Source organism: Lygodium microphyllum, chromosome 19 (assembly GCF_053477565.2).
Source record: "Lygodium microphyllum isolate KBCC chromosome 19, Lygodium_microphyllum_v1.1.10, whole genome shotgun sequence".
Classification (NCBI taxonomy): Eukaryota; Viridiplantae; Streptophyta; class Polypodiopsida; order Schizaeales; family Lygodiaceae; genus Lygodium; species Lygodium microphyllum.
Genome location: NC_141153.1, coordinates 129,028,511 through 129,172,689, shown reverse-complemented (window position 1 = coordinate 129,172,689; position 144,179 = coordinate 129,028,511). Strand labels below are relative to the sequence as shown.

General features: G+C 42.7%; 1 protein-coding gene and 1 pseudogene across 3 annotated transcripts; both read left to right on the top strand.

Moving 5' to 3' along the window:
- Nucleotides 1–26,398: 26,398 nt before the first annotated feature.
- Nucleotides 26,399–136,562, top strand: LOC148020374 (transcription initiation factor TFIID subunit 4b-like). Of its 3 annotated transcripts, none has more exons than XM_087700955.1 (13): nucleotides 26,400–26,577; nucleotides 43,136–43,334; nucleotides 43,546–43,859; nucleotides 43,976–44,169; nucleotides 100,554–100,635; nucleotides 100,776–100,902; nucleotides 100,993–101,048; nucleotides 101,352–101,408; nucleotides 101,499–101,651; nucleotides 135,511–135,555; nucleotides 135,632–135,767; nucleotides 135,854–136,009; nucleotides 136,096–136,562. In XM_087700955.1, exons 2-13 carry the CDS (start codon nucleotides 43,277–43,279, stop codon nucleotides 136,236–136,238), a joined length of 1,521 nt encoding a protein of 506 aa, XP_087557081.1. In that variant the 5' UTR covers nucleotides 26,400–26,577; nucleotides 43,136–43,276; the 3' UTR covers nucleotides 136,239–136,562. The 3 variants fall into 3 exon arrangements, with proteins under 3 accessions (XP_087557083.1, XP_087557081.1, XP_087557082.1); XM_087700956.1 differs by having other exon boundaries at nucleotides 43,623–43,859; nucleotides 136,096–136,561; XM_087700957.1 differs by having other exon boundaries at nucleotides 26,399–26,577; nucleotides 43,136–43,859.
- Nucleotides 61,767–62,696, top strand: LOC148020375 (uncharacterized; annotated as a pseudogene).
- Nucleotides 136,563–144,179: the final 7,617 nt, after the last annotated feature.

The following is a 144,179-nucleotide window of genomic DNA, read 5'->3' as shown; positions in this document are numbered from 1 at the left end:
CACAAAAGAGTTATATCTCACCATTAGACTATACGATTTTTGAATCTCTAAGTCCTCTTGAATTTGATCTCCTCTTACACTCTTATTATCATGAATGTGGCTCATTAGTGGTCTCATAATTGAAGTATAGACCCTCACACCATCATCACACTCTCTTCCAAAGCCCACACCACTTCTACTCCAATTCCAAGGAAAGAAGATAGATAAAATGAAGAAGGAGATAAATAGTGGTGGATATGCTTAATGTCCCACACTCATAAGATGCCACTCATGGTTCACAATGCTCAATACTTTTCCTATTTAGATCTTTTCTAGTTTGCCTTATGAGAACTTTGTTGGAAATCAAGCTCCACCCCCATCTTTCTTTATGTATGTGTAACTTATCGACATTAGCTAGATACAGATGTACATGTGTGTGTCGGTGTGTGACTAAGTGAATGAATAATGAGAAGATAATGAAGATGAGCTGAAGGCTCATGGTTCTGATCCACTCTCTGTCTCTCCCTCTCTTCCAATATGGTATCAAAGCAATGCTAGGTGGGCTCTCTAGAGCAAGAGGCAATGAAGAAGACCTGAAGAAAGTGAAGATCATGGCATTTTGAAGCACATGCAGGGTGCCATTATTCTTGAAAGGTAGGCATTGGTTCATTGTGGTTCCCATTTGTTCAAGTGTTGGTCATGACTTGTTGGGGAGTCTTCTGAGGCTTGTTTAAGCACCATAATGCTGATCACAACCACCATACGCATATGCTTTGTGGAGAAGAAGCTCAGGACCTGTTCACACTAGTTGCGCCTACTGGACAGATTTGAATGTTGGCTACAAAATCATCATGTGGAGCACTTGTCAAGTGGCATCACCTTAGAATGTACTTGAAGGGTGTACTAAGCAAATGCCTTTGTGGGAGCTCATCCATGAGGTGTAATAAGAAATTATAGATCTGAAATATAGCCTGGCTTACTATACATAGACAATATACATCACTTGGCATTGGAAAGAACCCGGAGCCTTTTGGCATGCTTGGAAGGCTTCATTGGAGCACATATATGCTCATATAGACATATGTATTGGTTGTAATACTTATGAGTTGGAATATTTAGTCAAAATACTCATATCTAAGAGCATTTTTTTAAACTAGCTAGAAAACTGTCAAAATTTGTGGGTAGTAAGCACTTAATGGTCTTGGAACATTAGATGACTTTGGTTAGCTTATGTCTATTGTATGACTTGGTATATGGCTTGCAAATGTCTTGTGGATCAAGAAGGGAGTTGAATGAAAATGTCTTGGACTAAAAAAATTGTCTTGACATGGTCTTGGATTTTTATGAACAGTAAATGCATTGTATAATACTGGCTCTTGAAGACGAGACATTATTGGGAGCTGACATGTTTATGCATTGATTCTCATGTATGGTGGCATATGTACATGAAATATTGAGGAGGTTTTGGACTAAGATACCTTGTGTTTTGATGAACATTTGCTAACTGCAACCTGTGAATACGAGTTTTGACACTTGTACTTGTTGGTTATGCACTAATTTGTGCCCGTATGGTCATATTTGGACTGCTACATGTATTAGAAGATGCCTATGAAGTTTTGGTGCATGTATGACTTGTATACACCTTAGTTTTGGCTTTGAATTAGTTGCTAGTCACACTAACACTTTATAGATTTTAGACTGCATATATGTACTTTGATAGTAAGGTTGCATGATATAGAGTATACAAAAACTACATGGTCTATGTATTGTTGAATGTACCTACAGGTTATGCCACATGTTTGTGGATGGATATGAGATGTTAATGGACTGAGATACCTTGTTTTTAGTAGTGAAATTATTGCAAAAATTTGACATAAATAGTCAAAGATTGCAATTAGTGAGTTGGACTTGTTGGCTTGCAGGAAGTTAAGCATAGACATAGTCTGTTGCAACATGGCAAATGCATAGGGCACTGATAACATTACACGAATTGTTGGTGAAAAGCTGGATAACAATAATTTTTCATTGTGGAAGTTTCATATGAAGAATTTCTTGGTCGAAAGAGGTTATTGGGATATATGCATTGGTGATGAAGCTGGACCTGAATTGCTTGAATGGCTGACACATGATCAGAGAAGAGCTCATAAACAGTGGACAAAGAGAGCATGCAAAGTGCTACATTGGTATTCCTTATGTATATCTGATGCTATGGAAATACAAATCACTGGATGTGATTCCCTAAAAGATGCTTGGGACATACTCATGAAGAACTATGGAGATGTAACACATGCTAGGAAGATATAGTTAAAGCAACAATTTAACAACATGTCTAGAAATGGCAGAAGCATCTAGTTCTACATGAAGGAGATTAAGACCATAGCGGACCAGCTTGCCACTATTGGATCTGTAGTGTCGAAAGATGATATGATAGCAAGAATTCTAGATGGACTTGGCAAAGAGCACAAAGCATTTGACACTTCTATTTCTATTATAGTTGAACTCCCCTGACTGGGATGAGTTGCTTGCCCTACTATTGCATGAAGAAGTGAAGCTTGGGCTAACACAGATTCTAGTAAGTCTCAAAGCAGAGACAATTTCCTTTATTCTAGCCAGCGTGATAGAGGCGGCAAAGGCCATGACTCTTTTCGAGGTTGTGGAGATACTCGAAACACCTATGGAAAGCAGCAATAGAGTAATTGGCATGGCATGAATACACAGGCCTAGAGTGGATCTGGCGACTATAGACGCAGGAAAAGATCACCTCGTGGCAAAGGTAGTGGATCATGGTAGAATCCAACAGTGATAAAGAGTATCATTACTATGGAAGATATGGGCACATTGCCAAGGATTGTCATAAGAAATAGGAAAACATGAAAGCTAAAGGAAGACAGTATGGAAATTATGCATCATCTAATGGTGCTCATGATGATCTGGTGATAGATTGTTTGCCATGCAGTATGTGTCTAAGAATGCACCGAGGCAGAGCAGGGATGAGAGATGGTACATTGAATCTGGATCTTCTAACCATATGACACCCCACGAAGAGTGGTTTGATGAGTTGGTTGCAAGCTCACATGGTTATGTGTGTACTGGGGATGACACCAACATGATATTTAGCATAGAGGAGTTGTTCCGTTGATGATGCCTGATGGTAAGAAAAGGAGCATGCATGATGTACTACATGTACTGTCAATCACAAAGAATCTTTTGTGATTTGGACAAATGGCAGAACGAACAAAACCTGCAGGTGAGGTTTAACAAAGATGGATACTTGATTGAAGAATACGGTGATGGCTACAAATTAATTGCTAGAGGAAGACGGGATGGCAGGATGTTTACCTTGAAGGCACCCATTCCAGAACTTAAGGCAGCCATGATTACACATGATGAGGGTGCTATACGGGATGTTGAGATTTGACATAAGAGGATTGGCCATGTTAATGTTCAAAAGTTGAAATCTATGCAGTAGAAGAAAGTGGTACTTGAATTGAGCAAATTCAAGTATAATGACTTTGACTATGTATGTCCTACATGTCAATTTGGAAAGCAGGAAAGGTTTCCCTTTATGAAGCATGTCAAGAATAGTTCAAGACCTTTGCAGTTAGTGCACTTTGATGTTTGGGGTATGTCGCATAATGCTTCATTTGGTGGTGCTTATTACTATGTATCCTTCATTGATGAATTTAGCAAGTACACTTGGCTGTACATATTGAAACATAAAGATGAAGTGTTTGATGCATTCAGAGATTTCAAGAAGCATGTTGAAAATGAGTTGGTCTGCTATATTTCTTATCTTAGGCTAGATGGAGGTGGAGAATATGTCTCACGAGAGTTTGACAGACATCTTGCAAAGTATGGGATTCGAAGACAGCTTACTTGCAGCTATACACCACAGCAAAACCGTGTAGCAAAGAGGAAAAATAGGGTACTGATGGAGTCAGCTAGAGCTATGTTGAATGAAAAGTATTTGCCTAATGCTTATTGGGTTGAAGTAGTGGTGACTCTTATGTATGTATTGAATAGAACCCCTACAATAGGGATTCATGATGTAACACCTTATGAGAGGTTATATGGTCATAAGCCTGACATTAGGCACTTAAAGGTATTTGGTTGCATTGAGTATGTGCATATTCCCAATGAAAAGAGGAAGAAATTGGATCCCAAAGCTATCAAGAGTATGTTTTTGGGTTATGCACAGGACATGAGAGCTGTTACGTGCCATCTACTCATGAGACGTTGATAAGCAGATATGTTGCTTTTGACGAGCTAGCTTCATGGTATGGAAATCCTATTGCATTGACTACAGATGGATCATCCAACACTAGTAATAATGAAAATACCACTGCAGTTAGTACATCTATGAGTAGTGCCGACAGGTGATGTGTCATCTACAGTAAGCCCTTGGTCAGGACGATTGCAGAATTGCACTCATGTGTCCACTGACATAGACATGTCAATGAGGGGAAGATTGGGTAAGGGAAAATAAAAGATGTTTGAGGATATAACAAGTCCACTTACTGCAGGTTATGAGTTGTCCAGTAGTGATAGCTTGGACAGTGATTTGGGGATTCCTTCTATTATGATGCCTGGTGTAAAGCAGAATCAGTATGTGCTGCCTCATGAGAGGCAAGCTCAGAGTGAACCACAATTGAGGAGATCTCAGAGGGTCAAAAAACTAGTTGACATGTACACATACAATGGATATTGAGCCCATCATTTTGCCTATATGACTAAGGTGACACATTTCAAAGAACCCACTAAGTTTGATGAGGCAATTGCAGATGAGAACTGGTGTGCTACTATGGACAAAGAGTATTTAGCTTTGACTGAAAATGGAACATGGAAATTGGTTCAGTTGCCTAAAGGAAAATTCCCCATTGCTTGCAAATGGGTATACAAGGTTAAATTCAAGTCAAATGGGTCATTTGGAGCACTACAAGGCTAGGTTGGTTTTGCAAAGGGATATGCATAGCAGTACGGTCTTGACTATGAGGAGACTTTCAGCCGCCCTGTGGCTAAAATGACAATTGTTAGAATAGTCATTGCATTGGTAGTGTCTAAAGGCTAGAAGTTATGGCAAATGGATGTGAAAAATGCCTTTATAAATGGAGATTTGCAAGAAGAAGTTTATATGGAGCAAGCTGAAGGCTATGTGCATCCGGACTGTCCTCCACATGTATGCAAACTGAAAAAAGCATTATATGGGCTGAAATAGGCACCTAGAGCATGGAATAGTCAGTGTCAGCAGATATTGTTGAAAGGCTACAAATTCCATCGAATCGATTGGGAACACAAATTGGATCAAGTTCTATATTTGAAGGACTTACAACCAATTCTACTCTTATTCAAGGGAAGTTGAATCTTAGAATTGGGGATTATCGCGACCAAGAATCTTTTCTACTTGCACCCATAGGTAACTATGATGTTATCTTAGGCATGCCTTGGCATTACAAGATTAGACCTCTTCCCGATTTTGTTAAGAAGACCTCTCACAACATAGTATGGATTGCTGATGTTGGAGCTTGGCATGTGCCAATGGTGAGTCATGTTAGCATTTCTAAAGAAATGAAGAAAGCTACTTTTGCGTACATGATTTTTGTTAGAGAGTCAAAAAAAACTAATGATTCAAGGGCACTTGGTGCCTCTAATGAACACACAATACCAACTAATGCTTCTAAGTCTCTGACTTTAAAAGAACCCCTCTCTTTAATTGATCAAACTAGACATGATTTCGTTAAACAATATGAAGATTGTTTTAGTGATTCACTCCCAGGAGAGTTACCTCCTAAGCGCCTGGAAGATCACACAATTGATCTTATCCTAGGCAGTTCACCACCTAACCAACTGCCTTACCGAGTAAGTGCAAGTCAGCAAGAGAAGATCCTAACACAAGTAAACGAATTGTTGGAGAAAGGGTTAGTTCAACCTAGCTCTTCTCCATACTGCTCTCCAGTCTTACTTGTTCAAAAGAAAGACGGTTCTTTCCGTATGTGCATAGACTATAAGTCTTTGAACAAGATCACAATCAAGAATCGTTTTCCTATCCCAAGGATAGATGATATCTTGGATAAGTTGCAAGGGGCTAGTATCTTTAGTCGCATTGATCTCAAGAGCGGCTATCACCAAATACGGATAGCACCTGAAGATGTTCATAAGACAGCTTTTCATACAACATTTGGACTATACGAGTTCTTAGTCATGCCATTTGGTTTGACTAATGTACCTACCACATTCAATCAAATGGTGGAGAGAATTTTCAGACCTCACTCAAAGTTTACATATGTCTTCTTTGATGACATTCTAATATTTTCACGGTTTGAAGAAGAGCATAGAAAACATATATCTATTGTTTTTCAAGAGCTTTGCAAGAATAGACTACAGGTCAATGCTAAGAAGAGTGAAATGTTTCTTTCGAAAATTCATTACTTAGGCCATATTGTTTCTCACAATTTGGTGAGAATGGATCTTGAGAAGATTCGAGCCATTGTTGAATGGCCTACACCTACTTCTATACATGAAGTTAGAAGTTTCTTGGGCCTATGTTCATACTATAGGAGGTTCATATGAGGTTTTGTGTATGTTACATCTCCTCTACATGACCTTACTAAGAAGCGAATGCCTTTTTGTTGGGGATCAAGGCAACTATAAGCCTTTGAAAGAATTAAGTTTCTTGTGACTCAAGAACTAGTTCTCATAGTTCCAAATCTTCAAAAACCTTTTGAAGTTCACTGTGATGCTTTTGGGGATTGCATTGGAGCTATGCTTAACCAAGAGCATCATGCAATAACATTCAAGAACTGATGTCTCAAGGACCATGAGATACATGCTCCAGTATATGAGAAAGAGCTTATGGCGGTGGTACATGCTCTTTAAGTATGGAAACACTATTTACTTGGGGCAAATTTTGTTATAAAAGTAGATCACCAAAGTCTAAGATACTTCCTCACTCAGAAGAAGCTCTCAGAGAAATAGATGCATTGGGTAAATTTCTTATCTATGTTTCATTTTTAAATCCTTCACACATCTGGAACTAAGAATATGGTAGCAGATGCTCTATCATGACGATGTCGAGTGAATGCAATCACAACTGTTTACCATAAAGAGTTCATGGATTTACCCAAAATGTATGCAACTGATTCCGACTTCTCAACCATATGGGATCAGCTTAACTCAAGTCAGTCGATTACACCTTACACGATTCGAGATGGTTATTTGTGTCATCATCAAGCAATTTGTATAGCATTACCATTGCGACACAAGGTAATGGATGAAGCACATGCATCTCCATATGCTGGACATAGGGGTATTATACCCACTACTCAAGCATTGGAAAGATATTTCTTTTGGCCCACTCTTAGGGCTGACATTGAAAGATATGTTCACGAGTGCAAGATATGCCAAAAACTAAAGTATGATAGGCATAAACCACCTAGTCTATTGAAGCCATTACCTATTCCCAATGAGTATTGGGAAAGTATAGCCATGGACTTTATCATGGAGATTCCTCGTACGCAAGCAGGCAATGATGCAATCTGGACTATCATTGATAAATTTAGTAAGCAAGCTCACTTTATACCTATGCGAAAGACCATCAAAGCCGATCATATGGCTAAGCTATTCATTGCTCATATTTTCAAGCAGCATGGCATGCCTAAGTCCATTATAAGTGATCAAGATCCCCGCATGACCAGCCTCTTTCGACAAGCTCTCTTCAAGAACCTTGGGACAAAGTTAAAGTTTTCATCCTCTTATCATCCTCAAACGGATGGGCAGAGTGAAAGTGCTAATTCTATTGTTTTGGACCTTTTGAAATCTTATGTCTCTGATAATCAAAGAGAATGGGAAAATTATTTGCCTTTAGTAGAGTTTGCATACAATAATACAGTGCACTCTAATACTGGTATAGCACCCTTTGAGATCATCTATGGTAAGCCTCATTTACCACCCATTCTTCTTACAAAGGATAAGATCTTTGCAATAGATGAGTTTGTTAGAGACATTGATACAACTTTCACTCAAGTAAAAGATGCTATCCAAAGGACACAAGAGAAGCATAAACGCGAAGCAGATAAGCATCGTCGTAAGTTAGATCTCAAGTTGGGACGGTATGTTCTTCTTAAGTTTGAGAAGGCTCACTTGAAGAAGCAAAAAGGTCAAAAGATAAAGTGGTTAAGCTTTCTAATCGCTATTATGACCCTTTCAAGATCACATATAAGTCATTGGAACATTCATAATGCTTTCCATATAAGTTTGCTACATCCCTATATTGAAGAACCTCCAATGGAACCAATCAAGGAAGATTTACCTCACATAGAAGAAACAAAAGAGTTCCTTGTGCCTTAAAGAATTTTACACCATCAGGACAATACTCTAAGGTCAGGTAAGGTATTACAGAAGTATTTGGTTAAGTTTAAGAATTATTCCCCATTGGACGCTCTGTTTATGATTGAGAGAGAACTACAAGACTTTCTAGATCTTCTTAAGGACTATATATCCCCTCTACAGTTGAGGTCAACTATTTAGAAGCCAGAGGGATGTCACTAAATTGATTGCTTATTACTCATTCTCTATTTCATAAATTCATGTCAATAAATTAATTACTCACTTTTCTTTAAGTGTTGATGATGATCTAGCATGGCCATGAGACCATTTAGAGACCAGTATTCCTAGTGCATCACTTAATGGGGTGATTAGAGCACTGCGACGGGGATATCTAGTACAGGCAGTACAAGTTATGAAGGGGGAAAGAAGTGCTTGCCAAGTGTAAGAGTGTACACAAGAACCAAGCAGTTACACATAAATGAAGATGAATTGAGTTCTAAGAGGAGGAAGTGCATTAGCATTATGTATATGTATTTATGTGTGCATCTAGGGACTCCTAGGAATGTTTACTTGTGTGTAATGAGCATTGCATTCATTTGAGGTCATCCTCTCCCCTACAAGTCAAGGTTTAAGGTCTTTTCTTTCATTAAGAAAGACAAGAGAGGGAATTCTCTCACTAAGAAAGACGAGAGATGTGATCCTCTAGAAGTGAGGAGAGAAGTGATTTTCTCTTTCTAAGGTTTAAAATAACACAAGCTTTTGTGTGGAATTCAATCTTAAGGTTGAGCCCCAAGGAAATCTAATGAACTCTCCTTATCTATGACTCAAGGTGGTTGCATGGACCACAAGTAAAGAGTACAATTTAAAAAGATGTTTTTTGACAAATCCATTTTTAACATATCTTGCAATAGAAAAACAATCTCTAAAAATGGGTTGCGCGGGTTATCGAAAACAACGAGATCTACAACTTTTGTGTTGGACGTTTTGTCATCCAAACAACGCACAAAGAGATATCTCGAAATTAGTGCTGCAAAGTGGAACAACCACATCTTGCATGAAGATCAACTCAACTCTCTCTCCAAGAAGAGAAGCTCTTGAAAGCCTATAAAAGAGGAGGCTCTCCTTGGGTGTAAGGGAGAGGTGAAGGAAGCATCACTTTGCATGTATCCAAGAGGAGAAGAGAAGGTGCAAGTGTTGCGCAAGCCCTGCTGAAATCAAGTGTTGCGGAAGCTCTACTGAAATCAAGTTCCAAGAGAAGAAGAGAATGTGCAAGTACTGCAGAAGCTCTCTTGAAATCAAGCGCCAAGAGGAGAGCCCTACAAATATTGTATAGGAGAGAAGGAGACTCAAGAAGGATCAAAAGGTGCCAACTTCCAAGTTGTGCAAGTGTTAGCCGGTTGTATACCGTGCAAGGAACCATGATCTTGTTTCCAAGATCTACAAGTAAGAATTGGCTTATGTGTAATGGAGGAGCTTGCTCCTTGTCAATAATATAACTCCACAAGGGGGGAAACTGGCCCATCTTCCAGTCCCTAGTGTGTTCCCAATTTCACTACCTCTCTCTCTACATCTTTCTTTTCTCTCATCTATTCTCCCTCTGTGCCAACATAATATTTGCCATATATACTTTAAATATATAAGAAAGTCAAGTGTGTATATTAGATTCTATAATATATTCTAACCATTATGAGTTGCTAATGCACAAATGATATGAATAGTTTTCATACAACAAGTCATAGCAAAGCTCTCATCAAAATCACTACCCTTATATTGAGCATAATACTTTAACACAAGTCTAGCTTTGTAGTAATCAACACTACCATCTAGTTTATGCTTTAACTTTTAAATCCACTTGATTTCATTTGCTTTCTTGCCAAAGAAGGTAATTCACATAAAAACAAAGTACAATTTTTGGCAATAGTATCTACTCAAATTGCATAAGTAGCCATCAAATTTTCTGAATTTTATGCATCTTCCAAAGACACAAGCTCATCCTTAGCACATAGACTAGAAATAGGCAATGCATAACAATTTGATACATAAGAGGCACTATGAGAGCTTGAACGAGCATAACTAGCCAACAATGCATCCAACTTACTATCACGTAATCTTTGCACCATCCATTTTGGCATAGTCCTAAACTACTCAATCTATACTCTCTCTTCAAGAATTGTCTCACTTACATTCACATAAGAAATTGACTAATTTTCATTATCACGAAACTTGCATAGGCTAAAAAACTACCTTGTTCATGTGATTGCATGCTATTAAAAAAAGGTAACAAAGTGTCATAGATATCTTGCGAGTGCACATCTGTCTCTTTTGTACATGAAAGTAAATGTTGAACTGCATACTTTCACAAAGACAACATCGTAGTTGACCATGATACACTTATATTGTGGAGAGTATAACTTATAATCTTTGCTTTCATTACTAAACCCAATAAATATACATTTTACTACCTTATCCAACTTCTTGCAATGTTATACTAGTACTAATGCATAAGCCAAGCAATCAAACACACCAAAGTAAGTTCTAGATGCCTTTTTGCTATGCCAAGCCTTATATGGAGTGATAGATTACAAATTCTTAGTGGAACACATGCACATAGGCGACATATAAAACAACCCGAATCTAGAATCTATGTGGTAAAGCTTGACTCTTAATCATGCAACATACCATCTCCATGAATGATCTATGTTTCCTTTCAACTATATCATTTTGTTAGGGTGTATAGGGCATGGTACATCTGTGTTTTATCCTAGGTTCAATTAGATATGCACTAAATTCCTTAGACATTGAATCCCCTTCTCAACATGAACAAAGAGTATCCATTTTACATCCATGAACATTTTTAGCCATATTGACAAATATCTTGAAGTACAAGAATACTTTGGACTTAGCTTTCAAGCCATATACCTATACATGCTTAAAATAGTCATCAATGAAAGTCACAAAATACAAGTAGTTGCCAAAAGATGTTGTTTGCATTAGACCACTAACACAATTGTGTATAAGTTATAGTTCGAAAATAGCTCTCATCAAACAATCTTTTGGAAATGAAGCACATTTCATATTTCCAATATGTAGCCTTCACAAATGTATATTCTAGGTGCCTCAAGAGTAGGCAATGAAGACACCATATCAAATTTTCACAAGTGTAGCAACTAGCAAAATTCAGATGACCAAAATATTCATGCCAAAGTTCTGCATATCCAAAACTAGATGTGAATATGCAACTACACGTGCCATGTCTTCCAGGCATTTATCATAGTTATTGAACTTATATAGCACATGAAATAGTGAACCAAATGTAATAATCGTATCACCATAACCAAGAACATGAATTGTAGATCTATCATCAACAAACTTCACAATCAAGCCAATCATTGCAAGTCAAGAAATTGATAGTAAATTCTTATTGATCTCATGTACATAGAAAGCATCCTTAATCGTGAAAGTATTGCCATTAATAGCAATTAACCCAAATTTTCCAACTTCTTAAATAGGATAAGAGGAGCTATTGGTACATGACATAGTATTGTCTTTAGGAGCAAGCTCAAGAGAAATGAGCAGACTGCATAAAGCAGTAATATGCTTAGTGGCACCACTGTCTAGATATGCAAGAATCATGTAAATAAGGGAAACCTATGAATGCTCATCGAATCTCACCCCAATTTGAGTGAATCAAGCGGAGGGTGTTGACAATTCTACTCAAGAGGTTGAAGCTTACTCTAGTACCTAATGACATCAAGCCCTTAGAGCTTGCCCACAATATTCATCAACCTACAAATGCTCATAATATCTCACTCCAATCTAAGAAAATCAAGTGATGGGTGTTAACAACTCTACCCAAGAGGTTGAAGCCCGTTTTGATACCAATTTTTGAATTTAAGGATGCAATGATGCACATACATAGCTTGAAGAAGAAGAAACTTGAGCGAGCACAACTCAAAGTATACTAAGAGGTATCAACATAGAAGATTTACATGACTAAGTATGCCCTATAAAAAAAGGCATATATAAAAGTCCAAGGGAAAAAAACCTCCTAAAGAGGGGGGAAAATCCTCTCAATGGTCTTAAGTGTTTTCATACACATTACTAACAAAATATGGTAACAATAATAGCTCCACCTAGTTATCTTAATGATACTTGATTACACATTAGAGATATTGTTGTAGCAATTAGTTTACCCTCTTTGTTTGTCCATTTGCATTAGAGACATTGGATTTTAGACCCAAGAGCTTGAAAAGGCTTTTGAAAAATCTAGACACAAATTATGGGCCTCAATCACATATGATATCATCAAGTAATCCAAGATGTTGATATATATGTTATAGCAATAGTCTTGGCATACCTTTCCTAGCGATTATTTTAGTAGTTGAAATAAAGTGTGCTATCTTTATGAACCTATCAACTACCACTAGATTAGCATAAAATCTCTTTAAAGAAGGTAGATCAATGATAAAGTCATGGGTATAGATGATCATGGCCTTTTTGGAATCGATAAGGGATGAAGCAATCCATGAGGGCAATGATAATGAACTTTTGCTTTATTATAAGTTTCACATGTGCTTTTAAAAAAATCAACTAGCGTCCAATCTGGGGCCACCAAAAGTCCCTTGATATAAGTTCTATTATCTTGACATGAAGTCACTCCACTTTTATTGGCAATGGTTCAAGACTTAAGAGGCCATGAAGTATCCAAAATCTTGTGAAAGTTATAAGACGTCTAGGATGAAGGGTTTAGTTGGATCCACATGGATAACAACTAGTGCCAGTGTGAAGGTAGCCTTGAGAGTTTAAAAAGATTTCTCAACCTCTTGATTCAAAAAAACTCACCATTTCTTGTTAAATTGGTTAGAGGGGTGGAAATCTTAGAGTAACCTTTGATGATATTCTATAGAAATTGGCAAAATACTAAGAATCACCAAACATATTATGTGATAGCTAGTGCCTCCCACTCAAAAATGGTACGTATATATTTTTTGGTCCATAGAAACTTCATTCTCAAAAATGACATACCTTAGAAACTCTATTAGAATATCAAGCTCCCGGTACTCTTCAGTCAGTCTATCTTTATGTGTGTGACCGACATTAGCATAGCTGTACACATGTGTGACATTCAATAAGTTGGTGTAATCAGTGACTCAACCACAGTTAGTCTTGGTTAGTCATACCTATGTGTGTAAGTCTCTTTCAGTTAGTATGATGGAAGAATAATGGAAGAAGAAAAACAATGAGCTGAGGCTCATCTTTTGCTCCACTCTATCTCTCTCCCTCTCTTCCAACATGGTATCAGAGCCTGAACACCTGAAGCCTGAAGGCTTGGCAATGGCCATTTGACATCAAGACATCAGATCTAAAGAAAATGTCATCAAAGGAGATGGTGCCTATAGCCCTTTTTTTTGCAGAAGCTATATCTTGCTACATAAATGGTTTTTGGAGAAACAACCCTTTGAATCCTGACCATTTCGACATGGTCTACAACTTTGTAGACGAAAGTTTTTTCAAATTCCTCACAAAATTTGAGATATTTAGCACAGACCTGTGCAAACTGACTGTTTACTGCAGTAAGCAACAAGTGATTCCAGGGCACTGGTGGCTTTCATCCTAACAATGTATATGCCCTTATTATCATGCATTTGAGCATGATATTGGAGTGTTAAATGCTCAGTTTTGGAGCTTATTTGTAAGCTAGAAACAGTGAATTGGTTGGTGTCCTGAATTTGGAAACAATATACCTTCAGGATTAAAGTATCTGTGATGCTTATTTGCTAGTGACAAATGCTTGGATCGTACCACTTGAGTGGTAGATTCTTTTTGGGATATTGTGAGTGCTGAAAGTCCAAAGTTTGAATTGATTTGTTGCTGGTTATACTAGGGTATTGGCTAGTTATTGTCTGTAGGAAGGATACCTATCATCTTCACTTGACATACATGCAATACATTCTAATCAGTTGGACATGTATCAACTCCTGCATAGAGTGGCAACTGAATGAGATGTTTTGGGGCTATTTTGAGGCCTGAATACTCTTCTTTTAACAGAGAAAATATGGCTGGTTATAGCAATGGGCTGGTTGTGTTTGGTACTGCTACTTGCATACAATACAAACATTGATACTTATATGGACATAGTTCGTTGCTGGGATGTTTTGCCACTATCATAGAATGTTTTGAACTGATTTGAGCTTGGTTTATGCTCAGTTGACTATATTTAATTATTATTGGAATACAGGTTATAGCAAGCAGGTTGTTAGAAAAGCTGACTTGAATTACAGGAAACTATCCTGAATAGGAGGAAACTGGTCTTGAACTGTAGGAAAAGGAGTCAGATACTTACAAGTTGTATACATCACTGAATACCTAAGTTGCAACTATGGCAAATGCTCAAGGCACTAACAATATCACTCAAATTGTGGGAGAAAAACTGGACAACAAAAATTTTGCTTTATGAAAGTTTCGTATGAAGAATTTTTTGGTTAGCAGAGGCTATTGGGACTTATGTATAGGTGATGAGGCTAAACCTGAAATACATGAAAGAAATTCGACAAATGATCAGAAAATGGCTCATAAGCTATGGACTAAGAGGGCATGCAAGGTGTTACATTTGTTTTCCTTATGTATATCAGATGCTATGGTTATATAGATTACTAGATGCAGTTCCCTAAAGGATGCATGGGACATACTCATGAAGAATTATGGAAATGTAACACATGCAATAAAGATTTAGCTAAAGCAATAGTTCAATAACATGTCTAGGAATGACAGAAGCATTTAGGCCTACACTACAAAGATTCAGAACATAGCGGATCAGCTTGCCACCATTGGATCTTTAGTGCCTGAGGATGATATGATTGCAATGACATTGAATGGACTTGGCAAAGAGTATAAAGCATTTGATACGTCTATTTCTATGAGAGCTGAATCCCCTAATTGGGATGAGCTAATTGCTTTGCTGCTGCATGAGGAACGTCTCAAAGCAGAGACATTGTTCTTTACTCTAGCCAGCGTGGTAGAGGTGGCAAAGGCTATGGCTCTTTTCGAGGTCGAGGAGACACTCGAAATGCTCATGGAAAATATTAGCAAAATGCCTGGCATGGCACAAATACACAAGGCCAGTGCCGGCTTTAGAGACAGGGGGAGATCACCCCATGGTAGAGGTGGTGGATCTAGTTCATGGCAATCAAATGATCTGTCAAACAAATATAAGGACTGTCATTACTGCGGCAGATATGGACACATTGCAAAGGATTATTACAAGAAACAAGGAGATATGAAGGCAAAGGGAAAACAACATGAGCATTGTACATCTTCTAGCGGTGCTCATGATGAGCAGGTTGACAAATTGTTTGCCATGCAGCATGTGTCTATGTCATGGAGAGGATAGGAGAAAGAGAAGAAGAGGAGAGAGAGACGGTGCAGAATAGAGAGAAAGACTACAGGAAGAGAGAGAAAGAGAGTAACGAGGAGAGAGAAATACTAGAAAAGGAGAGAGAAAGACAGAAAGAGAGAGGAAGAAGCCATGAGAGCTTGGAGAAGGAGATGAAGATGAAAGGAAACTTATATTATAATCTGATGGTCCAAAAATCAAGTCCCTAACACCTTATATACCAGCCAGTGTAGCTATTATTTCCCCATTATTAAATCCCCCTCTCTTACATTCCATTCCCACCCGAAGGTTTTTGCCCTCAAAAACAATTTGGGCACTTATGATAACTGGGTAGGAGCAGATCAGAGTACTACTCTACTGCATTATTACAGGGGTATACAAATGAATGAAGAGGTATTATTGTGTATAATGGGTCATTGGGATATGTATGATACATGGGCCTTATTGGGGAATTATAAAAATGAATTTTGACCCAAGTATCTTGAGTAAATGTGAGTTGCAGTCAGTGGACAACAAGTTGTTTACTACAGGGCCCTACTATGGTAAATCTGTCATAACTTTCTATAGGAGACTCCGATCAGGGTGGGCCATATATCAAAATGGAGCTCTCGAGGAGTACTTTCAACCCATGTATGGTGTCCATTGCTATCCATAGTACAGAATAAAATCTGCTTTGAAACAAGAGCTGTCTATAGTCAATCTGAGAGAAAACATGGCCATAATTAGCTAGATTTCAGCCAAATCCGTTTCTAATAAGTATGGGAACTCTTCCAAAACTGAAACTGGCCTCCAAGAAGCTTCCTCAAGTGGTAAACCTTGCCACTTAATCAAGTATTCCATGATGGAGAGAGAGCGAAGCTTCTTTTCCCTTTGTCCTATGATTTGCTTGGGTATGTATTGAATGATGCCTTCTTCATCTATCGGTGGTAACTCCTCAACATAATCCACTGATGATCCAATGAAGGGCTTCAATTGAATCACATGGAAGACATTATGAATCTTCGTGGATGGGGGTAATGCTAACCAATATACTAAATCTCCCACTCTTTTGACAATCTAGTATAGCCCATAGAACCTATGAGCCAAATTATTGCTAGACTCATCCTTAAGGGTGGCATATCTGGACTTGGGCACCTTCAAAAGCACCAAATCCCCTTCTTGGAATTCAACATCCCTTCTTTTTTCATCATCATAAAGCTTCATTTGATCCTGAGCTTCCTTCAAGTTGACTTTGCATTGTTGAAGTCAAGCCTGCATTCTATCCAATTCCTCCTTGCTTTGCGGGTTTATTTTATCATTGAAGATAACCGTGGGGAGGGGCATCTTATAGCTGTATAATGCCTCGAAGGGTGAAACTCCAATGCTAGAGTGTGTAGAGTTGTTATAGCCAAACTCAGCTAGATGCAACCATGAGTCCCAAGCATTCTGCACATCATAACAGAAATCCCTCAAGTAAGTTTCCAGCCACTTGTTAACCCTCTCTGTCTGGCTATCAATCTGTGGATGGTAAGCAGTGGAAGGGGCTAGCTAAGTGCCCATAGAGCTAAAGACTGCCAGCCAAAAGTTGCTCATGAATTTAGCATCCCGGTCATGCACAATGACCTGTGGTAAGCCATGTAATTTGAAAACATGTTCCATGAATTGGCGCTACTTGAGAAGCATTATATTGAGTCTTTGTAGGAATGAAATGGGCTACCTTGGTGAGTCTGTCCACAACTACGTAGATGTTGTTCCACCCCCTCTTGGCTAGTGGTAGGCCAGTTATGAAGTCCATAGTAATGTGTGTCCATTTGCCTTCGAGCATAGGTAATGGCTGCAGTAAACCAGCTGGTTTTAAGGTGCTGTCCTTGTTTTGTTGACATGGCACGCAGCTCAAGACAAAATACTACATTGCAGAACTATGACTTTGACATTACACATACACAGGAAAAATACAATGTAGTTGCTGATTCATTATCTAGAATGTGGGCTTGTAAAGTTTCAGCCATCATGGAACTTCATAGTGATTGGATAGAAGAGCTTCAGGAGGCCTATTTGTTAGATGTTGATTTCAGCCACATTTTCCAAAAATTACAGCAAGGGCATGTAGAAGAAAACTATCCATATCAACTTAAGAATGATCTCTTATGGTTTCAAGGCAGGATTGCCATCCCATACACTTCTCCATTCAAGCAAAAGATCATGCAAGAGATACATTCTTCACCTATAGCTGGTCACTTGGGCATATTTAAAACTTATGACAAAATTGCTAAAAGCTTTCATTGGAAGGGCCTATAGAAGGATGTAAAAGATTTTGTCTTGAGCTGCGTGCCATGTCTTTCTTGAGTTGTTTGCTGGTAATGAGCTGAAATTCACTATCATTTTGAATTCCATGCAAGTGAATGAGTTGTGCCGCACTAAAAAACTCCATATACAGCAAGGAGAATTCCATGGTTATAGTGCCCAAAGTTTTCAACCAATCACAACCCAAGACAACATCTATAGGCCCCATTTCCAATGCAATTAAATCCAATTGCTATCCAAAATTTTCAGCAAGCTGAATATGAATAGCAGGGCATACTTGTGTGCTAATTTCTTCATCCCCATTGGCAACTTGTACCTTCAATGGCTGCTATAAATTAGTGGGAAAACACTTCAACCTTTCCATGACTGCTCTATTAATGAAACTATGAGTGCTACCACTGTCCACGAGTATAAACACATCCTTCCCATGAATTTGGCCCTTAATATGCAATGTATTAGGGCTTCTAGATCCTGTTCAAGCATCCATTGATATGGTATAAGTAGTGGCAGCATGTATTTCAGTATGTGGTTTGATCTTTCTACACATACCTCGTGATACAAGGCCACCGGGGTCAAAAGGAAAAGAGTCAGCAGGGTCAAAGAACTCTTATTGACAAAACTCTTCATCAGTATCATCTGTTTCAGTAGTCATCATAAAAGCATGTGTATCCTTAAGGTCCTCCTATGAGTCCTCAAATACCAACATGCTGTGAACCTGTGCCTTAGCATTTCTAAAAGCACATTTTGAGGCATGATTAGCCGCATACTTCTCACCACACTTGAAACAAAGCCATTTTTCCTTTCTTTATACAAATCCATGGGAATGGACTTTAGACTACCAAAGGCTGAAGCATTTTTATTTCTGTTGTCCCCTTGCCTATTATCCATTCTTGGGCTGTTTGCTGTCCTTAAATTGCCTTGTGTTCTTGAGGCATTAAAAGTGGGGTATGTGGGGATTTTGGAGTGCTGAATGGCATGTTACCACCATCATAACTGGCCCCAAACTGCCCTGGCCTTACAACACCTCTTTGCTGTCCAAAATATGACTGCATGTGTCCTCTTTGCTGCCCAAACACTGGCTGAGATGCCCCTTTTTGCAATCCATATTGAAATGAAGCATCCCAGTGATACTTGTGAGAGTACCTCTCAACCAATTCAATAGCTTTGAACAAATCCGATGGGTTTTGAGCTAAAACATTAGCCGAGAGTTGGGGATCCAGCCCGTATACACACTTGTGTAACTTGGCATCATCACTAATTGACCCAACATACATGGTAAGGTTGAGGAACTGGTTTGTGTATTCTCTAACAGCAAGACCACGCTGTTCAAGGCTATACCATCAGCATGCAAGCTTTTCTTTCTCCATCAGCGAGACAAATACTTGCACCATGAATGCCTTGAATGCTTCCCATGAGTTTACTTGCTGATTTTCTCTTTTAATGTACCTCCACCATATATGTGGAAATCCTTCCAAGTGGATTGTTGCAAAATGGATCTTTTGGTCATCACTACGGGGCAAGATGTCAAAATAATCCTCAAGCTTGGACAGCCACTCTTCAAGTTCAGTTGGAGATGATGACTGACCATTGAATTTTGAGAAGATAATCTTGTCTCTCAGCTCTCTTTCATGATTAGGTGGTTGTCCCGCATATCCAAACTTAGGCTAATCCATGTGGCTATCCAAAAATGAACCATTGTTAGAGAAATTTCTACCAAAAAATGGCTGAACTCGCATAGATGGCATGGGCCCTTGTGATGACTGAAAATTGCCCCTCATTGCATTGTTCATGGGCTCCTCTTGTCTATGTGAAGACTCTCCATGTTCAAAAGTGTTGTTAGGGATGCCCACTCTCCCCAAAATGCCTTGAGAGTTCATATTTGTTGCATTCATTGGTGGGCCCGTCACTCGTTCAGCATGCATACCCGATCTATCCTCATGTTCCTTCCCTTTCATTTGGAATTCCATCTACTTAGTGAGCTGGACAGCAAGGGTATCCATAGTGGTCTTCATTTGACCAATGCCTTCCATCAATTCTCTATGCCTCTCAGCATGCCTTATCTCATGGAACTGAGGGTGTTAGTGAGCGCACTAAGGCTGCTTCAGACTTGCAAGAACCAACTGCCAGATGATGGGAAAGAAGCCCAAGATGAAGGAGAGGCCTGGTGTGCTACTATTTATGCCCAGACTACTACCCGGAATTTGCACCGCAAATTGCGGGTTGTAGACAGGAGGGAAGAAGGCAGCTCAATCACTTAGATGGGTACTTGACATGAAGCATAGGGCCTCCTGGAAGCTGTGGTAGAAGGCATTTGACCACTGGAGATGGGAGGAAGGAGATCTATGTTGTTTCTCCTCCATGGAAGCTTGGCAGGAGCTTGTGAATGAAGAAACAGAAGACTGCATATGAAAAGTGACTAAGACTAACTCTTCCCTACTTTTTGTGACCACTATTTCTAAAAATTTACCTTCAAATCTGCTAAATGTGGTGTTCCAACCTCCAAAATTGGTCTAAGGACTCCATTAATGCTCCTGATTGCTGTCCTCTTGGTCCTTGACCTCTGGCTCTTTAGTGCTCCTCCATTTTTGTGCATGTCATTGTGTACCTGAAGCTTCTTGGATTTTTAAATTGAAAAGGATGGTAACTGAACATGTAAGGTAACTAAATGGATCAAAACTAGAGCTCTAATACCACTTGTCATGGAGAGGACATGAGAAAGAGAAGAAGAGGAGAAAGAGAGGGTGCAGAAGAGAGAGAAAGACTGTAGGAAGAGAGAGAAAGAGAGTGACAAGGAGAGAGAAAGATAGAAAGAGAGAGGAAGAAGCCATGAGAGCTTGGAGAAGAAGATGAAGATGAAAGGAGACTTGTATTATAATCTAATGGTCCAAAAATCAAGTCCCTAACACCTTATATACCAGCCATTGTAGCTAGTATTTCCCCATTATTAAATCCCCCTCTCTTATAGTCTAAGAATGCATCTAGGCAAAACATAGATGAAGGATGGTACATCGATTCACAGCTTCAAATCATATGACACCCCACGAAGAATGGTTTGATGAGATGGTTGTAGGTTCACATGGTTATGTGTGTACTGGGGATGATGCCCAACATAACATTTAGCACACAGATATTGTTTCATCATTGATGCTTGATAACAAGAAAAAGAGCCTGCATGATGTACTACATGTACCTACAATAACCAAGAATCTTTTGTCAATTGGACAGATGGCAAAACAGAATCTGCAGGTGAGATTTAATAGAGATGGATGCTTTGTTGAAGAATATGGTAATGGCTACAAATTGATTGCTAGAGGCCGAAGAGATGGCAGAATGTTTACTCTTGATGCGTCAATTCCAGAATTGAAAGCAGTCATGTTTGCACATTATGATGGTGCTATACAGGATGTTGAGATATGGCATAAGCGGATTGGCCATGTGAATATACAAAAGTTGAAATCTATGCAGCATAAGGATACTGTGCTTGGACTGCCTAAGTTCAAGTATCATGACTTTGGGCATGTATGTGATGCATGTCAGTTTGGAAAGCAAGCACGGTTTCCATTTATGAGACATGTACAAAATAGCTCATGACCCTTGCAGTTGGTACATTCAGATATATGGGGTCCGTCTCATAATGCTTCATTTGGTGGTGCTCATTACTATGTATCCTTCATTGATGATTTCAACAAGTATACTTGGCTTTACATACTAAAACATAAAGATGATGTGTTTGATACATTCAAGGATTTCAAGAAGCATGCTGAAAATGAGTTGAGATATAAAATTTCATGTCTTAGATTAGATGGAGGTGGAGAATATATCTCTAATTACTTTGACATGTACCTAGCTAAACATGGGATCAAAAGACAGTTAACTTACAACTATACACCGCAGCAAAATGGTGTAGCAGAAAGGAAAAATAGGGTACTGATGGAATCGGCAAGAGCTATGCTGAATGAGAAGAGTTTGCCAAATGGTTATTGTGCTAAAGCAATAGTGACTGATGTCTATGTGTTGAATAGAACCCCTACAGCATGGATTCATGATGTAACTCCATATGAGAGGTTGTATGGTCATAAGCCTGACATTTCACGCAGCATTGCATATGTGCTTGTTCCTGATGAAAAGAGGAAGAAATTGGATCCTAAAGCTGTCAAGAGTGTGTTCCTTGGTTATGTACAAGACCGGAAAGCTTACAACTGTTATGTATTGTCTACACATGAGACATTGATTAGCAAAGATGTTTTTTTATGAGCTGGCATCGTGGTATGGTAATCTTGTTGTAGTGGCTACTGATGGATCAACCACCACTAGTAATGCTGAAAATACACCTACAGTGAGTACATCTATGAGTGGTCCTACAGGTGATGGATCACCTACAGTAAGTCCTTGGTCAGGACACTTGCGGAGTCGTACTCCTACGTCCATTGACACGAATATGTCAGTGAGGGGGAGATTGGATAAGGGAAAAGAAAAGATGCTTGAGGATGTGGTAGGTCCATTTACAGCAAGTTATAAGTCATTCATCAGTGATAGTTTGGATAGTGAGTTGGGCATTCCATCTGTTATGACGCCTAGAGCAAGGAAGAGTCGTTATGTGCTGCCTCATGAGAGGCAAGCTCAGAGTGAGCCACAGTTACGAAGATCTGAGAGAGTCAAAAAACCAGTTGACAGGTTTACATACACTGGTTATTCAACCCACCATTATGCATGTATAGCTAGTGTGATAGGTTGCAAAGAACTTACAAAGTTTGATGATGCAGTTATAGATGATAACTGGTGTGCTGCCATGGATGAGGAGTATGCAGCCCTGGCTGAAAATGAGACATGGGAATTGGTTGAGTTGCTTGAAGGCAAAGTCCCCATTGGTTGCAAACGGATGTACAAGGTTAAGTGAAAGTCAGATGGTTCGTTAGAACGCTATCAGGCCAGGCTGGTTGCAAAAGAGTATGCACAACAATATGGCCTTGACTATGAGGAGACTTTCAGTCCGGTAGCTAAAATGGCAACAATCAGAACTGTCATTGGTTGGCAACATGCAAAGGCTGGAAATTATGGCAAATGAACATCAAGAATGCTTTCTTGAACGGTGATTCGGTTGAGGAAGTATATATGAAGGAGCTTGAAGGTTATGTTCACCTGGACTTTCCTACACATGTATGTAAGCTAAAAAATGCTTTATATGGACTGAAACAGGCACCTAGAGCATGGAATGCTTAGATTAGCAATTATTTACAGCAACATGGATTTAGATTGGGTGATGCAGATCACAGTCTGTTCACGACGAAAAATCATGGATATGTGTTTCTAGTGGTTTATGTAGATGATCTTATCATCACTAGAGATGATGAAGAGGGCATTGCTAAAATTAAATCATGTTTATAGGTTGAATTCAGAGTCAAAAACCTTGGTGAACTAAAGTATTTTCTTAGGATTAAGGTAGTCTCTACGCCTCAAGGTATATGGCTACTACAGAAGCAGTATGCTCATGACATGTTACAAAAGTATGGTATGGTTGAATGCAAGCCTATAGAGACACCTCTTGATCAGAATGTCAAGCTGCAGATTGATGTTGGGAATGACATATAAAATGTGACCATTTATTGACAATGGTGGGCAGCTTAATATACTTGACTATTACCTGCCATCCTGACTTATGTTATCCATTGGGGCTGATTAGTCAATTCATGCAGAAGCCTCGCAAACCACATTTAGATGCAGTCAAGAGGATCATGAGATATGCAAAGGGTACTACAAATTATGGGTTGTTTTATGCATATGGAAAAACCCTTGACTTGACAGGGTTTACTGATGCTGATTGGGCTGGTTGTACCTATGATAGGAGGTCAACCAGTGGTTATGCATTTGGATTGGGCAATAGTATGAACAATTGGCAGAGTAAGAAATAGCCTATTGTTGCATTGTCTAGTACAGAAGCTGAGTACAGAGGAGCTGCCTTAGAGCTTGCGAAGTAGTTTGGTTAATGAAACTGCTGAAAGACTTGGGAATACATCTGGAAAGCAGAGTGAGATTGCATTGTGATAACCTCAGTAGTGTTATGTTAGCTAGCAATCCTATCTACAATGCTAGGTCCAAACATATTGTGGTTCACTACCACTTTATCAGAGAAATAGTTCTTATAGGGCAGATTAACTTAATTCATGTGAAGATTGAAGACCAGGTAGCAAACATATTTACCAAGTCTCTTGGTAAAGAAAAGTTCATATACTTGAGACAGCTACTTGGAGTTTATCAAATGGTTTGAGCTTGAGGGGGAGTGTTAGAATATTAAGCTCCCGTTACTCTTTAGTCAGTCTATCTTTATGTGTGTGACCGACATTAGCTAGATATAGTTGTACATGTGTGTGACATTCAATAAGTCGGTGTAGTCAGTGACTCAACCACAACTAGTCTTGGTTAGTCATACCTATGTGTGTAAGTGTCTTTCAGTTAGTATGATGGAAGAATAATGGAAGAAGAACAACAATGAGCTGAGGCTCATCTTCTACTCCACTCTGTCTCTCTCCCTCTCTTCCAACAAACTCAACTTCACTTTGGTGAAAATAGAAAATTTCAAGTTTTTTATATAATTCCATTTCTCATACCTTATTTGAGCTATCTTTACATAATGCTCATGTTTCTCTTGACCCTTGGAAAATATCAATATGTCATCTAGATAAATCACCGCAAATTCATCCAAGCATTCATAAAAGATATTACTTATCAAGTATTGAAAGATAATTAGATCATTAATGAGGCCAAATGGCATGATAATTACTCAATGTGTCTATACATCATGTGGAAGTTGTCTTCCATTCATCACCTTTTCTTATTTTGACAAGGTTATAAGCTCCATGATGGTGGTCATTCTTTGTGAATACCATTGGTTTTCCAAGTTACTCCAGGAGCTTTGGAATCAATGGAAGAGGGTAATGATTCTTTATATAGTTATCTTCTTGAGACCTCTCTAACCCACACACATAAGAAGAGACCCATCCTTTTTCTGACAAATAATATAGAATCACTTGTTTGAGACTTTGAGTGACCTATGAAACCCTTGTGAGAAGATTCTCATCAATATGTTTCCTTCCTTAACTCTACTAACTCATATTGAGATAACTTGTATATTGGGCCAAAGAGACCAAGTTCCTTTTTGTAGCTCTATGCGCAATTTTAAGGTCAATGCTCTAGTAGCAAATCTACTTTCATATTCTCGAATGCATCATTATGCTCCACATATCAGGGTGTAAGAGCATTCTCGATATCATCCTTTGACTTATTAGTAGTAATTATTAGAAATGTTAGATTCTTCTTTGATTGATGCATGGACTTTAGCCCCAATGTATATTGGTCACATTGCACTGTCATTGGTTTGACCTTTTGAGTTCTCAATCAACATTGGGATTATGTAACTCAATGACAATAAATTTGTTTGGACAATTGATGATATTCAACATGGGTATTTAATATAAGGTCTTTTAGTGCCACCTTCGTATAGGCCACTCAAAGCGAGTGATTGACTGTTAATGACCTTTGCAAACATTGTGTTGGAAAATTTTTCCCAAGAGATATGCCTTGTCATCTCATAGATTCTTTATTTGTGAAGCACGCATTGCATCAAAGTGTCATAGTGCTTACACATTCACTTGACTATCCTCCATGCAAATCTTTGTTGGTATCATGAAGTTTGATGTAGGATGAGCAAGTAGGAGAGACCTCTATTAGGGATTCTTTAGAGTCTCTATTAGGGTTGGATGTTCAAGCTCTCCACAGTACATGCATAAACCATCGATTTGTCTCTTTTGTCATTATTATTGTTTGCTAAGAGGCACTTGCATTAGGCCAAATCAATCTGAACCCTGAATACTGGATCCTCTTGGAGTAGTTGCATCATGTAATGTCTTCATTGTAGTAGAACTCAAATATGCCCCATGACACTTTTCTCGTTACCTCTCAAATAGTCAATTATTGCATTTGATTGGTCGAGCAATAAACTTACTCAATGCATGGGCCTTTTTTATGGTCAATATCAGATATTTCACATCATCTTTCAATCCTTGACAAAGTTGACTGATAAAGTAATCATCATGCCAAGTTAAATCCCAACTAAGTCATTGAAATTCAAGGTTTAAGAGATTGCATCATCATGTGCTATGTTGAAGGATAATTAGTATCTTCTTTCTTGATCAAGTTGTCTTTTGACTCATGGAACTGGGAGTTCAAGTCAAAAGTACATGCCCATGTGTTGATTGTGTTGAAAGGAGACCACTCCATCAAGTCGTGTGGAGTTTGCACTCTAATGTGCATAATACTACCTTGGTAAAGACCCCATGGGACTACGTTCTCTTATTCAAAGCGCACCAACTTTTGAATAAAAACTTTCATGCTCGGTGAACTCTATACATGCAATGCGAATCCTTAATATAAGCGGCGAGTAATTCATCGCTGTCTTAATTGAAAACTTCAATCGAGTTGCCTTCCCTCTTCGCGAGCTTATAGGAATAAGAAGAGGAAGAAAGCACATTCACGCGTCCGTTTGTCTCCTTGAAGCTAAAAGCTCTGCGGACAGCTAGAGCCTCTTCTGTGTCTTTGTCGGCAAGGTGAGGCTTCACGAACTGTTGTGTTTATGCCGTTCCATCTGATCAAGCTGTTCCATTTTTGCGTGGCTTTATCATTCCATCTGATCAAACTGTCCTATTTTTGCCGTTCCCTGAATTGTTTTTTACCACTCTGCTTTGGAACAACAGTTTTGTCTTTCACATTAGCTGCTAATTGTTGTGTTCGGTCATTATTCCTTGATCACCATCTCATTGTTTTTGTATGAGTTAGGTATGGTCATAGTTGCATTATTCTTTTTGCATTCTTCAGTTTGAATGAGGTACGATAATAATCACATTATTCTCTTAGTATGAATGAGGCATGATCATAAGCACATCCTTTTTGACTATAAATATTGTTTTCAGTCTGAATTTTGGATCAGTCTCAGAGTAATGTACAGTGTTAGTGTTTGATCTCTTCATCGCACTGCATGCTGGCTACATATCAATCACTGGAAGGCAGTGGAGGTGAGGAAGCACATGTCGACTTGTAGGGTTGCTTCTTTAATTCTTACACACCAAAGGACAATGTCTGGCATTTCTTCCTGGCCATGACAAGACTTGGTATTGGCTCCAGTTTGGCAGGCTGCTATTGACTTGACTTCTCATTTTGTTGTAGTTAAATAGTGACATTCTCAAGAGGTGATTTATCAAGAAAGTTGAAGTACACACTAAGGATGTGTTAAAATATGCGGGATCTAGAGTATGGCAGATGCGGAAGCTATGAAGGTTGGTAGAGAAAGAGTGAGTTCATGAAGACACTGACACGACTGATTGTTACACAAGTGAATCAGGTGCCAAGATGGAAGCTTGGACTCATAAACACAATCTTGTGTATTGGCTGATAATGATGCAGAGACTTTACTAAAGGACAAAAGTACTATGACATTGCATTAGAAAAGAGAGCAAGTACAATGCTTTATGGGAAACTGGATGGTAGCACTTCTCCTATTGTGCATATAGGATTCTAGTCTTGAGCCCTCACTGCTTCTTCCAAAGAGACTGAAGTAGATGGGATTGCAAACATCTCAATACCCCTTCTCATTCACAACCAGAAGTACAAAGCATATAGAGGCTTTAGTGAAAGCAACACCTGCAAAGTGTGGGCACACCATAGACATGGCAAAACACTAGAGACTGGCACAAAAAAGGCTAAGTTTGGATATCATAAACATGGTGGACATCCAGAGGCTGTAGCAAGGGTCTCACAAAGTGTATAGAGGTTGTAGTACAAGGCTACATGAGGAGTTTATAAGTTTATGTCCAATTAGGGTTAGGCAATACAAAGCTAAAAAAGTCTATCCGAATAGAAGGACTGATGAGGTTTGTCCTTCTCCTAGTGGTCTTCTTCTTCTTTTTCTTTTGCTCCATGCTCTTCTTCTTTTTTAACAACAACTAGATAGGTCTTTTGGGACCTCTTTTTGGCCTGGCAGAACTTCTCGGTATTTCTGGTCCTTTTGCAAAAGTCACATAAAAGCTGATTCTTCTTGCCTTTGTACTTGTTGTCAACATATAATACTTGTTCATCTCTAGAGGTGCTTGGTTCTTCCTTAGTTTTTAGTTTCTTTTTCTCCTCTAACAGTGATGCTTGGATATCAACAAGCTTAGGGTTTGGCATATTGATTAGAGTTGTTGATACATTATTATATTCAGGAGGTGAACTTTTAAGTAGAACACCAATGCAAATATATTCCATTTTAATGTTGATTCTTGCAAGCTGGATTAGAAGTCATTCCATGTAATTTAGATGTGTGGCAAGTAATGTGTTGGACTTCATTTTAAGCTTAAAAAATTCAATGAGAAGACCATACTTTGATGACTTAGACTGTGCACCAAACAAAGTGTCAAGTCTCTTTCATGTATCCTGTGAAGTATCATAGCTATCCACATGGTAGATATAGCTGTCGTCTAGTTTCCGTTTGATAATGACCTGAGCTTTATCATCATTCTTTTGCCAAGTGACTGTAAGGTCCGCATTACGAGGCTTCTTTTTTTTATAGTGGTAATGGCTTAGAGGCTCTTCTTCATCAGGATGAGTTTGATGCGGATTTGCCAGGTGTGAAACCCGACTCCTTTGAAATGAGCTGTTGGAGAGTCTTTTTCCATGTTGGATTTGTAGGGACAGCAGCAAATCAACTCCAGAATTCTCAGATTTTATCAGTGGAAGAGCAGATTGTTAGCCTGCTCTTTTATCATTCTCAGTCTGTCATCTCTTGGTTGTGAGCTCCTGTCAGAGTCTGATAGGAGACAGAGGAGCTCTGTCAGCTTATTAGTTGCTGTTCTTGTCTGTATTCAGTTTTCGGGAGTCACACAGCCCACACTGGGCTGTTTATGTGCAGTAGGCCCAGTTTTCTGGGCAGGTCGGCCAGATTTGGCCAAGTCGGCCAGATTTGGCAGGTCGGCCAGTTTTCTGGCCTGGGGCTATATATAGCAGCCCCCCAGTCATTTCCAGCATTGTCTTCTGCAGATTCAGCACTCTCTCCGTCCTCTCCCGCTCCGGCATTGGTGCTGCCATTGCTTTCAGTTTGTTCTGGTGCCCTCACTGATGCTCCGAGCTGCGTGCAGGGACTGCTCCGTCCATTTCAGTGTATTCAGCATTCATCTCAGTCAGTGCAGACTTTCTTCCTTCATTCCCTGCTTTCTCTCTCCTCTCGTCTGTGTTCGTGTTCTTCTTCCGTTGCGCACTCTCACATGGTACCATCGCCTGATTGAGAGCACGGAGGACATATCCACTGGAGAGAGATACCTCTCTGCTGCTGTCATCTAATCTGCAACTGCCCAGGTGGCCCCTGTCGGAGGCTCTTCTTCTTGCATTTGCTATAAACGCTGTCTTTAGAGGCTGCCACGTCATCCAGCGACACATCATCCCTACGTTTTCCATCAGGCTGTTCCTCCTTCTGCTGGGCGACTCATCTTCAGCCTACGTTTTGCAGTTCTGCTGGTCGCTACCACACCAGGCGGCACATTTCCTGCTGGCGACTCATTTTCTGGCTGCTTCCTGGTGCTGATGGTTTCTTTTCTAGTGATCGTCATCAGTCATCTTTGCGTTTTGCAGATCCAGGTGTTTGTAGGCATTCTCAGCCTGCGTCTTGGTGGTTGGTGACCAAACTGCTGGTCATATTTCGACATCGGCACAACTTTCTTTGGTATTTTGCAGATTGGAAGATGTCTTACCAGTTTTCAGGCTTTGACGACTCAGAGGATGAACTCCTTTCTCATCATTCCTCTGAGCGGAGGCGGGATTATCAGGAGGTTCGACGTCGGGAAGAACCTCCTCGCACTCGTCCTTCTTCAGTCCATGCATCTCAGAGGGTTCCATCTACCGTGAAGGTATCTTCCGTGAGGACTGCTTCAGATGTGCGGATGCCTTCCTTGATTCCCTCCATTCAGGTGCCGATTCTCCTTTCCTTTCCAAAGGAAGATAAGTTGGATGGTTCCAACTACTCCCTCTGGTCGTGCAAGGTGGCATGCATCCTCGATACATTTGACCTTTGGGAGGTTGTTTCTTGGCCCATCGACCTTCCCCCCGCGGATTCGTCCGATGGCACCTCTATGGACCGTGCAGCCTTGTGGGATAGGCTCAACTCTCGAGCCCGTTCCTTTCTTTTTATGAGTCTACATGATTCCGTTCTTGTACATGTTCACAGGTTACAGACCGCGGCGGAAGTGTGGAAGAAGCTTGCGTCTTTGTAGTAGCACAAGACGTTTGCCCACAAGATTTCCTTGGAGAAGAAGTTGCGGATGCTCAGTCTTGATGATTCTCCTTCCATGAAGGAGCACATCACGAAGATGGAGGATATGCGAGGCGAGTTAGCCTCTCTTGGTCATATGATATCGTCTGAGGATATGGCGATGATTCTGTTGACTCAGCTGCCATCATCCCGTTATGATGTCTTCTATACCAGCCTCATCACCTCGAGGACCCGTGAGACACTCCTATGGGAGGAGCTTTCCCCGCTTGTCTTGGAGCATGACGAGCGACTCAAAGAGGTGGGAGCCAGTGGCTCCACCAAGGCTTTCACCGCAGGCACAGGTGGCGGCAAGAAGAAGAAACAAAAGGAGAAGGCCAAGGACAAGAAGGAGGAGGACAAGAAGGATGCGAAGGAGAAGAAGCCCAAATGTCCCCACTGTGGGAAGGGCACTCATCCCGAGGAGAAGTGTTGGCAGAAGTATCCCCATTTGAAGCCCAAGGAGAAGGACTCGAAGGCGGCCCCAGCCACGACAAAATCTGCGTTTGTGCATGTCTTTGTTGAGGAGGATACAGCCCTAGCTTCTACCACTCAGGAGAAGCCTTGGCTCGTAGACAGTGGAGTATCTTTACATATGACCTTCCGCCAGGATTGGCTTCAGGATCTTCGTTTCCGAGGGGGTACAGTCACCATTGGTGACAATTCTACAGTCCCTGTTCGAGGCGTGGGGACTCTACCTATGTTTTCTGATAGGCGGTCTTCCTCCGCCAAAGTTCTCTATATCCCTGATTTGGGTTTTAATCTATTGTCTGTGCATGGCCTTACTCAGCTAGGTACCTGAGTCATTTTTACTCAGGATGCAGTCACAGTGGAGGATGCTTCTACAGGTGATGCTCTTTGGACAGGTACACAGGAGGGTGGGCTTTATACACTCACAGCCTTGGTTGCGCGGACTTCCCATGAGCTTGGGCTGCTTTGGCATGCTCGGAATGGTCATTTGAACCTCGATTCTCTTCGGCGGGCTTCTAGGAGGAAGATGGTGGAGGGCCTTCCAGATTTCCCTCCTCTTCACACTTTGTGCCCTAGCTGCTTGAGGGGCAAGCAGCATAGGCAGCCTCACCCTCAGGTTGCTTCTCAGAGGGCTACTTCTCCGCTTGAGTTGGTTCACACCGACCTTTGCGGACCTATGGGCACGGCCTCCCTTGGGAAGGCCAGGTATTTGATGCTGATTGTGGACGACTTTAGTCGTTATGTGTGGCCTTATTTCTTGGAGTACAAGAGCGAGGCGTACTCCCGTTTCTGTGAGTGGCAGGTGTTTGTGGAGACTCAAACAACTTCCAAGGTTCATGGCGTTCGAGCTGATCACGGTGGCGAGTTCACTTCTCACCTTTTCTCTTAGTTTTGCAGGGATCATGGTATTCGGGTGGAGTATTCACATCCGAACACACCATCTGAGAATGGTGTGGTGGAGTGTGTGAATCGGACCATGGTGGCGATGGCCCGATCTATGCTGGAGCATAGGAGTCTTCCTCATTTCCTTTGGGGTGAGGCGGTGGCTACAGCGGTGCATATTCGCAACCGCTCTCCGACTTCGGCTTTACAGGACATGACTCCTTATGAGGCTTTCTTTGGAAAGAAGCCTTCCGTGCCCCATTTTCGCATCTTTGGGTGCGATGCTTTTGTCCATGTGGACAAGAAGAAGAGGAAGACGAAGTTCGACTCTAAGTCGAGAAAGCTTATCTTCGTGGGTTATAGCACGACCACGAAGGGATATCGGCTTTACGACCCGACGACACGGAAGGTTGAGGTAAGCAGGGATGTGATCTTTGATGAGGCTTCAGCCTCTGAGGATCCGATTGATGGTTCCATTACAGGTGCTTCTTCGTCATCGACGGACCCCCCCCCGGCCCACCTTCTCTTCCTTCCAGGATACCCCTTAGCACCCCCCCGATTCCTCCTCCTTCGGCTTCCCTTTCCCCTTTGGTGTATGTGCCTCCGTCTCCTACGAGCTCTTCCACCTCCACTTCGGGATCTTCACGGGATACACAGCCTTCTTCCGATGCGGAGGATCTACCTTCCTTTGGTGAGGGGGAGTCCCTCTCCAATTTGGGTGCTTTGCAGGTTCCGGAGACTACCCGGTCTCCCTCGCAGTAGCAGGAGTCTCTTAGGATTCCCTTATGGTATCGCCGGCTCATGCAGGATTCAGGTGTTACTCACTTTCCTGCTTCTTCTATAGGTCCAAGTCGATCAGCCCGTTTACAGGCCCAGCGGGATAGTTCACTATGTGTGAACTATGCTCTTATGTCTCAGATTCTTCAGGATTCCGAGCCTTCCACTGTGGAGGAGGCTCTTGCACAGGATATTTGGAGACAGGCTATGCAGGCTTAGCTCGATTCCATCGAGCGAAACCATACTTGGGAGCTTGTTCCGCGTCCCGAGAAATGGAAGGTGATAGGTGTGAAATGGGTCTTTAAGACCAAGTATCTTGCAGATGGCTCCTTGGACAAGCATAAGGCTAGGCTTGTTGCCAAGGGTTTTGCCCAGCGCGTAGGCTTGGACTACTTCGAGACTTTTGCTCCTACAGCTAGGATGTCCACCATTCGAGTTCTTTTGGCTCTTTCCGCTCACCACCGTTGGCCTGTTTATCAGATGGACGTCAAGTCTGCTTTTCTGAATGGCGTTCTTGAGGAGGAGATTTATGTTACACAACCTCCTGGTTTTCTTGTGCAGGGGAAGGAGGATCATGTCTACAGGCTGCGGAAGGCTCTTTATGGCCTGAAGCAGGCTCGTCGTGCTTGGTACCAGAGGATTGACCGCTTCTTTCTACAGAGTGGCTTTGCGCGCTCCGCTCATGATCCCAATCTCTACTTACGGGTTGTGGATTCCCTTTCTGTTTTCCTTATCTTGTATGTTGATGATCTTATCCTTACAGGGAGCGACACTCAGCAGGTGGAGCATACTCGGTCCATTCTTCAGCAGGAGTTTGACATGACGGATCTAGGGATCCTTCACTTCTTTCTAGGCCTGGAGATCTATCAGATGGCACAGGGCATCTTTATCTCGCAGCATAGGTACATCTCCGAGCTTCTTTCGGAGTTTGATATGGTTGCGTGTCGGCCTATCTCATGCCCATGGACCCTGAGTCCAAGCTTTTGGCAGATGGAGTCCCCCTTACAGATGCCACTCGTTACAGGTGCCTTGTCGGCTCTCTCATCTGGCTGCTTCACACTCGGCCGGATATCTCTTTTGTGGTGGCTTTATTGTCTTCTTTTATGAAGACTCCTACACAGGATCACTGGCAGGCAGCCTTGCGGGTTCTTCGCTATTTACAGGGGACTCGATCCTTCGGGATCATGTATGGAGATGGGATTACCCTTTCTGGATGGAGTGATTCTGATTGGGCAGGTGATGTGGATTCGAGACGATCCACTACAGGTTATGCTTTCACCCTTGGATCCGGTGCTGTCTCTTGGAGCAGCAAGAAGCAGCCTACTGTGGCACTTTCTTCTACAGAGGCTGAGTATCGGGCCTTATGTTCGACCGCTATGGAGGCAGTTTGGCTTCGTCGCTTACTGGCGGAGATTGGCTTTTCCCAGACCGGACCTACGGAGCTGCGCATGGACAACCAGAGTGCTCTTGCTCTGGCCAAGAACCCGGTGTTTCATGCTCGCACGAAGCACATTGAGGTTCAGTATCACTATGTTCGAGAGCGGATCGTGGATTTGGAGCTGGTGGTGGTCTATTGTCCTACGGCGGCCAATGCAGCTGATCTCTTTACGAAGCCTTTGCCTCAGGCTTCTTTGCTTCATCACATGCGGTTCTTAGGTCTTCAGACCCTCCCAGGATCTGAGAGGGGGTGTTAGCCTGCTCTTTTATCATTCTCAGTCTGTCATCTCCTGGTTGTGAGCTCCTGTCAGAGTCTGACAGGAGACAGAGGAGCTCTGTCAGCTTATTAGTTGCTGTTCTTGTCTGTATTCAGTTTTCGGGAGTCACACAGCCCACACTGGGCTGTTTATGTGCAGTAGGCCCAGTTTTCTGGGCAGGTCGGCCAGATCTGGCCAAAGTCGGCCAGATTTGGCAGGTCGTCCAGATCTGGCCAAGTCGGCCAGATTTGGCAGGTCGGCCAGTTTTCTGGCCTGGGGCTATATATAGCAGCCCCCCAGTCATTTCTAGCATTGTCTTCTGCAGGTTCAGCACTCTCTCCGTCCTCTCCCGCTCCGGCATTGATGCTGCCATTGCTTTCAGTCTGTTTTGGTACCCTCACTGACGCTCCGGGCTGCATGTAGGGACTGCTCCGTCCATTTCAGTGTATTCAGCATTCATCTCAGTCAGTGCAGACTTTCTTCCTTCATTCCCTGCTTTCTCTCTCCTCTCCTCTGTGTTCGTGTTCTTCTTCCGTTGCGCACTCTCACACAGATTACAGTGTGTCAAGAGACACAAGTAATGACAGTGTGAAAACACACTATGTAAAGACTATGTCTGAGTGCTAAGGCCAGCCATGTTAGCATCATCACCATTGCAAGCATCATCACCACCTACCCCCCCTCCCCACCTCCTCAACCTTGTGAGAAGTCCATGCAGCAATGGAAGCATATACATATGCTGAAATAGACAATTGAACATAAGACAGAAGAGAAAGGAAAGAGAGAACAATTGAATACTGCAAAAGAAGAGAACTCAGATGAATGCTCAGGAAATGGAATCCATATACCAAGACATGAGGCAGTACAGAACCAAATGTGAGTCACTAGTTGTGAAGGCACTGGCATTGGCTCCTCTCTCCACCAAGAACCTATAGGTGATGACACATGAATATATTAACTAATGAGGAGAAGCACAGAATATACAGGCCATAAATATGCCCTACATAACAATTGGCCGGGAAACATTAAATGTTGACCAAGTGGCATCAAAATGCCCTAAAATGCCATAAATAATGCATAATAAAAATGCCTAAAATATGTGCCTAGCCTTCACAACTAGTGACTCACATTTGGTTCTATATTGTCTCATGTCTTGGTACATGGATTCCATTTCTTGAGCATTCATCTGAGTTCTCTTCTTTTGCAGTGCTCTTCTGCTCTCTCTTTCCTTTCTCTTTTGTCTTATGTTCAGCAGTCTATTTCAGCACATGTATATGCTTCCATTGCTGCATCGACTTCTCACAAGGTTGAGGGGGGTAGGTGGTGATGATGCTCGCAATGGGGGTGGTGTTGTTGCAAGAGGGGGGTGATGCTAACATTGTTGGCCTGAGCATGGGTACCCTCTCTTAGTTGGGGTTGTTGGGTTGCTGCATGGTCCTTGCCACGGCGGCATTGGACTCTAGTGAATCCCTCATCATCCATCATAGAAGGTATCTCCATTTGGTGAAAGGATTCCTACTAACTTTGCTTGCACCCAAACTAGGTGCACTTTGAGAAATCTCCACAAGTATTGATGAGTATGAGTGGCAGCAGAGAGAGCACACGTCAATCAAGATGCAGCAAGAGCTTGAGTGTGAGAGTCAGAGTCGACAGATAGGTGTGTACCAGTGTGTTATACACAGAATAAAAGAATGTATTTTTACTTAGGGTACGATAAACTTATACCTGCTAGGGTGAGTTCACATATGTAAAGTAATATATACACGGGAGATACATGGGAGAGCGTAAAGGGCCTTTACACCCAACAACCTCCCACTTAAAGGTCCTAAGCGAACCTTTAACCAACTCCCACAAGTCTAATGCAATGCTCATGTTGAGCCTTTGCAATGAGAACGTCTGCAAGGTTATCATATGATCTGATCTTAGTCAGTGTGACTAGACCATCATCCAGAACCTATTTGATAAAGTGATACTGTACATCAATGTCTTTGGTATGTGCATGAAACATGGCATTCTTAGCCAAGCATACAGTAGTCTAGCTATCACATCAAGGTACAAGTGTTTTGGTGGGTAGCCCAAAATCCTTGACCAAACGACCAAGCCAAACAGCTTCTTTTGAAGCTTCAGTGGCTGAAATATAATCAGCCTCAGTGGTAGAGAGTGCTACTATCATTTGCAATCTAGAGTACCAAGAAACTGCTCCACCAGTCAAGTTAAATATGTATCCGTTAGAAGACTTGCGAGTATCCAAGTCACCTGCCATGTTTACATCACAATACCCCTGCAGATCTAACGTACCCTTTTCATAGCAAATACATTTTCTTTGTGTGCCCTTAAGGTACCGTAAGATGCATTTCACTGCTTTCCAATGTGCTTTGCCAAGATTTGACATAAACCTGTTCACAACTCCCACTGCATGAGCAATGTCAGGTCTAGTGGCAACCCTAGCATACATGAGTGAGCCACAAGCTGAAGCATAAGGAACACCCTTGATAGAGGTGGGTGACTGCCTTATCATCTTTTGGGCAATCTGCCTTGCTAAGCTTAAGATATGGTGGTAAAGGCATACCAAGAGGATTAGCATCTGCCATAGAAAAACGATCAAGTACTTTGTTGATGTACCTTTCTTGTGAGAGAAATAAGAGCTTTCGGTCGCTATCTCTTGTCACATGCATGCCCAAAATGTGTTCAGCTGCACCTGAATCCGTCATGGAAAAGGCTGAATTTAGCTATCTTTTCAATGCATTAATCTAGCTTTTATGCTTACTAGCAATAAGCATATCATCCACATAAAGCACAAGTATAATAAGGCTTTCATCATCAGTCTTCTTAATATATAAGCAGTGATAAACACTACTTCTTTTAAATCCACGTGAGAGCATGAAGGCATCAAACTTTTTATATCATTGTGTAGGAGCCTGTTTCAAACCATACAAGCTTATCTTAAGCTTACATATCAAATGCTCCTTTCCTTGTATAACAAAACCTTCGGGCTGTTTCATATACAACTCTTCTTCCAGATCACCATGCAGGAATGCAGTTCTAACATCCATCTGATAAAGTTCAAGATCCATAGATGCTACAATGGCAAGTAACACTTGAAGAGTGGTCATTGTGATAACATGAGAGAACTCTTCCTGAAAATCAATGCCCTCCTTTTGTGTATAGCTCTTAGCTAGAAGTTTGGCTTTGTATTTGGGTTTGCCATCTACACATTTGATTTTATAGACCCATTTGTTAGGAATGGCTTTCCTATCCTTGGGCAATGTCACCAAATCCCAAGTATCATTTTGATACAATGACTTCATTTCTTCCCCATAGCTAGCTCCCACTTTTTCTTCAATTCACATGATAAAGCCTCTTTATAGATAAGAGGCTCAACTTCATTTGTAAGCAAAATGTAGTCCAAAGAAGGATCAAACCTTTGTGTAGGTCTTCTGACATGTACAGACCTTTCCCAATGATTTGTGTTATCAGGTAATGAATCCACATCCAAGGGAATGTCAATGACCTCATTATTTGGTTGTTGAACTGCACGTTCAGGTTGCTGTAATACAATTTCAGGCTACTGTAATTCATTCTCAGCATGCTGATTTTGGTGCCCTAGCTGAATTTGAGCATCCCCTTGCTGCCCATTTTTGTCTGGCTCAATAATAATATGCTGATTGTCATAATCAGCATCAAAAGAAGCTGAATTTTCAGTGACTGATGACTGTTCAAGTGACTGATCATGCTGAAATTTAACTTTCTTTTTATCTGAGTCATTAGATGTGACATTTTTCAGCAACTTTGACTCATGAAGTACCACATCCCGGCTGTATAGCACATTTTTTATGCTTGGAACCCAAACTCTATAGCCCATTTCACCCTCATCTCGTTAACCCATTAAGATACCTTTATAAGATTTCATGTCAAGTTTGGTTCTGCTATCAACAGGTACGTGTACATAGCATTCGTAGCCAAAGACCCTTAAGTGGTCATTTGAAGCAGGTTTGCCAGACCAAACCTCTTCAGGAATCCCACTTTCAAGTGCACGGTGTGGAGATCGGTTGCAGATATGCACTGTGGTTTTAAGTGCCTCTCCCCAAAACAATTGCGGGAGATTAGTTGTGGACAACATGCATAGAATCTTCTCACATAATGTGCGATTTATTCGCTTAGCCACACCATTAGATGACGGATTATAAGGAGTAGTAAGCTCCCTTTTAATACCATTTGTATCACAAAATTTATTGAATTCTTTAGATACATACTCTACCTTGTTATCTGTTACTATGCATTTTAATTTTAAACCCTTTTGAGTACTAATAAATGCATAAAACCTTTTAAAAGCATTCAATGTCTCACTTTTCTGCTTGAGCAAGTAAACCCATAGTTTTCTAGAATGGTCATTAATAAAAGACACAAAATAACGGAAACCACTATGAGTTTTTATTGGTATAGTGCATACATCAGAATGGACTAAATCCAAGATACATGCCATTCTAGAGGCTCCATGAGAGTATAGACTCTTTACATGTTTACCCAGAACACAGTCATCACAAAAGTTAAGCTTTGAGTTTTCCACATCAACTCTTCAAAGTGAAGAAAGTGCCTGCAAACCCTTTTGGCTCATGTGTCCAAGATGTTTGTGCCATAACTCCATGTGTGATTGCACTTTAGTAACTGCAACATTCTTTCCAGGAAGTGCCTTGCAGTAGAGATAATATATAGTCTTCTTTTTACCACCTCTAGTGACTAGCATAGACCCTTTTTGTATCTTCCACACTCCACTACCAAAAGTAGTGAAGTAACCTTTGTTGTTTAGCTGCCCAACAAAAAGCAAACTCTTCTTGATGTCAGGTATATACCTAACATCATGAAGGATCAATCGGTGACCATTTTCAAGGGCGAGGTGTATGGGGCCCATTCCTTCAATATCACATGCATGATTGTTGCTAAGGTAGACTTTTCCAAGGTTACCTTCTGCATAAGAAGAAAACCACTCCAAAGATGGAGTCACATGAAATGAAGCATCGCTATCAACAATCCATGATTGTGACAAGCCATCATCAGCCGACAACAAAGTATCTATCTTATCCGTTTTAGTGATATACATGTCCTCCATTGTCATAGTATGTGGATTTCAGCATTTTATCCTCTTCAATTTCCTCAATATAACAACACTAGATACCGCATTTACTTTTTCTATCTCTTTAGGGGTAGAGCTGCCATCCTTTTCATTCTTTGTCTTTTGCATTAGCTTGCTTCTTGTGTTCTTGTTTCCTTTTAAAGTACTTGCAATCGGGCTTTTTATGCCCTTTGCGACCACATTGATAACGAGTTACATCTTGCTGTTTTTTGTTGCTTTTGTTGCGATTTTTGTTCTTATTTACAACATTAGATCTTTTTTCGGTTTTTTCTCTTACATTGTAGGCTAATCCACTATTTTTCCCACTTACCTTGCGTCTAATGTCTTCATTGAGAATAGAACCACACACACCATCAAATGTCAAGTTGGGGTTATTGCTTAATGACACAACCAATGCTTCCCATGAATGGGCAAGATCATGAGCAAGAAGATAGCCCTCAATTATCAAGCTTTAAGTTGACCAACTTTTGCATGAGATGTACCTGGTTGACAGGAGTTGTATTCTCATAAGTAGCCTTGATTTTCTCCCAAACTGCGTAGGCAGTATCAAGCCCGTTTATATCAACCAAGGTATCATTTGTGATTGCCATTTTAATGTAAGTAATGGCCTTTTTATTCATTTTAGCTCAATCCTCATCTGACAGAGCAACTGGCTTATGTTCTGCTAAAGCATCATCACAATCCTTTAGAAAGAGTATACCTTGCATACGATCTTTCCGAAGATCAAAACTATTGCCATCGAATTGACGAATTTCAAAGAGATTCTCTGTGTTAGATGTAGATGTACTGCCAGCCATCTTCAGCAATAAACAACTGCAATAAAGGGCTGAATGCTTTCCACCAATAGCAAGGTTGCTCAATATAACAAGTACACACTTTTGTACTTTCAAGGTGTCCAAGAAGCAGATTTTTAGCTGCAATTTCAGACTCAAGTACTGATTACAACATATACACGAATCAAATTTGATACATTTGCATTAATGACAGCTCCCACTTCAGTAATACATCACCATAATGCTCAAATGCAATGACCCAAATGCTGTATTTACCACTGTTTCATTGGATAGTGAGCATTCATCAATACATATACCAAGAGAAGCTGCCCTTTTACAACATTTGAAGCATCCAAAGCTCAAAATTCTCCCACTCAGTAGTGAATCTGCTGCAAATTTCACAGTCTAGTCTCAAATCAACTCAAAATACATCAACAATGTGGAAAGCCCCAAAATTTTTACAGTAAAATTGTCCCAATTGCATCAATTCATGTTCTTGAGCATCAAATGTGGGTCAAATGTTACAGAAATTTTACGAATTTTGCAAGAGTCCCAATTTGGGAATCCAACAGTGCACAAATTCCAAAGGAATTGGTTCAACAGAGCAAAAATTTCAATTGCACCTGAAAATCCCCAAAATTTCCGAGGCCCATGCACTCAATGTTTGCAATTTATGGGTCTAGAGTCACTGAAGTATGTGACAGGCACCAAATCTGGAAAAGCCCCAAATTTCCTGGGGCAAATTTGTATAGATTTATGATTTGTGCTTATGCATGTGAACGCTCGGAAGACAAGGAAGAAAAACTGAAAATTCCAGATTTAGTAAAGAGGCTTGTTGACCTGCCCATGGCTCCGGTCAGCTCAACACGTGTTGCGTCAACTGCATGGCCTCCATCTTGTGTTGCCCACCACACATGCGTGGTTGTGTGTTGGTCAGCCCGTCGACTAGGACTGGTTGATGAGCTCCTGCCTGGTGCGTGTCCGCTCAGCCCTGTGTGCCAATCCGTCGACTGTTGCGCTCCCGCTTGGTGCATATTGATCTGCCTCAGCCCCACGTGCTAGTCCTATCGCCTGGTCGCGCTCCCTTGTGTTGATTGCAAGAGTCACCTTAGTCTCCACTGCTAGCGTGTCGCTTGGGTTTGACGATTGTTGCTGCCCCGTCGACGTGGATTCTGTGGCCGCCCGCAGCTATCGACTATGGTTGTCACTTGCAATTGGCGACTAGTGCTTGTGAGAGTTGATGATACAGCTGCGTGTGTGAACCATCATGCTTTGATACTAGTTTGACGAGTACAAGCGGAAGCAGAGAGAGCACAGACGTCAATTGAGGTGCAACAAGAGCTTGAGTGTGAGAGTGAGAGTCGACAGATAGGTGTGTACTAGTGTGGTACACACAGAATAAAAGAATGTATTTATACTCAGGGTACGATATACTTACACCCGCTAGGGTTAGTTCACATGTGTAAAGTAATATATACACGGGAGAGTGTAAAGGGCCTTTACACCCAACAAGTGTAGCATCTTAGACATTGTCTATGCTACCTTGTGACGATGCTCTGCCGATTGAGAAGTGATCTATCAGCTTTGATCTCTAGTACTTCGCATATTTTCTTCATGTTTTACCATTGCCATGCATACCTTTGGCACCCCCACTTTGCTTTTTGATATTTGCATGTGGATACAATGCTTGGAGCATGGTGCCAAGAGTCCAGCAAATACCTCCACTAGTTAGTGGTACTTTGCCACAATGCCTAGGGAAAGGAGAGAGAGTATTTGGGAATAGGTGGTATGACTCCAAGGTGGAGAATGTGAACCCATTATACCAAAGTACCATGTAGATGATCCCCTTCACAGACACAAGGGAGCTATTGACGAGCTCTTGTCCTGCCTCTGTGGAGGTGAAGCATTTCATGAAGACACCTGTCCCATCAGCGCTGCCTCTGCTGTGCATGAGGTGCTGATGCACAAGGTAGAATGGAGCCAATTGTGAAGCTGTGCTTGAGAAGGGGAATGGACCCAAGAGCTGTCCAAGGACCACAGCCTTCTCCAACTCCCTCTCCATGGCACGGACTGTTTGGAGTTGCTCCTCAAAGAGAACCATAGGCAAGGAGTATGATTGGGTTGGACATGTAGCTTGTATTGGTGTTGTACTAGAGGTTTCCTGTTGCATGCTTTCTCCTGGGACCTCTTGACAAGCTGGCAGCCAACTGAAAGGTGGGGGAGGCTGCTACTAAGAGAGGAAACAGCAGGAGCACAGCTGGGAAGATGGTGCTGAGGTGAGATGAGAGGAGGAACAGCAATCACATTTGCTGCTAGGGCAATAGACAGGTGGTGGCAGCAAAGGCTGTGGGCAGAGATAGGACAACTGGACGGAGGGGAGTAGACATGCAGAGGTGGCAGGACAGGCATGCGGAAGAGCAGGAGCACAGGTGGACCAGGTGACAGTAGGGCTTGGAGCAGCTTGGGCACCCACAGGTAGTGGTGCAGGTGGCAGGAAGATGAAGGTGGCAGGGAGGCAGAGGGGCATGACTGGGGGACTGTGCGGCAGTTGTCTGCAGGAGGTGGAGGCAAGAGCTCGTGAGTTCAAAGTTGATCTCGTGCTTAGATTAGACATTGCATTGTGTCATTTTGACAAGGCTTTTTTTGAGCAACACTGGCTTACTTCCATCATTGCAAATTACTTAGCTATTAGTTGATATTCCCATTCAAGAATGTGTAAACCTTTCCTTCGAATCATGGCATTTTCTATTGCCATCTTGTTATCCTTCTTATGGCAAGCACCTGCTTGATTGGAATAGAAATATGTGAAAATGTTGCTTATATTGTCTGAAACTTGAAAACATAGTTAACCAGATCAAGTGGTTTGTGAAACCCTGACTTTTAGAAGCAGGACTTTACAGATGGCAATGGATGTACTGTGATTTTAAAATATCAAAACTTCATGCTTATTGCCTCCTCCAACTAGCCTTACAGGGCTGTAGTCAATTATGCATATTCTATAGGCATCAGAAGCAAAAATTTCAGATTTTTGTGCCATGCATTTTGGACATAATTTTATTTGATGTGGTAAATTGCTGTTGAATTTGTGTTTTGTTGTGACTGCAGCTTTTGCATTGGACAGACCCAGAAAGAAGCAGCAGAGAGAAGAAAACCAAGGAGTGCATGTTCAGGCTGGTTGTAATCAAATTCCACATAGACAAGGAGCACGAGATCAAAGCAACAATTCCATTTTTCAAGTGATTGTTAATGCCGGAGCTCAATTATTTCCAATCAACATTTGGAAGATACATTGATGCCTGCCAGGGTGGCTTTTCTCCCATTCTTGGATGTTTCTGTTAATGCCACTCCAAAAAAGTCAAATGAACAACAAATAATTGAACTCCTTGATAAAGCAAAGCATGTGAACATGTCTACAACACCTCTGCTGAAAAAAGTACCATTAGAAGAAACTCAAGTTGAAAATCTTCAAATTGCTTCGAATTATGTCTCTGAGAATCAAGATCTACCTGTATTAGGGCAAGGAAATGAAAAGAGGATGGAAATTTGTGAAGATGGTCATTTGGAAAAGAAAATTAAATGCACTGTGAATCAGGAGTCATATGAACACCAAGCAAGTGATGGATGGGAAGCATCATTGTGCCAACCCTCAACACAAATTGAGCAAGTGCAAAAGGAAGCTGACACAGGGCTTGTTTCTAATGGCACAGCACCGATTGTCAGAGTTGTTTCAACCAATGGCTCACAAGGCCATCCTCCTCCACCTTGTGCTTCAACAGCCTGTCATCAAGAACCTGTATCACAGTCACCCCTTGGAAATGTTTTGGAACAGGTGAGAGTGAGGTTACGCGCATGCCACAAGAACCCTGGAGATGTGACTTCTTGTCATCTAGGCCACGTGTCTTTAAGTTACAAACATCCAGATTATTTTTCCCTGTGGCTTGGCAGGTTGGAAATCCAATGAAAGCAGCCAACACAACTCCTCTGGTTGCAGGTAGCACGAAGAATACATCTAATCAAACCAGGCCCATGCTGACATCTACTTTTGATCCGCTTCTACCAGTACAGTCTGAGACCATAATAGCTTTGGGATTGCCAGCTCAGAAAAGGGTTAGGGAGTCTGCTACAATTCAGTCTCCAAGGTAATCTCTTGGAGTTCAGGACATCAGGCTTAATAAAGCACACATACTTGTATCTGAAGCAAGTCTTGCTATTCCATACCTATTTGAGTTACCAGAATTCTACAGGCTTATTTGTTTATTTAGTGGTCAGATTCTGCAATTTCTGTAGTGACAAGGTAGGATTATGTTAGCATTGGCTGACTACATAACTTGCTAATATTTGTTTATTTAGTGGTCACATTCTGCATTTTCTGTAGTGGCAAGGTAAAAGAGAAAGGAGGGATAGTTTGACCTTGCATTTCAACAAATGTGAGATCATTTTGCAAATTTGGTCTAAGAATGAAAGAGTTTGTAACTGATTATGCCATGTAAGTAATATTAAGAATACTTGTATTAGTGCACCCTTAATCATCACATGAACATATTTGCATCAAAGAAATTGTTGTTAGTTTGTCCTGAAGGGACAAATAAATATTGCTGAGGATGCAACATTAACAATAGACTGTTTTCCCCCCCCCCCCCCAAAGATAAGAAAAATTCTATTAATAACACCTCAAAGAAAAGTCCCTTGAGATAAAATACAAAGTACAAAGAACCCTGCAAAGAGAAGCTGAGAACATCATAAACATGATGGTTGTGTGAACAACCACTCTGGCAGGCAATAATGCCAGACTGTTTGAGGTACTAGGTGAAAGAAGGTGCTGGAATCCCAAGTCCGCAAGAAGGCATCTCTCCTCCTCCTCCTCTCAGAGTTCCCCTGCAATAGAGAGTAAATGTTTTCTGTCCAATCCTTTGGGCCTCTATTTGTGACCCAAGCCATGGCCCCCCTTGGTTGCAACCATGGGCTTTGCTGTGCTGTGAAAGACCATCTTGAGGGCTCTTCTCCACACTTGAGCTTTGGGATAGTATCGTAGTCAGGCTCACCGATGATGGTAAGCCATCTTCTGATAGGCAACTTGTATGACCATTGGGACACACTAATTTGTATATAGCTTAGGAACATGCTTTACTAGGACTTTAGCACATGTGTAAATAAATATATACATGGGAGTAGCGTAAGGGCCTTTACACCCAACAACCTCCCACTTAAAGGTCCTAAGCGAACCTTTAACCAACTTCCACTAGCTGAATGCAATGCTCATGTTGAGCCTTTGTAAGACTTTATTGAGAACATCTGTAGGGTTATCTTGCGTTTTGATCTTAGTCAGTGTGACTAGTGTTGAGAGTCATTAGTCATCTCTTGTGCCACGTCAATAGTACCACATGGCAATAGTCAGAGACTCTCCGCAGCCCACTGCAGGTTGGCTGCAGCCAACCTGATTATTTCAGGTATTTTTCAGGCATTACTTTCAGCCTTTATAAGGCTGAGTTTCCAGCAGTCTTGGATACTTGTATCTGACAGATTTCAGCCTGCTGGTGATGGAGATTGCACTCGGGGCTGATGGAGATCGAGGTCCTCAAGGTGGAGACATACACAGATATTTTCTCTGCACCCGTGTATAATTCTGCATCCTTATACATCATTCTTCACTGTAGATTTTCTGCATTTCACTGTCTCTTTCCCTCTCTCTCTTCTCTCTCTAAAAACTCTTTGTAATGGTCATTCGCTTTTGTATTGCTTCACTCTGACATGGTATTAGAGCATTGAAGGACTGACCTAGATGGACCTATCTGAAGAGGAGTTTTCAGCGCGACACAAGGCTTTGTTTTCAGTGTTCAAGTGTGAGTAGGTGGGCTGCGCATCAGAACAAGGCTGAGGCGAGTGTGGGTGTGCGAGAAAAAAGAAGATTTGCTGTAGTTGCTATTGTTTTTTTTGCTGTTAGAGAAGGAAGAAGGCTGCATTTTTGGCCTTCAAGTACACATTTTACATTTTCATCGCCTCTGGCGGGTGAAGAAGGAATGGGACAAGCAAACCTCAGCCCTAGCAGGCTGTATTTTTATAGTTAGAGGGGGCTGCTTTTTGTGTTTTGTGCAGGCATTGTAGGTGGAGATGTCTTTTGAGGCTGAGACAAAGTTTCAGGCGATCATGGACCCGTCCTACCAGCTCTTCCTTTAGATCAAAAGCTCGATGGTGAGAACTATCGCATTTGGCTGGTCATGATGCTTTCCATATTGGAGTCCTATGATTTGGCGGAGCTTGTTACGGAGGCTATCAACTTTTCTTCTTCGCGAGATGAGTCTAGACTCTCTTCTAGTGAAAAGGTGGAGTTGGCAAAGGCTCAGGCACATTGGGATAAACTCAATACATGCATTCACTTGTTTTTATTTCTCTCATGTACTACAGCTCTTATCTCTCACATAGAGCATTTGATGGTGGCTAGGGAGATATGGCTGGAGTTGGATCGTATGTATAATTGGATGACTGTCATGAAGCGTGTGTCTTTGGAAGTGCAAATGAGGACTATGAGTGTTAACAAGTCATCATCCATGCGGGAGCATATCAACAAGATAAGGCAGCTTCAGATGTAGGTTCAAAATGCAAGGAAGGTGATCACTTCTGAAGACGTGGCAGATGGATCCATTGATAAATACAAGGCACGGCTTGTAGCTAAAGGCTACGCACAGAAAAAGGGCATTGACTATGAAGAGACATTTGCGCCTACTTCCCGTATGATGACCATCAGGTCTATGATTGCCTCGGTTGCACCTCGATCCTCTCATCTCTCACATTTGGTATTAGAGCTCAGCTCCGAGCTCAGCCAGTCTGCTGCCCCCGGCTGTACCTTCTGTCCCTCCAGCTGCCACCAGCTGCAGGCGTCGCCACCAGTTTGCTGGCGCCGCCAGTTCCAGCCGCCAGCTCTGCTCCAGCCGCCAGCTCCCGCCGCTAGGTCTGCAGGCGCCGCCACCTGCCTGCGTGTGCGCCACCTGTCAGCGCGCGCTAGTCCTGACCGTGCGCCACCGGCCTGTGCGTGCCACTTGTCCGCAGACGCCGCCTCCTGTACCTGCAGAAGCCCGCCACCAGCTACCTACTACACAGATCCGTCCCTGTTTTTGCAACCAGCTGACGTGTGGGCCTCTGTTCGCCAGCTTGTTTCTGTGCACAGACATTGCCTCGGGATCCGTGCCCTGTCGTTAGTCAGCTACAATCATTCTGCAGAGGTAACATTTTGCATTTTTTTAAATTTCAACACAGGAGTTCGTGCAGCAGCAGGATCAGTTTTCTGCATTGGGACACGTGCTTGTGTCTTTGACAGAGACACATTAAATGCACATTTTGGGGTATTTGTGACAAATTTTGGCAGAAATTTTGGGGATTTTGACATTACAGTGTTGTTGAGCACTGTTTGCACCTTGGGAAGCGTGCATTAAAGACAGTTCTTGACAGAGTACACCCTTGCACATTAATTGTAGAAGTGTGTTTGCTGCAATTTCTGGAAATTTGCAGATTTCCAGCCCTTACTGCTTTGACATTGCTCATTTGTCTTTGGAAATTTGTCATCATGGCAAATCAGGGAGGTGATGTATTTACCTATGTATCCAAGGAAGACAGATTGGATGGAAACAATTATTCGCTATGGTCATTCATGATGAAGAATGTATTAGAAACATGCCCCAAACGAGCATGCCATAACTCCGCCTGTATCATAGCAGGAGTAAGAGTGGATGTCAAGTATGCCGACCGATCTACTAAAAGAGCATCCAACTCATATAAACCATGACACAAAGATCCTGTCAAGACCAAAGTCATGCGTTCTTTATCTCTAACCATGCAACGGTCATCATCAAATGTGACCTGCAAACCACAACATGCCAAAGAAATAATAGATAGCAAATTCTTCTTGATTCCAGGCACAAACAAAGCATCCTGTAGGCGAAGAATAGAGCCATCAATGGCTGTGAGCTGAATCTCCCCAATACCACGAACAGGGTATGATACATTATTGGCACACTGTACAGATTTCCCAACGGGAAGTGCACTAACTGAAGCAAACAAATCTCTGCGAGATGTAATATGCCGAGAAGCACCACTGTCAAAGAACCAAGTGTGAGCATCTTCTGTAGAGCTAAGTGCTCTATCAGCCCAAGAGATGTCATAACTGCAAGTGTAAAAACAATAGTCCCTGTCTACAACAAAGGACGCGGACTCTCTAACAGTGGAAGGAGTAGTAGAAACAGACATACTTGACTCCTTCTTCTTCTCTTTGGTGATGCGCTTCCTGCACTCAGTGATATAGTGGCCTGGCTTCTTACAATAATGACATTTTCCCTTTTTAGCTTGCGTGTCCCCTTGTGTCTGATTCTGTGATGTGCCAGAAGTACCAGAACTCTGTGGAGCATTTTTTACCTTGCTGTTTTTGGCTTTCTGTCTTGCGACAAAAGCCTGCTCAGAGACTTTAGCATCCACACCACTATTTTTCCTTGTTTGCTCCTCCTCTAGAAGCAAACTAACCAGCTGAATAAAAGTGAGTGGCTGCTCGGCAATCCTCATGGTGAGGTTCAAGGCAGTATGAAAAGACAAGTACGAAGGAGGTAAGGAATTCAAGGTGGTGGATATCAACTGTGCATCCGAAAAGTACTCATCTACATTCATGAGCTGCTCCCGCAAGTCTTGAATCTTATTCAAGTGATCGTGCATAGAATCACCCTCATTCATCTTCAAAGTCTCTAACTCTTTCTTCAAGAAAGAGATTCGAGTCTCATTCTTTCCTGCAAACATATGCTCCAAAGTCAGCTATGCATCTCGTGAAGAAGATGCTGAACAAATGTGAGGAATGATGGACCGCTGAACTGCCAAAGAAATCAGCGACAAAGCCTATGCATCTCTGTATCCCAAGCTTTTTGAGCTGTAGTTCTTGGAGGAGGTGGCTGAGGTGGAGCGGGCTGAGGTCCCCGTTGTCCACGTCCCCCTTGAGGAGGAGTAGCGGGAGCTACAATTCCCGGTCTAGTTTCCTCTCCACTGACATAATCCCATAAATTCTTAGCCACTTGGAGATCCCGGTGATAGTTGGGCCTCAGCGAGTGCTCCTCTCGAGCTTGTGTCTCTTGAGGATTTTTCTTCGGATGAGGAGTCTACTACCCAGCCACCGGATTCACTGATTGGTCCTCCATTGCTGGTGGACCTTCCAAAAACTTCAACAGATGGAGAGCGCCGAGGCGAGATTCGGCCTCCTCCTCGTTGGGCCTGTGACACGCTCTGAGATTCAGGGATTGAGGGGGTCCTTGAGGAGCGGGAACTGTAGAATGAACCGCGGAGGTCATGGAGGCACCGGACACATTCTACGGAGCTTGTTTACTCTAACTACTGTTTGATGTCTTGAAGCTGAGTTAGAGGCTATTGAGCAACATGGCACTTGGCTCCTTGTGCCTCATCCCTCTCATAAGGAGGTGATTGGCGTCAAATGGGTTTTCAAGACCAAGTATCATAGTGATGACTCTTTGGACAAGCACAAGGCTTGCCTTGTTGCTCAAGTTTTTGCACAGCCCCCAGGTGTTGATTTCCATGATACTTTTGTCCCCACTACTTGCATGGTGACTATTTGTGCTGTTCTTGCCTTGACTGGTCATAGGAGATGGCCTGTTCTTCAGTTGGATGTGAAGTCGACCTTCTTGAATGGTGATTTGAAGGAGAAAATCTATGTAGAGCATCCTCTTGGCTTTGGTTCCTCAGATGGGTAGGTTTACAAGTTGAAGAAGGCCTTGTATGGTGTGAAGCAGGCTCTGTGCGCTTGGAACGAGAAGATTGATTCGTTTCTCCAGGCCAAGTTGGGATATTGATGCTCTAGGATCCGTAGCTTTATGTGTACACTTCCGAGGGTGGTCGTGTGTTGTTTGTTTTGTATGTTGATGACTTGATTATTACAGGTGATCATGCCTAGAAGGTCGAAGAGACGAAGGCAGTCCTACATCAGAAGTTCGAGGTGACGGATTTAGGACTTCTCCATTTCTTTTTGGGCCACAAGATTTATCAGTCTCAGAGGGGGATTTTCATCTCTTAGCAGAGATATGTGTGCCCTTAGGGTACCGTAAGATGCATTTCATTGCTTTCCAATGTGCTTTGCCAAGATTTGACATAAACCTGCTCACAACTCCCACTGCATGAGCAATGTCAGGTCTAGTGGCAACCATAGCATACATGAGTGAGCCGCAAGCGGAAGCATAAGGAACACCCTTGATAGAGCTGGGTGGTTGCCTTATCATCTTTTGGGCAGTTTGCTTTGCTAAGGTTAAGGTATGGTGGTAAAGGAACACCAAGTGGCTTAGCATCTGCCATAGAGAAATGGTCAAGTACTTTGTTGATGTACTTTTCTTATGAGAGAAATAAGAGCTTTGGCTCTCTCTCTCGTCACACGCATGCCCAAAATGTGTTCAACTGGACCCTAGTCCTTCATGGAAAAGGCTGAGTTCAGTTGTCTTTTCAGTGCATTAACTTGGCTTTTATGCTTACTAGCAATAAGCATATCATCCATATAAAGCACAAGTGTTATAAGGCTTCCATCATCAGCCTTCTTTATATGTAAGTGGTGATCTGCATTGCTTCTTTTAAACCCATGTGAGAGCATGAAGGCATCAAACTTTTTAAACCACTGTCTAGGAGCCTGCTTCAAACCCTACAAACTTCTCTTAAGCCTACACACCAAGTGCTCCTTTCTTGGCATAACAAAGCCTTCTGGTTTTTTCATGTACAACTCTTTTTCTAAATCACCATGCAGAAATGCAGTTCTAACATCCATTTGATCAAGTTTAAGATTCATAGATGCTATGATAGCAGAGAATACCTGAAGAGTGGTCATTTTGACATGTGAAAAGACTTCCTGAAAGTCAATTCTCTCTTTCTGTGTATAGCCCTTAGCCACAAGCTTGGCTTTGTAATTGGGTTCGCCATCCACACACTTTTATAGACCCATTTGTTAGGAATAACTTTCCAATCTTTGGGCAATGTAACCAAATCCCAAGTATCATTCTGATACAATGACTTCATTTCTTCATGCATAGCTAGCTTCCACTTTTTCTTTAACTCACATGATAATGCCTCTTTATATGTGAGAGGCTCACTCTCATTTGTGAGTAAAATGCAATCCAAAGAGGGATAAAACCTTTGTATATGTCCCTTGACACGTGTAGACTTTCTTACCCAATGATCTGTGTTATTAGGCAATGGATCCACATCCAAAGGAATGTCAATGACCTTATTATTTGGCTGCTGAACTGCATTTTTAGGTTGCTCTAATACATGTTCAAGCTGTTGTAATTCATTTTCAGCATGCTGATTTTGTTGCCCAAACTGATTTTCAGCATACACTGATTATCATAACCAACATCAAATGGAGCTGAATTTTCAGAGGTGACTGATGGTTGTTCAAGTGGTTGTTCATACTGAAATTTTATCTTCTTTTTGTCTAAATCACTAGATATTGGCATTTTTCAGGAGCTTTGATTCATTAAATGCCATATCTCTATTGCATAGTATCTTTTTCATGCTTGGAACCCAAACTCTATAATCCATTCACTTTCATCTCCATAACCCATGAAGATGCCTCGGAGGGATTTCATGCCAAGTTTGGTTTGGTTATCAACATGTACATGTACATAGCATTTGCAGCCAAAGATCCTTAAGTGGTCATATGAAGCAGGTTTGCTAGACCAAACCTCTTTAGGGATGCCACTTTCAAGTGCACGATGTGGAGATCGGTTGCAAACATGCATCATGGTTTTAAGTGCCTCTCTCCAAAACGATTGCGGGAGATTAGCTGTGGACAGCATGCATCGAATCTTCTCACATAAAGTGCGATTCATTTGCTCAGCCACACTATTAGACGATGGATGATAAGGAGCTGTTAGCTCTCGTTTAATTCCACTGACATCACAAAACTTATTGAATTCTTTAGATACATACTATCCCCCATTGTTTGTTCTTATGCATTTTAATCTTAAGTCCTTTTGAGTACTAGTAAATGCGTAAAACTATTTAAAGGTGTCCAATGCCTTGCTTTTCTACTTAAGCAAGTAAGCCCATAGCTTTCTAGAATGGTCATCAATAAAAGATACAAAATAACTGAAACCACTACGAGTTTTTATTGGTATGGTACATACATTAGAATGGACTAAATCCCAGATACATGCCTTCCTAGAGGCTCCACGAGAGTATAAACTCTTAACATGTTTTCCCAAAACACAATCATCACAAAAGTCATGCTTTGAGTTTTTCACATCAACTCTTTCAAGTGAAGAAAGTGCCTGTAAACCCTTTTGGCTCATGCGTCAAAGACGCTTGTGCCATAACTGCATGTGTGACTGCACTTCAGCAACTGCAATAGACTTTCTAGGAAGCGCCTTGCAATGAAGATAATATAGAGTTCCCTTTTCACCATCTCTAGTGACTTGCATAGAGCCTTTCTGTATCTTCTATATTTCACCACGAAAGATAGTGAAGTAACCCCTACTGTCTAGCTGTACAATAGAAAGCAAGCTCTTCTTAATGCCAAGTATATACCTAACATCATGAAGAATCAATTCTTGACCATTTTCAAGAGCCAGGTGTATGGTGCCCATTTCTTCAATATCACATGTATGGTTATTGCCTAGGTAGATTTTTCCAAGGTTACTTGCTGCATAAGAAGAAAAACGCTCTAAAGATGAAGCTACATGAAATGAAGTACCACTGTCAATGATCCACAATTGGCAAGCTTGCATCCTGTTACCAATGAAAGCATTTAAATGTTTTGAGGCGGGCTTAGACTCATCAAGCTTCAAGTTGACTAACTTTTGCATGAGATGAACATGATTGACAGGATTTGTATTCTCATACGTAGCCTTGAGTTTCTCCCAAATTGCATAAGCATTGGTAAGTCTCTCGATATCAATCAATATATTATCTGTGACAACCATTTTAATGTAAGTAATGGCTTTCTTATTCATTTTAGCCCAATCCTTGTCTGACAAAGCAACACACTTATGTTCTGCCAAAGCATCATCACAATCCTTCAGAAAAAATATAGTTGCCTTCGTACGTGGTATGGACTAGTTCGTATGGTACGTACCGTACGGTTCGTACTATACGAATTCATATGTGATTTTGCACCTGTTTCGGCCTCGTGGCCTGTGCCACCTGAATCCCGCGTTTCACGTTTTTTGCACCCTTGTTTTTACTCTGCATGCTTGCGTGGCACTTTTTGGGGGATGGGAAGCCTTGGATACCTCACCCCATTCCCTTTTTCAGCCATGCACTCCCCTCCCCAGCCCTCTTTTGACCCTTCTCTCATCTACAAAAGGTGCTCCTCTGCTCCATGCTTCCACACCAATTCAGCAAGCACTTGTGACTTACCATTCTCATCTTCCTCTCTTGGATCTCGTCGCTCGATTCTTGAATGGATGTGTGATTTGTCATTCTCGAATCTCACCTCTCATCTCCTCTTTCCCGCACCCTATCAAAGCATTGCCATTCTCAAATCTCATCTCCCATCCCCTCTCTCTCACTCTTGCTCTTTCAACTTTACCCCAACTCTCGGGCCTCTCAAGTCTCCCTCTCAACTTTCAAGAGTTGAGACTCAAGCATCTCTCTCTCTCTCTCTCTCTCTCTCTCTGGCCTCTATCCGTCATCGGCACCATGACTCATGAGAAGCATGATGTTGGAGGGGTTTTTGTCGAAAGGTCGAATCCACTGGGGATCAAAGGTAGAAGGAAGTAGAGATAGGAGATGGAAGAGAAGAAAGAGAATACACAAGTGGTAAACACGATAAAGACAAAGCACAATGAATTGAATTAATATGTATTGAAAGAACTTGGAATCCTTGCACTACTTAGAAGCAATCTCCAGGCATTAGATCTCTTGGAGCTTCTTCGTAGAACAAAATGTGCATTATTAAAATTATAGCTCATTCTCTACTGCTCGAAACCCAAATTTGATGGCTCCGTTGGCTCTGAAAGGGGGGTAAAACTTTAGGACACTTGATCATGGATCTCCCAAATCACTTCTTCTTCCTCTTTGAGTTCAAACTGCAGTTTTTAGCCTGCCAACAGCGATTGCGACGCACGCGATTTCGCCAATTTGTCTTTTTTATGAAAATCCCATAATTGCTAAAAAAGCAACTTACTTTTTGCATGCCATCCTAATCTAAAAGTTTTTTAAACTTTTTCGGATTTTTATAATAAATAATATAAAAAATAGGCTGAAATTATAAAAAAATCTAGTATTTTTTGGATAATCCATGCAACTCACACTAGTACTAATGACTTAGATTACATTGACTCTCTTCATTAATAAGAAAGTTGGATGATGATGCATTCCATGCTTTTTCACACCGTGTCCGCATAGCATCACGATATCCACCCTCTCTGAACTTGCACATCCTTTGGTATGTGCCAAAATCCTAGTTGTCACCGGATTTTGAGTCCTCCTCATCCTCTGTAACTATATCCTTTCCTTCTTCATCTTCCATATCTTTCTGGCTAGCTCCTGTGTCATGGCCACCATTTTCTTTCAAGTTTGGCAACTCATAGGCAGTAGATTCCCATCTCTTGAATAATTTTATTCTTTTCTCTGCTACCGGAAGTTTTATGGCTGTCTCATTCAGTTCATTTAATGCATAAGTAGTATTATCAAATACCTGTCTTACCACATAGGGTCCAAACCATCTTTTGGAAACTTTACGCATGACACTATGCTGGTTGTCTAAACTGCTACCATAAACTAATACCCAATCCGCATCTTGTATGGTTCTTGGTCTCAGTCTATGTCTTTTGTCAAACCGTTTTTTGTTCTGTATCCTTGCTGCCCTTAACTTTGCAATTGCTGCCTCTATGTCTTTTGACTTTCTTTCCAACTGTCTAATGCGTAAGGCCAACAACTCCTCTCGATTTAAGTCCTGCTCCCAAGGTAGCACACTCCATGTGACTGTCATCTCATCTATTGGCATGATAGGTTTTTGACCATAAATCAATTCTGTAGGCATATATTCTGTAACAGCACTAAGAGTTATTCTGTCAGTCCACAAAGCATAAGGGAGCAATCGTGGCCACTCTTTTACCTTCTCTCCACATGCTTTTGCCAATGCCTTCATAATAGGTGGATGATCTCTTTCACTTTTTTCATTTCCTTCAAGGTTATAGGCTGAAGTTAAAGCAAGCTTTATCCCCAACCGTGCAAAGAAATCATGAGCTTCATCTACTTCCAGCTCACCCCTATCTGTAGTAATTTTTCCCACATAGCCATACCTACAAAATATCTCTTCTAAGAAAAGTACACACAGCATTTGTTATCTTAGTACGTAGAGCTTTCCCTTCCACTTGATTAGTCAAGTCTTCACGGGCAAGCACAAGATATCTCATTTGCCAAAGACCTATAAGCATCGTGACTAAATCCACCATCCACTTAAAATGAAGAGACAATGGATATGTGGGCTGCAATCCATCCCGATGTCTCACAGATGAATACATTTGACATGTCGTACATGTTTCAACAAAGTGAGCAACATCCTTATACATACCCTGCTACCAATATCTTTCTTTGATCTTTGTAAAAGTACCCCAAACACCTCTATGACCAGCCCACAAGATTTCATGAAATTCTTGCATAATATTTACTTGTGAAGCTCTGTCATCCAAAACTCGCAATGGCATATCCTGTTTCTTTTTAGCATGTTTCCATAAGTATCCATCTTTTAAGAAAAACCCATAGGCTTTCCTCTTGATCTTCTTAAGCTTCTCATCTGACCATTCATCTCTCTTTGTTAATGTACTGAGGTATTGACCAATTCTCAGCCACTCTCCTGCGTATTTGCCTTCTAGAAACATTTCTACACAAGATGCAAAACATCTAAAGTGTCTTCTCTTTGCTGTCCAAGCTTCTGTTAATGCTGTAACAATACCTTGCATTGCTAAATTCACTCTTGCAATATCATTTTTAGCCGCAAGAAAGTCATCGTCTTCCTCCTCATCCATCATCCATCTTCATTATCATAGCGTGCTCGAGATAACATGTTTGCCATTGGGTTATCTCTTCCTGCAATATGTTGAAATTTAGGGTTTAAAGATTTGATATATGCAATTCATCGGAGCATAGCAATGTCCAGGGTAGCATAGCTAGTAATCATACCCAATATCGGCAAACAATCAGTCTCAGTGACTACATGAGCATCCATAAAATACTCATCACATTTAAGGGCTGTCACAATTCCCCATAATTCTCTTTTTACCTGTGGATACCTTCTTTGTTGTTCAGATAATACTTTAGCACCAAAGCGTATTGCATATCTTTGCCCTTTCTCATCATCTTGCCCAATTGCCCATCCAATCCCGATTGGGCTTGTATCCACAGTAATAATAATAGGCTTTCGATGTGAATAGTCAGTCTTTCTTAATGTAGGAGCAGATTTTAAGAGATGCTTCAATTTCTTCATTGCTTTTTGATACTTCCTTTCCCAATGAAATCTCTGACCTTTCCTCAGAAGCTGATAAAGAGCATCGGCTACATGTACAAAGGGAGGAATCCATATCAAATAGAACACACATGCACCCAAGAATCTACACACCTTTGATACATTCGTGCATACATCTTGCATTCTATCAATCCCATCTATTTTTGCTGGTGATGGTCTTCGCCCATAAGGTCCACACATATGCCCAACAATCAAAACCTCTTCAACTCCAAAGATAGAATTTTGTCCAGAAAGAGTTAAATGCACCTCTTCTATGCGTGTCAAAATCCTTTCACAATCCACAATATCGTTTGCGACAAACTGTCTGCATCCATGAGTATCCATCTCTTCATTCTTTTCATCCACTGCACACCCTTTTATTGGAACATCATCCAAAAAGGGCATTGTCAATTGTGGTATAAAATCCCTGAGTACCCTATTCATAGCATTTGTCATGTGTGCCATTGAGTTTGTTGCACCCTGTGGGAGAGTACACATCTGTACTAACCCCAAGGGAGTCTTCATGGTTGTGATATCCCTGCTTTCAATTGCAAGCTGAAATTGATCATACCCCGAGTAAAGATCACCCAAAGAATAGATCTCTCTGCTTGCAAAAGCCTCTGCTAATTTATCAACCACAGGACCTACATCCATATTTCTTATGGTCACTTTATTGACCGGTTGCATGTCTTGAATAAATCTCAAAGTCCCATTCTTTTTGGGCACAGTAAACCAACGATTTGAGTACGGGACTGAAGAAGGCTCCAAGATTTTCATGCGAATCTTTTCATTTAGCAAATCCATCAGCTTTGGCAAGTAAGCTTTAGACACTAGAATAGGCCTCAAGTTCCATGGTACATGTGGCACAGTAAATATGACCATAGGAGAGATAACATTTGGATCCACACAACCTATTTCACTTGGTTGAAATGCAAATACCTTTCTATGCTTAGCCAACATCCGCATAAAACAGTGTTTCTCAGCAGGCAAAAGAAACCCTTCTGCACCAACTTTCAATTCCTATAATGTTTGAGATGTAAATTGATGACCTATATCTTTAGGATCTCGTAAGCTTGGCTGCCTTGACACTTTTTCATACAAATCCTCACTCTTTGGTGGAAGTGGCAAAGCAATTGGTTTCACTTTTTTGTCAACTGTCTTATACTTTGTCTCCACAAGTGTTTCAGCCCATTGTAATTCTTCCTGCTGAGCAAACAATGCCCTAACATCATACATATCCAAGGAACATACTGACAATACTCTGTTTTCAACCTCATTTTTTGCATGTATAGTTGCTGAAATTTAAGCCATAGTGTCATTAATATTCAGCCCATAAAAGATGCCTGAAATGCCTTCATTTTCAACTAACAATCCCAAAGCTCTTAGTTCCTTAGTAGCTCGTTTCATAGATATGCGTTCAGCCTTGCACATAGCTTCCATAGGCTTAAATCAACATGAACTGTTTGCTGTAAACTGAGAATAACCAATGGTAAATACATGCTTCATTCCATCAAGAGGCGAGTATATCCTTTGAACAACACTACTGTAGCCTTGCATTACAACGGTGCTTAATGAAAATCCAGGTCTTTGAATTCCCTTGCATTTGGAGCCAAAGGAGACTCTCGAAGTGTATCTCGATTTCTAGGATGATTAACACAAACAGTAAGAAATTGGATTGCTTTCCTCCCATCCTTGCTTTTGACTCTTGCATAAGCAGAACCATCATCAAGCACCTTTGTTTCCATATGCACTCGTAATATAAGGCTGTCCCAAAATCACAGCATATGATGAATTATCTTGCACAAAGAAGTGTTGCTCTTCTTGTACATCACTAGTCGTTACTTTTACATTAGGATATGCAGCATAGAGCTTCCCTGAATAATTATTTGCAGCCCTCATACGCCAACCATGATCAGTGTGTACAGGCCATGTACCATTTTCATACAATCCACGCTCAATGACATTTATCTCAGACCCATGGTCAAATAAAGCAACACAAGGAGTTTCACGTTCCCCTATTTTCACTACCGTTTTAGTAGTAGCCCTAGCCCAATGATTTCTTGTGTAGTGAGTTTGAGGAATAAATCCTAGAGTCTCTTTCCCATATTGTTGCATCTGTCTTATTCCACCATGCATATTGCTACAAGACAATGCATTTTCAGCCACTTTCTTCTCTTTTCCACATGCTGTCCACTGATTAGTAGCATCCTGTATAGATAATCCAATACTTACTTCATGCTTATATTCAGTCCGAATACCTAACAAACTAGTTTCCTCTTCAAATTGCAGCAATGCACTAGTGGTATCACCAAGAAATTGACGCTTCCTCTTAATTATGCCAATGATCTCATCATGAAATTCTCGCTTGGCAATGCCAAGCACCTCTCCCAAGATGAATTCCATCCGATTGCTTAGGATCCCTTCTTCAAGAACCTTCTTAAGATTAGTGGTTGTCTCAATGTCAGATATAACTTATATCCTGGCTGCTTGCCCTTCTTTTTACCCTCTTGTTTGTTATCCTATTTTTGCTCCTGACTGACCTCTTCCATAACATGCTCAGGAGGTGGCTGATTTGCAGTTTTAGGCTGATCCACACTTCTTCTTGTCATTCTTTTAGATGTCCCTACATTATCTTCATTTCTTTTTCGTTTTTCTTCCACAAGTACATCCGTGTTTTGTACCTTTGCTAAATATGCATATACTGAATATGCATCTATCGGTGATTCCCAACCAGTTATGTCACGAATTTCTTGCCCTTCGTGGGACATTTCACAATCAATAATTCAGTTGCATGTAAAGCATGTGTCCATATTTTAGCTTTTGAACCAACTATCACTTAGCCATGCATACTATCCAACTGTAGACCAAAAGTAGAAGCATGTACCACCGCATAAGCATTTCGAATAGTCAAGTCTTCCAACAACTTCTGCATACCTCACTTTCCAAAATTCAAAGCAAGAGGTAATCCCGTTTCTTGTGCATGGATCTTGCCATCTTTCCAAAAGATGAGCTATCATCTAAGGCCTCCTCATAGGCAGCACAATCCTTTCTCTCATGCTGCAAACTATCACACCACATACATCTTTTTCCTAGCTTATGGATTGCTGCCCGTCCCCTTTCCTCTTGTCCTTTTTTATCCAATTTTGCAACCCTCAATTGAAGATCCCGCATACCTTTGACCAATTCATCTATGACATCTTTCCTAACAGAGGGAACAATAGTAGGTACAGTCATAGGGTTAGCCACAAAAGTGGGTGGCTTATTGGATACTTCAATTGTTTTGTCGTAACAGTGGGCAAGCTAGAGTCATGCAATCTTTCTCTTCTTCTATGCTTCTTCACAAGTGCAGTAACAGCTTGCTTGACATGTCTCCACCCTGTTTTAAGACCTGTCTCTGTAGTCTGATCCTCCAACAGATCATCAAGCTTCTCTTGAAGCTCAGGATCAGATGCTTGTAGAAACAATTCAATTTTCTGACTTGCAAGAGCTTGTTGTTTTGCAAGATCCAACTGCTCAAATCGACTTTCAAATTCTCTTAACAATTCTGTAGCCACAAGACCCTTATTGGGTTGTAAAATCCACTCCTAAAAAGTCTTGCGCATAATCAAACTAGTATCTTCAATGTAAAATTTTTCCTTGAGTGTCTTCTTGAAAGCTACCCAGTCAACTTCCTGCAAGTATAATTCAGTAATCCATGCTTTCAGTTCATGTATAGTAACACGTACAAAGTACCGGCTCTATGCAGATTGAGCCACCCCAAAGAATTCCATTTTCTGAATATAGGTACGTACATATGCAAATACATTCCTACCATTGAATAACTTCACCTCATGCTCAACTGCTTGCAAAGCATTCATCACAACACTTCTTATTTAAGCAGAAGCTTGCATCACCTGTTGTTATTGTACCTGCACAAGCATATTCATATTTTACACCATCTATTGCAAAACATCACTGGAGATTGTGTTCCAAGGTTCTCCTATCTTGCATTTCTTTCTTTTGACGACCTTTCACGTCGGGTTCACCAATGTTGGAGGGGTTTTTGTCGAAAGGTCGAATCCATCGGGGATTAGAGGTAGAAGAAAGTAGAGATAGGAGATGGAAGAGAATAAAGAGAATACACAAGTGGTAAACACGATAAAGACAAATCACAATGAATTGAATCAATATATATTGAAAGAACTTGGAATCCTTGCACTACTTAGAAGCAATCTCCAGGCATTAGATCTCTTGGAGTTTCTTCGTAGAACAAAACATGCATCAAAATTATAGCTCCTTCTCTACTGCTCGGAACCCAAATCTGATGGCTTTGTTGGCTCCGAAAGGGGGTAAAACCCTAGGATGCTTGGTCACGGATCTCCCAAATCACTTCTTCCTCTGCTTCCAGTTTAAACTGCAGTTTTCAGCCTGTCAACAGCGATCGCGATACGTGCGATTTCGCCAATGTGTCTTTTTTATGAAAATCCCATAACTTGCTGAAAAAGCAACTTGCTTTTTGCATGCCATCCTAATCTAGAAGTTTTTTAAACTTTTTCAGATTTTTACAATAAATAATATTAAAAATAGGCTAAAATTATAAAAAAATCTAGTATTTTTGGATAATCCATGCAACTCACACTAGTACTAATGACTCAGATCACATTGGCTCTCTTCATTAATAAGAAAGTCGGATGATGCATTCCATGCTTTTTCACATTGTGTCCGCATAGCATCATGACAACGAGGACTTCAATTTGCATGTGATCCATGTGGAGAGGGACACAAAGAAGTCCCACTCCCACCATTGGACATGCAAGTATTACGGGAAGCGCTATACAAGTGGTGCAACTTGGCTTCTCCAACATCTTTCCAAGACGGGGTGGCAAGTTGCTCCATGCAAGGAGGTTGCTCAAAACATTGCATAGGAGATTCTCGCCAAGATGAGAGGGGATCCACAAGAGAAGGAGGAAGTGGCTTATCGGTACCAACTCCTATGCCTACTAATGAGGAAGCATCCAATGTGGGCGTATCTTCAACCGATGCAGGAGAGGCCTCTGCCATTGGTGGTGGGGGCTCCATATCTGTATCCGGATCCGGTAAAAGACAAAGAGTGCAGGCTCGTACGATGCCGGAGAGACAATTATCTCTCTCTCAAGCTCCCTGTCATGTGCGTGGATCGGTTGCCTTTCTTAGAGAAAGGCAATGACTTGCGGACATGAAATTGCACGCACGATGATTGAGTGCAATCTTGCATTCAATGTCCTAAAGCAAGAGCAATGGAAGAAGATGGTAAAAGCCATTGCCAATGTGGGTCCATGTGAAGGATGGACCAGTGTCACATACAACGACATGAGGATGAGAAAGATTGATGAAGAGAAGGAGAGGATTGATAGAGTCCTTGATCCTATTCGGGCCGCATGGATAAAATATGGTTGCTCCATTCTCACTGATGGATGGAGTGATTGTAAGAAATGGGGCATCATCAACATACTCATTTCATGTTCACTCGGCAATTACTTTTTGCGGGCCGTAGATACCAGTAAGAGGGGGTAAAAAACGACGGGCGCATTCATCTACCGCCACATTCGACAAGCTATCATTGAGGTATACATTGCAATTTGCGTTTTAAATTTGTTTTACTTTCTTTTATTATGATAATATTATGATTCATAATTGAAATTTGATTTATACATAACTTGTAATTTGTAAATTGTGGTTGTAGGTGGGCCCCTCAAATGTGGTGCAGGTTGTTATTGACAATGCATCAAATTGTCGGCGCATGGGCCATTTGCTTGAGGCCGAGTTTCCAACGATTGTGTGGAATCCATGTGCAAGTCATTGTTTGGACTTGCTCATGGAGGACATTGGGAAGCTCAAGTGGGTGAAGAGGGTGGTCCGCAAAGCTACATCAATTGTCACATTCTTCACGGTAAAGGTAAAGGTACTTGCGATGTATCGTGAGCATAGCACATTGGAGTTGAAGAAGCCTTCTTTAACTCACTTTACTTACATGTGGTTATGGTTGGAGCGCCTTTATGAGGTGTGGTCCACCTTGCGCCAGACAGTGGTGTTCACTCTATGGAATGAGTGGGATGAGCATGAGACACAGAAGGCCAAAGCCATGCAGTGCTTGTGCCTTAATGAGTAGTTTTAGCAAAAAGTCTGTGCTGTTGTCATTGTCCTGATTTCCTTTTATAGGGTGTTACGTATGAGTGATTGCGAGGGGTCCACCGTGGGCCTTCTTGTTCACTTCTTTAGAGCGGCGTTGGCGGAGGTGTGTGCTTGTACAGTGATCACAGAGACACAACGTGCATATGTTTTAGAGATAGCAGAGAGGAGATGGGCGTGGATGCATAAGCCCATCCATGGTTTTGCCGCATTGGTACATCCGGCCTATAAGTCACCGACGGTCATGGATGATAGAGAGTTGCGTTCAGACCAGCTTGCTTATTTAACTCGTGTGGTCCCTGTGGATGACCACAATGCAGTGCTAGAGGAGCTAGGATGCTATGTAGATTAGAGAGGGCATGTGACTTTTGCTTCTCTCACTTGTTGAAGGAGAGAGTCACTTGTGAAGTCTTTATTTTGGTGGCAAAACTTTGGACATGCACTAGAGACTCTTCAACCCTTAGCCATGAGGGTCCTTGCCCAGGATTGCTCTTCGGATGCATGTGAGAGAACTTGGAGTGTCTATTCTCTCATTCACACAAAGATTCGTAATCGGCTTAGCACACGACAGTTAGAGTGGCTAGTTTATTGCTACACTAACTTACGCATGATGAGGGCTATGATGAGCATGGGTAGTCCAAAGTAGGTAAAGTTTAAACACTTAACCATAACATTTAAAATTTGTTGTTTTAACTTTTAAACTCTGAACTTTGAAGTTTAAACTTTATTCTTTACAAATTTAAACTTTAGCATTTACAATGATCAGTCTTACATGCATCATTGCATTGTGTAGGTGAATGTTGATACATTTAAGTTGACAGACGACACTCTTTCGAGTATACATAAGGAGGTGTAGAGAGCTTATAGTAGCAGATACTCGTGACACTCGCAATCAGCATGCTCGTGTGCGAGGAGTTCGAGTAGGTGGTAGTAGAGGCATGGTCATTCGACGCCCTCCATCATTAAGGAGGGATGGTTCGAGTGGCTTGCAGATATATGTAAGGCGGGGCTCTAGTAGCTCACATGTTGTGCCTCATGATGACATCCCCCCCTTGCCTACACAGCCGCCACCTAGGGAGCTATCATTTGATGATGATGGTAACCTCATCAGTGAGGATGAGTATGAGTGTGTCTCATCATCGGATGTCGAGGAGTCATCTTCAGACTCTCTTGATGAGCACTCAGATGGTTCTGATGATGATGATAGTAATGCCTCATCATAGATTCATATGACATAGGTCTTTTTTTTTTTTTTTGTATTTGATATACTAGACTGTAGACTGTAGTTGTATTGCATGTTTTGTGTAGCCCATGCGACCGCGATAGTCACCCTCATGTATTCATCTTATTTTGTAATGAAATGGCTTACAGCATGTACATTAACCAAATCTGATATGTATGCATAAATGACAGCTCCCACTTCAATAATACATCACCGTAACACCCAAATGCAATGATTCAAGTGCTATATGTACCACTATTACACTGCATAATGAGCATTCAGGAGTACATATACCAAGAGAACTGCACTTTTACAACATTTGATAAATCCCAAGTCCAAATTTCTTACACTCAGTGGTGAATTTGCTGTAATTTCACTATCCAAGCACAACTCGAGCAAATATTAGAGAAATTTCGCAAATTTTGCAAAACCCCCAAATTTGGGGGTCCAAATGTGCACAAATCTAGTGAAATTGGCTCAGGAGAGCAAAATTCCACTTGTATAAGAAAAGCCCCAAAATTTTTGAAGCAAATGTACACAATGTTTGCAATTTCTAGGCCAGATGTCATTGTTCTGCATAACCAGTATCAAATTTGGGAAAAGGCCTAAATTTGGGCATTGTGCTTATAGCTGCGAACCCTTGTCAGTGAGTGAGGGGCATGCTTGCTGAAAATAATTAAAAAATGTCAAAAAAAAACTTAAAAAAGTGTTGAAGAGCGCGACAGTTGACCTGCCAATTGCTTGTGAGCTGTCATCTAGCTAAGATGTTGGCCCGGGATGCTGCGTCTGGTTGCCGCTAACTTGTCGCCTGTCCCGTTGGCTTCTGCAATGTACCACCCGTTGCAGTTCGTGCCCTACGACTGCTCCTGATGACTGTCGCATGCATGAAACTATCATGTCTCCTTGTCACCTCAAGCTTGTTGGTCAAATTGACCACCAATTGACCATGACTGTCTCTCTCTGTCCTCAAAAAGCGCACACTTTGATGTCAATGCTTTGATACCAGTTCAAAGGGTGTGAGAGGAAGCACTCAGAAAGTGTGCGCGTCAATCAAGGTGTGTTCAGCAATGCAGTGCAGTGAGTGAAGATCGAGAGATGGGTGTATACCTTTGTGGTACAGAGAAAGAATAAAAGAATGGGTGGTCCTGAGGGGAAGGGGAAACCCTTAACGCTCACCAGCTGGGGCTATATAAACAGCCCATGGGTCTACATCAACTGATGAGTGAGACTGACCCATGTTGTACTTTCATGAGCAACTGAATAAGCAAGACTTGTTCTTGTACTTGTGAGCTCTTCTCTCCCTCTTGTGCACACTTCACTCTTAGCTTCCACTTTGATTTTCCACATGGTATCAAAGCCATCTCTTATCCTTCAGCTTTCCTCAGCCTGTTTACACACCTAAATGCACAAGAAGATCTTTTGCCTTCTCATTTACCTTCTTTTCCACCATAGCTAGCTTGATATCCTAACCTTGGAGGAGCTGGCATGTGCAAAGGAGGCAGTATTAGCTCATGATTCCTTCTAGAGATCTCCTCCCCAACTCAGGGTGCTTCAACATAGTGTATTAAATACGGAGATTAGGCGACGTGGTTAAGGTATGGTACACTTACACCCGCAAGGGTGTGTTCACATGTGTAAATAAATATATACACGGGAGTAGTGTAAGGGCCTTTACACCCAATAGTTTACTTCGAGAGCCTCCTCTATTAAAGTTAATATATTGACAACCATTCGGCTCCTATACACCAAAAGGAGAAACAAGAGAGGGTTTTGGCTTATACGACTCAAAAGGGTTATACAAACTTGACATAAGGCTTGACTGAGATAAAGGAGATGGATCGCCAGATGCGCCGAATGTCGTGGTCCTGTCAGAGTGCAGCGGTGCGGAAGCGTAGGACTGAGAGAGAGAGAACGCAGAGAGAGAAGGGAGAGAAAGAGACAGTGGACGATGAAGATCTGCTGTATATAGAATGCTGAATACAAAGATATACACAGGCGCAGTGCGCTGGACTGCGTGTCTCCACCTCGACGATGCGACCTGCTGTCCACCTCGAAGTCTGCTGCAGTCTGCACTGTCTGCTGTCTGAAATCTGTGAACAGAGACAGAAAACTGCGCGGCACCGGTCTGTAATCTGCGACAGAGAAGAGTGCGAGAGGTATATGAGACTGCTGGAGACGTCAGGTATAAATAGCCGAAATCTGCCCAAAAAATAGGACAGGTCAGCTGCATTAAATGCAGCCGACTGGGCTGCAGGCAGTCGGACTGCCACGTGGCAGTCCGACTGCACAGTCCGACTGTGCAGCCCTGGCTATGATCTCTAACACCCCCTCTTAGAGCCTGGGCAGGGCAGAAGTCTGAGGGATCTGGAATGTCTCCGAAGTAGAGCCTTAGAAAGCGCCTTCGTAAACAAATCCGCAAGATTGTCCTCCGTCTTGCAATACTCCACAGTGATGGTCTCATCCAGAAGCTTTTCTCGGATGAAGTGGTACTGAATCTCAATGTGCTTCGTCCGGGCATGAAAAACAGGGTTCCTGGCCAAGGCAATGCAACTCTCATTGTCACATCGCAGCAATGTAGGACGAGTCTGGGGGCACCCAAGCTCCTCCAACAATCTCCGAAGCCACACAACCTCACATGTGGTGGAAGACGCGGCCCGATACTCCGCCTCAGTAGACGAAAGGGCTACCGTGGGCTGCTTCTTGCTACTCCATGAAATAACACCTGCACCCAAAGTAAAGCAGTAACCTGTTGTAGACCGCCTGTGGTCCACGTCACCGGCCCAATCCGAGTCGCTCCAACCTGCAAGTACAAGATCTGACCCATCTGTCCCGGCGGGGTAATGAATCCCCAAATCAGACGTTCCCCTCAGATACCGAAGTATCCTTTGAGCAGCCTGCCAATGCACCGTCTTAGGTTCACTCATGAAACCTGCCAAGAGCCCAACAGCAAAACATAGATCAACCCTGGTGTTGAGAAGCCAAATCAAGGACCCTATCAATTGTCGATAGCGGGACGCATCCGCCAAAGGAGAAGCTGAATGGGAAGTGGCCTTCCAGTTCGGATCCATAGGAGTAGAGAGGACCCGACAATCTTCCATCTCAAAAGACACCAAGAGCTCCCGTACATATCTCTGATGGGAGAGAAAGATCCCCCTCTGAGACTGATAAATCTCATGGCCTAAAAAGAAATGGAGTAGCCCCAAATCCGTCATCTCGAACGTCCGATGTAAAGCTGACTTTGTCTCCTGGACCTGCTGTGCATCATCACCTGTGACAATCAAATCATCAACATATAAGACAAACAGCACACAACCATCCTCGGAAGTGTGAACATACAGCTGCGGATCGGCCTTGGACCGCCGATAGCCCAACTGAGACTGGAGGAACGAATCAATCTTCTCGTTTCAAGCTCGCGGGGCTTGCTTGAGGCCATACAGGGCCTTTTTCAACCTGTAGACTTTCCCATCTGAAGAACCAAAGCCAGGAGGCTGCTCAACGTAGATCTCCTCCTTCAAATCACCATTCAGGAAGGCCGACTTCACATCCAACTGATAAACAGGCCATCTCCTATGGCCAGCCAAAGCAAGAACAGCTCTAATGGTGGCCATACGAGCTGTGGGGGCAAAGGTGTCATGATAGTCAATCCCTGGGCGCTGGGCAAAACCCTTAGCAACAAGGCGAGCCTTGTGCTTATCCAAAGTACCATCACTGAGATATTTGGTCTTGAAGACCCACTTGACTCCAATCACCTTATTCTTCGGGGGGCGTGGCACAAGTGACCAAGTGCCATTCCTCTCAATAGCCTCCAACTCAGCTTCCATAGCTTTCTTCCATGGGGCGGATTGTAAAGCCTCCTTCACGGAGGTGGGCTCTCGGTCCTGCATAACACGGGACATCAAACAATAATTGGAGCAAACAAGCTCCGAAGAATGCGCCTGGTGCCTCCGTGACCGCCGCGGATCATCCTGCGGTCCCCACTCCTCAGGAACCCCCTCGATCCCTGAATCACGGAGTGTGTCATGGGCCCAGCGAGGAGGAGGCCGAACCTCCCCTCGTCGTTCTCCATCAGCAGAAGACTCTGGAATGTCCACCGGGGGTAACTCCTCAGAAGGATCCGGTGGAATAGTAGACTCTGTGTCAGAAACAGAATCATAATCAAAAGGCACGGGCTCCAGTGGAACTGTAGAAGGAGCCCAACTCTCCCCTGGATCTCCAAGAACGGGGTGCTCCTCACCTGTTGAAGAAGCTAGAACCTCCACAAACCGAACATCACGGCTAGTGGACACATCCCGCTTGACGGGATCATACAGTCGGTAGCCTTGGGACTGGGAGCTGTAGCCAACAAATACCTGTTTTCGGGAAGCTGCTTCAAATTTGTCATGGTGAGCCTTGGGAATGTGAACATAGGCATCACACCCAAAGACTCGAAAGTAAGAAACATCTGGCTTCATCCCAAAATAAGCCTCAAATGGAGTCATCCCTTCCACGGCCGAAGTAGGGGATCGATTAAGAATGTGGACTGCAGTAGCCACAGCCTCGGCCCACAGAACCTGAGGGGTCTGTCGGTGCTCCATCATGGTGCGCGCCATCTCGATCACACTGCGGTTCTTCCGTTCTAGAATACCATTTTCTTGAGGAGTATTGGTATTGGCAAACTCCTGGTGAATTCCTCTATCTGCACAAAACCGAGTAAATTCATTAGACACAAATTCACCTCCCTTGTCGGATCGCAAGGTCTTCAACTTCCGGCCTGATCGGTTCTCCTCAAAGAGAAGCCAATCCTTGAAGTGCGAGAAAGCTTCTGACTTTAGTGCCAAAAAATAGGCCCATGTCATCCTGCTATAGTCATCCATGATCAGCATGAAGTACGAGCTCCCACGCAAGGACTCATTCCTCATAGGGCCACATAGATCCGTAGATACTAGCTCCATCGGTGAAGTAGATCGCCGCGAAGCTATGTGGGGAATGGCATCCCTATGCTGCTTCCCCCGTATGTAGGAGACACATGGCTGCTGGCTCACCACTATATCCGGCAACCCTCGAACAAGCTGTCTACGTGACGCCCTCCGAAGATAGTCATAGTTCACGTGACCAAACCGAGCATGCCATAACTCAGACTGAGACTGTGAGGTAAGAATAAGAGTAGAGAGGGCAGTGGAAGACTTCAGTTTGTAAATGCTGTTCTCCTCATATCCAGATGATAGAACCTTCCTCGATTCACGATCAAGGACTCGCACAGTAGAACTGTCAAACTCCACCAAAAGACGAAGGGAGTAAATCTTATGAACTGAAAGGAGATGGTACCCTAATCCTGGTACACATGCAAAACCTCTGAGGTATAGGTGCCACCTCGTCCATCCGGAATAAGCTGCATCTTACCCCGACCTGCAATAGAAACTGAAGAGCTGTCCCCAATGAGAACCTGCCCACGCGAAGGTCGCAGCTGGGCAACATCATCTGATGAAGGAGTCATGTGCCGTGAGTCACCACTATCAACAATCCACTCTCGAGCTTGGGGAGCCGTCATCGCAGCATCAGAAGCATTTGGTGAAGCATCCTCAATGACAACTAGATGTAGAAATGCAGCTGATGAGGGTGTAGCCACCGCTCCAGAATCCTTGGTATCCTTCTTCTTGGTGTCCTTCGTGTCTTTGTCAGGGCAATCCTTCTTCCAATGGCCAGTGTTTCCACAAATGTGACATGTGGAGTCTTTGTCCTTGTCCTTCTCCTTGTCCTTCTTGGACTTGTTATCCCCCTTCTTCTTCTTTTGGTCCTTCCCCTTCTTTTGAGAGGCTTGACCTGTCAACGCCTCCGTCTTGGAAGCATTCTGTCCCTTTAACTGTTCCTCTTGGCCCAAGACCATAGGAACCAACTCTTCCCAGCGAAGAGTAGACTCTCGCCCCGAAGCAATAAGGGCAGAGTAAAATGTACCGAATCGTGTCGGCAACTGGGACAATAGTGTGATCGCCATGTCTTCGGAGGAAATCGGCTTCCCCGCATTCTGAACCTGCATCTGTAGCTGCCTTAGCTTGTTAATGTGTTCCCTTAGCGAAGAAGACTTATTGACGGACAAGGTCCGCATCTGTACCTCCAAAGAAACCCTCTTCATCAGGGTCATCCGATTGTACATTTGATCAAGCTCCAGCCATATCTCACGAGCCACCGTCAAGTGCTCGATGTGAGCGATCACGGCTGTAGTGCATGATAGAAAGAGAAAGGATCGAATCCTGGCATTCAGTTTGTCCCAATGAGACTGGGCCCTGGCCAACTCCGTACGAGCATCGGAAGAGAGTTTGGACTCATCTCTTACCGAAGGCCGGTCAATATCCTCCTGTACCAACTCTGCCAGATCATAGGACTCCAGGATGGCCAACATCATAACGCGCCAAATGCGGTAGTTGTCGCCATCGAGCTTCTGATCTGTAGGAAGAGCCGGTAAGACAGGCACCTTCCGGTCCATAATCGCCTGGAACTCCAAGTCCATCTTTGTAGACATCTTCACCTGCAATGCCTTCTCAAACGCAAAAGCAGCCCCGTCTGACTGGGTAAACTCAGCCTGCTAAGGCTCTTCCGCGTCCCGAAGCTTCTTCACCCGCCGGAGGCGATGAAAAAGCAAAACCTGCACTTTTAGGTTGAAAACTCAAACTTCCTCCGCGTCAAACAGCAGTAAACAGCAGCAAATCCACCACTTGTACTCCTTTCCTGTGCGCCCACACTCGTTTCAGCCTTGTTCCAAGGCGCAGCCCTCCTGTCTGCCCTTAAACGCAAAAAACGCAGATTTGTGTCGCGATGGAAACTCCACTTCAGGTTGATTCTACGCTCAGTCAGCCCTCAAACACTGCTCTGATACCATGTCAGAGTGCAGCGGTGCGGAAGCGTAGGACTGAGAGAGAGAGAACGCAGAGAGAGAAGGGAGAGAAAGAGACAGTGGACGATGAAGATTTGCTGTATATAGAATGCTGAATACAAAGATATACACGAGCGCAGTGCGTTGGACTGCGTGTCTCCACCTCGACGATGCGACCTGCTGTCCACCTCGAAGTCTGCTGCAGTCTGCACTGTCTGCTGTCTGAAATCTGTGAACAGAGACAGAAAACTGCGCGGCACCGGTCTGTAATCTGCGACAGAGAAGAGTGCGAGAGGTATATGAGACTGCTGGAGACGTCAGGTATAAATAGCCGAAATCTGCCCAAAAAATAGGACAGGTCGGCTGCATTAAATGCAGCCACTGGGCTGCAGGCAGTCGGACTGCCACGTGGCAGTCCGACTGCACAATCCGACTGTGGAGCCCTGGCTATGATCTCTAACAGGTCCCTCCAAGATCAGAGAGATGGCTAGTTTCACCAATCGGTCGAGATGGAGTAGTAGCACTTGTTGGAGTGTAAACTGAACTATATGTGATGCGGAAGTACTCCTTAAGCTCTTCATTTGTAAGATAACCAAAAAATGAGAAGAAGAAGATGGTAAAGATGAAGGTGTGTCTACCTCCTCCTTGAGACCATAATGCCTTTTCAAAGCCTCCAATGATGGAGAAGCTTGATAGGTTGTCATAGGATTCGAAGAAGAAGGTGCCTAAGACATTATGAGTTAGATTCGAGTCGCATGTGAGTCTTGCACAAAGACTAGCCTCCACAATCACCGCAGTATACTCTTTAGAAGAGCACCGGACCTGATACCATGTGAAGATATGCTAGGATTTGTACTAAGGAAACATAGCATGTACGACTAAGATTGAAACACAAAGACTCAGGCAAAGAGAAGCAAAACTCAAACCTAAACGCAAAATGCAAGATGTAAAAACTCAAAACTCAAACGTAGAGACAAACACAGAGAGAAGAAGCTCTGAAGTTAATGAATGCTGTAAATGAATATAAGAGTGTATAGAATGCCCAAGGGCAGAGCAATGTAGTGTCGGATAGTGATGTCCACTGAAGACGGATCCTAAGTGTTGTGACCACCGATTGAAGTATCAGAGTGCGAGAAACACCAAACGCTAATGTAGATGGCCTGTTGAATAGCAAAAACGCAGGTACTGTAGCAGTCACCTGGTGGAAGAGATGATAGTAGCATGTCACTTGGCATCAAATATTGAAAACGCAGGCTAATCAGGTGCTATGAAAACGCAGTAGATGGAAATCTCCAAATAGCAGGGCGATGGTCGAAAATAGGCCGCCTAGGGTTGGATAGTGATGAATTGCAGTTGGTGATGGCTGGACAATAGATGGTAGGTGATTGATGGTTGAAATCTGGTAGAGTGAGAAACCTACACAAAAGGATGAGGTTGAATGGTGGGCAGCCTGTCTATTTATAGATGTTGAAGGGTGCCCCAAATAGCTGGGGTTTTTGGGGACCATTAAAACTCTCTTGAACTGTGCACCAAATTGTGTTTTTCATTAATTAAGCGTGTTTTGGGGCAGTTTAAAAATGCTACTAAGCTATAAAGCATGTTTCAGCTTAACAAGGGCTGCTATATGTGCAATAAAATCAGTTCCAAGATGGCTATTATAGTCTGTTTAGGAGTGTAAGATTGATGCTCCTCTGCCTTAATGTACTAGTAAGGCTGCTTGGAATGCAAGGGGGGTTTTGAAAATAGATGCTCTTCTTGATGAGCATGCACTCATGAGCTTACTTTTGGATGAGGTTGAGCCTACTTCATTTGATAATGCACAGTCACATGTGCATTGATTATAGGACATGGAAGAGGAGTTGGACTCCATTGGTACTAATGGTACTTGGGATCTTGTTGAGTTGCCACTTGGCAAGAAGGCTATTGGCACTAAACGGGATTTTAAACTCGAAATCAATGTTGATGGTTCAATTGATCTCAGAAAAAGGGCATAGATTTTGAGGAGACTTTTACTCCTACATTCCGCACAAGTATGGTTAGATGTGTTGTTGCTATGGCTGCCCATCATGGATGAAAAGTATATCAGCTTGACATTAAGACAACATTCCTTAATGGTGACCTTCATGAGGATGCTTATGTATCACAACCTCCAAAGCTTGGAGTTAAAGGCAAAGAGCACTTAGTTTGCAAGTTAAACAAGGCTTTATATATCTTGAAACAAGCTCCTCATGCATCGTATTCGAAGATAGATGCTGATTTGGACAGCAACAGGTTCAAGAACAATCCAACTATTTCTACTCTATGCATTAAGAATGAAGGGGGGACTTGTTGGTCATCATTTTTTATGTAGATGATATGCTGCTTACTGGACCTAGAGAGGATAAAATTGTAGATTTTTAAGTTGAATTGAAGAATACATATGCTATGTTATATATGGGCCTTTTACATTACTATTTGGGGATTTGGTTACCCAAAATTAGCATGGTGCCATGGTATCATCATGTCATAGTCATAGAATGTGAAAAAGCTTCTATATATTTTTAACATGCAAGATTGTAAACCTATGAGTACTTTGATGGAGCTAGGGTCGAAGCTTTCTATGCATGATGGCAATGAGATGATTGATGTTGCAATTGATAGCAAGGTTGTTGGATGCCTTATTTATCTTTGCAACACACGCCTAACATATAGTTTACAATATCGTAGATGAGCAGGTTTATGCATAGCCCATGTACATCCCATTGGCAGGTTGCTAAGCGGATCTTCCCTTAATTGTAACATACTTAGATATGTGCCTTGATATTTCTTGGGGGGAGACTGTTTATGCATTTCATAGCTTAGCAAGAAACAACCTACAGTAGCTACCTTGTCATGTGAGGCTGAGTATAGGGTAGTCTTCACAACAATGCTAGAATGTGTATGGTTGCACAAATTGTTAGTTGAGGTACAGATTTTATTGGAGGGTCCTACACGTATTCCCTTGGACAGTCTAAGTGCTATTGCAGTAGCACCGAATCTTGTGTTTCATGCTAGTACGAAACACATTGAGATTTGTTACCATTATGTTAGAGAGAGATCTTAGGCAGGATAGATCAACTTGATGTATGTTCCCACACAAGAAAATGTTTTAGATATTTTCACCAAAGCTTTATCATGTGAGAATTTTGAGGCTTTTTGCAAGTCCTTGAACTTAGTATCCTTTGTGATTGATGATTCTTGTACTTCATCACATTGGCACTGTAGGGGGGGTGTTAGAATTTGCTAATTTTGGGTAGTGCATCACAAGGACGTGAAATTTTATTGCTTTACGTAGCATTTGATTAAAAGTGAAATCAAATATGCAAATGTGACTTGCACATGTGATGTGTAAGTTAATTATTTCACAGTATGGGGCTTAGGACCGGCCTAGACCAATTTATTGGCCATTAATTTCAGTGGTGGCATTAGAGACTAGGCATTGATTAATCAATTAATGCTAGTCTAGGAATCAGTGACTGCTTAGGGACATTTGGAAGACAAATTGGTTGGTGGAATGATTTTTGTTGACACTAGAATAATTATTAAATAAAATTTCAGAATTAATGTTTTGAAAATTAATTTCATAAGCTAGATAATGCTGGAAAATAGGATTAGAAGGCTGCTACTCGACAAAACTTGCCCATGCAAGTGGAAAAGACGTTTTTGAGGTTGAGGCTGAGAGAGAGAGAGAGAGAGAGAGAGTTTTCAAAAAAAAAAGAGAGAGAGAGAGATTCCATCCTTGTGGAAATTGAGAGAGACAAAGAGAAGACTACCATAGCTGCTACAACGGTTGAAGGCCATTTCTAGTTAGTAAGAGACCGTCCAAGAGTTGGTGACATGCCTAAAGAGACTACAATAGTAGTTAACAACACTTTGAGGGCTATTTCAGCCAAATAACATCGTATTCGGTGGGTTCCATCAATGGAGACAGCTTTCATGGTTGTCTAGATAGGGCAGCAACTAATTTCTTCCATTTTCTCGTGATGGAAGTTTGAACTTTCTCTCTCCAACATTCTCTCTCATCCTATAGCAATTTCCCAGCTCCCCTTAACATTTTCCAGCAGGTTGAGTCATTAGAGGTGGAGATATTGTAAAATCTCTTATGTAAACCCTAATATACAACATAAATTAGACTTTGACGACCATCTCTAGATGCGTGCTTAGAATTGAGGGAGTCTAGGACTTGAATTCCAGTAGCTAAAATTAAAAACAATTTTAGGGAGATTCAAGAGGCCAATCAACTAGTGTCAATTTAGGGCTAAATTTGTTTCGCAAGGAGTAAGGTGAAGGCCAATTGCCTTGGTAAACCAAGGGGCAAATTGGCTTGAAGGCTTGCTGGTTAGTTTTGACAGCAAGAGGTACTCGGATTAGCGGAGGGGATTAAAGAATCTTAGTTGTACTCTATCCCTTTGCAATAAAAGATAAAGAAATACTGCAAGGGACACTAGTTTTTGAGCCAAGAGGTTGTCCATTGTTCAAGGTTAAAGTTGGAAATTGTGCATTTCAATTTATGTGAATTAATTACTTCTTGTAATTAGTGTTAAATTAGGTTAGTACCACCCTATCTAAGGAGGAAGGTTGGTTTCATGGTCCCATTGCTAGGATCCCATCAAATCCCTTGACTTGGTGGACTCAAGGCACCTAATTGAAGGCCAAAAGTTTTGCTCAAGTGTTGAAATTGTGTTTAGTTGAGCATGTACGCTAAGTATGTAATCTTACAGTGAGATGGGATCAAGCAGTGATGATGCATCTCATTCTGAAAGTGCACATAATGAAGGGGAAAATCCAATGCCTAATCTTGAAAGGGGCTTACATCATGGACATCAAGGAGAAAATTTGATTGTTGACCAAGAAATGGGTCCTTCAAGTCCACGATATGCTAATGACCAGCAAGGAGACGAAGAGTATGATGATTAGTTTAAGGCTTGATTGAAGGCAGCAACTATCTTTGTTCAATCAGCCAAAGATCCACAACTTCAGAGATTTTTGAATTCTCCCAAAAAGGACAACAAGACTTGTGGGTAGCAAGAAGCTTCCAAAGGATAGCCACCGTAGCCTAAAGATGCACCCAAGGTTGGGGATGAGTAAAAGCAAATGGTACAAGTGGGATTGGATATCCAAATGTAAGGCCATCTTGGTAGTGGTAGTCGAACAGGATTTTGGACAACTGGACATGCATGCAATGATGCGGCGATTGTGATACTTTGGTGATGGCACTCTTTTCCATGCAATGGTGGGTTAGGGACCGTATATGGGAAAGCATAGCACAGCTGCTTATAGTATGCAACAACAAACGCATGGTGTGCAAGGTCCAATGTATTCGGGTATGGCTGGTAATATGCATAACCCCATGTATGGCAGCATTGGCATGATGCCTGGGGCACAAAGTGACATGTTTGGTAATGTATCTACATCCTTTTTGCAGCAGCCGATGGATGACAATTGACTTCTAAAGAGGCAGCAAAAGACTATGATGTGGATTGAAAAGGGGTGAAGTTTTGAGTCCTGTAGTGGTGCACAAGATAGATTGAAAGCCTTGACTTTTATTTAGCAATTTGATGTAACCTATGCAAAGGTTAAGTATGCTCTTCAAAGGTCTCAAGAGAAGCAAAAGAAGATAGTTGATTGTCATGCTTTGCAATTTGCAGAGGGTGATTATGTATTGTTGCGTTATGAAAAGGCAAGGCTGAAAAAGATGAAACGTAGAGAGAGGTTATATTCAAAGCGGAGTATGAGATACTATGGGCCCTTTTAGGTGTTGGAGAGGATCAACGATGTTGCTTATAGGTTGAAACTGCCTTCACACTAGTGGATACACAATGCCTTTCATGTGAGCTTATTGAGGCCTTTTCATGGTGATGCGCCTGAGGATGTATTTGTTGGTGAAATCGAGGCGGATGTGGATGAGATGAGAGGATCAACGATGTTGCTTATAGGCTGAAATTGCCTCCACACTGGTGGATACACAATGCCTTTCATGTGAGCTTATTGAGGCCTTTTAGTGGTGATGTGCTTGAGGATGTATCTATTGGTGAAATCGAGGCAGATGTGAATGAGATTTTGGTACCTGAGTAGGTTTTGGCACATAAAGAGAGAAAGATCAGAGGTAAAGTTTCCAGAAGGTATTTGGTGAAGTTTCAAAACTATCCACCAATGAATGCTAAGTGGATGGAAGAGGATGACTTGGTAGACCATTCTGAGTTGTTGCAACTTTACCTTGAGGATTTTCAATTAGAGCCAACTTTGGATCGGCGGGCTTAGTTAGGTTTAGTAGAGTAGGGGTTACACATTATCTAATGCTCAAGGGGGAGGCAACACTGACTTCTCTAGTGATGGACAACTCTCATGTATAGTGGATATCAGATGTATTCAGTGTACATCAAGGGTACTGTGCTAACAATATGTTTGCCATGAGGTCACTATTCAGTGTACTAGTCACTGCAGTTGGTATGCAAATGGGTATGGTTTCATTGCAGCTCTAAAACTATACATTGGCATCACCATGCATTAGTATGCATTAGTCTATGATCATCACAGATTGATTATTGGTTGTTGGTTTTCAATGATGATCATCACTTTTCAGTGGTATTCAGCTGGTTTTGTGGACAGCAACATGTTTTATGAATGCCATTGACAGTTCAGCCATGGGTTGTGCTCAGTTTATGCTTTGTTATGGTTGTTTGACCAAAACAAATAATGTATGCTAATGGAAAATCCATTCTATGGGTTTTTGGCAGCAATATTGGATTCTTTATGAGTCTCATGGTTTATGTATGCTGCCTGGAAATTTTCAGCAAGTCTTTGGCATTACCATGGTTAAGCAACACTTGTCAATGTTGTTTTAACTATGATGCCTTTTCGAAAATTCTAGTGCAGTATGTTTTGCTTTGGCACATTGGAGTGCAATTGAGGATGATTGCAAGAATTTAGGGGGATGGTTTGTCACGAAGACATGAAATTTTATTGCTTTGCTTAGCATTTGATTAAAAGTTAAATCATATGTGCAAATGTGACTTGCACATGTGAGGTGCAAGTTAATTATTTCATCGTGTGGGACCCAGGACCTTGAGATATTAGTAGGTGCCAAAGGCAAAAGTTGTAATAAGTTATGCTTGATAGGTACTAGGTGGTATCCGGTATTAGATTTGAGCCTAGACCAATTTATTCGTCACTAATGTCATTGGTGACATTAGAAACTAGGTATTGATTAATTAATTAATACCAGTCTAGGGGTCAATAATTGCTAAGGGACACTTGGGAGACAATTTGGTCAATCAATTTAATTATTAGCTATTGATGGAATTATTTTTTTGGGTACTAGAATAAATATCAAATTTAAATTTAGAGTAAATATTTTGAAAATTAATTTAATAAGCTAGATAATGCTGAAAAATGGGATTAAAAGGTTGCCACATGGCAAAACTTGCCCATGCAAGTGGAAAAGATGTTTTTGAGACTGGAGAGAGAGAGAGAGAGAGAGAGAGAGAGAGAGAGAGAGAGAGAGAGAGAGTATATTAACGTCTCTAAAAGGCCAATGTGGCCTATGAGACCAAAGCAAGACATACAATGATGGTGTGTTTCTCATCTGGAACGAGAAAAAGATGAAAAACATGCCTATAAGACTGAAAAAATGAAATAGTGTCCTATAAAAGGGAAACATGTCTATGATCTAACAGTGAGAGTAGAAAAAGGAAAAACATAGAGCTCTATCTAGTAACAATGAGCTCCAAATGGTACAATCTCATGTGGGTATGGAGGACCTAGCTCTAGCCCGAGCAATAATCCCCTGTATCCGCCTATGAAGGTGTTGTCGGTGTCTGTGTCGAGGCCTAGGACATCTGGATCGACTAAGTTGAACGGCTCAATCAATCAGTACTCGTTTGTGTGTGGACCATGGTGGTGAGAGAGGCTCTCGTGTGGATTGTGGCTATAACTGTATTGAAGTCTTTTGAGTCTCCTTTGCAAAGAAGCCTGTGAGCTATTAACGTCTTTAGAAGGCCAGAATGGCCTATGAGACCATAACTAATACAACTGGTATCATCATCTCTCATCAAAGAAGAAAATAAAATTATGTCTAGGTCTACATGATAAATTGAAATGGAAAATGAAGAATATGGAAAACGAAGAATATGAAAAACAGAGAAATTGAAAAGAGTATAGAATATCTCCCTCTCAGTGTATAGAATCCACCAAGACTTTGCTAGCTACCCCCGCCTGACTCAACATGGTAATCTTTGTCTATAATGAGCAATCATGATGTGAATGTGTCACATATGAGCATTCTTGCGTTGCTGAGCAAGAACCCTAGGGCTCATGCTTTGCATAATGTTGTAGCTCTGTCTATTGTGATGCCATCTGATGATGTCCCTCGATGATGACGCATGTCAGTAGGGGATGTAGTGTCTAATGTGACAATGGGCAAGGGGTCACCTATATTGAAAAAGTCTGTAACTGCTCTTTGGAGGGGTGGATGTGAATGGGGTTGCCTTTGATCCTGTAACAATGCCGCTCTGCTCCGTTGGAGCTCCAATAAGAAAAGGACTAGACATCTTTGGTCCTCATAGTCCATCACTCATCTCAATAGTCCAAAGCCTTCCTTAAAGAGACAATGGTAGCCGCCTCGGATATCATAGTATATAGTGCATCTACAAATGTAGTGTTCCTCTGTCTGTGGCTCCCATTCACAAAGCTGGCACATCCTCTCATTTGCTGCAACACGGCTCCATCGACCTGTCTCAATCATCAGTCGATGTGATGAGGTGCGGATCTGTCCAATAGCAACTCGAAGCCCGTGAGAAAGTTGAGCATCCATATATCTCGGCCTCACCATGAAACCGTCATGGGAAAGCCTTGCAAGAAGTAATGTTGGTATTGTGCCATCTTTGTGCCTAATGGAAAAGGGGGCTTGGATCTGTCTCCAATTTAGTGATATCTACTCTGGTCACTCTATTCAACTCTAAACGGTTGAGACGGGTCAATCAAGGTTGTAATCGAACAGAGGCAATTTGTCTATATTCATGCCATGCAAGTTTAGCAACGGGTTCATTTGTGCATACCAACACTGTCTATCTCCCTTTGTTGCAAGCTGTCTTGAGGACTTTAGAGCTAGCCGAGGGTATCGGTGTTTAGGGAGCTGCCATATCCTCTAGAGGAAGGTGATTGCTTGGAATAGTGCCTCAACTACCATGGGTGTTGCAACTAAATTTACTCGGATGATCTCTTGTGGTACTGAGGCTTTCGCCCTTATCACATGTGCTATCATCATGACCAACAGTCTCTCCATATGTTCCCAACCATCATAATGTTGTGCTTCAGGTCTGTTACAATCCATGAGAGGCGCTTGTCTAGTATGATAAAGGCTTGGGTCCCAAATGGCTACTCCATAGAGTAGTGTGGGCATAACTAAAGTGTCAAAGAGCCACAATTTGATACAGGGCTTGTGGAAGTGTATGTGTGCACATTGTCACTCTAGAGTGCCCAAAGCTACATATGCTTGTGCAAGCCTAGCCTCTAAAGTCTCCTTCCATGAAAACTGTGGCCCTTTGAAAGTGACCCCAAGGTATACATATTGTCTAACCATTTCCACAGACTGACTTTCATACATAAAGTGATGCTTTGAGTGTGTCATCCAAGCTGCTGAGGTGTTAAAGTCCATAATTTTAGTCTTTCCAAGATTAACCTTGAGGCCTTTCTTTTCACAAAACACATGCAATGCATCCAAATGTTGCTGTAGCCCCTTAGGTGAATTGGAGATGAGCAAAATATTGTCTGCATATAACAAAATTAGTATCAGTACCCTAGCCAAGTTGGCTCCCATACCACCCATCTTTGTATGTAATCTGAAATCTTGTCAATTTACAATCCAAATAGCAAAAAGGAGAGAAAGAGAGAGAGAGAGGGGGGGGGGGGGGGTTCATTCCAGCCTCGTGGAAGTTGAGAGAGATGGAGAGAAGGTTGCCATAGCTGCTGCAATAATTGACATGTCATTTCCAACCAGCAAAAGACCCTCCAAGAGCCGGTGACATGAGAGATTGCAACAATATAGCTGACATCAATTTGAGGGCTGTTTCAGCCAAACATCGTATTCAGTGTATTCCATTAGTGGAGATAGCTTTCATGGCTATTTAGACAAGGTTGCAACTAATTTCTTCCATTTTCTCGCGATGGAAGTTTTAACTTTCTCTCTCTTTGACATTCTTTCTCATCCTACAGCTATTTCTCAACTCCCCTCAGCATTTTCCAGCAGTTTGAGTCATTAAAGATGAAGATATTGGAAAATCTTTGTTGTAAATGGGGTGCGTGCTCAGAATTGAGGGTCTAGGACTTGAATTCTAGGAGCTGAAATTAGAAAAATTTCAGGGAGATTCTGTCAGAGTGCAACGGTGCGGAAGCGTAGGACTGAGAGAGAGAGAACGCAGAGAGAGAGGAGAGAAAACGAGACAGTGGATGATGAAGATCTGCTGTATAAAGAATGCTGAATACAAAGATATGCAGATATATACATGGGCGCAGTGCGCTGGACTGCGTGTCTCCACCTCGATGATGCAACCTGCTGTTCACCTCGAAGTCCGCTGCAGTCTGCACTGTCTGCTGTCTGAAATCTGCGAACAGAGACGGAATCTGCGCGTGTCACCGGTCTGTAATCTGCGAGCAGAGAAGTGTGCCAGACTGCTGAAAGTGCCAGGTATAAATAGCTGAAAAACCGGGGGAAATAGGGCGCCAGAAATGGCCAGGCGGCTGCATTAAATGCAGCCGACTGCCTGCTGCAGGTCGGTCGGACTGCCACGTGGCAGTCCGACTGTGCAGTCCGATTGCAGGCAGTCCGACTGCACCAGGCCTGGCCTGCTGCCCTGATCTGATCTGATCTCTAACACCCCCTCTCAGAGCCTGGGCAGGGCAGAAGCCTGAGGGATCTGGAATGTCTCCGAAGTAGAGCCTGAGGAAGTGCCTTCGTAAACAAATCTGCAAGATTGTCCTTCGTCTTGCAGTACTCCACAGTGATAGTCTCATCCAGAAGCTTTTCTCGGATGAAATGGTACTGGATCTCTATGTGCTTTGTCCGGGCATGAAAAACAGGGTTCCTTGCCAAGGCGACGCAACTCTCATTGTCACATCGCAGCAATGTAGGACGAGTCTGGGGGCACCCAAGCTCCTCCAATAATCTTCGAAGCCACACATCCTCGCATGTGGTGGAAGACGCGGCCCGATACTCCGCCTCAGTAGACGAAAGAGCTACCGTGGGCTGCTTCTTGCTACTCCATGAAATAACACGTGCACCCAAAGTAAAACAGTGACCTGTAGTAGACTGCCTGTGGTCCACATCATCGGCCCAATCCGAGTCGCTCCAACCTGCAAGTACAAGATCTGATCCATCTGTCCCTGCGGGGTAATGAATCCCTAAATCAGACGTCCCCCTCAGATACCGAAGTATCCTCTGAGTAGCCTGCCAGTGCACCGTCTTAGGTTCACTCATGAACCCTGCCAAGAGCCCAACAGCAAAACATAGATCAACCCTAGTGTTGAGAAGCCAAATCAAGGACCCAATCAACTGTCGATAGCGGGACGCATCTGCCAAAGGAGAAGCTGAATGGGAAGTGGCCTTTCAGTTCGGATCCATAGGAGTAGAGAGGGCCCGACAATTCTCCATCTCAAAAGACACCAAGAGCTCCTGTACATATCTCTGTTGAGAGATAAAGATCCCCCTCTGAGACTGATAAATCTCATGGCCCAAAAAGAAATGGAGTAGACCCAAGTCCGTCATCTCGAACGTCCGATGTAAAGCTGACTTCGTCCCTTGGACTTGCTGTGCATCATCACCTGTGACAATCAAATCATCAACATATAAGACAAATAGCACACAACCATCCTCGGAAGTATGTACATACAGCTGCGGATGGCCTTGGACCGCCGATATCCCAAGTGAGATTGGAGGAACGAATCAATCTTCTCGTTTCACGCACGCGGAGCCTGCTTGAGGCCATACAAGGCCTTCTTCAACCTGTAGACTTTCCCATCTGAAGATCCAAAGCCAGGAGGCTGCTCAACATAGATCTCCTCCTTCAAATCACCATTGAGGAAGGCCGACTTCACATCCAACTGATAAACATGCCATCTCCTATGGCCAGCCAAAGTAAGAACAGCTCTAATGGTCTCCATACGAGCTGTGGGGGCAAAAGTGTCACGACAGTCAATCCCTGGGCGCTGTGCAAAATCTTTAGCAACAAGACGGGCCTTGTGCTTATCCAAAGAACCATCACTAAGGTATTTGGTCTTGAAGACCCACTTGATCCCAATCACCTTCTTCTTCGGGGAGCGAGGCACGAGTGACCAAGTGCCATTCCTCTCAATAGCCTCCAACTCAGCTTCCATAGCTTTCTTCCATGGTGCGGACTGTAAAGCCTCCTTCACGGAGGTGGGCTCTCGATCCTGCATAACACGGGTCATCAAACAATAGTTGGAGCAAACAAGCTTCGTAGAATGTGCCTGGTGCCTCCATGACCGCCGCGGACCATCCTGCGGTCCCCACTCCTCAGGAACCCCCTCGATCCCTGAATTACGGAGTGTGTCACGGGCCCAGCGAGGAGGCGGCGGAACCTCCCCTCGTCTTTCTCCATCAGCAGAAGACTCTGGAATATCCACCGGTGGTAGCTCCTCAGAGGTGTCCGATGGAAGAGTAGACTCCGTGTCAGAAACAAAATCATAATCAAAAGGCACGGGCTCCAGTGGAACTGTAGAAGGAGCCCAACTCTCCCCTCGATCTCCAAGAACGGGATGCTCCTCACCCGTTGAAGTAGCCGGAACCTCCACAAACCGCACATCACGGCTAGTGTACACATCCCGCTTGACGGGATCATACATTCGGTAGCCTTGGGACTGGGAGTTGTAGCCAACAAATACCTGCTTTCGGGAAGCTGCTTCAAATTTATCACGGTGTGTCTTGGGAATGTGAACATAGGCATCACACCCAAAGACCCGAAAGTAAGAAACATCTGGCTTCGTTCCAAAATAAGCCTCAAATGGGGTCATCCCTTCCACGGCCGAAGTAGGGGATCGATTAAGGACGTGGACTACAGTAGCCACAGCCTCGGCCCACAGAACCTGAGGGGTCTGTCGGTGCTCCATCATGGTGCTCGCCATCTCGATCACACTGCGGTTCTTCCGTTCAAGAATACCATTTTCTTGAGGAGTGTTGGTATTAGCAAACTCCTGGTGAATTCCTCTATCTGCACAAAACCGAGCAAACTCATTTGAAACAAATTCACCTCCCTTGTCGGATCGCAAGGTCTTCAACTTCCAGCCCGATCGGTTCTCCTCAAAGAGAAGCCAATCCTTGAAGTGCGAGAAAGCTTCTGACTTTAGTGCCAAAAAGTAGGCCCATGTCATCCTGCTGTAGTCATCCACGATCAGCATGAAGTATGAGCTCCCACGCAAGGACTCATTCCTCATAGGGCCACATACATCCGTAGACACTAGCTCCATCGGTGAAGTAGACCGCCGCGAAGCTGTGTGGGGAATGGCATCCCTATGCTGCTTCCCTCGTATGCAGGAGACACATGGCTGCTGGCTCACCACTATATCCGGCAACCCTCGAACAAGCTGTCCACGTGACGCCCTCCGAAGATAGTCATAGTTCAGGTGACCAAACCAAGCATGCCATAACTCTGACTGTGACTGAGAGGTAAGAAGAAGAGTAGAGAGGGCGGTGGAAGACTTCAGTTTGTAAATGCCGTTCTTCTCATATCCGGATGAGAGAACCTTCCTCGATCCACGATCAAGGACTCGCACCGGAGTACTGTCAAACTCCACCAGAAGACCAAGGGAGCAAATCTTATGAACTGAAAGGAGATGGTACCCTAATCCGGGTACATGCAAAACCTTTGAGGTATGGATACCACCTCGTCCATCCGGAATAAGCTGCATCTTACCCCGACCTGCAATAGATACTGAAGAGCTGTCTCCAATGAGAATCTGCCCACGTGAGGATCGTAGCTGGGCAACACCATTTGAGGAAGGAGTCATGTGCCGTGAGGCACCACTATCAACAATCCACTCTCGAGCCTGGGGAGCCGTCATTGCAGCATCAGAAGCATTCGGTGAAGCGTCCTCAATGATAGCTAGATGAAGAAGTGCAGCTGATGAGGGTGCAGCCACCGCTCCAGAATCCTTGTTGTCCTTCTTCTTGGTGTCCTTCGTGTCTTTGTCAGGGCAATCCTTCTTCCAATGGCCAGTCTTTCCACAAATATGGCATGTGGAGTCTTTGTCCTTGTCCTTCTCCTTGTCCTTCTTGGACTTGTTATGCCCCTTCTTCTTCTTTTGGTCCTTCCCCTTCTTCTGAGAGGCTTGACCTGTCAGTGTCTCTGACTTGGAAGCATTCTGTCCCTTTAACCGTTCCTCTTGGTCCAAGACCATAGAAACTAACTCTTCCCACCGAAGAGTAGACTCTCACCCCGAAGCAATAAGGGCAGAGTAAAATGTACCGAATCGTGGCGGCAACTGGGACAATAGTGTGATTGCCATGTCTTCGGAGGAAATCGGCTTTCTTGCATTCTGAACCTGCATCTGTAGCTGCCTTAGCTTGTTAATGTGCTCCCGTAGCGAAGAAGACTTATTTACGGACAAGGTCCACATCTGTACCTCCAAAGAAACCCGCTTCATTAGGGTCATCCGATTGTACATCTGATCAAGCTCCAACCATATCTCCTGAGCCACCGTCAAGTGCTCGATGTGAGCGATCACAACTGTAGTGCATGATAGAAAGAGAAAGGATCGAATCCTGGCATTCAGTTTGTCCCAATGAGACTGGGCCTTGGCCAGCTCAGCACGAGCTTCGGAAGAGAGTTTGGACTCATCTCTTATTGAGGGCCGGTTAATCTCCTCCTGTACCAGCTCCGCCAAATCATAGGACTCAAGGATGGCCAACATCATGACTCGCCAAATGTGGTAGTTGTCACCGTCGAGCTTCTGATCTGCAGGAAGAGCCGGTAACACAGGCACCTTCCGGTCCATAATCGACTGGAACTCCAAGTCAATCTCTGTAGACATCTTCACCTGCAATGCCTTCACAAACGCAAAAGTAGCCCCCTCTGACTGGGAAAACTCAGCTTGCTAAGGCTCTTCCGCGTCCTGAATCTTCTTCACCCGCCGGAGGCGATGAAAAAGCAAAACCTGCACTTGTAGGTTTAAAACTCAAACTTCCTCCGCGTCAAACAGCAGTAAACAGCAGCAAATCCACCACCTGTACTCCTTTCCTGTGCGCCCACACTCGTTTCAGCCTTGTTCCAAGGCGCAGCCCTCCTGTGTGCCCTTAAACGCAAAAAAAATGCAAATTTGTGTCGCGATGGAAACTCCTTTTCAGGTTGATTCCGCGCTCAATCAGCCCTCAAACACTGCTCTGATACCATGTCAGAGTGCAGCGGTGCGGAAGCGTAGGACTGAGAGAGAGAGAACGTAGAGAGAGAAGAGAGAGAAAGAGACAGTGGACGATGAAGATCTGCTGTATAAAGAATGCTGAATACAAAGATATGCAGATATATACACGGGCGCAGTGCGCTGGATTGCATGTCTCCACCTCGACGATGCAACCTGCTGTTCACCTCAAAGTCTGCTGCAGTCTGCAGTCTGCTGTCTGAAATCTGCGAACAGAGACGGAATCTGCGCGTCACCGGTCTGTAATCTGCGAGCAGAGAAGTGTGCCAGACTGCTGAAAGTTCCAGGTATAAATAGCTGAAAAACTGGGGGAAATAGGGCGCCAGAAATGGCCAGGCGGCTGCATTAAATGCAGCCGACTGCCTGCTGCAGGTCGGTCGGACTGCCACGTGGCAGTCCGACTGCAGGCAGTCCGACTGCACCAGGCCTGGCCTGCTGCCCTGATCTGATCTGATCTGTAACAGATTCAGGAGGCCGGCCAACCAATGTCAATTTGGGCCTAAATTTGTCTCGCCAGGAGTAGGGTGAAGGCCAATTCCCCAATCAAACTAAGGGCAAATCGGTTTGAAGGCTTGCCGGTTAGTTTTGATAGCAAGAGGCACTTAGATTAGTAGAGGGGATCATAGAATCTTAGTTGTACTACATCCATTTGCAATAAAAGCTAAGAAAATATCGCAAGGGCACTAGTTTTGGGGCCAACAGGCTGTCCATTGTCCAAGATTAAAATGATAAAGTGTGCATTTCAATTTATGTGAATTAATTACTTGCTGTAATTAGTGTTAAATCAGGTTCGTACCACCCTATCCAAGGAGGAAGGATGGTTTCATGGTGCCCAATGTAATTCATGTGGTGTGTGTATACACTTATTCAAGTATTAAAGTGTGGTGTGAACACCTTGTATTTGAGATCTTTAATGTGGTGACACTAGGTCGTAGAGTTAGTCAATTTAACTTTAGTTAGGGTATGGAAGGTTGCTTAAGTCAATCTTAGACCTTAGTTATACTTGCATTCAGTACTTTTGTTCTGTCGGTCCCAGTTAAAAGCCAATATACTCTCTTTAGCTTAAATTGTCACTATCTATTTTCTCTTGTTTCTCTCTCTTTCATTGCCAGATCTCATAGTAGCAAATCAATCCACATTATGTATGTAGTTTTTCTATAATGGAAAATACATGTGTGTATGCATCCATATGTATATGGTCTTTGGTAGTACACATCCACTCATATATCCACCCGCCCCATCACATGCATACATTTGCTGACTGTGGGGTTAAAAATGTTATTTATATATGATGTCGCCTCCGCCGTTCCACCCCCTGTCTCTATCTCCTACTTTTGGCTGTCCCCCGTCCTTGTCCATGTTCTTGTCACTAGTCGCATGTTACTATGATGCATGTTGAATACTCCCAACTTCCAATGTATACTAATGTTATTCATCACTAGAGGAGTGGAATTGATACCTTTCCCTTGAGCATCAGGCAATGCTTTGGACCTTCTAAGCTTGATCTAAAGTCAGCTCGGATTGAAAAGCTTCTAGATAAAATTGCAACAACCAAGAGTGGTTTGCAAAGTTACCTTTTTCCATCCATTTGGCATCTAGTGCTGGATGATTCTAACATTTCACCAAGTATCTCTTGGAAACTTTACCTCTATTCTTCATTATTTTCAATTTATTGCCTATTTGGGTAGTCCCTTGCCATATGCCCCTCTTGTTCACATACAAAGCATTTATTTGCAGCCATTAACTCTTTGCGTTGTGTGAGTGATTTCGGAAGTGTTTCCTTGTTGGTTTTGCCTCTTGTCAGCTCTATTTTCAGATTTACCCTTGTTTTCAGCCTTTGAAGACTTTTCGGATGGCTCCTCCTCATTGTTATTATCATTATCTTGGAAGATTGAATCCTTTCCATGCAACAAAGCATCGGCTGTACTGGTCGTCTCTATGAGTTGTGACATGTCGGTCACGGTGGTCTTTACATAAAAATCCTTGATCCTGTAGGGAGTCAACAATATTGCTCCACTTGCTCATGAAGGGGGACAGCTCAATAAGAAGTAATAGGCAGCAGTACATCCCAAAATTCTTATTATATTGCTCCAAGTTTTTCCATTGTAATGCATCTAACTTATTTCAAGCAGTCATAATATCCACTTCAAAGGTACTTGTCAACCAATTAGAAGCAAACATTTGCTTAAGTTGTATCCATGTTGATGGTGCTCTAGCATGCATTAAAAGTGAGGATCTCAGATGTAGTTGATTTCCCTTCACAAAAGTGGCTGCCTTTTAAATTTGGTGAAACTGCCTCTCGAATAGGTTGCATCAATTGTTGAATGAAGGTCAAAGCTTTCAGCCTATCTTGTAACCATTGATAGGCTCAAACTTCACACCTTTTCCACCCTCATCAATCCTTTGTTGGGCCTTTGGGAGTCCAAGTTATCATATTCTGGTTGTTGTAAAAAGGGTGCACTTGTTGCATTTGCATCATAACCAATACCACCATCAGAAGCATTTTCATGACTAGCACTCATCCCTTGAGCCCCATTCATACCAGAAGGTGCACATGCATTTGTTAGCAGTAATGTTTGTCATGCCTTGTCATCTCTTGCCTGTGAGCCTTAGTCTTTGTCAAACAAGGACTTTAGGAGCTTTGACATTGTTAGAGATCAGATCACTGTGCAGTCGGACAGGCAGAGTGCAGTCGGACTGCACAGTCGGACTGCCACGTGGCAGTCCGACCTGTACAGTCAGTCGGCTGCATTTAATGCAGCCGACAGGGTATTTCTGGCGCCCTATTTTCTGGCAGATCTCGGCTATTTATACCCGACACTTTCAGCAGTCTGGTACACACTTCTCTGCTCGCAGATTACAGACCGGTGACGCGCAGATTCTGTCTCTGTTCACAGATTTCAGACAGCAAACAGTGCAGACTGCAGCGGACTTCGAGGTGGACAGCAGGTTGCATCGTCGAGGTGGAGACACGCAGTCCAGCGCACTGCGCCCGTGTATATATCTGCATATCTTTGTATTCAGCATTCTTTATACAGCAGATCTTCATCGTCCACTGTCTCTTTCTCTCTCTTATCTCTCTGCGTTCTCTCTCTCTCAGTCCTACGCTTCCGCACCGCTGCACTCTGACATGGTATCAGAGCAGTGTTTGAGGGCTGACTGAGCGCAGAATCAACCTGAAGAGGAGTTTCCATCGCGACACAAATTTGCGTTTTTTGCGTTTAAGGACAGACAGGTGGGCTGCGCCTTGGAACAAGGCTGAAATGAGTGTGGGCGCACAGGAAAGGAGTACAGGTGGTGGATTTGCTGCTGTTTACTGCTGTTTGACGCGGAGGAAGTTTGAGTTTTCAGCCTACAAGTGCAGGTTTTACTTTTTCATCACCTCCGGCGGGTGACGAAGGTTCAGGATGCGGAAGAGCCTTAGCAGGTTGAGTTTTCCCAGTCAGAGGGGGCTGCTTTTGCGTTTGTGAAGGCATTGCAGGTGAAGATGTCTACAGAGATTGACTTGGAGTTCCAGGCGATTATGGACCGGAAGGTGCCTGTCTTACTGGCTCTTCCTACAGATCAGAAGCTCGACGGCGACAACTACCGCATTTGGCGCGTCATGATGTTGGCCATTCTTGAGTCCTATGATTTGGCGGAGTTGGTACAGGAGATTGACCGGCCCTCAGTAAGAGATGAATCCAAACTCTCTTCCGATGCTCATGCGGAGTTGGCCAAGGCACAGTCTCATTGGGACAAACTGAATGCCAGGATTCGATCCTTTCTCTTTCTATCATGCACTACAGCCGTGATCACTCACATCGAGCACTTGACGGTGGCTCGGGAGATATGGCTAGAGCTTGATCAAATGTACAATCGGATGACCCTAATGAAGAGGGTTTCTTTGGAGGTACAGATGTGGACCTTGTCCGTAAATAAGTCTTTTTCGCTACGGGAACACATTAACAAGCTAAGGCAGCTACAGATGCAGGTTCAGAATGCGGGGAAGCCGATTTCCTCCGAAGACATGGCGATCACACTATTGTCCCAGTTGCCGCCATGATTCGGTACATTTTACTCTGCCCTTATTGCTTCGGGGCGAGAGTCTACTCTTCGGTGGGAAGAGTTGGTTCCTATGGTTTTGGACCAAGAGGAACAATTAAAGGGACAGAATGCTTCCAAGTCGGAGGCGCTGACAGGTCAAGCCTCTCAGAAGAAGGGGAAGGACCAAAAGAAGAAGAAGGGGGATAACAAGTTCAAGAAGGAGAAGGAGAAGGACAAGGACAAAGACTCCACATGCCATATTTGTGGAAAGATTGGCCGTTGGAAGAAGGATTGCCCTGACAAAGACACGAAGGACACCAAGAAGAAGGATACCAAGGATTCTGGAGCGGTGGCTGCACCCTCATCAGCTGCATTTCTTCATCTAGCTGTCATTGAGGACACTTCACCGAATGCTTCTGATGCTACGATGACAGCTCCCCAGGCTCGAGAGTGGATTGTTGATAGTGGTGCCTCACGGCACATGACTCCTTCCTCAAATGGTGTTGCCCAGCTACGACCCTCGCGTGGGCAGATTCTCATTGGAGACAGCTCTTCAGTATCTATTGCAGGTCGGGGTAAGATGCAGCTTATTCCGGATGGATGAGGTGGTATCCATACCTCAGAGGTTTTGCATGTACCCGGATTAGGGTACCATCTCCTTTCAGTTCATAAGATTTGCTCCCTTGGTCTTCTGGTGGAGTTTGACAGTACTCTGGTGCGAGTCCTTGATCGTGGATCGAGGAAGGTTCTCTCATCCGGATATGAGAAGAACGGCATTTACAAACTGAAGTCTTCCACTGCCCTCTCTACTCTTCTTCTTACCTCTCAGTCACAGTCAGAGTTATGGCATGCTTGGTTTGGTCACCTGAACTATGACTATCTTCGGAGGGCGTCACGTGGACAGCTTGTTCGAGGGTTGCCGGATATAGTGGTGAGCCAGCAGCCATGTGTCTCCTGCATACGGGGGAAGCAGCATAGGGATGCCATTCCCCACACAGCTTCGCGGCGGTCTACTTCACCGTTGGAGCTAGTGTCTACGGATCTATGTGGCCCTATGAGGAATGAGTCCCTGCGTGGGAGCTCATACTTCATGCTGATCGTGGATGACTACAGCAAGATGACATGGGCCTACTTTTTGGCACTAAAGTCAGAAGCTTTCTCGCACTTCAAGGATTGGCTTCTCTTTGAGGAGAACCGATCGGGCCGGAAGTTGAAGACCTTGCGATCCGACAAGGGAGGTGAATTTGTGTCTAATGAGTTTGCTTGGTTTTGTGCAGATAGAGGAATTCACCAGGAGTTTGCCAATACCAATACTCCTCAAGAAAATGGTATTCTTGAACGGAAGAACCGCAGTGTGATCGAGATGGCACGCACCATGATGGAGCACCGACAGACCCCTCAGGTTCTATGGGCCGAGGCTGTGGCTACTGCAGTCCACATCCTTAATCGATCCCCTACTTCGGCCGTGGAAGGGATGACCCCATTTGAGGCTTATTTTGGGACGAAGCCAGATGTTTCTTACTTTCGGGTCTTTGGGTGTGATGCCTATGTTCACATTCCCAAGGCTCACCGTGATAAATTTGAAGCAGCTTCCCGAAAACAGGTATTTGTTGGCTACAGCTCCCAGTCCCAAGGCTACCGACTGTATGATCCCGTCAAGCGGGATGTGTACACTAGCCGTGATGTGCGGTTTGTGGAGGTTCCGGCTACTTTAACGGGTGAGGAGCATCCCGTTCTTGGAGATCCAGGGGAGAGTTGGGCTCCTTCTACAGTTCCACTGGAGCCCGTGCCTTTTGATTATGATTCTGTTTTTGACACAGAGTCTATTGTTCCACCGGACACCTTTGAGGAGTTACCACCGGTGGATATTCCACAGTCTTCTGCTGATGGAGAACGTCGAGGGGAGGTTCGGCCTCCTCCTCGCTGGGCCCGTGACACACTCCATGATTCAGGGATCGAGGGGGTTCCTGAGGAGTGGGGACGGCAGGATGGTCCGCGGCGGTCACGGAGGCACCAAGCACATTCTACGGAGCTTGTTTGCTCCAACTATTGTTTGATGACCCGTGTTATGCAGGATCGAGAGTCCACCTCCGTGAAGGAGGCTTTACAGTCTGCACCATGGAAGAAAGCTATGGAAGCTGAGTTGGAGGCTATTGAGAGGAATGGTACTTGGTCACTCGTGCCACGCCCCCTGAAGAAGAAGGTGATTGGAGTCAAGTGGGTCTTCAAGACCAAATACCTTAGTGATGGTACTTTGGATAAGCACAAGGCTCGCCTTGTTGCTAAAGGTTTTGCACAGCGCCCAGGGATTGACTGTCATGACACTTTTGCCCCCACAGCTCGTATGGCGACCATTAGAGCTGTTCTTGCTTTGGCTGGCCATAGGAGATGGCCTGTTTATCAGTTGGATGTGAAGTCGGCCTTCCTGAATGGTGATTTGAAGGAGGAGATCTATGTTGAGCAGCCTCCTGGCTTTGGTTCTTCAGATGGGAAAGTCTACAGGTTGAAGAAGGCCTTGTATGGCCTCAAGCAGGCTCCGCGTGCATGGAACGAGAAGATTGATTCGTTCCTCCAATCTCAGTTGGGATATCGGTGGTCCAAGGCCGATCCGCAGCTGTATGTTCACACTTCCGGGGATGGTTGTGTGCTGTTTGTATTATATGTTGATGATTTGATTGTCACAGGTGATGCTGCACAGCAGGTCCAGGAGACGAAGTCAGCTTTACATCGGATGTTCGAGATGACGGATTTGGGTCTACTCCATTTCTTTTTGGGGCATGAGATTTATCAGTCTCAGAGGGGGATCTTTATCTCTCAACAGAGATATGTACAGGAGCTCTTGGTGTCTTTTGAGATGGAAGATTGTCGGGCCCTCTCTACTCCTATGGATCCGAACTGGAAGGCCACTTCCCATTCAGCTTCTCCTTTGGCGGATGCGTCCCGCTATCGACAGTTGATTGGGTCCTTGATTTGGCTTCTCAACACGAGGGTTGATCTATGTTTTGCTGTTGGGCTCTTGGCAGGGTTCATGAGTGAACCTAAGACGGTGCATTGGCAGGCTGCTCAGAGGATACTTCGGTATCTGAGGGGGACGTCTGATTTAGGGATTCATTACCCCGCAGGGACAGATGGGTCAGATCTTGTACTTGCAGGTTGGAGCGACTCGGATTGGGCCGGTGATGTGGACCACAGGCGGTGTCTACTACAGGTTACTGTTTTACTTTGGGTGCAGGTGTTATTTCATGGAGTAGCAAGAAGCAGCCCACGGTAGCCCTTTCGTCTACTGAGGCGGAGTATCGGGCCGCGTCTTCCACCACATGCGAGGTTGTGTGGCTTCGAAGATTATTGGAGGAGCTTGGGTGCCCCCAGACTCGTCCTACATTGCTGCGATGTGACAATGAGAGTTGCATTGCCTTGGCACGGAACCCCGTTTTTCATGCCCGGACGAAGCACATCGAGATCCAGTACCACTTCATCCGAGAAAAGCTTCTGGATGAGACCATCACTGTGGAGTATTGCAAGACGGAGGACAATCTTGCGGATTTGTTTACGAAGGCGCTTCCTCAGGCTCTACTTCGGAGACATTCCAGATCCCTCAGGCTTCTGCCCTGCCCAGGCTCTGAGAGGGGGTGTTAGAGATCAGATCACTGTGCAGTCGGACAGGCAGAGTGCAGTCGGACTGCACAGTCGGACTGCCACGTGGCAGTCCGACCTGTACAGTCAGCAGCCGACAGGGTATTTCTGGCGCCCTATTTTCTGGCAGATCTCAGCTATTTATACCCGACACTTTCAGCAGTCTGGTACACACTTCTCTGCTCGCAGATTACAGACCGGTGACGTGCAGATTCTGTCTCTGTTCACAGATTTCAGATAGCAGACAGTGGAGACTGCAGCGGACTTCGAGGTGGACAGCAGGTTGCATCGTCGAGGTGGAGACACGCAGTCCAGCACACTGCGCCCGTGTATATATCTGCATATCTTTGTATTCAGCATTCTTTATACAGCAGATCTTCATCGTCCACTGTCTCTTTCTCGCTCTTCTCTCTCTGCGTTCTCTCTCTCTCCGTCCTACGCTTCCGCACCGCTGCACTCTGACAGACATGTCTATTACTTGTTTTGATAGAGGAGGTAGCTCATTCTAGAGTAGCCATTTCTTGCCTATCAGTGCATTATTTCCTCCAGTCGGAATGTTGTGTGCATTTCACGGGCAATTTTTGCGTTCATCAATATGCCTTCACTTGTCAAACATTGTCCAGATTTGCGAGGACTTTTCCATGCACATCTGACATTTTTCTAGCATTAAATACTGGTCGGATCAACATGAAATGCTGGTCGGCCCATTTTTAGGGGCTAGATTGTGGATTGGCTAGATTTGGGGATATTTGGCTATTTATAGCCTTTCCCACTCACTTGATCCTCCATCTCCCTTCTTTCTTGGTAGGTGCACACTCCAACTTCATAATCTTTCTCAGTCTCCGATACTGCCATCTGTAAAAAATAACAAGTATGCTCTAATACCATGTGAAAATAAGTGACGATGCAGAGCAGGGAGTAACATAGAATGTGTATAGCAAACACCGAGAGAGAAGAGAAACTTAGAAATACAAGAAGAACACGGTGATTATGCACTGAATCATGCTATGAGAAGAAAAGCTTATATAGCGCAGCCAAAGCTCATTAGATAACTGCACTGTCTTGTTTGAATTAGGTGGCAACACTTGTGGGAAATCTACACAGTGTGAAGGGGGCGAAATGCAATTCTTTGGGTAGTGGGCTATCGAAGTAATCATTGGAAGGTGAAGGATAGCTATTGAGGGAGTGAACCACAGTCCTCTGATGCCGTTGGAGATGTGGAAGATGATTACCAGCTGTTGAGGGAGCGAATCGCAGTCCTTTGATGTCGAGGAGTGACCTAGGCAGGAAAACGCAAATCCTAGAGTGTTGGAGCTATCAAACGTAAGGGGAGCAGTCTAAATGTTAACGCTAGGTGGATAATGATGACGCCAGATGATAGAAGACGAGCCAGGCTGCAAAAATGCAGGTCCCAACAGCCAGTGATAGACGAGTTAAGCCAAGTGATGGAGGAGGAGCCAGGCTGTAAAAATGCATGTCCCAGCAGCCCTTGTGACATACGAGTGATGTCCGGTGATGGAGGAGAAGCAAGGGTGCAAAAACGTAGGTCCCAGCAGTCCTTGTAATAGACGAGTGACGTTAGGTGATGGAGGAGGGTGCTGTTGCTAAGTAGATGATGGTGACTCAAGGTGGAAGATGCTTCAAAGACAAGGCTTGATGTTGGAATAGGGCACTTGAAGCAGAAGAGTAAAGGAGAAGGTAGCCATGAGCCACTAACTGCAATGTCCTTCTAAAGGGGTGTAAGGGCAGTGGAAGGGGTTAATGAGGGAAGGGAAGGGTGTCAAATGACGGAGGAAGAGGGGTAAAGAGTGACAGAAGAGTGGTGGGGTGGGAAGAATGAATGAAGTGACTATCTATTTACAAGCATAAGTTGTCTAGGGTGGTGCACCATTGTGTGGGCATCTATTGAAAAAGTGGCCTAAATGTGGACATTAGTCCTTTTTGGGATTGTTAGTGCGAAACCTAAATGAACTATGTAAACTAAAGTAGTTTCTCAACACCCCCTCTCAGGCCCAAAAAGGGATGAAGAAAGAGGAGTGAAGAGAGATACGATGAAGAAGGAGAGGATCTTGGAGATCCAAGATTGCCACCTAAAAGGTAACTTGTAGTAAGGAATAGTAGATAGGATGAATTGTAGAACTTGTCTCCACCTCGGGAGAGAAGCTATTAGCTTTGTAACTCCATCCTGAAAGGAATTGGAAGGCCTCATCACCAAGTCGCAGTTGAACCTCCAAGACCTTGATCTAGGTTGTCTTTGAAGATCTTGGGTATTAATAGGAGAAATGACCGTTTGAAGACAGCCATTCCAAAAGAGTAAATGGTGGGTGACGAACTTCATGATGAGTAGGTGCCCCCCTCTGAGGGTGGAGGTATAAGGGTCCCCTTTGAAGCCGAGTAAGTAGAAGCGCTCTCTAAGGGCAAAATAGAGTATAGTCCCCTCTGAATCCCCCTCTATGAGAGAGAGGGAATCTAAAAACTCATGGATCATGGACTCCAAATCATCTGATGATGAAGGAAGTGCCGCCAGTCGTGCCGAATAAGGTATTTAGGGTATCAAAGATATCGCAAAACTCCTAGAGGCGGCCTCTCGAACTTGAATAGTCGAGGGTGAGGAAAAGGGAGGCTCAGAATGAGCCAAGGGTGGGCAACAACCACTCTCTCTCAGTGGAGTGGAAGTAATAGCAAGGATCAAACAATCAGTGTCTCTCGAAGGAGCAGATTGCCGAGGGGACGATAGCCAATAATCACACTCTCTCTCAGGAGCGGATTGCTGAGGGGACGATAGCCAACAATCACTATCCCTTGGGGGAGCGGATTGCAGAACCATGGGTTGTTGAGGTGGCATTCGTGAAACCCTAGAAGAAGTAGAAGCAACCTCCATAGCACACTGCGGTGGTCATGAAAAGGCTATAGTACTAGTCAATCCTCTTGTGGCTCGAAAGGGCTTTGTGCCCATCGGATGTGTCTTATTGCCTTGAATATAAAGATCTGAAAAGCGGTGCAGAATAAGCGTTGTGGCCTAGAAGGGAGAGGTGGCACTACGAGTGCTTGGGGGTAGTCTTTAGCTCTTTGAGCTCTTGCGCTTTGATACTATGTCAAAAGAAATAGGTATGCTTTGATACCATGTCAAAATAAGTGATAGTGCAGAGTGACAATAGGGTTTGTAGGGAGTACCGCAGAGTGTGTACGGCAAACATTGAGAGAGAAGAGAAACTTGGAAACACAAGATAATGGTGATAATGCATTGAATCATGCTATGAGAAGAATTCAGCCACTATCCTCAAATGATCTTTTAACTAGTCATCAAATTCTTTATCTTCTTGCTGATCATCGGCATTTAGTGACCTAGAGGGTCTTGCTTCTTACTCTCTAAACCCACATGTTCTCTTTGCTTTCCATGTTGTGTGCTCGTTCCAAGATTAGGCATTGAACTTCCTCCAGTACCTTCAGATGGTGAATGTTCATCATGGCTTGAACCCAAATCACTATATGATGACATGCTTGCTGTAAATGCACTTTGTTGATCGTAATTTCAGCAATATACAACTTCATTAACTTGCACACAAGTGCCTCAGGCCCACCTACTCAAGACAGTTGATGTAGCCCGGCAATGGAACCATGAAACCAGCCTTCCTTCTTGGCAATGATGGTGATAGCCTATTTAACTTGAATTACAACAAACATGAAATATATGAATTGGGAAAATATACAGTCTACTAAATCTTGGAGAGCCAACATCTAATTGGTCCCAACAACTAGCACCCTTGCAGTATTTCTTTATCTCGTATCGCTCTAAGTTTGAAGTACAAGGAGATATAAGCTGATCTCCTTCAGTCCTGGATACACTAGCTGTCATAAAATGATCAGCACAGCTTGGGCACGATTCGCCCCTTGATTGTACAACAATCCAAACACAAATTGGGTCTTCAATCTCTTGCATGTTGGCCACAATAATTGGTGAATGGACTACCCCTTGGTTCAGTTGCAAATCTCTTTGGCTTGAGCTGCGATCTAAGTGTTAGATCTTTAGTAATTGGTCATGGAATCTAAGTTGGTTGTGGAAATGTTAGTAGTTTTGTTAGTTTATGAGTGAGTTTGGGCATGTGGTTTAGTTGGGCAGTGTAGATAGTTTTTTGGGCCATTATTATGATGATTTTGGCATGTATGTTGGCTTCTCCATGGTTAGCTTGAAACGCTCAAACCTTTAAAGGAGTTTGCTTTTTGGCGAACATCTAGTTGCAGAAGTTGGAATATGCCTCGGATTTGTACTCCAAGGAGGGCCACATGTACTTGGAAAAATCATTCACCACAAGCATTAGGTATTTGGCCTTCTTGAGGGAGGCTGTGTGCATAGGGTTGCAAAAGTTGCTCTGAACCAAGGCTATGGATATGCATGAAGTGTGTTGAGCTAAAAATGCATTAGCTTCACTTAAATAGTCCCAAAACATGCTTAATTAAGGAAGAAACCTTGTTTATTTAAAAAGAAATGCGTTCCTAGAGAATGTTTGTATCCCATAAACACAAACCCACTTCGGAGGGCCCAAAATTTCTATAAATAGGTATGCTGCCCTCCATTCAGCCCTAATCTCGTTTTTGTAGGTTTCAGGTGTTTTCAGCTTGCTGTCCACACCCCATTCGCGGAGCATATCCCTGTCCAAGTTGTCCATTGCAGTCTTCACTCATTTGGTGCCTGTTTCTAGCCCTCCGTCATTAGTTTGCTGCTGTTTCGAGCCAGGTCACTGTTGCTGTCAGTCATCTGGCTGTCGTATTGTGTGCCATGTTAATATACTGCTGCTCTTGCAGGCCCCATCTGCCACCTTGCAGATTTTCTCTCCTCCACCTATCACCATCATCTATTCAGCTTGTCACTGCTGTTTTCTCTCTCCTGCAACTTGCATTTGTTGTTTTCTCTCTCCCGCAGCCTGCATTCACTGTTTTCTCTCTCCTTACCTGCGGTTTTAGTCTTTCTCTCTCTTGCATTGTGGTTTGCATTAGATCCAGCCTTCCTTGGCTGCGTTTGCTGGTGTTTGATATCCAAAGGCTGCCTTGTTGCGATTTGGGATTCGTTCAGAGTATGACACACTCTCTAGCTCATTACCCTTGCCCTGATCCTTGAGATACACGAGTTCGAGGTTTAGTATTCATTCACTGCATGGTGTGTTTGCTGCATGAGCATTGTTTATTTAGTAGTCATATCACTTCATTCTTGTCTCTGAGTTATCCTAACCCTAACTTTGTCCTTCTATCAGTCGGTGCTTTGTTGTAAGGTGTTATTTGTGTTTCTGTGTTAGGGTATTTCTTCACAGTGGGGTTTATTTTCAAGGGTTTTCATAGTGGATTGGGATGGGCATTTGCGCATTGCTCAGATTTAGTTGGACATTTGCAAATTGCCTGGATGACTACATTTGGATGAAGTAGGGTTTATTTTCAAGGGTTTCATAGTGGATTGGGATGGACATTTGCAGATTGCCTGGATTACTACATTTGGACCGTTGTTGCCTTGGCTGTTCAACATTTCCCATCATTGGTGATGTATCTATCAAAATTGATGTGAAATCTATATTGTTGGGATGATTACATTTGGATTGCTGTTGTGTCTGCTGTTTATTATTGCCCATCATTGATGGATCTATCAAGATGGCCGTGAAATCCATTTTCCTAGCTAGGATTTTGTAGGAGATCTATCTAGTATATATTCGAAAGCCACTGATTCCCTGCTGCTAGGAATATTTCCATCTCTTTCCTGTGACGCTATCGTAGTGTCACTGCAGGGAACATTATGAGCTCTATCCATTAGGCCTTTGTTTTGAGTATTTGGTCATTTTGGTTCAACTTAGCTGCTTGGCCTTCTAATTTTTATGATTAGTCAGCTCTTTGCTAGTGCTTGTCATCAAAACATGGTCACCTTCTAATTTCTAAGATTAGTCAGCTCTTTCCTATTGCTTGCCATCAAGGCATGGTCGCTTCCATATACTCATTATTAGTGCCCTCAGGCTGTACATTTTGTTGCAAATTTTGTTATATGCATTCCCCTTTGCATTCATGCTCTTCCTATTCATACTCATTGTTTGCTATTCTAATTCAGACGGCTTTTGTGTCCAAGCTGGTGAGATGTATGGGTGGAATACTTATCATGATCAAGTGAAATATTTAAATGCATAACACTAGAATAGGTTCCGATTTATTTGCACCAAAAAGGTCTTCTATCAACGCTTTTGTATGATTTGTTCCCTTTTGGAAAAGTAGGTGTCTATCCATTGTTCAATTCCCTTAACTTTTTTTATATCTGCCATTGGTGGGAGGGACAGTCATTATGTGAGGCAGTGGAGGAACCAGCTTTGCTTTGCCTTTATCTTGATGTACTTTTGGAATGTATGCACTTGATGTAGGTCAGGCTGGAATATGCAGTGCTGCATTGTTTGGTGTCACTCCTTGTGGCATAATTTGAGTAGGAGATGGCTGCTATAGTGATTTGGAATCCTCTGAAGTGATATGTTGTAACCCCTGAGCGAGTGGGATATTACAAAGCACATTATATCTATGCACATAGATTGCAGTTATGATTCCAATAGGAAAGATATGTGACAGATTGGATGGTCATATAGAAACCTGTCATGATGGCTGTTTCTAAGAAAACAATTTTGAAAGTTTGCAATTGTTAAGGATATTCTTCAAAGAAGGCGAAGGGTTGCAGATCTTGTCTCTAATGAATTTCTCATTGTTATCATTGTAGCAAGAGGCAGAAAATGAATGAGGACTATCAAAGTATTGATCAGATCAATGATGTCACTGTTGCTAGTGGTATAAATTTAATGGTAAGTGTTTTTATTTATGAAACTGGGGGTTTCAGTCATTCCTTCTGCATAAACTGCTCCAAGTATGAGTCTCAAGTACTCACAAAGGAATAGTCACTTTGTTAGAAATAAATTTGTTGTCGTTCACCTTCCATTTGTAGGAGGAAGAGCAACGTTTGATGGCTGAACCTAATAAAAAGAAATCAGGGGCAATTAAAGTTTTTGTACAAGAGGAACAGAAATTCATCCTCGAAAGTATACCTCTTCGTCATAAAGTACTGGGAATAGGTGTGGTGCAACATGTTGCTATGTATCTGGTAACTGTTTGAGTTTTTTGAAAGACTGATGCAACACTGTTGTCTGACTTTTGTGTTACAGCCAAGCAATATGGAATTGAGACTATTAGTGATGATGTGGATCAATGCTTATCTTTGGTATGTTCGACTTTTTAATAGCCTCCAAAGATCTCTTTTTCTTGATCTGTTTGTTTGTGCTCTCTCTCTCTGTGTCTTATGATCAATGTTAAACAAGAAGAATTCTGTTTGCTCTGTTTGTCTCTTTTGTCCATCTTTCTGGCTAATGGTCTATTGTATCTATGGGGCTAGTGTTTGACCAATGATCTATGTATCTTCTCTTTCTTCCTCCATCACTCGTTTATTTTCATTCTTTCATTCTTATCTTCATTGTGTCTTCTTGTATTTTTGGTCTGGTTCAATAATGATTTTTTTGACTGGCAGTCCCTTGAAGAACTGTATAGGGGTCTAGTGCATAAACTCATCAAGTTTTCTAAGCAGGTGAGCTGTGGATGGTCTTCTAATTTACTCTCTACTTATATCTCTTATATATTTCATATTCAAATATGGAAATTTCTTGTGCTGGGACAGCGCTGTGGTGTTGGTAAAGGACAACAAGAAATTATTGTGACTTCTGATGTTGGAAATCATATTGCCATTCTGAAGAAGAAGGCCATAGATGCAAGGTCAGCCAAACAGGCACTTGAACAACAACAGATAGACAGTTCAAGCATTCAAGCAGAGGTACGTTAATAATAAAGGCCGTAAATTTGAGCTTGAAGAATGCCTTGGATTAGCTCTTGATTAGGTGCTTGAAGATGATTAGGTTGAAAACATGCCTTCGTTGTGCTTCATTTTTGTGCTGTATATTTATTTTTCTCAGAAAAGAAAATTCTATTGATTAATCCCCTTAGCACAAAGCTTCCCAAGACAAGTACAAAACATAACCCCATAAGGAACTCTCAAAACAAAGACTACATGACAAAGTGAGAGTCTATTACAAGGCTTGACTAAATAATCAATCAAGAGGTTGATAGTGCCAAACCATGCTTGGCTGACTGAAAGTGCTAGAGTCCTAATTCTTGAGAAAATTGCATGTCCTCCTCCTTTTAGTCTCTCAACCACCTTGTATTCTCTTCCATCTCTCTCGGACACTATGGACAATCTTTGTCCAAATTTTGGTGTCCTTGTAGTGGATACGCCCAGTAGATCTATGACACTATAGGTGGTGATCCAATGTACCAGCCACCATGCTAGCTATAAGCTCCCATCTATGGTAGTGCCCATTAGTCCATGTAGACTTTGAAAAATCTGGCGTGGCAATCCTGCTCAAGAGTTTGACATGAAATTAGGTAGATATGGCTCCCATGTATATCCTTATATCCACAGGTGAGGCCTCTGTCTATGACCCATGCAACTATCCCCCATGTCACAGTCATAGATCGTGCTCCGCAATTGTAGACTCTTCTAAGCTATTAAACTCCATCTTGAGGGTACTCTCCTTTATACCTTGTGCACCCTAGGGCAATCCCATATATATGGTCTTTGCAGGTCCTTGGCTCCTCACATCTAATACAAGTGATTGAATCTTTGTCATAATTGAGAGGAGTGTCAATTGTGAGGCTCTTGTGTGCTACCAACCATAGAGAGAGTAAGATCTTTTTGCATCTAAAGCTATCTTCCACTTCCTCAAGTAGTCAACTGGAAAGGCTATGTGATACCTAGTGCCATCCAATGCTCAGTAGTCATGAGTATCACTCTAATCTTGCTCATCTATATCCTCCTTCCTTATTTAGTGGTGTACCGAGAGAGGGAGACATCCTTGGTGTCGGGATGATTGCGCAATGGGAATGTGAGTCAGAAGTGGTGGAGTAGCACTGTTGAGTGTAAGAGTGAGAGAATCCCAAGAGTGTACTAGCTTGTCACGGTAAACAAAGAATAAAATGTATTTATATGTTAGGGTACAAATAAGGGTGAGTTTACACCTGTATAAGTTTAGACACAGAGATTAGGGTCACAGAGATTAGGGGACTTTACACCCAACAACCTTCCATTTAAAGGCCCGAAGTGGTATCTTTAAGCTAGCCAACTCCCACTTATCGGATGCAATGCTCATGTTGAGCCTTTGCAAGACTCTTAGTGAGCACATTTGTAGGGCTATCTTGGGTTTTGACCTTAGTCAATGTGACAAGACCATCATCCAAGACCTGTCGAATGAAGTGGTACTAAACATCTATGTGTTTGATACGTGCATGAAACATGGCATTCTTAGCCAAACATACTGCACTCTGGCTATCACAACCATGCATTGGAATAGGTGAAGAGAGACCAAAATCCTTGACCAAACAGCCAAGCCAAATAGCTTCCTTAGAAGCTTTTGTGGTTGAAATATATTTAGTCTTTGTAGTACTTAGTGCCACAATTTTCTGCAACCTTGAACACCAAGAGATAGCCCCACCAACCAAAGTAAAGACATACCCACTAGTACATTTCCCAGTGTCAACACCTCCTACCACAAAATTCCTACAACTCTAGTGTACCCTTTCCATAGCATGTATACTTCTCTTGTGTACCTTTTAAGTATTTAAAGATACATTTCATTGCTTTCCAATGTGGCTTTCTAGGATTAGACATGAATCTTCTAACAACTCCCACTACATGAGCAATGTCAGTGCGAGTTGCAACCATGGCATACATCAAAGATCCACAAGTTGATACATAAGGTATTTCCTTCGTAGCACTAGTAGCTACATCATCTTTTGGGCTGTTAGTTTTGCTAAGCTTTGTATGTGACAGTAAAGGCACACCAAGAGGCTTAGTATCAACCATATTCAACCTATCAAGTACTTTGCTAATATACTTGTTATGTGAGAGAAACAAGTGTTGCTCTCTATCTCTTTTAATGCACATGCCCAAAATGTGTTTAACTGTTCCCAAATCTTTCATTGAGAAGGCTTAACTTAGCTGCTTTTTAAGAGTATTCAAAGTACTCTTATGCTTTCCTGCGATCAACATATCATCCACATATAAAACTAGCACAATAAGGCTTCCATCATCAGCCTTTTTAGTGTATAAGCAATGATTTGCATGATTGCATTTAAATCCATGGTTGAGCATAAAGGTATCAAACTTTTTATACCACTGTCTAGGGGCTTGTTTCAGCCCATATAAGCTGCGTTTCAACTTACAAATCAAATGCTCTTTCCTTGGAATAGCAAAACCTTCGGGCTGTTTCATGTATAGCTCTTCATCCAGGTCACCATGAAGAAAAACAGTCTTCACATCCGTTTGATCCAACTCTAAATCCAAGGATACAGTGAGAGCAAACAAAACACGGAGCGTAGTCATCTTCACCATTGGTGAAAAAACCTCTTGGAAGTCTAGACCTTTCTTTTTTGTATAGCCCTTAGTAACCAAACGTGCCTTCTTGAACTTGGGCTTCCCATCAATACATTTCACCTTGTAAACCCATTTGTTAGGGATAGCTTTCCTATCCTTGGGCAAAGGTACAAGCTCCCATATGTTATTTGCATACAGAGACTTCATCTCTTCCTGCATAGCAAGCTCCCACTTTCTTTTGTTTTCACATGATTGTGCCTCTCTAAATGCCAGAGGCTTGTTGAGATATTTGCAATCACACCTACTTTAGTCTCTTTGTATAGGACAGCTAGGCTAGGAAGATGCAGTCCATTCTAGGAAGAGAGACAAAATCCCATATGCACAGTGGATATTAAGTGCTACCAAAGAACTCTATATAATGATGTACTTGAACTATCACTTTCATATGATGATACTGCAATAGTACTTGTCTCTTTTGTCAAGTATATGTGTCATTGTTGTCTATACACAAGATTGTGTTTATGAGTTCAAGTCTCAATCTTGAAACCTAATTCACTTGTGTAACAGTTGTCTACATTGTCATGTCAACATGAGTTGTGTCTTTATCTTCCATCCTCCATAGCTTCCGCCTTTTCCATGCTCTAGATCCCGCATCTTTAACATGGTATTAGAGCCCAGTCGGGCATGGCATAACTCACTTCTCTACTCTCTCAGTCCCTCTTAACCTCAGGTCAGCTCATGGTTTCATTTCTCACCTCCATCTCTACTTGACCTTCCTTGGTAGCCATAGCCAGCAGCACCCTGTCAACTTGAAGCTCCTGGATCTCTCTCCACAGGTCATACGTGAACCTGCTCTCTTCGGGACATTTGTTCCTTGACTCCCAAGGCTTCTCTGTACCACTTAAGAACCTGACATTGGCCACTCCATAGCTCAGCATTGTGAGTTTACACAGTTGCTGCCCTGTGTGTTTGCCATAGCCAGATAGACCCTGCCAACTTTGAGGAGTTGGATCTTGCAATAGAGGGCATAACTCTCCCTGCTGTCTTCTACAAACTTGTTCCCCAATTTCAGGCGAATCATTGTGGCACAACACAGCTCGACATTGGCCACTGTATGCAACGACATTGCGGAAATTCGTCGTTGCTGTCAAGACTGCGCCTGCTGGTGTTCGAGCTGCTGCCGCCATCGCTACAGGCCGCGATTTGGACGAGGATTATAGGGCTTTGATAGGCCTTGAAAAGAGCTACATTTCCATAAAAAAAGTTTTGAAAATGATATTGTTGTAACTTGGCAAAAGAACGATGATAAGGCCCAGGCCATTATTAAACTGGAGCTAGACGACAGCTATATCCACCATGTTGATAACTGTGAGACCTCATAGGATACATGGAAGAGACTTGACACCTTGTTCGGTGCACAATCTAAATCATCAAAGTATGGTCTCCTGATTGAGTTTTTCAAGCTTGAAATGAAGTCCAGCACATCACTTGCTACACATCTAAATTACATGGAAGGACTTCTAACCCAACTTGCAGGAATCAACATTAAAATGGAAGAAGATGTTTGCATCGGTGTTCTACTTAAGAGTTTGCCTCCTGAATATAATAATGTATCAACAACCTTAATCAACATGCCAAATCTTGAACTTGTTGATATCCAGGCATCACTGTTAGAAGAGGAAAAGAAGCTAAAAACTAAGGAAGAACCAAGTACCTCTAGAGATGAGCATGCATTATATGTTGGCAACAGGTACAAAGGCAAGAAGGATCAGCTTTTCTATGACTTCTGCAAAAGGACCAGACACACCGAGAAGTTCTGCTACGCAAGAAAGAGGTCCCAAAAGGCCTATCTAGTTGCAGTCAAAGAAGAAGAAGAAAATGGAGCAAAGGAAGAAGGAGAAGAAGTCCACCAAACCTCATCAATCCTTCTATTCAGATAGACTTTTTTAGTTTTGTATTTCCTAGCCCTAATGTCTCAAACATAAACTTGTAAAACTCCTTAGTTATCCTTGTACTACAGCCTTTGTACACTTTGTAAGGCCCCTGCTACAGCCTCTGAATGTCCATCATGTTTGTGGTACCCACACTTAGTTTTTTCTGCAACAGCCCTCTGGTGTTTTGCTATGTTTATGGTGTGCCCACACTTTGCAGGTGTTGCTTTTACTAAAGCCTCTACACACTTTGTACTTTTGGTTGTGATTGAGGAGGGGTGTTGAGATATTTGCAATCACACCTACTTTAGTCCATTTGTATAGGACAGCTAGGCTAGGAAGATGCAATCCATTCTAGGAAGAGAGACAAAATCCCATATGCACAGTGGATGTTAAGTGCTACCAAAGAACTCTATATAATGATGTACTTGAACTATCACTTTCATATGATGATAATGCAATAGTACTTGTCTCTTCTGTCAAGTATATGTGTTATTGTTGTCCATACACAAGATTGTGTTTATGAGTTCAAGTCTCAATCTTGAAACCTAATTCACTTGTATAACAGTTGTCTACATTGTCATGTCAACATGAGTTGTGTCTTTATCTTCCATCCTCCATAGCTTTTGCCTTTGCCATGCTCTAGATCCCGCATCTTTAAAAAGGCTCACTTTCATTAGTCAATAAAATGCAATCCAAAGATGGCTGAAACCTCTATGGCTGCCTTTTGACACGTGTAGACCTTCTTACCCAATGATGTGTATTGTTAGGCAATGGGCCTACATCCTCAGGTATGTGCACACCATCACCTGGTGGCTGATTTTCAGCATTTTCTTGCTGCTGTAACTTGTTTTCAGCATGTTATTCTTGCTGTCCTATTTCATCTTTTGCATTTGTTTGCTGTCCATTATCTTCTGGCTGTAGCACAATATATTGTTGCTCATTTTCAACATCAAAAGGAACAGAATCTTCAGCTAATGGCTGGTTGTTCATGCTGAAATTTCACCTTCTTTTTGTCAAGGTCACCCTGTGTAGTATGTTTTAGTAACTTTGTCTCATTAAATACTATGTCTCGATTGTGTACTATCTTCCTACCTTGAGGAAGTCAAACTGTATAACCGATCTCTCCCTCATCTCCATATCCCATGAAAATGCCCTTGATGGATTTCATATCTAGTTTAGTCCTCTGATCTACAGGAATATGCACAAAGGCATCACAACCAAAGACACACAAATGGTCATATGAAGTAGGCATAGAAACAGGGAACGGCCGTTCCAGCCTATAGGAACGGTTTAACGCGTTCCAGATCCTTGGAGGGGGTGAAATGGCCAGGGAACGTTCCCTGCCGTTCCCTGGGCCGTTCCCTGCTGTTCCCTGCCGTTCCCTGGGCCGTTCCTTGCCGTTCCCTGTTTGGAACGGCCATTCCAGGCCTGTTGACCAAAAATTTACATTTTTCCACGTTTTTTCTTTTTGCTTATATCACACTCCTTCTCTTACATGTTCACCTATCTCCATTGCCTAATGTGCACACACTAATCTCTCTCTCTCTCTCTCTCTCATATTCAAAGTATCAAGACAACCCACAAGCCAATTGGGAGTCCATGCAAAGCTCAAATTTGATGCATTATGAACTCTTGCAAATCACAATCAAATTTCAGCCTATTCTCAATTCCAAGGTAATTATCCATTTATATTGTCTAATTTCAAGGGAAACTAGAATAATTGGGGCAATTCATGAGCAATTTGGAGCTGTGGGGGTAATCGAGTCAATTTTGGAACATTTGGGTCAATTTGGAGCATTGAGGGGTATTGGGGCAAATTAGAGGGACATTCTTTGGGGCAACTTGATCACGTAGGGCATATTTGGGGCACTTAAGATATGTGCCGTTCCCCCCCGTTCCCGTTCCCCCACCTTGGACGTTCCCCCCGTTCCAGGGGGTCCGGCTCCCGTTCCCGTTCCCCGTTCCAGGTAACTATGGAAGTAGGTTTGCTAGACCAAACCTCTTCAAGAATGCCATTTTTCAATTCACGATTGGGAGAATGATTGCATACATGAACTGCAGTCTTAAGATTCTCTCCCCGGAACTACTGCAGGAGATTAGCTGTGGACAACATGCATCTGACTCTCTCACAAAGTGCGCTATTATATATTTCAGCCACGCCATTTGATGCAGGGTTATAAGGGGTTATTAACTCCCTCTTAATGCTATGCATCTCACAAAACTTTTTGGACTCTTTAGAAACATACTCGCCCCCATTATCCATTCTTATAGCTTTTAACTTAAGCTCTTTTTGTGTGGTAACAAAAGCATTAAACCTTTTAAAGGTATCCAACACTTCCTTTTTTCTCTTTAACACATATACCCATGACTTTCTACTAAAATCATCAATAAAGTTAATAAAGTATTGTGCACTCCCATATGAAATAATAGGCATAGTGCACACATCAGAGTGTACTAAATCAAGAGCATCCAACTTCTTAAGGACACCAGAGTGATAAGGAGACTATCATTACAAAAGCTGAGACCGGAGCCTTTTACATCAAATCTCCCTAAAGAGAAGAGAACCTGAAGACCTTTTTGGCTTATATGGCCAAGTCTTTTGTACCAAAGTTCCATCTGTGAAGAATGAACTTCAGCCACAGTCAAGAATTTGCTAGGTAATGCTTTACAATGCAAATAGTACAAAGTCCTCCTTCTTGCTGCCCTTAACAATCAGTATAGAGCCCTTGCGGACCTTCCAAGATCTACCACCAAAGGTAGTAAAATATCCCCTTGCATCAAGCTGCCCCACTGACAATAGACTTTTCTTTATGCAAGGTACATATCTGACATCCTGTAAAATCAGATCTTGGCCGTTTTCAAGGGCCAAGTGAATGCTACCTACACCCTCTATCTCACATGCATAGTTGTTGCCTAAGTAAACCTTGCCTAGGCAACCTGCAGTGTATTTTGAAAATGACTCCAAAGAGGGAGTAACATGAAAAGAGGCACCACTATGTCCACTATCCATGATTGGGACAGCCCATTATGAGCTGAATGCAAAGCATAAATTACCTTCTTTTTGGTGATGTGCATATTACCTGCTGCTGCCATAATATCTACATCATTGCATGAGGCTACAACAAGTATCTTTTCAGTGTTAGGGAGCTCTTCAATAACCACACTAGATGCAACATTTGCCTTTGCAACTTCTTTTGAGGGAGTGCTGTCATCATCCTTCTTTTTCTTTCCTTGCTAGACCAACAATCTGACTTTTTATGCCCTTTATGCCCACACTGATAGCAAGTAACAATAAGAGGTTGAATATTAAGCTAGTTGCAGCCCAAAATTTCAGGAAATAAGAGCAAGATTTGATCCAAATACATGTAGTGCAGTAGAAAGAATGACTTTCATCAATATAACTGAGATTTCAGCATACATTCCGTGCATACATTACTGCAAGGTGACTCCCACTTCAGCAATATCACCAGAAATACATATGCAACAATCCCAGATTTGCAAATGATCACTAAGATTGCTGCATTATGAATATTCAGCAATACATCAACTCAATAAAAGCTGCCTAACCTGTAAACTGCATACATATGTGCCCAAAAGCACTTCTGATACACAAAAAACCACCAAAATTCTCTGCAATTTCTCCAAAATCTCACAAGTGGGAGATAATAAACTCAAATTACACTGCTTATAGTACCAAGATTGCTTCAGCAATGTCCCCTAAGTGCATTTCACACATCAATTTTGGCAAAATTCACAAATTTCAGTAAGAGCCCCAAAATTTCGCTAACCAATCTGACAAATTGCATTAATACATATTCCCGAGAGCATAGAACATACAAATTTAGCAAAATTTCACAAAATTTTGCAAAAGCCTCAAAATTTTTGGATCCAAATGTGCACCAATGTCAGTAGATTTCGGCTGAGTTGAGAAAAATTCCATTGGTATATGAAAAGGCCCAAAAATTTCAAAGCCAATGTGCACAATTTTTGCAATTTTCCAGTCCAATATCATAGTTATGCATGAACATCACTAAATCTAGGAAAAGCCTCAAAATTTAGACACAAATATGCAAACTATGCTTGCATGCGCGAATCCTCGTTAGTATGGGCGTGCTTGATAAAAAGCAAAAAGAAATTGATGAATTTGGCTTGAAATGTCCCGATGTGACCAGCGTGACTTGTCAAATGATGTCGGCTGCTGTCTTGCCGGTTAGATCAAATTGCGACCACGTCATATTGACTGTCGCCTTTCTCCATTTGGTCACATTGATTGCGGCCGACTGCCGCTTGGTCTTCACTTGGTCATGTCAGTTGTGAATGAGCTGCCACCTGTCTACAAAAGTGATGATTTGCTACCTCTTTGTGTGTGCTCTCAAAAACTAACCCGCACACCTTAGCCATAGCTTTGATACCAGTTTGTCGGGATGAGTGTGCAATGAGAATGCGAGTCAGAAGTGGAGCAACAACATTGTTGAGTGTGAGAGTGAGAGAATCTCAAGGTGAGTGTACTTGCTTACCACGTTACACAAAGAATAAAATGTATTTATATGTTAGGGTATAAATAAGGGTATGTTCACACCCGTATAAGTTTATACATGGAGATTAAGGGACTTTACACCCAACACTTGGGTGTCTCTACAAATGGAGCTCTCCAAACCCAATCTCCAAGGTTTAATTGTAATATCTTAAGAGGCCTTCTCCTATATGTCTCCAATCATCCATCATACAGGTCGCAAAGTTCGGGTCTAAATCCCAAGTTATAAGGAGCGATAATCCTAATCCTTTGCTGAGAGCATTTTGTAAACTCCCAATTGATGCAAATCCTTTCTTGTGAGTCTACCATCCTTGTGTACTGAAAAGATAAACACATATTCTTTGTGTTGGTAGCAACCATTGTGATAAGATTGTCTCCTTTGGTAGAGAGCTCAATCTTGAGAGGTGTATATATTGGTCCTCTAGAGTCCACTTTGGGGCGACTATATTTCTAATGCTCTTCATCATGTCTCTTGCCCATTTGATACCAACAGTCTATGCCTTTGTGACTTAGTCGGTAGTCTAGAAAGGAAAACCACTCTCGCTATGTAAAAGCAATCTACGAAGACAACTTCCTCTTAGGTTAGTGTCTCCTTTTTCCAATGGTGCCACCTTTCTCTATGTCGAGTAATCGGTTTCCTTATCTTCTGTTCAATGGTGGCTTGAGTAATCTGGTGAAGTCCAACAGACGTTGATCTCCAAGCCCAGTTAACCTCAGATATCTCCGCCATCAAACCACCCCTAAATTTAGGGTTGAATGATAACATGCAAGGCTGCTTTAACTTTTGTTGTACTTCCATCTCCACACGATCAAATGAAATTCTTGATGAGTTGCCTCACTTGGTTGATGCATGACCTAGAGAAAGCCCAACAAGAAGTAATATACAACATGGCGGCAAGTAGAATCCATGTTGTAGAACCTACTCAGCTACCACTACTCTCCTTGTTAAAAAGAGAGTTTTGCCATACTCTAGTATAAGATCTTTTGCTTGATGTTGAAGAGTAAGGATGCTAGTTGCTACTTTGAGGTAAATATCAATGCCCACATGACAACCAAGATATCACATCTCATTGAGGTGCTATGGGAGGTTAAGTGAAACTATCATGTGGTGTCTAGCTTGATTGTTGAGTGTTACAAACCAAAATCTGCAAGACTTGTGCCTCTTGAGGCGTTACAAAAAGTCTCCATAGCTATTACAAAGACCCTAAAGTTTCCCTCATCTCCATCCAATGCACAATTGTGTCATGTGTAAACTCTATCTCCAAAAGCCCCAAATTTTGGGATGGGCATCCTAATGCCACAAATATATTATTTTTTATCATGCAGATAAGAGCTCATGGCGTCTACTAGAAATAGAAGAAATAAAGGTGTAGGGGAAACTTCATCTCATTGACATTTGATTGTCGAATCCATTTCCTTAGAAACCACCAATCATTACTTAGCTATGAGCTGAGGAGTAAAGGGCCACTACACCTCTAGCCTATTACTTCGGAAAACCCATTAGAAACTTCCAATCAACTCTATCTTAAGCCTTCTTGATGTAGTACAATAAGGTCCTGTCTCTTGAAGTGTGGGCATGGTAGAGTTGAGGATTTCTAGTGTGTGGTAGGGTGTATGATGTGTGGCATTGAGAGGAAGCAATGGTGGAATGCAAGGTAGAAGCTATGGAGTGTAAGAGGGTTGAGAGAGAGAAGAACACAAGAGAGTTATGTGGGTACAAATTGAATGGTATCCTTATTCTTTGTTATTTTCACTTATATATGATTGTACAATGTATACATATACAAGGGATGCCCACCCGTCGATTGGCCATTGGCCTTTACCCCAACAACATCCCACTTAAAGGCCGATGTGCCTTTATTTATGGGAGTATAAGAAGAAAGTGAAGATACTATCCAATGCCAATTAGCACTATACAAAGTGCAAAGCGCTCGAAGGTAAACTCTTCGTGAGGAGATCTACAAGATTGTAATCTATATGTACTTGACAAGCTCAACGCGCTTGTCCTCAAGCACCTTCCTAATGAAGTGATACTTCGCCTTAATGTGCTTTGTCTTTGCATGGAAGACAGGGTTCTGTGCGAGCTGAATGGTATTTTGACTATCAGAGTGCAATGTAGGTACCTCTTTTGTGATGCCCAAGTCTGTCACTAGACGAGTAAGCCATATAGGTTTGTTGCAGGCCTCAATGGCTGCAACATACTCTGTGTCAGTGGTAAGTAAAGCTGTACATGGTTGTAATCGAGAGATCCAAGAAACTACACAACCTGTGAAAATAAAGGCAAAATTTTAGTAGATCTCCTAGAGTCTACACTCCTTGCAAAGTCAGCATCTACATATCCAAGAACAGATACATCAGTCCTTTCAAAGCGTATGCACATAGATTGTAGGTTAATCCCCAAATCAAAGTTAGCCTAAAGCTTTGCGAAAAGCTTCAAACTTTTCTTTGGATAGAGCCTTGATGAATATGTCTACTATGTTGTCCTACGTAGGCACATAGACCAAATTAATCTCCCATGCATGGAGTCTCTCTTTGACATAATGATAATGGACCTCAATATGCTTTGTTTAGGCATGAAATATTGCATTTTGTGCAACTACCAATGCACTTTGATTGCTAGTTTAGATACATGTAGTTGACAGAAATGCAATATTCAAGTCTAATAAAAGGCACATGAGCCTAACACTCAATTGTAGCTATAAAAGCGGCCATGCATTTAGCTTCACAACTCGAAGTGGCCATTGTAGGTTACTTTTTGGTAAGCCAAGAGATGCAAACATTGCCAAGTAAGAAACAAATTCCACTAGTGGACACTCTTATGCCATAACATCTTGCCCAATCACTATATTTGTAAGAACATGCAAGGAAGTAGAGCTGCTGCAAGGGTAAAACAACTTGAAAGCTTATGTGCCTTCAAATATCAAAAGACACACTTAACTGCTTGCTAATGCTGTGAGCTTGGGCTATGCATAAATTGGCTCGAATGGGTTACAACATACTAAATGTCTGGCTATATATTGCACAAATAGATCAAACATCCAAATGCTTACTGATAAAGAAAAGCGTTAAAAGGATGACCAAGATTCTTAAGAGAAAAACGGAAGCTTGACTCAACTTGGGTAGAAATAGGTTCCCAATCCTCAAACTCAAAACATATAGTTGTTCAGTGTACTTTGGCTGCCTTAAAACAACACCCCCTTGCACCCCCCTTCAATAGTATCAAACTGGATACCAAGATAGTAGTGCAAGTGGCCAAGATCTCTCGTAGCAAATGCTTATTGTAATCAGCCTTAAACATTGAATATTGTGCTCATCACCCCCAATCAAAAGCATATCATTAACATACAAGATCAGAATGAGGAGAGCATACCCCTCGTGTCTAATGTAAATGATGCTCTCAGTCAGGCTGTTGCAAAGGCCTAGGCCAATCAAGTAAAAATGAATCTTCTCGTACCATGCATGTGGTGCTTACTTTAGCCCATACAAGGCTTTCCGCAAACGACTGACTTTTTTTTATCATACCCTCCTTTACGAACATTGGTGATTAGGTGATATAGACTTCCTCATTCAAGTCACCATGTAAGAAAGCAGCCTTAATGTCAAGCTGATGTATATTCTAGCCATGATGTGCAACCAAAGCAATGAACGTATGGATGTTTGTCATATGTGATGTGGGTGCAAAGGTCTCTTTGTAACCAATGCCCTATCTTCGAGCATAAACAGTTTGCGACAAGTTTAGCTTTGTAGCGATCTCACTGCTATCGTTTGCATGACATTTGAGCTTAAAGACCCAATAGTGCCAATGCCAACTTGCCTTTAAGCAAGTCACATAGCTCCCAAGTACTATTATCTTCAATGCTCTGCAAGATTGATCGCATAGCATCTAGCCAATATGTATCCTCCAAAGCATCCTCAACACAAAGAGCCGCTTCATCTCAACTAGTGGCCAATAAATCACAATTCGTAAAGTTCCTGATGCCTGATAAGAAGTTGCTTTAGTACATCCATGAAGAGGAGTACCTTGTTTGCTGTCCCACAAGGTAACCACCAACCATCTATGTGAAGAAATACCCTAACGCAGTAACGTAAATGAAAGCATATGATAGAGCATAAACTCAATAGAACACAGTTAGGGTTAGGGTAACTTAGAGACCATGAACACAATTGAAATATGAATGAATGTTTGAATATTGAATATACAATACTCATGCAGCAAACAAACAGTGGAGGTAATGAATACTGTGCCCCAAACTCTTGTGTCTTGAGGACCGAGGCAGAGGTGATGAGTGGGAGAGTGTGTCGTACCCCTAATGGATCTTGAAACACAACAAGCCAGCCTCCAAGTGTCGGATAGCAGCAAACACAATAAACAGTGATGCTAGAATAGTGTTGAACAGATAGGAGAGTGTGGATAGTAGCAACACAGGCTCCAAGAGATGGGCGAGAGGCAGAAGATCACTAGGTTGAGCCAAACTCAGGGAAAAGTGTAGGCAACAACAGATGACAGCAAACCACAGCCTTCTTGATGCAAATGCAGCTTGTAGGAGCACTCGCCACTAGTTGGAGATGACCCAAGTGCAGCGAATGTAGACAAAAACTGGTTGCCAATTGTAAACGCAGCCTTTGGAGGGCTGGTGATAGCACCAAACGGCAATAGGGTGAGTGGACTGTGCAATGGAGGCCGAAAATAGGCACCAGATGGATAGACGGTGTCAGGCAGCCTTTGCTGAGATATCCACTGCGAACCAGGTGTGGGCAGCGAAGCTAGAGGGCTTGAAATTTTCAAAAACGAGGTTGAATTGAATGGAGGGTAGTTTATTTATAGAAAGTTTTGAGACCTCGTACCGCGCACTATTTTAAAACTCTCTTGAATTGCATACCATTTTAGGGTTTTTATTAATTAAGTATTTTTGGGATTGTTTAAGAGGCTAATTCAGCATTTAATGCTTATCTTAGCTTATCTCAAGCCCATAAATTGAGCTAGAAAGGAAGACTAATCCATAATTTTGTTTGCTTTTGTTTTTGTTGTTGATTTTATCCCAAGGCATCCCACCCCAAAGATACTAGGGCATTGGACAAAGGGTACACACGGTGACTACCCAGTGGCCTATTAAGACTCCCGGTGATGGTTATCTTACCAAGGGAGTCTAAGTGGTCACCCCAAAGAGGCTAGGGCATCGGGACAAAGAATGCACGTTAGTTTCATAGTGGCCGACAAAGTCTTGCAAAGGTAGATGGAACCACCTTTTTTCTTTTTGGGTAGGTGGTTTGATAGTGTGTGTTTAAAAAGTGTGGGTGGTAGTTGATTAAGTAATGGACAGGAGACTAGTGGTTAGACCCAAAGGCTTTCACAAAATAAGCAATCTATCCTATTGCTACTGGGTGTCAGAGAGGAAGGAAAAGAATAAGGGTATGTGAAGCAAACATGGTGAGTATATGGAGAGGCAAAAAAGGCGTAGACAACAAGTGACCAAAGCTAAGCAAGCAAGAGAGATTGCTATGTGCAATGCCACGAATGTGGTGAATCCAGAGTCGACCACTCCAATCGACCGAGAAGGGATAAATGCACACAGATACATGTTTACAAGAATAGAATGCCAATGCACTGAAGTTATGCATTAGGCAAAGTAGGTGTGATTATGCTAATGCAAAATGCTATGCAACGGTGTCACTTGGTTAGTGCTCTTATAGGGGAATTGTTCCTTTGTCCAAGGGCCCTTTTACAACCATGTCATCCTGATGATATGGATGAAGATACAAAGTATAATATGTATGATGTTTGAAAAAGAAATTGTAAACAACATCTTGTCACCAACAAGTAACAACAGAAAGCCATCTCCTCTCAAATTAGAAGGGAAAGCTTGAGGAAAGTATCCTCTCCTCAATTTGAAGTAGGGGAGGGTGTACTCAAGCCGATCTTAGGTAACAAATATTGAGGTATCAGCCGATTGACTGCCTTGGTCAATATGTTTGTAAAATTGTCAAATGAAGCTATAAACTCTAGATGAATGGTGCTTGGCTCAACATGCTCTTTGGTAAAGTGGAAGTGGACTCCAATATACTACATTCGTGGTGTAATTATTGGATTGTCTACAAGGGCAATGGCACTATGGTTGTCGCAGTAAACAATGGTGGGAGATGGGAGAGTCGTATGGAAATTCAAGTGTTGCCAGCAAGCTCCTCAAGTAGATAGCTTTCGTGGTACCGTCAAAGAGAGCCCTATGCTCAGCCTCGGTCGTGGAAGTCGCCACCATCTCTTGCTTACGACTGGTCCAATAGATGGGTGTCATAACTAAGGTAAAGAGGTAAGTGCCATGGGAATGTTGGGTGTCAGGATCTCTTGCCTAGTTATAGTTAGTGTATCCCTGCAAACATAAACTAGAACCATATGTGGCTATAAAAATAGGTACACTGTAGATATCTCAAAACACGAAGATATGCAATTCAATGTGATGTGCTAGGTGCAATGGAATATTAACTAAGCAAAGTAACTAAGTAAGCTAAATCTGACCTAGTGTGAATCAACCAAAGGAGTTTCTCTATCACAAATCTATAGGTGTGCTCTTGACTGAGGGTATTCTTGGAAAGATGGACAGTGGGATCAAGGGGCATGGCCATAGGTCGTGTTTGATCCGTGCAATATTGGTCCACTAATTGAAGAGTGTATTTTTGCTTTGACACAAAAATACATTTTTCTAGATCAAACGATCTTGATCCCTAAATAGTAAGACAATAAACCAAGGTCTGTCATCTGAAACGTGGAACACAGTTGAGCCATAATTTCTACTATGGCAATAGAATTTGAACCAAAGATAAGTAAATCAAGTACGTATACCAGGATATAGCTGACCCCCTCGAAAGTAATAGGTGCATAGTTTCTAAAGATGGTGTGAAGATGGATCCTGCATATGAGAAAGAATTATTGGCTGTGGTCCATGCACTCTCTAGTTGGAAGCACTATTTTCTTAGTGTTGCTTTTGTAGTGCAAACGGATCATCAAACACTTAGATACTTTCTCACACAGGCTAAATTGTTAGAGAAACACATGCGTTGGGAAAATTTCGTATCTATGTTTCATTTTCAGATAGTGCATGTGGAAGGCAAGAAGAATGTAGTTGTAGATGCTTTATCTTGCAAACCATAGGTGTCAGCTGTTTCAATTCCTTATCACCATGAATTGGATAATATGAAAGAGCAGTATGCTGATGACGAAGATTTCTCGGAAATCTATGAACAGTTGATCAATGGCCAACATCATCATCATTATGTGTTCAAAGAAGGCCTTATCATGATTCGTGGAAGACTATGCGTTACAAAACAGTTAAGGCCAAAAGTTTTATTGGAAAGTCATGCTCCACCGTATGCAAGACATCGTGGTATTGATGCTATAGTCAAAGCAGTAGAGAGTTTCTTCTATTGGCCAACCTTGAGATCTAATGTTGATACATATGTCAGATCTTGCCTTGTATGCCAAAAGGTCAAATTTGATAGATAGAAGGCACCAGGGTTATTTCAACGACTGCCTATTCCAGAAAGGCCATGGAAAAGTATTGCCATGGATTTCATTTTTGATCTTCTAAGAACTTCTTCAGGGAATGATGGAATCTGGACTATCATTTGCAGATTCAATAAATAGGCACATTTCATTCCTGTAAGGAAAAAGATTAAGTCAAAACACATGGTAAAGATATTTATGCAAAATATCTTTAAGTACCATGGAATGCCACGGTCAATTGTGAGTGATAGAGACCCAAGAATGACTAGCTTGTTTTGGAAAGCATTGTTTGAAAACATGGGTACTACGCTGAAATTTTGATATTCTTTCCATCCACAAACTGATGGACAGTCTAAAGAAGCAAATTCAACTTTTTTAGATCTACTGAAGTGTTATGTTTCAGATCATAAAACTTCTTGGAAACACTACTTGCCATTGGTTGAGTATACATACAATAATATAGTGCACTCATCTACTGGCAAAGCACCTTTTGAGATCGTGGAAGGTGGAAAGAAATTGCCTCCCATTTTGCAGACAAAAGATAACATCTTTGAAGCAGATCATTATGTAAAAGATTGGGAAGAAGCATATAAAAAGGTCAAGTATGCCCTAGAAAAGTCACAAGCTAAACAGAAAAGAGCTGCTGATAGTCATCATCGGGAGCTCTTGTTCAAAAATGATGATTGGGTCTTATTGCTTTTGAAAAGGCATATTTGAGAAAACAAAAGGGCAAGGAACGTTTGTTTCCAAAGCTGAGTATGTGTTACTAAGGCCCTTTTCAAGTCTTAGAGAAGATCAATGACGTAGCGTATAGGTTGAAATTGCCAGAGAATTGGAAAGTTCATAATACATTCCATGTGAGCCTATTGAGGCCGTTTATTGGTGAAGTGCTAGAAGATATGGTTCAAGAGGAACAACCTGAAGTAGAGGAATTAGATGAGATTCTAATTCCTCAGCAAATCTTGGCACATAAGGATAGGAAAGTGAAAGGTAGAGCTATAAGAAGATTTTTGGTGAAGTTCAAGAACTATTCACCAATGGATGCCAAATGGATGGAAGAGGTTGAATTGGCAGATTTGCCTCAGTTATTGCAACTTTACCAAGAAGCTTTCTTACTGGAATCTACAGTGACTTAGAATGCTTTTTAAAGCAATGTACATTCTCTATTGTACAGTTGAATATTGCATCTCATTGAATAATGCACAATGTATGGTTTACATTTAATATTAAGATGTGTATCATTGAATGAAATCTCAGTTCTTTGAAGTTGTATTTGTTACACTTCAGTTGAATGAATATGCATGTTGTGACACTAATAGTTTGTGCATACGTGCTATCGCCCTGTGTTGCATTCGGAAACATGTATATTAGAAAGGCTCCTAGTAATCATAGTTGGATACATGATGTAATCCTCCACCTATGTGAGACTTGAACTTGCAATGACACAAATGGTAGTGAGGAAACTCCTACCATCGCCCCGTCTCATCTGTTGGCAAGTGATACATGCGATAGCACTAATAACATAGAGAATCTTGTTATCGTCCTGTGTTATCCGTTAGCATGTGTGGCATGCAATCGAGGTCGCTTGTTTCTTTCAAGAGGGTGGTATGTCACCAAGTGGTGATACTTTTTATATTTGCTTTTCTTATTTACTAATATAAATATTTTATTTTTCTTTTCTTTTGTTGCTGTTACTTCTTACCCCTAGAGTTCTCTTGGAATAAGTCGGGATCTTTGCATGGCCAGAAGAGGCAGCCATTGGGACAAATTGAACTAATGGTTTGTCTGAGCCTTAGGACTGGTTCCATATTGAATGGGCACTGAAGAATAGAATGCCACAGGTTTGAGATTGTGTGCTTAGCCATTGGAGATGGTGCAAGACGATGAGCCTGGCCAAGACAGAAGATGCACATGTGAGAATGCTCACGGAATAAAAGTCACCGTAATTGAGCCACATTACACTTTTTGATGTGGTCACAATGATAAAAGTTACTCATAATAACTTGAGGAATGCAAGGGTCACCATCCCTAAAATTTAGAGAGTTATTATTTTTGGATCCCAGAATCTTTTTGCGTCATTATCTTCGTTTTTGCACAAGGATTAATTCTCTAGTTTGTGCTGAGGTCAAATTTTGCACCGATCATGGAGAATTTTAGACCAGAAGATTTAAACGGGAAAATTGTTACATGTATGCCATGTGGCACAAATTCCCAAAAGAGAGAGAGAGAGCATTAAAAAAAACCGTAATAGGCATAAGGGCCAGATAGGAGAAGGAAGTTGTTGGAGCTTTCACTCAACCGCCAAGACCCTCGAACCGCTTATTGTTTCAAGCGTTCCAAGCCGAGCACTAATGGCTACCTCTCACATAACCGATGCGCCATCCATAGCTACGGGTGTAGTGAGCTTACCTCCGTACCATTCGAGTTACCTCCTCTCCCGCGCACTCCGGTAGCTCCACGATCCAAGTGCAAGCTTCAAGCAAGCTCCATCCTCAAGCTCCAAGCTCCAAGCTTCATTGCCGCGACCAAGAGAAGAGAAGAGAAGAGAAGAGAAGAGAAGAAGAGAGGAGAAGATTGAGAGCTTCTCCTCCTCGGTCCCTCACCCTCACACACTCACTCTCTCACACTCTCACACTCCCTCTCAAGCACAAGCTCATGCAAGCAAGAACAAGAAGAAGAAGAAGAAGAAGAGAGCTACTTTTGGCCACACACAAGAATGAGCTTCTCATTCACTTTTGAACTTTATATACAAAACCCTAAATTCCTTTTGGGCAGTCATCCCCTTTTCCCCTTTTTTACATGGCCGGCCGTAGCCTAGGCCATTTTTCCCATTGTCATTCTATCTTCCTAGCTTCTTTTCCACCGCCTGTCTACATTTACAAATTGCACGGGTGAGAGCCTAGCGCTCTTTTACAAGATTTCAGGGTGCGCCTTTTTATTTTAAAATGCGCATTTCCCCTTTTGCATTTGCCTTGGACTTTTAAGGTTGCCCTTGCGCCTTTGGCCTTTCCTCTTCTTTCTTTAGTCGAGCTACCTTTTTTCTGCCTTTGCCATGCGTCTTTTTTATTTCCTTTTGCTTTCTTCGTGTTGGGGTTAACATTACCCCCCTCCTAGACGAGTGCCGGTCCCATGGCACTCACCGTCGTAGGTAGTAGACTGTAGCATGCACCGAAGACGTGGGTGACAAGGACGTCTGTGGTTTCCGTGGAGTGTTGGTGGTGGTGTGGAAGAAGGTCCTGGGGGCCTGTTGGTGGCCAAGGTGGCTGGGGGAAGGTTGTTGGAGTTGGTGGTAGGGCTATTCTGTGTTGGGGATTGCATTGATGGCCAGCACAAGTGTTGGGTTGTTGGGGATTCTGCTCATGATGAGTCTTTGCGGGCTTGTCGGATGGTAAGGGATAAGCATTCAGAGTTGGGTGTTGATGAGAGCGAATGAAACTTTCATTGGAGTCTTCAACACCTGCAAGTGAAAACCTCTCATGTGGTCTCTTCCTAAGGGTAGTACTAGTCTTCTCTATTGTGCACAAGACATAGTGCAATTAGTTTGGGAGACAGGTCGAACTCTAAGCAAGCTGAGAGTACTGTCCTGCACTTGAGGACCCAAACTGTGTATATACTTCGGTGCAGGTATTATGTGAGTGCTTGTGCATACTTAGATATTACTTAGTTAGAAGACTGTCGGCCTGGTTCCTTGCATAGCAATGGGTCAGTGAAGCAAGGGGTTAAGTTGATGGAAAATGTTATCGATGAAGACAGGGAGTACACTTGAAAATTGCTTGAGACATCATTATGGTGCTATCAAGGCCACGTAGCATAATTGAGCTCCTTGATGTCTAGCTCTTGGTAGCTAGTAACTACTTGTAGTGCTTAAAAAGTATGGTGTACTTTTCCATTGTCTTTCATGCCTTGCTTACCACTATTGATTGTAATGGCATTGAGATGAGTGCAAAAGAATTGTGCAAGTGGTTCAAGGTGACAAGTCTACAAACCATAGGTGAGGCGAGCTCCCTAGGTATATCCTGCCCTTAATGTGCCTTGAACAATTGTGGGGGATGTACAAAGGGCTAGGGGATTAGGGACGGAGCCAGCCGATGAAGGCCATTGGAATACCTAATTTGAGGACCCCTAGGTGCGGTGCTGTGATGGTGTGTGTGTTTGTTTGTTTTTTTTTTTTTTCTTTTTTTTTTCTTTTTTTTTGTGGTGGAAAAAATGAATACAATCAATGCCATATTTTGAGGCTGTTAGCCTTTCATTTGGATTTGAGAAATGTTAGGATCCAAAGGCTATGGAGAATGGATTTTACAGAGATGATTGTGTCATCAGCCTTGATGCTAGAGGATCTGTTGTTGAGATGAAGAGATACACTTGAGATTTTGCAAACCTCTTTGTAACATGTGAGACATCGAACAATTGAGGTAGCACTTGGAGTGAGCTGTGCATGGACAAGGGCAGAGCATCTTGCGAATTGAGTCTTGGATGATGAAGAGACGTTCGCCCTTGTTGAGAGCGTGGCTCTTGCCCGAACATAGAGTTGGCCAAGAAGGAGGAGGTAATCGATGATTATGCTTTGGCCATGCTCAGTTGCAATATGTGCTTTTTCTGCAAAGGTGGCCTTGGGTTCCCATCCAGTGGCGTTTCCATCATGGCTTTTGTTTTTTGGTATCCTGTCACTTCCTCCATAATGGTTCTTTGTGGGGATGGTGGTCTTGTGGTGACTTGGATATTAAACGTTTCTAGCCGTTGACCTGTGTCATTCTGCATCCACTTGTCACTTTGGGAGAGTATATGCTCGCTTGCATTAAGTACATCGGACCAATGCAATCATGTTAAGACATAATTTTTCAGAATGCTATGATGCCTATCCCATTACTTGTTAAGGTCGCATACATTAACGGTAGGTGAAGGAAGTGTGTACAAGTGGAGATCTTGCCCCTTTACTCATCAAAAACAAAAAGTTTTGGCATGATGACTTGCCAAGCTACTTGTACATCATAGGAGCTTAGTCGATAGGTACTAGGCGGGGTGAGTCCGGTTGGCTAGGCGACCGGGGCAGTGCTGGTGCGGGGCTCCCGTGAGATTGGGCAGGAAACATGTCAGCTGGGACATGAATGGTGTAGTCTCGGGCCCCGACCGTTTCCAAAATGTCCTTAAACAGCTTATTAAATTCTTCCCTATCTCGGGCCGCCTTTTCTGCCCTTGAGCATCTGGTGCCCGAGCGTACATTGGGGTTTTGTGCCACTGGCGTTGCCACCTGCTGCGCATTTCTTTGAGTCTCGACTTTCTTGACTCGAGGATTCTTTCGGTGTCGCTTAGGGCCTCGCTTCTTGGCATACCTCCTGAGGGTGGGCACATAGCGCTCCGATGGGGGGGCGCGTGCCACAGGCTCCCGTCATTTGTGAAGAGCTTCTTTGCATGCCAAACGTCCATGGTTCTCCATGTGTTCCGTCTAGAAGCCTGCAAGATGCAATCCAAGGGTTAGACCTTGATACAGGATACAACTATTCGCATGGAAGGGATTTTAGTGTGGTTTATCAAGCGCATATGACAAGAAGGGGAGGGGTGAGGCATGCAGTGTTTGTCGTAAAGAGATAGCCCCCATGATGATGTTCGTTTTGCCTCCAGCCATTAGTCGATATTGGCCTATGCTAAGTTATGTGGACTGGTTGTCATGGAGTGGGATAGGGCACATCCTCGGAAGGATAGACCAAAAAGGGAAGAAGGTGTATAGAAAGGGGCTGCACCTTGTCTACACCATCAGTGTTGTTGGTCAAGGCTTCCTATGGCGGTAATGTGGGTTGCATGTCCTTCACTTGGAGGTGGGGATGGTCACACGGCTTTTAAATGTGTGATGAGAGGAGGACTTGAGGAGCTTAGCTTGTCAGACCCAACTCTTCTCCCTGTGCTTGACTATCATTACTTGTGTGTGTTGATATTGTTTATACAAGGTGACACAAGAATCAGTGTTTATTTATATATATATATATATACATAATGTCACTTCACGACGATAAGAACCAATTGTAGAATTCGGGGTTGTACTAGAGCGTGGCACACGCATCCAGCACTTGTGGCAGCTTACTTAGTACCAATAGATATTTTGCCACATCGAGTAGCATGGAACCTTGTCCGAGTCTACTGGCAACGTGTAACTTCTCCTCAGCGAGAACCTTATTAATCAAAGGGCTCTCTAGGCTAGTTCCAGCTAAGTCCGTACCCCGAATCCGAATGGTAGTCAGTACTCGAAGGGAAGTTGGTGCCACATATGTTGGGTCCCTTTGGGATCACCATTTGGCCAATCGCTCGTCAGAGACTGTCATGATCTGAGCCTCTAGTTCGGCCATTGCAATGCGGCGTTCACACCAACACTGTTCAAATTGACTTCGGCCCTCTGTTAGTCGCTTTAGTTGCTCTATGTCTATGAGATTTGGTCGGCAGAGCACTTCATTGAATGTGACGGTTAAGCGCAGTTTGTTAGCCTCCTCATCAGAGATGAGTTGCATGCGTTCATGTAAAAGCCTGTTATAGTGCTCGTCAAGATGTTCTTGCTCTTCCCAAGATAAGGGGAATGGCAAGTATTCTTCAAGCTGCTCCTTAGGGCATGCGCCCATGTCCGCAAGGACGTAGATACGTGCGAACACTTTGAGCTTAGCATCCAACTCAGTTAAGCATTCCGCGACACTTCTATGTTCAGCGAGGGCTTGCTCGGTTGCCATCTCATGCAAGGTTCTAGGAGTTTGCCTAGGCTTTAGCATAGCTGGGGGTTCAGGCTTGTACGAGCAAGATTGGTCAACGCTAGGATTCCTCATGCTCTTGGGGTTTCCATGTTTCTCTAGAGGCTTCGTTGTTGCGTTATGGTTCTTCTTGGATGTGACTAGTGTAAGTTCGTCATCTTGTTGTGACCGTGCTGTATCCACTCTTGTTTGGTCGATGTGGGTGCTATTGTCAGTGGATTGAGCGTTGGAAGCAATTGTTGATGGCAACAACTGCTTTGATTTTTCAGAGCACACGGATGTGTCTGAGGTTTCACCGCTATTAGGGGAGATATCAATGGGCTCATTGGTGGATGGACTCAGTGCTATATTCATCAGCTCTCCAGTGCCCTTCGTCTCACTGTTCTTGGGGTTCACAACCACCTGTGATTGCTGTTGTCTTCGTTGTTTTCTTCTCTTTTTCTTGGTCAATGAAGGTGCATCTCTCAACAATTCAGGACCCTGGGCTATATTGACTGTTGATGTGCTTGGTCGGCCTCAGCATTTCCCTTCTCTAGAGGGTCCTCATGGGACCTAGTTGCGGCCTGCGGAACAGCCTCGCTAGGTTGTGAGAGCACAACTGCCTCCCTTTTCGGGGAGTCTAGCTCTTCAGCCAACTCCCTTGTGCATAACTTCTCCAGCCTCGGCTCTAGGTACTTTTGAAAGTGCTGGAGTTGTCAATGAAGTTGGTTGCGACACCTCCTCCACAGGTAAACTACTAAGGACACGTTCCGCAAGGGGTGTTGTCACGGCTAAAGATTGTGGCTGCTGTGGTCCCTGATTGGAAGTAGTGGTAGCTAGTTCAGTGGACTGGCTACCATTGGTAGACTGCGGTGTCAAGTCCCTAGGCAGATCGGAAGTGGTTGTATCTTTTGTTGGCCTTTGAGCACTCATCTGTGTAGATCGAACATGAGTTGATCTAGTCGCATTAAGTGGCTCAGGCATATCCTTGGGTCGAGAGCTACAGATGGCGTCATGTCCCACCTCTTGGACATTTGGAAACTTAGATGGAAATAGAGATTGAAATTGAGCCGTTTCCCTTGACAACCGTTGTGCTTCCTGTGTCCTTTTGGAAAAAGAGAATGTAGGAGATCTAGGACTCTTAGGTGGACTTGGCACTGGCTGAATGATTTGCTCGAGGCTATTAGACGATTGTGCCATTTGCTTTGTTGAGCGATCAGCCTTGCCTTGAGCAATGTTGTGCCTATGATGCTTGCTCTCCCCTTGGGAAATCAAAGGCTCCTTGGGCACTAATGATTTTTGTGCATGCTCAATGGCTACATCTGATGTCCGCTTGTCAAGCACACCAGGCTGAGGATTTACTTTTTGATAGGCCATGTTTGGTTTCTTGATTTCAGTAGTGAGGGGCTCGATCACTCCAATATTTTTGGTTCGAAACTTGGCCTTTCGTTTAGTTTTCCTCCTACGCCTCTTTGCTTTGGACATAATTTGGGCTTCTGATAGAGGTGGCTTAGCAGGGAGTTTGGGTACCCAAATCCAATGATTGCCTGCATAATATCCTTGAGTACGAAGCAACGCCTTGGATATCCATCGCGGTGTTGTATTGGCCTTCCATCGATGCCTGCGTCTATAAGGCTTGGGCTTCTTTTGGGGTCTTCTACGATATTTGTAAGTCCAGAGCCCGTCTTTGGCATTGTCTCTTGACCTCTTTTCAGGTCTGGCCTCACTCACTGGTTCTTGTTGTTCGACTTGTGCTTGTATCAGTTTTTCCAACAAGTCCTTGCTCTCATTAGTAGGCTTGACTACTACGTTAGCACCTTGCTTGCCTTTCCCTCGAGGTTTGATGAGGTCACCCTTGCTAAAGGTTGTGACTATCCTCACACCCGGTAGTGTCAGGTGTATCCTCTGTGCTACATAGTCGGCCTCACACTTGGTCGCCCTTTTGAAGGGTCTACCTAGGAGGGTTTTTTTCCCGCAGCTAGCACTATTTGGAGGAACATGAAATAGGATAGGCAAGCTTTCCGTTTCAATTGTCGCAAGGATTTTGCACTTCCCTATGAGTGCTTGTGGGTGTCCCCCATAAGGGCTAAGAGTTGCACTAGTCGGTGTGAGCTTTGGTTGGCCTAGTAGGGTCCATGACTCATAGGTCAAGATGTGATAAGCAGGTGGTACTATGTCTTCATCTTCCGGGTCCTGGCTTGTAAATTTAAGCCTTCTGACAAATGCCCTTGAGTCCCCACTTTCATGACCAGACGTGGATTCTCCACCAATGTCTTGGGTTGTCTGTGCAGTGTTGCTCAAGGTACATCTCTCGTCAAGAGTGTCATGTCTAGTCATCTTGGCATTTGTAGCTTGCTGATGTCGCATTTCGCTTTGACTAGACATAGTCTGAACACAATGTCTTTGTGTTCTCGTGGTGTGGCCTTTTTGCCCTTGATGGCTAGATTGGCCCGTTGAGGTTCTAGGATCTCTGTTTCTCTCTGTATAGGCTTTTGGTTGCTCTTTTGCAAGTGAGAGTCCATGCTCGTGTAGAGCCATTACTACACTCGGGTCCAATTTGGAGGACTTGTCACGGCGCGCATTTTCTCTCCAACCTACTTGGGGGAGGTGCGGAGAGGGCAAAGCCCCCTTTGCGGGGGGCCCGGGGGGGACAGTCCCCCCCGGCCCGCAGGGCCGTTACGGTAAAAGCCATGCACAATTTGGAGGACCGTTTATAGCTAAATTTTGAACTACTTGCTCTAAGTTTCAGCCCAGTGATGGACCTGTAATGTACCTTTGGCTCTACGTAGCCTTTGGGGTCAATTTCGGAGTTTAGATGTGTCAAAATTTGTGTTCTAGATACTTGTCCGATCGGACAGTTTTCTGTCCGATTCTCAGATGTCCGATTTTCAGGAGTCCGATTATCAAAATCGGACGTCCAATTTTGGGATGGTCCGATCGGACCAGTGGTCCGATTTTGGTCACGTCCGATTCTAGGAGTCGGATCAAAAAGTGGTCCGATTTTCAAAGTGGTTCGATTCTGGGAGTCGGATAAAAAAGTGGTCCGATTCTGGGAATCGGACCGGACAGGGTGGTCCGATTTCGGACTGGTCCGAGTGTCCGAGTCGGACAGGTTGGTCCAAATCTGAGTGGTCCGAGTGCCACATGGCACGTTCGATCGGACTCCCTCAGTCCGACAGTCCGATTCTGACGGACGGTCCGACCCCAAGACTCGGGTGGTCCGATTTTGGGAATCGGACCACTGCGAGTTGGTCCGACTGCGTCAGCGGCGGGCGCGATTCCCGCGTGTTTGAGCCTCGATTCCGGCGCGTTTGACCCCTCCTTACTGTCTGCTGCACACAATCACCACAGACTTCCTAGATCTGATTAGAACACTTATTGGAAAACACCAGACTCACTTGGAGCAGCACGAATCGCTGGCGCCTAGAAATCGGGGTAACGCTTTCTCGTCCTGTGAACCAAAAGCTCTCTCTCTCTCTCTCTCTCTCACACACACAAGGCCAACCAAGGAAATGAGGTCTGTCCTGGCCTCCCAGGCCTCTTAAGGTCATTTCCGAGCGCTGCAGAACCTTACAGCTAGTTCCCTGTTCCTGTTTCACCCAGAAACTTGAATCTGTTTCCCTGTTTTAGCCTGTTATACAGCAACAGACCCTACTGTTTGCTTCTTTTTCTTTGTTTTTTTTCCTACCTTGAATGCATACAAATCACAAAGTAAATACCTACACTACTTCATTCCACAACATAAATCTCAAGAAAGCAAAAAACCTACTTGCCAAGGAGATCGAATACCCTCTTCAACCCCCTCGCTTCCTACCTATCTACCTCAAGCACCGGTTCGGGGAAAACCCTACTCCAATGCTCGATTCGAAGCGCGCAAGCGCTCAAGGCTTGAATCTGTTGGTCCTGGCAATGGAACCAAAATGTTGGAGCTTTCACTCAACCGCCAAGACCCTCGGACCGCTTATTGTTTTAAGCGTTTTAAGCCGAGCACTAATGGCTACCTCTCACATAACCGACGCACCATCCATACCTACGGGTGTAGTGAGCTTACCTCCGTACCGTTCGAGTTACCTTCTCTCTCGCGCACTCTGGTAGCTCCACGATCCAAGTGCAAGCTTCAAGCAAGCTCCAAGCTCCAAGCTCCATTGCCGCGAGGAAGACAAGAGAAGAGAAGAGAAGAGAAGAAGAGAGGAGAAGATGGAGAGCTTCCCCTCCTCGGTCCCTCACCCTCACACACTCACTCTCTCACACTCTCACACTCCCTCTCTCAAGCACAAGCTCAAGCAAGCAAGAACAAGAAGAAGAAGAAAAAGAAGAGAGCTACTTTTGGCCACACACAAGAATGAGCTTCTCATTTACTTTTCAACTTTATATACAAAACCCTAAATTCCTTTTGGGCGGTGATCCCCTTTTCCCCTTTTTTACATGGCCGGCTGTAGCTTAGGCCCTTTTTCCCATTGTCCTTCTATCTTTCTAGCTTCCTTTCCACCGCCCGTCTACATTTACAAATTGCACGGGTGAGAGCCCGGCGCTCTTTTACAAGATTTCAGGGTGCACCTTTTTATTTTAAAATGCGCCTTTCCCCTTTTGCATTTGCCTTGGACTTTTAAGGTTGCCCTTGCGCCTTTGGCCTTTCCTCCTCTTCTTTCTTCAGTCGAGCTACCTTTTTTCCGCCTTTGCCATGCGTCTTTTTTATTTCCTTTTGCTTTCTTTGTGTTGGGGTTAACAGAAGTTTTGAGGAGCTGAGGGCAGATCGTTACAAGAAAATTAGCCATGAAGAGTACTTCTACGTCTCTAACTCAAGTACGGAGATAGAGCTTGCTCCCTCTAATCAACTCTCTCTCTATTCTCAGAGAAAATGCTTTGCATGATGGGTTGATTCCATCCAAGGTACAATTCTATGTTTTCTTTGAAATTTTGCACATGAATCATTGAGAATTGGTCACAAAAAATGCAGGATATGTTGGACAATAAGAACAGTGAATTCAGAGATCTGCAGATTGTAATTTTGCACACGAATCATTGAGTTTTGGTCACATGCTGAACAGTAAGAATAGTGAATTCTGCACATGGTAGATAGTAAGAACAGTGTGCTGGACAGTAAGAACAGTGAATTCAGGACATGCTGGACAGTAAGAACAGTGAATTCAAAGATCTGCAGACTGCAATTCTGCACAGGAATCATTGAGTTTTGGTCATAGAAAATGCTTTCCTAAAAGGGATGTTGATTTGGACATGTTGTACTGTTCTTATGCAATTGGGATTTACTCAGAAGAGATGAAAACCAACTGTTCACAGGTTATGCATTTTGAAACATTATCATTTTTGTAATTTTTCATCTTTTAATTGATAAAGAAATACCGAGAGGGACGCCAGTCTTCGAGGCCAATCCGGTGCTGAGCGAGGGAGTGAGGTCTCTGTTTATGTGCATGTGTGTAAAGACCATGTGTTAATTGAAGGAACTACCGCTTTATGTGAGTCATAGACCGGTTTCAGGTGGATTCGTGGGCAACGTCTTTGGCACACTCGTCATGCTTTGAAACAAGTTGGCCAAGCTTCTCCATAGAAGCTTCTCACGGGTTCTCGATGTAAGAAGGCTAGTGTAGAAGACATAAAACACCGAGGAGATGGCAGTTGAGTCAAAAGAATCATAGCCATATCCTTTGAAGAGATCATGTTGCCAAGGCACGCAAACTCATCCCTCATATCCTCCAATGTATTGATATGATCCTTCATGGAAGGAGAATCATCAAGAGTAAGAATTCATAATTTCCTCTCGAGAGTAAGCCGATGGTCAAATGTCCTCTGATGGTACAAAGAAGCAAGCTTTGTCCACATTTTCATTACCTGCACACATGCACAAAGACAAAATCTTGTAAGCTCAGAAAGAGAAAATGTCGGGCTCTGGTGTTGAGCCGGTCCGATAAGGCCACATGATTCATCGATGATCCAACGGTGGGATCCTCCACTGCACGGGGAGTAGGATGGGTAACAAACTCTCGAAGATCGAAGATATCACAGGTACACTCTACCTTACACGACCAAAGTGAATAGTTTGAACCATCAAGTGGGTCCTCTTTGGGTAAAGAAGGGAGTATGGGCACTTGAATGGAGGGTGCCACGGATGGCATATGGAGGCTAGTAGAACGGGCCTTTTGTGAGACATGGAGAGAATGGGGAGGAGAGGGTTCCTAAAGAAACATGCTAGGTGATCTTTGTTCTTCACGATCCATGTGATAATTTCATGGCCATTCAGAGGAGTGTTGAGAAAGCTCCTTATCTGTATCATGAAATCAACAAAACTAGTGGTAAAGAAATCATAATGAACATTGAGAGACTGCAAGAAAAGAAGAATGAAATCTGCACTGAACAAGAAAGAATGCTGATATAAAGGGGAAGGTGAAAGGAGATTGATCAGTCCCTACACACAATCCACAACGTTAATGAGGGCATCAGATCATTCTGATGATGATGGCAACATTGAAGACGGAGGAAGATCATAGAGTTGGAGTGTGCACCTATTAGGAAAGGAGGAAGATGAATGAATGATGGGGGGACGGGCATGCTATATATAGCCAAAAATTCCCAAATATGGTCAACCCGTATCAACGGAGGCCATAAATGTTGGCAGACCTGCAATAAGTGCTAGTCAACGATGAATAAAATGCCAAGAAAATAGGGGTGACCTTGGAAAAATCCCAGATGACCATGACAATGTTTGGCAGGTGTAGGCAAATTGTGGAAAGCAATAACTGCTTGGGAAATGGTTACAAAATCCTAACAAAAGGAGAAAATGCACTAAAAGGTAATGAATTGAGTGCTCTAGAATGAGTTGTCTCCTCCATTAGAACAAGTAATAGACAAGTTAGAGCTTCTAAAGTCCTCATTTGACTTAGATTGAGGCTCACAAGCAGGAGATGACAAGGCATGCCAAACATGATTGCTAATACCAAGACTACAGTGGTTGTTTTAGCCCATAAAGAGCAGCGAAAGACCTCATCTTTCCTGTTGATAGAAGAAAGTTTGGAAGTTTGCATGACCTGGACTTTCTCTTGCATTCAAAAAGGTACTTTTGATGTCCATTTGATAGATCAGCCAACCATAGTCAATATCTAGCGCAACGACTAGACGAAATGATGTCAACCATGTAGTAGGAGTAAAGGTCTCTTCATAGTCAATACCTTACTTCTATCGAAACCCTTGCACCACAAGGTGAGCCTTGTACTTCCCATGAGCCTTTAACTTAGTTCTAAAAATCCACTTCATCTTGATGACTTTCTTGTGGCTTAGATCATCCACCAAGGTCCAAGTCTCATTGTGGTCAATACTCTCTAGCTCCTTTTCCATGTCCCCTTGCCACTAGTGGTGCTGAAGAGCCTCTTGTCAACTATCCCGTTTAGAATGTGCTATGTAATCAATTGTAAATATCAATACAAATGATGTCTGAGATAGAAGCCAAATAGAGCTTCTAGGGCCCTTTGAAGTGAAGTTCATTGAAAGGATCCTCGAATCCTGCATGGTTTGTTGCAAAACACTACATCTCTCCTAGTGATCATCTTGTTTATCCAAGAATCGAACAAATGATAGGCTTTCACTTTGGAGGAGCACCCTATAAAAATTAAGAGATTAGCTCGGGGAGCGAGCTTGCTTATCTTATCATTAGGGGTATGTGTATAGACACGACTCCCGAAGATTGTAAAGTGGGAAAATACAAGCCGAGAGCCAAAAATGCCTCTTACAAAGTCCTTTGAGAGATTGATGTAGTCGGGTACCGATTGAGGATATACATCAAAGTGTTAACATCGTCAATCCAAAGGTACTTAGGAAGCTCTATTATGAACAACATAGAGCATGCCATGTTCATGATGGTCGGGTTTCTACGATCTACGACTCCATTCTGGAAAGGGGAGTTAATAGAGGTAAGCCAGCATGAAATGCTATGCTCCTCTAGAAACTCAAAAAATTGGTGGGAGGTGAACTGGCTCCTACTATCACTCCTTATGCATCCTATACAACAACTAGTGCGGTTATGCACCAGCAGCACCTGAGCAGAAAAGTATGTGAAGGCATCGGACTTATGCTTTGAGAAAGTACTCCCCACATGTATTGAGAATGATTAGGTACAATTAAAAAAAGTACAATGCACCATTTAAGGCGACAGCGGATGGCAGCCCACAAAGATCAACGTGAATCTATCTAAGAGGCGCCTAAGCTCTATGTGTAAACTTTTGAGGGAATGGGGTACGGTGTTGCTTCTTGAGTTGACAAGCTTTATAGATATCCTGCCATAGTTTCAGGTGTGGAAGGCCACCAACCATCTGTCGACAGAGTAAAACAAGCTTCTCGTGCATGATATGCTATGATTGATGCTTATTTGGCCAACATTGGATTCACAAATAGTCCAACTATACCCACTCTCTCCACTTAGAATGAAGGGGGCGACTGGTTTGTCACCATTCCATATGTAGATGATATGTTGCTCACCGGATCAAAAGAGCATAAAAATTGAGATTTCAAGGGCTGCATAGATTGTTGGTTGATCTACATATTTCTTTGGAGGGTCTTATACCCATTCTTTTTGACACTTAAGAGTCCTATTGCAACGGCATGGAATTTTGTGTTTCATGCTCGCACGAAACACATTGAGGTACATTATCATATGTCAGAGGGAGATGCTACATAGGAGAGATTAGCTTGATGTATGTCCTTACATAGAAGAATGTTGCAAACATTTTTACCAAAGCACTTCCTCACGAGAAGTGTGAGGTTTTTCGAAGTCTTTGAACTCGCTACCCTTTGGTGATTGATCTTCCTGTACTTCCACCACGTTGGCATTGAAGGGCATGGTTAGAATTTGCATTTAGGTATGAGTTAGCTATGGGCAGGAGGAGATAGAGTATGTGGATTCTTATACATACTTTGGAGTCATTCATAGGTCCCACTTTGTCTATGAGAGAGGCAGCACATACTAGATTGACATGAGGATACATAACACTGGGTGGATCACAAAGAATGCATTCATAGGTACAATTCCAAGAACCGCACACTAGGCTATCACTATTTGATACACTGGTCACATCTACGTATGGAACTATGGGTATTTGATACACTGGTCACATCTACATTACTTTATAGAGTGCAAGTATGGGGGCCTAGTCTTGATTATTGCAGCCAATTATGTCACACATATGATAGATGGAGATCAATAGAGGGGTCCTCTATCCGCAATCTCCAAGATGATCAAATACAAGACCTCTATCCCACATGAGGTCATCAAAGCTGAGCAAAGGGCTACACCAATTGTAGTAGAGGCCCTCACCAAATGAATTTCATCCATACACACGTTGTGAGATCTACCCAGAAATACAGTCCATAGACACAACTTGTGGCATCTACCCAGAAATAGGAACATATGTGCAACTGGCTCTCAAGACCCAGAAATAGACACAAATGTGGATGACTTGCTCTTGAATCCTCTCAAGAGCTCACAGAGAGGGAGATGCTTCATATTGGCATGCACAGATGTCCCCTCGGTTGTTAATGCATGACTTTTATGTCTATGAGATGTATATTGTCTAACACCCTGCTTGGTTGACAGTTTTTGGTACCCATTGTTCTTTTTCCCTCACTGTTAGATGTATTTGCTTCCTAGCAGTTGTAGTTGATCATGTATAAGTGATACCTCCGCTTTTGGCTTCTATTACCTACTGTTGTGATTTATTACAGCAAGCTGTAAATTGCAGACTGTGAGTATTTACTGAGGGCAATCATTACTGCTTCACCCTTTTGGTGATATTTCGTGGAAGTGTTTGATCACGTGACGCACTGTAATGTGGTGTTTAACACCATAACCTTGGTTTTACTGAGGCTCACTGAAAATCCACTGTCTAATGCATAAGAATGTTTGGGGCCAATCTGATATTGTTTCTTTGTGCAGGAGCAATATAGCTCTTCTTTTCGATGTCTGTGGTGCTGAATGACTGTGTGCAAGAGTTTGTGTTTTGCTGCCGTTTGAAGAGTGACCGGTTTGAGCTTACGATTTTACGTTATTACTGAAGGAAAGTAAAATGGTTGTCCTATATATGAAGAAATGATAATGTCAAATGGCAAGAGTGTAATCCACACAGTCACCCTTAAGGTTTTAATCATCCCTTATTTGTGGTAATAAAGTTCAGAAAAAGTCCTTAAGTTGAACTTTGATTTCAAATGCTAAGTTAACTTTTGGGAAGTGTGGCTTGTGTGCTAGTTTTGGCAGTTCTTTTAAAATGATTTAAACAAAAAGGAAATCATTTACCCTCACAAAGGTAGAGAGATCCTTATGCAATAAATGTTATTAATGTGACGCACCTGATAGATACCTTGCTGACACAAAGCATGGAATTGGGACTGTCAGTGTGTGGGCATCTGAAACATCTGAAGTCAAGTCTTACTCATCAGAATTGTCGATTACTTAGTGTCTTGAAGTTTATCATTCTTTGATCTTTGTGAACGGTTTTGTACTGGCCATTGATGTTATCCACCATGTTTGACCTCGCTAGCTCATATTTTAAATAGACCTAACAAGTTGAAAGCTTGTGGCGTTGTATGAATACAGAATGCAGCAGAGGCAAAACCGAAACTACAGCCAAAGCGACAGAAGGTGGATGTCCTTTTCAATGCAAATTTTGAGTTGTATTTGCTATAGAGGGATCATAAAGTTCTTTGTGGTGTGCCAGAACCGCCAGGAGGATGAGAATTTTAAAATTGCTGCTACTAATCTGGCTGTACGACGAGCTTTTGGAGCAGATGACATGCTCTTGAAGTGGCAAATGATGGCAGAGGAAGCTCGCATTCGGCGTGAGTCTGGGGAAGGTAACCCTATCTTTTTAATGGTTGTCATCATAATTCATAGCTCTTCATGTTGCAGCTTCATAATGTCAGTGTCTGTTTTTCTGTAGGACTAGCATCCAGTGACGCAAGTAGATTCTCTAGTAAAGCTAACAGCAAAGGACCAGGAGGATCTCTCACAGATGCCAAGGAAAATGGGAGCATAACTGCTATGAGGAAATCAAGCTTGGGACCATCTTCCATTGCTGACTCTGGCAGACCACCTGGTTTGTCTTCAATTTGTTTCTGGTGCTGCTATCCTATATAATGACGTTTCTTCACCTCACAAGAAGTTCCAACTCTTCTTTTTCAGGCAAAAAATTCCCTAAATCTGAATCAGTAGGGTCAAATCGGTTAATCACTGTCAAGGATCTGATTGGGGTACTTGAAATGCATCCCCACTTGTCCAAATCTCCGTTGCTGTATCGCTTGTATAATAGAAACACAAAACAGTGACCTCCTTTAAGAGCTGAATAGGCTATCAGTCACAAGCTCCAGTTTTGCCCGGATAGCTTTACAGCTATGGGATATCTAAGTGGAGTGTACAGAAAAGCATGGAAGGAGCTGTACCATATTACATGTTAATGTGTTCCATGTCCAGCATCGCGCATATTGTCCCAACTCTTACATTTGTTTTAATGAAATTCTTGTAATGGGGTGTTTGGTTAGGGCTTTTAAATAAATAGTAGTAACTATGCTTCTAACACATTACGTAAGTTGTATCTATTTGTGATGTTAGCATGGGGATATGACTAAATGCAGTTGGCCAACATGGAAGGAAAAACATGAGGTCTTCTATCACAGAGTCCACTATAATGCTACGGCCATTATGAGGTTTGATTTCATGTCCAGGTGATTTTAGTAATATGCTGTGCTCGGCTTCAAAATCATGTTGACTGGAGTGGAGATAGCACTTAGTTTAATACTTACGCATTCTGAAGTTTTGTGGAAATGTCATGCGGTAATCATCTACATACATTATTATAAAATTGATATATTGACGTGCTAAGTTATATGATTAATGTACTATCATTTTCCCCCTTTTTGATTAATTTTGCTAACCACATCTAGATAATCTCCGATTTGCTACAGTTGTGTGCACAAATTTCTTTGATTTGCATCTTCGCCTTGCTCCATCACAAACATCTGTGCCATCAACATGTTTACCCGAGTTTGCACGAACACTTGCACGTAGCTCTAGCAAATAAATGGATATGTTGGATGGTAGTTGAAAATGTTGAGTTTTCATTGAAATGAGTCAGTGATGTTGCAATTTACTAGTTGCTACAATGTTCTATCTGTTCAAATAATGTACCCAATGGTAAAATGATAATACTTGCGTGTAAGATTAGTGCAAACTACCAATGTCTTCTTCGTAGTGAGTTGGTAGGTGCTAGGTAGTGATAATGTGTGTCCTTTGTAATGAGTTAGTAGTCATGGTAAACGGTGATTTTAGCACTTCTAATTTTAATGACTTGATAATGATTTAGTATTAAGTGGTGTAGTAAGTCTAATTTTTAATAAGTGATATAGAAGTGTCATTTATAAATGTAACTTTTAAGTGTCCTTTGTGTCATTTATAAATGTAAATGTAAGTGTTCTTTGTAATGATATAGAAGTGTTTGGCTTTCTTAATGAAGAGTTATTAAGAAGTAGGGACTAACATTGTGATGAAGTGTTAGGCAATGACCATGAAAGAGAAGGGGGGAGTGGCATCAATAGAAGTGACAAAAGTGTTTCCAGACAAGGAGGGAGGAGTGGCATCAACAACATCGACAAATGTGGTTCTAGATGAGGAGGCTAAAAGGGCCTAGAGTGCTTCAGTGGTAGATAACACTCCATCCAAAGTTGCCAACAACAATGTGGATGATGTAATTCATAGTGCTATAGCTAGGCAAACAGTGTGAGGGAAGAAGAGTAAAAAGCATAAGTCATCAAGGGTATTGGAAGGACTAGATGCATCCCTACAGTGTGGAGTTAGAACATTTGCAGTTGTGTTCAAGGAGATAGAACTAAAATACATGGATGTAGAGCTCCAGGTAGCTCCTCGCCTTGATCAAAGACACCCCAATAGAGCAGCACCATGAGTCATGATATTGTTGTGGCTTCAGCTACTTACGTTGTTTTTGAATATTTTTGTTTTCTTTATTTCACTGTCATTGGTTGCTTTCCTCTTAGTAGTAGTTTAGTAATAGTGTTTTTGTAGTTTCGAATTGTTAGTTGCATTACTTTGTTACCATGCTTTAGTATCATGATGTTATTTGGAATATAGTTTTATATATTTGGATTGAAGTCATCCTCTATGAGGTCATCCTTTTTTGCGATTCATGTTTAATGGAAATATTTCAATATATTTTTACAATGTTAGCATTGTGAAGCTCTTTTAATTTATTTGCAAACATGATGTATTCCATTACGGTAAAATTGCTTGCACCTTATTATCATTGTGGATTTCTCGCAATATGTTTGGGTTAATGTCATGCTCATTGACTTTTCATGAAGCACAATCACATAAGTTAGTGATGCAAAACAAATGAATCATGTATTACTTCAATGATTAAAGGACATGTATGCTAAACCCCAAAAAAACTAAAAGATGAATTGTGTATTATCTAAGTTAAACTATTCTTTCGTAGACCAAAACATAAATTATAAAAAATGAAGCATGTCATAATTTTTATTACAGCAAATGTGGAAATATTGAAAAGAAAGGATAGTAATCTTCAAAGGTTAACATGAGCACTGCACTCTTCAAATATTTTCTAACTTAGGGCTTGGCCCTCAACACATTTGGACATTGTAACATTTGGAACACCATAATTAAGGTGTGCAGCAAAGACATCCTCCTTGATGTCGTTACTTGCATTTTCCAAAAGAAATTTATGGAGAATATAACATGAAGCAATGTACTTAGAAACATGATCTAAACTAACACATATGTCTCTAAGAATGCACCGTTAATTTTTTACACATTCTCAATGTGTGCACACAACCTTTGCACAAGTAGTTCAAATAGTTGAACTACTTCTACTTGCTTGCTAGAGGGTAAGAATGGATGATATTGAGATATCTAGGAGAAGAACATGGTAAACTAGAGTGTGGAACATGAGGGAGGAGAAGATCTCATTTTGGATGAAAGGTACAGCTCGAGTAGAAGCACACAAGCAGAAGCAGGAGCAAAGTAATAGCTATGATGGAAGATGGAGCAAGAGAGTGAAAGGGAGCGATGGATCGAAGGTTGGACTCCAGAGCTATGGCAGGAGAGTAAGAGCAAGAAAGGGAGAGACTAGAAATGGGAACTCCAACAGTCACAATGTGTGATCGGGCATTCCTTTATTCAAACTGACACTAAAAGAATAAAGAATAAAGTGATAGTGATAGGCGCCCGCTACTTGCAGTGTGCAGTGGCGGTGACTGTTAGTGTAGTAATATACGGGTGGCTAGGCAGAGGCACCTTTACTCCCAACAACCTCCCACTTAAAGGCGAATCTGCCCTAGTGAGGAGTGAAAAGAAAAAGAAAAAAAAAAGACAGTAGTCCCTGATGCCTGTCGCGTCTAATGTGTATACCAAGTATGTGAGCGGCCTGTCCCAGATATTTCATCTCAAAGCTGAGCCTTAAGAGCATCTAGCTCATCATGAGCTTTTCCCTGCTATCAGCATATCATCCACATAGAGTACCAAAATCAATAAAGAACCATCACATGTTTTCTTCGTGTAAAGACACGGATCCATAGCACTCTGGCTGTAGCCCTGTGACTGCATAAATGCATCAAACTTATGATATCACTCCCTAGGTCCCTGTTTCAAGCCATAGAGACTTTTCTTCAATTTGCACACTAGGTGCTGACTGCCAGGTTCTGCAAAGCCCCTAGGCTGCTTCATATAAATCTCATCATGCAAGTCCACATGTAAGAAAGCCGTCTTGACATCCATCTGGTATAAATCCAAGTCAAGATGAGCAATCAAAGCCAAGACTAAGCGCAGGGTGGTCATCTTAACCACATGAGAAAAGACCCGGTCAAAGTCCACACCATGCTCGTGCTTAAAACCCTTTGCTACCAATCTAGCCTTGTATGCCGGCTTGGGGTTTCCAAGGGTACTTTTTAGCTTATACACCCACTTGCATGGCATAGCCTTCTTGCCCGTAGGCAAGAAAACCAAATCCCAAGTGTCATTCTTATGCAGGGAGTCTATCTCAGACTGCATAGCCCTCTCCCAGCAATGACTGTCACCCCTGTGCATAGCCTCATTATAGGTGAAAGGCTCTCCTGCATCTGTAACTAAGACATAATGCATCGAGGGTTGAAATCTATCAGGTGGACGTCTGTCTCTAGTAGACCTTCTCACGGCAGGCTCTGTTGCCTGCCCAGCTGCCTGTCCAACACCCTGACCATGAGGATCTACTGCAGCTGTAGGCTGTCCAACTGGCTGTGCGGGAGCTCTCAGCTCCTCCTGAAATATGACCCTGCGGATCTCAACAACTCTCTCAGGCTTCCTATGCATTTTTTCTTCATGCAAGACTACATCATGACTGCGGATGACTTTTCGCCCATGCGAATCCTAGAGACGATAACCCATCTTGCCTGCATCCCCATAACCAAGGAAAATGCATTTGACACTCTTGGGATCCAGCTTACTTCTCTTGTCCCTGGGCACATGGCAAAACGCCTCACATCCAAAGACACGGAGATGCGCATAAGAGGGAGTTTTTTCAGTCCATACCTCCTCTGCAACCTGGAAATCCAAACCACTAGAGGGTGATCTGTTTGTGACATGCACAGCTGTACTAACTGCCTCAGGCCAAAAGCTCTGTGGTAGGCCTGCATGGCTAAGCATACTGCATACACGCTCCTGGATGGTTCTATTCATCTGCTCAGCCAAACCATTCTTTGGGGGGGAAGGGAGGTAGGGGGCAGTCAACAGACGCTTAATACCCCTCTCATCACATAACTACTCAAAAGCACGTGAGGCATACTCACCCCCATTATCTGTCCTTAGGTATTTTAGCCTATACCCAGACTGGTTCTCAACCAATGCAAGTCATCTCTAACCCCTAGACCTATGCAACAGAAGCAATACCTAAAAGTAGGGGGTGGGGTGTTTGAATGATGTGTTTTGGGTGTTGTTTTTGCTGATTTTACTGATGCATATCATGATATAGGGTTCATAGTATTTTAATTAAGAGAATAGTAGCATGAGCATTGTCTTGGTGCTATCCTTGTATCGCCGCAACGAGTTAGTAAATGAGCATTCGAAAGCCTGATTGTACACGGCACGTTTATGATTGAAAATTATGTTTGGGCACATTAGAATCATCCACTTTTGCATGTGCATATCAACCATGATATCGGAATATGAAGAACTGGATGCATAGCACCTGTTTTCTATTATGATGGTGTACACTTGAGTGTGTGAGACAACCTAATCTGTAGGCTAGTCGATCGGTTTTGAAAATTATTTAGTAAGGACACACGGTAGGTATCTCTTGGAATACATTCAAAATGAAAGAGTGGAGCTTGTATCGTGTGTACTTTATGTTAGAGCGATGCATCTTGGGGCCAATCCTCGAGGAGTAGGAGAGTTGCAGTGGAACCGCGGTAGTTAGGCAAGAGGTGCTTCCCTATATTTGTGTTACGAAATACTTTGCACCACCCATAGACTGACAAGGCATGGGCCCACAGACATCCGAATATAACAATGCCAAGGCCTCACTCATGTGTGGCCTACGAGACTTGTTATGCGTAGACCTAGTCTGCCTGCCATAAAGACAATGCTCATATAAATCAAAACATGCATATCCAAGGGGCAGTAAGTACTACAAACCAGAAAGCATTTTCATTCCCTTCAAAGACATATGGCCCAAACGGGCATGCCAAAGATATACATGTGGGATAGAACCCATAGACAAAACATGATCAAGGGAAGAAGCTGATACAATCAAGGGGTAGAGACTGTCAGCCTTGGCACCTCTCGCAATCACAAGTCTGCCATGAATGATCTTCCATGCAGAGTCTCCAAAATATACATGATATCTTGTGTCATTAAGCTGCCCAGCTGACATGAGACTGTGTGTCATAGTAGGTATATGACGTACATCCTGCATAACAAAACTGTTGCCAGAAGAAAACTGCAACCTAGCATCACCAATTCCCACAATATCAAGAGAGCTGTCATCACCCAAGCGCACAGAACCCGAAACAATATGGTATGAATGAAACCACTCTCGGCAAGATGTCACATGAAAGGACGCACCTGAGTCCAAGAGCCAACACTATGCATACATAGAGTGTATCTCTGTCATCTACGAAGCACTAGAAGAAGCTGCTAGGATATAATCATCATCATCAACATTCTCAGGCTACATAACATTGATCTCTTCAATTTTAGCACTGGACTTTGCAGGTACTATGTTGTGATCAGAAGACTTATCCTACACTTTGTCTTTCCCCTTATCTTTGCGCGTTTCATTGCACAATTCATGCTATTGTGGCCTAATATGGCCCTTTTTCTCACAATAGTGACAAGTAATATCTGCATTCTTGCCACGGGATTTGCTATGTGACTTTCCACGAGACTTGGATCGAGATTTCTGAGAATCCCGTCCACGGCCACTACCACTGCCATGATTTCCATATCCATCATTCTTGTCTCTAACTGTCATAGCATGAGACACACGAGAGGCATCCAAATTCTTACGGTTAACCTCTTCCTGTAGAAGAGCACTCTCAATATCAGATAATTTCAAGGTAGCAATAGAGGCACATAATGCAGTACGGAATACATCCCATGACTCATTAAGAGTACCAAGCAAGAAAAGAAGAGTGACATCCTCTGCAAAAGTGATGTCTTGCGAAGTCAAGTTCTTGAGTATAGCATGGAACTGGCTCAAGTGAGCAGACATAGTCACATTCTCCTTCATGCGCAGATCCATAAGCTGCTTCAGCCAATACATCTGACTCACTGGACTTTTCTTGTCATAGAGATTTTTTATCTTTTCCCACAACTGCCATGCACTCTGTTCTTCCTCAAAGACATTATAGTGAACCTGTCTTGTGAGAGACAATACAATAATGGACTTGCATAACTCATCAAGCTCAAGCCATTCCTCATCTGGCATAGTTGCATGCGGATGCTCGCTTAACCTCAAAGGTTTGATCTGCGATTTCTGCACCAACACCTGCCAAATCTAGCTCTTCTAATAAGAGTAATTCATACCATCAAGCTTAGTGATGTTGAAAATAGTATGATCAGTGGATGAACTTGTCATAATGCAAGCTAGAAGACTGTAGACATTTCAAAACTGCTTGCTGTTTATTGCAGAAATAACAAAAAAATTCACCAAAATCGAGGAAAAATTGCGAAGAAAGTGGAACCAAAGCTACTGTCCACCTAGTACTAGTGAAAGTACATCATTTCAGAGTGTTTCAGCATGAAAAATCCATGTCAGTCCATACATATATGCTTGCTATAATAAATTTCAGATTTCAGTAAAAGAGAGCTAACAATGCCAAAATCGGATCCCAAGGCAATCAGATACTGCCAAGACCAAAGCCGGCATCATGCGGGCATAGCATAAGCATATTACGGTTGATAAGCATGAATCCAACACCCAAGTATGTTATACAAGCATCTGCCAGTGAGTAGGCACACCCCCTAGGCAACTGGGCAAAGTGTTCCTGCCACTACCAAAACTTGACACAAGTAGATGTCAGTTCACAAAGATATGGATCCAAAACTGAGACCTAGCTCATAAGCATACGGTGAATCAAGACATATGATGTATCATCCCAAAAAGTAAGAAGTCCCAAAGTTTCAAGTGTCTATAACTGCTCAATAGCATGTAACGGCTCAATGCATAAAAGTACCACTGCTCAATGTTTGATAAGCATTCAAGAATGCTCCCACTGGCACAAAAGTCGTATGTACGAGCTCAAGAGCTCAAGCCAAGGCAAGACACAGTGCCAATGACATAAGTCCAAGACAATACATCAATAGTACATCCCGAACATGTAGGCGGTAGAGCATCCGTATGTAGCATCCATAAGTATGTAAGACATCAAGTACATCCCAAGATACAACTCTGACAAGCCAATAAATAGCTCAAGTAAGCTCCAAGAATCCAAGGTCGAGCCAAGACCAAACTCTAGTAGCAATAGGCTCCAAACAATGTAACTAGCATGTAGTAATGGCATAGGCTAAGCATGTCAAGACGGTTAGACATAAGCAGCATACATGCCATAAGTACATCCAAGACGGAGCATCCAAATGCTTTGCAAAGCGAGCTCAAGCTCAACCAATGATCTCGAATCAAAACCAAGCTCTATGTCGAGCCCCAAGTGTCAATACATCACCATATGTGCTCGAAACATAGCCCGAAAAGCATAGGCATAAATATA

What these genes read in the sequence shown, in the direction of transcription:
- LOC148020374 (XM_087700957.1), top strand. Translation starts at nt 43,323, where the DNA reads ATGCCTGCCAGGGTGGCTTTTCTCCCATTCTTGGATGTTTCTGTTAAT. An exon ending in GCTACAATTCAGTCTCCAAG is followed by an intron (nt 44,170 to 100,553) that starts GTAATCTCTTGG and finishes TTATCATTGTAG; the next exon opens with CAAGAGGCAGAAAATGAATG. An exon ending in TCATCAAGTTTTCTAAGCAG is followed by an intron (nt 101,409 to 101,498) that starts GTGAGCTGTGGA and finishes GTGCTGGGACAG; the next exon opens with CGCTGTGGTGTTGGTAAAGG.